The sequence below is a fragment of the Epinephelus lanceolatus genome, chromosome 18 (genome assembly GCF_041903045.1).
Source record: "Epinephelus lanceolatus isolate andai-2023 chromosome 18, ASM4190304v1, whole genome shotgun sequence".
In the NCBI taxonomy this organism is placed as follows: Eukaryota; Metazoa; Chordata; class Actinopteri; order Perciformes; family Serranidae; genus Epinephelus; species Epinephelus lanceolatus.
The window spans coordinates 38,571,556-38,715,734 of record NC_135751.1 but is presented as its reverse complement, the minus strand read 5'-3'; the positions used below and the strand labels follow the sequence as shown (position 1 = coordinate 38,715,734).

General features: G+C 41.6%; 4 protein-coding genes and 1 non-coding gene across 5 annotated transcripts; 1 reads left to right on the top strand and 4 right to left on the bottom strand.

The window, feature by feature from the left end:
* The first annotated feature begins 70,753 nt into the window (after positions 1-70,753).
* s1pr5a (sphingosine-1-phosphate receptor 5a) lies at positions 70,754-76,753 on the top strand. Its single transcript, XM_033645799.2, has 2 exons — positions 70,754-70,900; positions 72,307-76,753. Exon 2 carries the CDS (start codon positions 72,552-72,554, stop codon positions 73,755-73,757), a length of 1,206 nt encoding a protein of 401 aa, XP_033501690.1. The 5' UTR covers positions 70,754-70,900; positions 72,307-72,551; the 3' UTR covers positions 73,758-76,753.
* Positions 76,754-82,318: 5,565 nt separating this feature from the next.
* spc24 (SPC24 component of NDC80 kinetochore complex) lies at positions 82,319-89,867 on the bottom strand. Its single transcript, XM_033643984.2, has 6 exons — positions 89,771-89,867; positions 86,894-87,076; positions 86,477-86,621; positions 86,264-86,368; positions 83,875-83,951; positions 82,319-83,788 (listed from the first exon to the last, which is right to left on the bottom strand). Exons 2-6 carry the CDS (start codon positions 87,057-87,059, stop codon positions 83,682-83,684), a joined length of 600 nt encoding a protein of 199 aa, XP_033499875.1. The 5' UTR covers positions 87,060-87,076; positions 89,771-89,867; the 3' UTR covers positions 82,319-83,681.
* A 982-nt stretch (positions 89,868-90,849) lies between these two features.
* On the bottom strand, positions 90,850-111,209 carry kri1 (KRI1 homolog). The gene is made up of 18 exons (XM_033643939.2): positions 111,026-111,209; positions 110,818-110,888; positions 110,621-110,723; positions 110,440-110,539; positions 107,129-107,183; positions 106,983-107,032; positions 106,798-106,903; positions 106,415-106,492; positions 106,227-106,336; positions 105,903-106,131; positions 105,594-105,764; positions 100,057-100,132; positions 99,762-99,880; positions 99,476-99,638; positions 98,136-98,266; positions 93,012-93,076; positions 92,823-92,918; positions 90,850-92,732 (listed from the first exon to the last, which is right to left on the bottom strand). The coding sequence occupies exons 1-18, from the start codon at positions 111,099-111,101 to the stop codon at positions 92,222-92,224; spliced, it is 2,310 nt and encodes a 769-aa protein (XP_033499830.2). The 5' UTR covers positions 111,102-111,209; the 3' UTR covers positions 90,850-92,221.
* Positions 97,557-97,656, bottom strand: LOC117269102 (Z30 small nucleolar RNA). Its single transcript, XR_004502695.1, has one exon. It is a non-coding gene; the product is annotated as a Z30 small nucleolar RNA (small nucleolar RNA).
* Positions 111,210-117,510: 6,301 nt separating the features above from the next.
* ldlra (low density lipoprotein receptor a) lies at positions 117,511-137,521 on the bottom strand. Its single transcript, XM_033645520.2, has 18 exons — positions 137,260-137,521; positions 131,858-131,983; positions 131,610-131,732; positions 131,069-131,449; positions 130,859-130,981; positions 129,862-129,984; positions 129,602-129,721; positions 129,281-129,406; positions 125,933-126,104; positions 125,627-125,854; positions 124,571-124,689; positions 124,321-124,460; positions 124,015-124,156; positions 123,456-123,593; positions 123,027-123,323; positions 121,634-121,711; positions 121,355-121,518; positions 117,511-121,236 (listed from the first exon to the last, which is right to left on the bottom strand). The coding sequence occupies exons 1-18, from the start codon at positions 137,342-137,344 to the stop codon at positions 121,180-121,182; spliced, it is 2,742 nt and encodes a 913-aa protein (XP_033501411.1). The 5' UTR covers positions 137,345-137,521; the 3' UTR covers positions 117,511-121,179.
* Positions 137,522-144,179: the final 6,658 nt, after the last annotated feature.

Below are 144,179 nucleotides of genomic sequence, written 5' to 3'. Positions count from 1 at the left end.
GTGCTACCCAAGCTAGCAGCTGGCCTTAGGCTTAGCTTCGCCTTGTTGTCCAAAAACGATCACTTCTGGCTCTAATAATCCAAAATGATGACGGCCAAACTGTCAAACGTGAGTCCTTGAGTGTGGACAGGAGTCCACAAACCAACAGCTGACATCATGATGGCTACGTCCATCAGTTATACAGTTTTTAGCACTCTAGTTCTTTGATTAGGACGACCGTTATTAATGTTCACAAATAATTTTGGACTGTCTCAGATCATAGGAATACCATGTATGATTTTTTTTTTTAAAGGGGGGTCTGGTACCTCTTTAACATGATGCACAGATGGCATGTTGAAATGTGTTTTACTGATCAAAACAAATGTATTTATCATGTTGTCAGTGATGTAAGTCAGTAAGTAAATTGTACATGATCCAATGTAAAGGTCAACCATACACCTTTTTATGGGCCCCTTGGCCTTGGGCTGGGGTCATCTGTACCACCCCCCCCCCCCCCCCCCCCCCGACAGCGGGTCTGCAACGTGGCAGTTACTAATGATCAGATTATTGCATTAAGGTGAATTACACAGTTTTATGAGGAACCTCTGGTCTGTGCTTTCTATGTCCTGTAACTTCTTTATGGTTTGTTAGTGTTGAGCCTCTGTAGCTTCACAGCTTGGTCCTTTGGAGCAGAGTCCCACAGCAAAACAGAAAAAGCCAAACTTAAAACACTCGACCCTTACTTTGACTTGTGAATGTGTTGACAGGTTGAATAAAAATATATCCTGATATAGTGGAGGAAACAGCCACTAAACAACTTCTCTGTAAGGACACGGAGTATCAACAGATCACACAATCCTGTTTTACGATGCAATTATACAATAACAATAATAATTTACAACTGTGATGACAAGTATTGAGTCCTCAGAGCTTAAATAAATCCCCTCCTTCCTCTGGTTAATGTTGGGTTTTACTGAGTTAGGACAATTTACAGAGTTTCTTGACTTGTCCAATAGAGGGTGCTGTTACATCAGTAATAATGATGAAGCTTTTTTTGGCATCCACAGAAACACATCCACTCCTGAGCTGCAGAAACTGGGCTGACTCAAGTGTTAAATACACACTGGGTACATTCAGAGTCCAGTTTGCATGCAAGTGGTCTGCTGTGGAGTTTCCCTGAGACATAATGATGTTGACAAGTGAACCGAGCGTCATGTGAGAGACAGTAACACACTGCACTTTGGTCAAAACGCATCACTGCCTCGCTGACCTCAGTGCACGCCTTGACACTAAAAACTACCACACCACGCCAAGTGCCTGCGGGACACACGGCAGAAGTTTCCAGCATTATTTTGTATTGAGAGTGACAGCGGCGGTCTGTGTGCAGTGTTGAGTTCGGCCCCTGAGCTGCTGTCAGATGAGGCTGAGGATGGAAGGAATGCAGATGTTGTGTTTTGAAGCTCAGCTCGTACCGTGTTGACTGCTCATCAGGGGTTAGGGCGCTGGCTGGGGTGACTGTATGCGACTGACAGCGAGCTATTAAACCACAGGGTGTAATGTGAAGTTATATGGGTTGGAAACTTTACAGGCCTTGGTGGTTAATGCAGAGAGATAAGTGAGACAACTGCAGCGATGCAGACATATGCACAACATATCTGAGCCCTGTTTACTTCCTGTTTTCTCCCTCATGCATCCTCTGATGGGACGCTAATCTTTCACTGTCATCGTCTTGACTGGCATTGTTTTGACAGCGTGTTACAGCTCGTCCAGAGGGGACACAGAGGCATGTCACAGAAAAATGCATGTTGTGGGAGGACAGTTTGTTTGGACGAGGATCTCCTGAGAAATGTAGAAAATAAGATCTGACTTGTTGCAGGATTGTGTGACGTCAGCGGGCAGTTGGCAGTGAGTCCGGGCAACGATACTCCACAACCCAGAGTGTAAACACACCCATCAGGCTGCAGCCACACACTCTCTTTCATGAGGCTTTCTGAAGTTTGGATGTGAGAAGTCTCCGAGGTCAGCGGGAATGGACCACCTGGTTTTAGTAATCCTCCAAAAACACAACTGTGAGATGGTTTGCTTAGACTGAAACTTTGTACCGCCAAACTCCTCCACGTTCTCACAGGGAACGATTTTCCAAACATCTGTGAGAAACAAGACGAAGTCACAACCATCGACTGTAGGGTCAAAACCTAGAGTGGCTCAACTGTGTATGAAACACTGGAGGGCTTTTAATTTGAAACAGGAAGTGACGGCATTCACTCAGTCACGGGCTGTGTCTGAAATCATTCACTCAGTCACTATGACCTACTCACTATCTGTGTGGAGGACTGCACAGTGAGCTCAGCCGGAACATTACAAAACACTTTCGGACACTGGTCAGGTCGTTTTCTCTGCAACTTTAATGACATCATCACTGATGTGTCACATCAGCATCAGCTGGTGAACCAACAATAACAAATAACAACATGGATATTTGTGATAAATAATGATGAAGTACCAGTTACAAACGTTACAAAGAACTTTATGGCTGTTTGTGCTGCATTGTGTTGCATTGTGTTGCATTGCGGTGTGTTGTGGTGCAGTGTGTTGTGATGCGTAGCATTGCGTTGTGTTGAGTTTTGTTAAGTTGCGTTGTGTTACATTGCGTTGCGTTCTGTTGCGTTCCGTTGCGTCGCGTTGCATTGTGTTGCATTGTGTTGCATTGTGCAGCATTGCGTAGGGTTGCGAAGCATTGTATAACGGTGTGTTGTGTTGCGTTGCATTGCTGTGTGTTGCATTGCGTTGTGTTTTATTGCATTCTGTTACAGTGCCAAGGATTGTGTTGTGGTACATTGAGTTGTGTTATGTTGTGGTGCGTTGCGTTGTGTTGCGTTGTGGTGCAGTGCGTTGTGTTGCATAGCCTTGCATTGCATTATGTTGCGTAACATAGCGTTGCGTTGCATAGCGTTGTGTAGGTGTGTTGCATTGCAGTGTTACTTTGTGTTGTATTGAGTTGTGTTGTGTTGCAGTGTTACTCTGCTCACATTAAACCTATTATTAACATCACACTGTCAGACGGACAAAAGAACAGAGAGCAGTGTGATTACGACCCGTCCTACAGCTGTCAGTAATTTTCTGTTAAACATTTGCTTCACTTTGTTTTATCAGTCAGTCATGTACAGTAATAACATTTGAATATAGTGTGTAACATTTTGCATTACGCCATTGCAGAACTAATCACTGCTATTAGCAACCAAGCTCACTCGCATTAGCTAGCGTTAGCCCTCTTCAGTACAGTAATACTAAGCTCTAGAGAAATTTCAATCCATGGAGGTTTTATATCTGAAAAACTTTCCTGAGCTGAGACAAACAATTTAAAATCCCTGACATCATCACAATGTAAAGCCTATGAGTTTACTGGGAACTCGAAGGCAGGGCCAGCAGGAGAGACACTACTGCACGTATGCCACAGAAGTAAACCCGGAAGCTAGAGACTTTTTAGGTGCACGCAACAAGCGAGAAGCTTCAAAGGAATGAGGAGTGAATAGACGCCAGCTTGGCATCCAGTATCTAGTTATTATTATTAACATCCATTGGTCCAGTAAAAAAGAAATCTAGAAATGTTTTAAGATCAGAGCTCAAGCTGCTTCACTGTAATTATGCTGTATTTATTTTTTTATTTTACACACTGAGCGAGTTCTTCACACACGCACGCGCGCGCACACACACACACACACACACACACACACACCTTCCCTGCTGAGACGAAGGTGTGACATTTGTTGGAGCTGCTGGTGACATAAAAGCACTGCAGTAAATTATTTCCTGACACATGAAGCAAGTGGCTCAGTCACATGCTCTGACCCCCCTGCTCTCTCGTGAGTAGAGAGGGCCCACGCAGCAACTGGTCCCAGGACACCCCGGGGGGTCACGACCTCTGGGCGCTCTGGTGTGTATTTAGAGGTCAGACTGTTACATTGAGAGCCTGGTGCTGGTCCCGACATGGGCCCCTTCATAATCCACCCCTCTGACAGGGACACATGTGCACATGGGGACCTGAAGAAGCATGAACATTTGATTTTAATCTTTTTCATTTTGATCTTTCAATATAGTACAATGTTGTGAATTCTAATGGAGTCTTTAGTTCTTTAGCTATAGTTAACGTGAACCAGTGTTACTGATTCAATCATAATTTACCAGCCCTGAAATATCTCACAGACACTCGTGAGCATGCACACCCTGACTGATACAAAAGTGAACTATAGTACTACTATAATATACTTTAAGCACTGCATAGCATCATGTAGCAGCCTTCTCAACCTTTTTAGTGTCAAGGATCCATAAATTAATACACATTTTGTCACTGACCACCAAGATTTCACTTCAGGGAGCTCCATCTGAAAAGATGATTAAAACCGTAATTATAAAGTCGTCAACTGCGGCTGAGGAGATAAACATGGAGGAAGTGAAACCCATGATCATAATAGCCACTCTTATCACTTTTACTCACGCAACAAAACAGACTGTATCACACACTGTCAGGTGTAAATCATGGAAATTAAGGGTCAATGCTTGTTAAGATAAGTGATAGCAGACGGGAGAAAACTAACGCTGTAACGCTTTGTGCTGCATTTAGGGAGGCTAAACCCTGATGGAAGCATCTGAAACTCAACATGGAGGGGATGTTGAGAGTCTGAGACAACTGACCAAGCTTTAGAGGTGACCCTCTCTTCATACAGAAGCTGAAAACATTTCCCTCAGTGGAAACGAAGCTTTGATTTACTTTAATTTCACAGATAAGAAATAATAAATTGTGAAGACAACAAAGCCTCCACAAAAATGGCATTTTAAGTCTTGTGTGTGATTTGTCCTGGCTTCATATGAGCAGAGGAAATCTCTGCTAGCTGCTAGGCTAATTTATACAATGTAGAATGCCATAGGCTTGTGCTAATAACGTTAGCATGTTGTATTTGTTTGGAAAACGTGTTTAGTATAAGACAGTTGTTTTGTCAGTGAACCTTGTGAGTTGTAATGGAGCCGACATTTGTAACATTACCTTTGTTAAATGTTGCTGTTGTCCCTGGCTTCATGAGTAGAGGAAAAGTCCGCTAGCTGCTAGGCTAATTTATACAATGTAAAATGCCATAGGCTTGTGCTAATAACGTTAGCATGTTGTATTTGTGGGGAAAATGTGTCCAGATAAAGACAAGTGTTTGTCTGTGAATGCTGCGAGTTATAGTGAAGCTGATTTGTGTACTTGTGTTTGAAATCGTCTCTATTAAGCCATGTTTAATGTGTGTTTAATGTGTGTTTTGAATCAACTAAACTTTACAGCACTTCACAGAAACCCCACGGCCATTTAATATTTTGGAGGTGCAACTGCAGAGTGACACAGACACATAAATGCTCACAACAGCGTAGGCCATGTGCGTAGGCCACGACATAGGGTCTGCATAGAGCTGACGCACAAGTATAAATCCGGCTTTAGACACTTTAATCGGTAACACTTTACAATAAGGTACATAAAATTAAAGTAGTTACTGAGGAACTAATGAGTAACTAATGAGGAACTAATGAGGAACTAATGAGTAGTTACTGAGGAACTACGGTACACAAAATTAGAGTAGTTAATGATGAACTAATAAGTAACTAATGAGTAACTAATGAGGAACAAATGAGTAACTAATGAGGAACTAATGAGGAACAAATGAGTAGTTACTGAGGAACTACGGTACACAAAATTAGAGTAGTTACTGATGAACTAATGAGGAACTAATGAGTAGTTACTGAGGAACTACGGTACACAAAATTAGAGTAGTTACTGATGAACTATTGAGGAACTAATGAGGAACGAATGAGTAACTAATGAGGAACTAATGAGGAACAAATGAGTAGTTACTGAGGAACTAAGCTACACAAAATTAGAGTAGTTACTGGGGAACTAATGAGGAACTAATGAGTAGTTACTGAGGAACTACGGTACACAAAATTAGAGTAGTTACTGATGAACTAATGAGGAACTAATGAGTAGTTACTGAGGAACTACGGTACACAAAATTAGAGTAGTTACTGATGAACTATTGAGGAACTAATGAGGAACGAATGAGTAACTAATGAGGAACTAATGAGGAACAAATGAGTAGTTACTGAGGAACTAAGCTACACAAAATTAGAGTAGTTACTGGGAAACTAATGAGGAACTAATGAGGAACTAATGAGGAACGAAAGAGTAGTTACTGAGGAACTAAGCTACACAAAATAAGAGTAGTTACTGAGGAACGAATGAGGAACGAATGATGAACTAATGAGTAGTTACTGAGGAACTAAGCTACATAAAATTAGAGGGACTAATGAGGAACTAATGATGAACTAACTATTAGTTAATGGTCAGTTCTTCAGTAACCCCTGATCAAATTTCAGAGGAGTAGCTACTGAGGAACTAATGATGAACTATTGGTTAATGATCAGTTCTTCATTAACTCATGATCAAATTTCACAGAGGGGTTAATCACGACTTAATAATTAGTGAACTAGTTACTTCATCAGTACAGAATCATTACTCAATAACCCGTCCATTAGTTAACCTTTTTATGTCCTAAAGTAAAGTGACACATAATAAGTAGTCTTTCATTACTTCATCATCATCTTTACAATTAGTTCATTAACAAATAAAATCACAGACAGCAGGATTCTTGAGAAGAGTTTAATTAATTATTTTCAGACCACATACACATTAATATGACCATCCATGTTATTCTGTACAAGGTGCTGACACACCAAACCGACATCAAAGAACTAGCGGCAACGAAAGCCAACTGTTGCATCGTCTACGTCACCTCACGTCACCCTGTGTCAGTTGCATTTGAACACACCACAAAGACTACACCCAACGCTTGAAACTGTTACTCATTTATTTTGGCACTGCCCCATTGTCAAAAGACTCTGGAGTGATATTTGTAATTTTATTGTGGACAATATTAAAAAATAATTTAAGCAGTTTTGGAGGGATGTGCTGTTTGGACTTTTTGACTTTAACAGAAATACGGCAAAACCCATTGAAAGATTTATTATTAATCTCATCTTACTTTTGGCAAGATTTCACATTCACAAATGTAAGTTTACACATAGAAAACATTTTATATTTTTAATATTTTCTTGTAAACTCTTATCCCCCCTGGCCCCTGTTATATGACATATATGTGTAATGTTGAAGATCTGCATTCTGTAAACTTCCTGTCTTAAATAAAGTTGTGGGGGAAAAAAAGAAGACTACATCCGACGGCCAAGTAGCACGTACGTTCTGCGCCTGCGTGAAAGGAAATAACGCAAAAAGGGAAACCGGAAGTCCGTTAAATGCATGAGATCAACAAAGTAGCGTGGAGTGACAGAGTGGTACATCCTGTCAGCCGAGGGGTTTCCTATCTGTGCAGCCGAGCACCGCAGCACTTCCACGGACTATTACATCCAGACGGTCCCGGTGTTTCCTCCTCAGGCTCCACTTCACTCAGCTGCCCGATAAACCCGCTGCTTCTTCCCACTTTAACCTGAATAACAAACCAGGGCTCGGTGCTCCGGTTGGATCCAAACGGAGAGCCGGGGCTAACGTTAGCTGGGAAGCTAGCGGAGGCTAACTGGCTGCTTCCCTCCGGTCATGCTGCGGCTAACGCTCCGCTAGCCGCTCCCAGCTAGCTCTGGTTTGTTATTGAGGTTAAAGTGGGAAGAAGCAGCGGATCTGTCGGGCAGCTGAGTGAAGTGGAGCCTGAGGAGGAAGCACCGGTTAGCCCCGGTTTCACTACAGGCAGATTCGCTTGCTACAGGGAAGAGGATATAACACCTGAACAGCCAGTCAGAGGGATCTCTCTCATCGACAAGCTCCGCCGCCGACTGAACATGCTCAATCAGCCGAAAATTTGGAATGAATGATGAACTAACTGTTAGTTAATGGTCAGTTCTTCAGTAAGTCCTGATCAAATTTCAGAGGAGTAGTTACTGAGGAACTACTAGGAAAGTAAAGTGAGACATCAAAATGAGTAGGTAATGAGTACTGAATCACTACCTACTCATTTTGATGTCTCACTTTACTTTAGGGTACACAAAAAGAGTAACTAATGAGTAGGTAATGATTCAGTAATCATTACCATTATCATTACCGTCTCACTTTACTTTAGGGTACACAAAAAGGGTAGGTAATGATTAAGTAATAGTTAGTTCCTCATTAGTTCCTCAGTAACTACTGAAATTTGATCAGGAGTTACTGAAGAACTGACCATTAACTAATAGTTCCTCATTAGTTCCAAATTTGTTTCAAAGTAACTACTTTAAATTTTGTGCACCTCAAACAACTGTACTGTGAACAACGGTGTGATCAGTATACAGTACTTTACACGCAGCCCCCATGATAAATTCTTTAAGCTTAGCCTACCTAAAATGTGACACACTGTCATATTTATTTCTAAGGCATCATCGTACAGAATAACATGGATGGTCATATTAATGTGTATGTGGTCTGAAAAGAATGAATAAAACTCTTCTCAAGAATCCTGCTGTCTGATTTTATTTGTTAAGGAACTAATTGTAAAGATGATGATAATGTAATGAAAGACTACTCATTATGTGTCACTTTACTTTAGGACATAAAAGGGTTAACTAATGGACGGGTTATTGAGTAATGATTCTGCACAGATGAAGTAACTAGTTCACTAATTATTAAGTCGTGATTAACCCCTCTATGAAATTTGATCATGAGTTAATGAAGAACTGACCATTAACTAATTGTTCATCATTAGTTCCTCATTCGTTCCTCATTAGTTCCTCATTCGTTCCTCAGTAACTACTCTAATTTTGTGTACCTTAGTTCCTCAGTAACTACTCAATAGTTCCTCATAAGTTCCTCAGTAACTACTCCTCTGAAATTTGATCATGAGTTATTGAGGAACTGACCATTAACTAATAGTTAGTTCCTCATTCGTTCCTCATTAGTTCCTCAGTAACTACTCATTAGTTCCTCATTAGTTCCTCAGTAACTACTTTAATTTTGTGTACCTTATTGTAAAGTGTTACCCTTTAATCTTGAGGACAGACTGGTCACACCAATTAACAATTCTATAGTAATTCTTAATGCTAATATTATAGTGTTTTTTGTGGGTACCATACATGCTACAGGTTTATGCTGCAAGATGTGTGTATTTCCAAACACCTACATCCACACACACACACACATACACACACACACACAGTGCGTGATCCCGACACCTTCAGCTGTGACGCTAACACATTCCAGGGGTGATTCCCACCAGACAAGTTCAACGCTGACAGAAACATTCCTCTGTTGGCATGCTCTCAGGAAACCCACCTGGTCTCAGTTTCCACATGTTTTGGAGTCCCGCTGTCCCAAACACGGCGGCTGTCCCGTGACCTCTCTGACATCCTCGGATGGCAGCGGCCTGTGAACACACAGGTGGGATGTGGATGGATTTAGACACAGAATATTTGTTTGATATGGTTGACGTTGTGTCCACTCTACTGGTTTTAAACAGCTAATGTCTTGAGCATGTATTTTTGTTGGAGTGAGACTGTTTGCTCTGGAGATGAGCAGGCAGGATGACAGATGACGGTTCTGCTCTCTGGTGGATTCATACAAACCCATGTGTAAGTTAAAGTATAGCATGTTCCATAGCAGGAGGTGCACACATTACATGGACAATGTAAGATGTAAGTCATGCAGACTGGCCCACGCTGCTGCAGATCTGTTGTTGGGCCTAATGACATCTTGATTACAGACTGATGTAAGTACAGCAGCCTCACAGAGGTGAAACAGATTTCCTGACTCTGATTTAAAAGCAAATGATGCCATTAAAGTCACTTTGGTTTGAACATGTAATATGTAATGTTACCACTACAAAGCTGAGCTGACAGAGGAGGAAGAAGTACTAAGATCTAGTATCAGAATCAACTTAAAGTATCTGAAGTGAAAGTACTCATAATGCAGAATGACCCATTTCAGAATAATATATATGATGTTATTGGATTATAATTAATGATGCACGCACATACAGTAATGATGTCCTGAACAGGGAATAAAGTCACGCTATCTCTGTGTGCGTGTTGTGATCTCAGCTTCTCTGTGGTCTGTTATGGTGGATGGTCTGGCTGCAGGTGAGCGTTAGCACATGTGTGCGTCTCACTGGGTAGCTCATTGCTAAGTTGTGTTTTTTAACGATTTGTTAATGCAGTGACATGAAAAGCGATTGATTTTTACTGAGACATTGCCACGTTTTCTGCTGGGTAGTGCTACAAAAAGCATTTTGTCATTTTCCAAGACATTGATTTTTTCCAGACGGGATATTGCCACTAAAAATGGTTGTTTTCTATGGAGACATTGCCACATTTATAGATGGGATAGTGCTACAAAAAGGGTTTCATTATTTCGGAGACATCATTGCATTTCCAGCCAGGATTATCCCCTGAAAAGCGATTGATTTTTACCAAGACATTGCCAGATTTTCTGTCTGTATAGTGCCACAAAAAGTGGTTGTTTTTTACCGAGATGTTGCCACGGTTTCTGCTAGGATAATGCTACAAAGAGTGTTTTGTTATTTTCTCTCTCTCTGTCCAAATAGTACCACAAAAAACATTTTGCTATTTTCCGAGACACTGCTGCATTTCCAGATGGGACAGTGCCACAAAAAGCGGTTGATTTTACTGAGATGTTGCTGCATTTCAAGCCAGGATAATGCCAAGAAAATTCTACCAAGAAATTGCAGTGTTTTCTGCTAGGATGTTGCAACTGAAAGATTGTTTTTTACTGTGATGTTGCCACGTTTTCTGATGGGCTAGTGCCATGGAAAAGGGGTTTGTTAGACATTGCTGCATTTCTAGCCAGGACAGTGCCACAAAAAGCAATTGTGTTTTATTAGGACGTCGCCAGGTTTTCTTTTCTGATAGTGCCACAAAAAAAACGATTTATTTCCCGAGACACTGCTGCTTTTCCCGCTGGAATAGTGCAACAAAAAGTGTCCTTTTCCAAGACCTCGCTTAATCTCCAGCCGGGATAGTGCCACAGAAAGAGGTTGTTTTTTACTGAGATGTTGCTGCATTTCAAGCCAGGATAATGCCAAGAAAATTTTACCAAGAAATTGCGGTGGATATTGCAACTGAAAGAGATAGTTTTTTACTGAGATGTTGCCACGTTTTCTGATGGGATAGTGCTACAAAAAGCTTTTCACTATTTTGGGAGACTCGCTTCATTTCCAGCCAGATTAGTGCCACAAAAAATGGTTGTTTTTTACTGAGACGTTGCCACCTTTTCTGCTGGGATAGTGCCATGGAAAGTGTTTTTTTTTTTTTTAACCAACACATTGCTTCACTTTCTGCTGGGATTGTTCCACAAAAAAGCATTTTGTTATTTTCAAAGATGGCATTTCTAGCCAGGACAGAGCCATGAAAAGCGGTTGTTTTTTACCGAGACATTCCCAGGTTTTCTGTCCAGATAGTGCCACAAAAAACATTTTGCAATTTTCCGAGACATTGCTGCATTTCCCGCTGGGATAGAGCAACAAAAGCTTCTTTTTTACAGAGCCATCACTATGTTTTCTGCCAGTATAGTGCCACCAAAAGAAGGTATTTTAAGCCAAAACATGATTTTTTTTCTAACCATAACCGAATGGTTTTTGTGCCCAAATCTAGCCACATGTTAACAACAGCATTGTTGAAATGTAAAGAAATGTAAAGTATCTGCTACGTAATAATGTACAAAATCTAGCGTAGCTGTGGTTTGCAGAAATCAAAACCAATGTCTATTTTGGCAGTTGGGTCGTATTTCACGTAATGTTGGGTTACTGCTGTAGACGGTAAGTTAGATAGTCGGACATATTAACATTTGCAGCTCATGTTAGAGCAGATAAACACACTGAGAATACATTTACACTTTTGCTCCTGTTGCCCTTCCGCTCCTAGTTTTGAGTGATAAGCTGCGATCAGACAATCACTGTCGGTTGTGCTGACACGACACTGTCATTGTTTTTATCTGTTTGAACATGTGAATCTGGGCACATGATTTCTCATAGAGGGAAACTCTGCTCTGCAAATAGCATGTGAACTTTCACCACATGTGGTGGCTGGAGCGGCGTGTTTGCCAACAAATCATTTGATGTGTGTTTGGGGTGGTTACAGTTTGTCACAGCACAGATGATCAGTGATGGGTATCTGTGCTGACTGACTCACAGCGGCTTCCTTTCTTCTTTCCTGGGGATGAGTGTTGGGAAATCCAGGTCACCTGCACACTCAGCCCCTCACGCAGACCTGAATGTGAGCATATATTCACACACGTAGCCACACATAAACACACATGCATGTACACAAAGCTGTAACTGCTGGATTCATGGGAATTTTAGGACCTACTGTATGAACTCTGCCAACAAAGCTTAAACCCAGTAGGCGTATCCACCCATCATCCTGGCAGTGACACATCTTGAATATGTAACTGTGACAAAGGTTATACAGGTCCTGACAGGCCCTGCACATTTGCATAATGACTTAATATTGTTTACAGGAACATTTCCAACTGTCTTCAGCTGCACACAGAACGATTTATAAGCAGCTTATTGAGTGTAGGCTTCACAGATGGAATTCCTTTCATTACTGTGTGTGGGAAAAACACAGAACTTGGCCATGAAAGTGACCAAAGATATGCCAATTATGAAGAGAGCATTTCCTAAAGGCTCCAGAGTCCAAACTTATTGTTGCCTGTCCAGCTGAGCGATGAGCCAAGAAAAACAACAAAGAAAGAGAAGAGCGCTTATCATTGGTGTCTTTGACTTCCAAGCTGTGAAATCATCTGGCAGCTCAACTGATTTGTATTTTTTAAGGATAAAAACTTTATTGCTTTTGACCTTTTTTGACACTTTCAGAGAGAGCGGAGAGACGGTGTCATGTAATCAAGGACAAGTCAAACAGAGAAAATGTGCATGTGATATTCATAACAATATATAGATAAATAAATGTGTACATATTGATTTATCCATTGGTAATGTATATACATAATGGTGAAGGAAGCGGCTCTGCAAGGAGGCAGGCTGGGGTTGTGGAAGGGTCATAAAAAACGTACTTTCTCCAGGAGAGAAGGGTTTGGAACTGGGTGAACTTGAGTGAACTTTGGGGCCTTTTACGGTACGTTGCCAGCATCTTTCTTTTCCAAAACTAACCACTGTAAATTTACTTGCCTAAACCCGACCTCTGGGACTTTCCGCTAAGTAAGTAACTTTACTCTAAGCATGTAACATCATTTGTGGGGTGCTTATTCATAGGATATCATACAAACCGTAGTTTGAGGATACATAGCATATTTTGGAAGGACGTCAAGCTGATGGTCAGGTCCCAAATATTTGTAGCCTGGTTCCAGACCATAGACCCCGCCCACTCAACTGAGTAGGCTTGCATCTCTGGTCTGGCATACTGCAATGAATTTGCGATTTATCTCGTCCAAACGATGGACGGACCAATGAACGCCGGGGGTGGGGGCGCTACAGATCCTACAGACCACATTAACGATGCTATCGAGGTATTTCGCCACTACTCGTGTTAATGGAGGACCAAATTAAGGAAGCTGCTAAACTGGATTTAACGGCGATGCAGCTGGGCGTGCACGACGACGGAGACATTTTAAACGGGCAATGCTCGCTTGTTTTCGGCACCCCCGAGGCATGGATACTAATGACGTCAGATTCTGGGTGAGTCGTTGATCTCTACTGATTGGTTAGGGAAAAAATCAAATTCCCTCCCCCTTGTAAATCGCCTTCAATGGAAGCCATGTCAGACTGAAGGTTCTGGGAGCTTCAGTCTGACACTCAGGCTAAAAAAAAACTTTCAGTTTGCAACTATCCTTGAACTATAATTAAACATTCAAACAATGGTCATTCGACGTCTCGTGCCTCGTTTCTACTTACGTATGTGACTGGTGTCCATAGATACATAAATATACGGATGATGCCTCTAGTGTCCAATGCAAGGAAGTGCATTTCTTTACAGATGGATAGAAACCTGATAGAAACTACCTGTAGCCGTGGGACAGAGGCTAATTTTCTTCGTCTTTCACCTTTCCCTAGTTCGGAATACGAGCTTGGAACATTACCAGGACAGAAACAGGACCTGCCAGGTATTTTGTGAAATATTCTACATATGAACGGCTGAACGAGTCATAATGACAATCTGACTGTATATAATGTATATAATCAGACAAACTCATGTGACGATCAATACAGGCAACTGAATTGAAGGAAATATCCTGTTAGCTAAGCTAGCACACTGTTATACAGTCTCTCATAAATCTCCTGCAAAAGTTTTTAAAATACTTGCGGCAAATTCCAGACTGAAATTTTACAGAGGGGAGGAGTTTTGCACGCACATTGGATATTCCCATGGGAATGAATGGACTTTATCAGCTGATAAAGACACGTCGCAACATACGTCAGATGACGCTTCTGAAGAAGACTGAAATTAACAGTCGAAACATGTCAAGGTAAAGCAAAAAAGAAAAACCTCTATACTATTTAATTGACAGACAAAATGAACCTAATCGAGTTACGAATGGACTTCAGTTGCCTCATCTCCGAACACATACTTAAGTGGAAATGAGGCCTTAATGTTCACTGGGATTCCCTGTGTACCAGTGGCGTCTGTGGGGTTGAGTCAACCTTGCAAAATGAAGCCAAGTGTTTCCTTGACAAAAAATAACAATTTTTCCAATGTTTTTTCTCGTAAATTTGTGATTTTGTTCTCAGAGAAATTCTCTTTCTTTTTCAAGCAAATTTATGACCTTATTAACACAGACAAATGTGTGTGTTTTTTCTCGTAAATTTACCGTTTTATTCCAGAGAATATAAAGTTTATTCTAGTAAAGTTACCCAACTCCCCTGGCTCCATATTTTTTTGTCTTATGTTACCGGCTCACCCTTTGCCCCTTTAAGGATGGTGGCCTTGTGGGTAACCTGTGAGGATGTGAGGTGTGCTTTGGTGCGTGTGAAGGGAAGTGGCTCGCTCTTGGGTGTGTCATGGTGAAGACGGCAGGCGCTGATGATTGTCAGCAGAATTAAGTGTCCAGATGAGCTCAGGGCTGCATCTTAACCTCATGAGAAGGCCATGTCTATTGTTTTGTAGTGAAGACTGCGATAAAGCCATTGTTGGTGAGTAGCACTTGAACGCCTCACTATACTTGCCTCTGCAAAGTGGTCCGCACTGCTAGAAGCTACTCGTACTTGTACTCGTCGTCCTCCACTTATCCGGGTCCGGGTCGCGGGGGCAGCAGCCTCAGCAAAGAAGCCCAGACAGTCCTCTCCCCAGCCACTTCCGTCAGCTCTTCCAAGGGAACCCCGAGGCATTCCCAGGCCAGCCGGGTGATGTAATCCCTCCAGCGTGTCCTGGGGCGGCCTTGAGGTCTCCTCCCAGTTGGACATGCCCGAAAAACCTCCCAAGGGAGGCGTCCGGAAGGCATCCTTACTAGATGCCCGAACCACCTCAACTGGCTCCTCTCGATGTGGAGGAGCAGCAGCTCTACTCCGAGTCCCTCCCGGATGTCAGAGCTCCTCACCCTATCCCTAAGGCTGAGCCCAGCCACCCTGCAAAGGAAACTCATTTCGGCCGCTTGTACTCGCGATCTCGTTCTTTCGGTCACTACCCAGAGCTCGTGACCATAGGTGAGGGTTCACTTTCTGGCTAAGCTCCCTCTTCACCCCAACGGACCGGTTAAGCGCCTGCATCACTGCTGATGCTGCCCCAATCCGCCTGTCAATCACCCGCTCCATCCTACCCTCACTCGTGAACAAAATCCCGAGATACTTAAACTCCTCCACCTGAGGCAGGACCTCCCCCCTGACCTGGAGTGGGCAATCCACCCTTTTCCGGGTGAGGACCATGGCCTCAGACTTGAAGGTGCTGATTCGCTAGAAGCTAGTTACTAGTTAATAATGAGCCAAGCTAATTTAATGCTAATAAGACAGAGTGTTCCCACCAATGGTTCGGAGCTGGTAAGACGTCACTGAGAGGTGACACTTATGTACATTAACACATTGTACAATTAACTGCCCACAATCATCTCACTATGGATGCTGGAATCGTTACGAATATTCACACCTTTATTGACAGCAGAGAAAAGCTTTTAACTCTGATGTGTGACGGTGTTTTACTGTGTTTGTGTTCTTTACGTGCTCTCCAGGCTTACATGTTCATGTGTCAGTTTTGCCCTTTTAATCCCTTTGGAAAGAGGATTGAGTATCGGCCTGTGTACCTCCTTCGCCCACAGCACACGTGTTCACAACACAATGAAGACATTGAGCGGAGCAGTCATCCCTCTGCACCCCTGGTACCCATAAATCTTCACCCGTGGTTCAGAGGAGAATTCCTGCAGATAGTCTGGACCTCACTCTGGTCTCATCTCATCATGTCGGGCTTTAACACTGACACACACGCTTCAGCACACAAACACTTTTACCACAGACTTCACGATAATGACTTTGGACGTTTGAGCCCTGAGAAAAGAAACAAAAGTAAATGTTCATGTTAACAGTCGGACCAAATGTTGACAATAAAGATGTCAGGCAGGACCAGAGCTGAAATAAATCTTCATAAAGGAGCTGATGATCCAAACAATGTGTGAAGCTGTCCAGCTCGTTCAAGTGGTCACGGCCTATAATGGATTTCACCCAGCAGCTCTCGGCTGTGAGTGGGGAGAGTCACAAATCAATCCAAGCTACGCTGTTCAAACAAAACCAACTCTATTTCATCTGTTCTCAACACACACACACACACACACAACCAAAGAAAATCTGTGCTCTTAGCCCCCTGCCCCTGCTGAGCTTGGCAGCAAAGCCTCAATCACACGATACTAAAATCCCTCACACGCTGCACCGGCTACATGAGATCGACATCTTTTCTACTGAATTCTTTCTTTTGTGCAACTCGAGCTTTGTGAAAAGTCTTTTTTTTTCTCCGTCTTTTTAAGCCTCTGACTTTATGAGAAGAGTCATGTGAAAGGGAAGTTAAACAGACGACAAGTTCAAATAAACCAAGTGTGTTTGAAGTCTGAGTGGCCATATATCAGCTCTGTCAATGCTGAAATATTTTCTCTGACCACAGCTCAGTGACAAGTGAGTGATGTTTCAATCGCAGCGCTCTATTTAAAGGTCCGAGCTCAGCTTTTGAAGGACGTGATACTAAACTGGTACAAAGTATAGCAGTGAGGTTAGCAGGAATGTGTGTGTGTGTGTGTGTGTGTGTAGCAACACACTTTAAGGACTCCTCACAGAAAGTGTCACAGCAAAATCCATCATCACTGCATCTAAATATTTGGTTCTGGAGGCTTGGCAATGTAGCGATGGTTGGCAAACTGCTGTAGCTGGTGAACTAAAGTGGGATTTATACTTGTGCACCAGCTCTATGCAGAACCTTCGCTGTTGTGAGCATTTACACTTGTGCAGTGGTGTGTCTGTGTCACTCTGCAGTTACACCTCCAAGACACTAGTCAGCGGTGGGGTATCTGAAGCGCTGTTGAGTTTAGCTGATTCAAAACACACATTAAACACACCAGAGAGGAGGACCAGTCTGTCCTCAAGATTAAAGTGTCTAAAGCCCGATTTATACTTGTGCGTCAGCTCTATGCAGACCCTATGTTGTGGCCTACGCACATGGCCTACGCTGTTGTGAGCATTTATGTGTCTGTGTCACTCTGCAGTTGCACCTCCAAAATATTAAATGGCCGTGGGGTTTCTGTGAAGTCCTGTAAAGTTTAGTTGATTCAAAACACACATTAAACACACATTAAACACGGCTCAATAGAGACGATTTCAAACACAAGTACACAAATCAGCTTCACTATAACTCGCAGCATTCACAGACAAACACTTGTCTTTATCTGGACACATTTTCCCCACAAATACAACATGCTAACGTTATTAGCACAAGCCTATGGCATTTTACGGACTTTTCCTCTACTCATATGAAGCCAGGGACAACAGCAACATTTAACAAACTGTCTTATACTAAACACGTTTTCCAAACAAATATAACATGCCAACGTTGTTAGCACAAGCCTATGGCGTTTTACATTGTATAAATTAGCCCAGCAGCTAACAGACTTTTCCTGTACTCACATAAATCCAGAGACAACAGCAACATTTAACAAAGGTAACGTTACAAAATTTGGCTCCATTACAACTCACAAGGTTCACTGACAAAACAGCAAAAATAGACAGAAAGTCTGTGTCGTTAAGACTACGGCGTAGAGTACAGTGTTAATTTGATGGAGAAGTATAAATCCTGCATAACTCATAGACGTGGTTGAGTTTAGAAATAAAGAACAGGGTTCGGCTTCATAATCTAATGTGACATGAACGCTGCTCTCCCAGATGAGAGTCGGTGTTTGTTGGACCCATCCACCACTCCTCCTGGATGGGGATGACTTTTTTCGTTGGTGTCTGATGACGGACATTACTGCCCAAGACCCGATTTTGACGACTTCGGAGTGAGTTAGGGTTGTGTCAGCAGTAGGAGGGCAGCTCACAACCAGCTGGGGGTTGACATCGACCGTCAATTATACTATGAATAGAACCACATGCGTATCAGCGTGACTGCAGACATTCAGTGCAGAAAGTATGTCCGAGCCTTAACATGCTAGCCTGCTAGATCAGCATTTGTCAGTGGAGTTAACTTCATTTATTTAGCAACTATTGAAATTATCCAGTATCTCACAAGAAAAAAAAGCAAAGATAGAGAAACTTTGATGAAATGAACTTTGATTTTTCTTCTGTCTTTCACCAAGCATCTCACGACCCCTCAGATTTATCTGGTGACCCTTCGGATCGGGCCGACCCCGCGTTGGTAGGTAGGTTGTTGTTTTTCAGTGCATACTGTAGTTCTCAGATTGAGGAACAGATTTCACACCACAAACTACCGAACTACTGAAGACTAGTACGTATGGTATAGGAAACTGAAGAACCATAAAGAAGTGTCGTATCTGGATAAGATACACTAGATACAATCCTGGAGAAGGAAAACATCTCTGAGGTCACGATGGACTGACCTCAGGAGACCCGGGGCTTCCAGTCCTTCTGCCTCTGAGGCTACAGCTGGGGCAGAGAGTGAAAACAATCGCCCTGTTACCCTGCTGATGGTCAAAGTGATGACCAAGGGCCTGTCCCAATACCCCCCCCCCCCCCTTAGCCCTACCCCTACATTTGTGCATTCCCGCGAGGGGTAGTGGTGTCCCAATTCCTTTTTGCGTGTAGGGGTAGGGGGCCTAACGAGGGGTAGTGGGTATGAAACTAGCCCTTTGGAGCGAGGGATTTCAGATGCTGACTTGCCAGCGAGGGGTAGACATCGCCATGGCTACCACCGAGCAAGAGACGGGGAGAAAAGTTCATACATGGCTATCGTTACCGTCGTCAGGTTGCTTGTTAACTAGCTATCTAGCTAGCTCGCACTATCTGGTGTCTGTCATCTGTCCTGTTCTGCAAAATTGTCAGACTTTTTACATTACGATAACACGCCAGCTAATATAACTATGCTGCCTCGTAATGTTAGCTGGTTAGCTGGCTAGCTGTCATTCATCAAACGAAGCATGATGAATGCAGCAAACGCAATCGGTCGGATGAATGAGACTCCATTGTAGATGCTGGTTGGAAATGTAGATGGCTCCCAGCTTCCTGTTTAAAATAGTTACGTATGCGTGAATGTAACTGACGCAGTGACGTAGTGAGTGGCGTCCCAATTCCTAGGGAAAGAGTTCAACCCCTACCCCTTGTTGCTTCATTTCGAGGGCCAAGGGGTTGTGGGCGATGGCTAGATGAAGGACCAAGAGGGGGTATTGGGATTGGGCCCAAGTGTCAGGCTCTCCAGAACCAGAGTGGTAAACCAGACAACGTGGGGACAAACAGTCACTGAAGGCTTCTGTCCGGAAGATTAAAAACACAAAGCAAGTCTGCAGAGCTGTGGTGAAACACCTGCAGAAGAAGTTCTGCAGCTGGCGCCTGGTGGACGCTCTGATATCACCACAGGATCCAGCTGTGGACGCAGCCATTGTCCAGTCTTTGCAAACCCACATCACAGACCTATCTGTTTGCACTGCAGAGAAAGCTGCGTCCTGCTGTGTGGACAGATGTGCTCCAGGCCTTGCTTCTCACTGTAGGTTTACTGGCTGCCATCGTTTTGATGGCGCTCATCACATAAAGCAACACAGCAGCAGCTGCAGGTGGAGGAGGCGCGCAGCGACGCAGCAGCATCTGCTGTCAGAAGTCTGTACAGCCGCTCAGTGGTTAACACTGTGGCCTCACAGCGACCAGGTCAGGGTCAGGACTGACCTCGACTTGCGTCACTGTGTGGAGTTTCCCCCACTGTCAGCGTGGGTCCACTCTGGGTACTCCAACTTCCTCCTTCACTCTCAGTGTGGACGCTAAAAATGTTTAACTGTAATTATTTTCTTAAATTACATTCACACTGAAGCAGATTGTGAATGTTTTACAGAGGTTATGTACCTCCTTATCAGACCCTAAAATAACATGGTATAAATATATGAATAAATGTGAAAATAAATAAATAGGGAAATTAAAAAATATATATATATCAATGTGGGAAAAAATATACAGAAATAAATGTGTAAAGAAAATTATAAATATAAAATATATATGCTAAAATTCTTTATTTAAAATGCAGACTTATTAATGTATTTTCTGTATTTTTTAAAATAGCCTCCTTAGCTTCTTTGTAATTTGTAGTGTGTTGTTCACTCCACTCTGACATGTTGTTCTCTCATCATTGTACCATTCCTGTTTTGTGGAGCAGTTTATTCTCCCACTGAAGATGTTAAATTAAAGTGAAAGGTGCAAAATGGCTAATAAGCTGCAATATGTTCCTTCATTTTTGACTCTCCGGCTCTCCGTTTCCTCGAAGGTCAGTAGTGTCAGCTTGCTGTTGTTCAACACCGCAAATTCAAAGTTCACTGAAGTTGAGCTCAAAATATCAAAACTGATCTATACAATGAATCCACTACTTGCAGCGACTCTATTGGAATGAATGGATTTTGCTGCTTAATAATCCTCTCCAGGCATGTGTGTGTGAGTGTGTGTATTCACACCTTATCTCACAAACTACTGGCACAATCAGCCCAATATTTCATGTAAATATTTATGACTGTATGCTCGAGAGCCTCTTGTGGTTGCGGTGATTCACAATCATTGTGAAACCTGTTTTATTGACTGTTTTATACCGTCATCGACTGCTGACTCCTCACTCCTCAAGTTTCCTGGAAATAGGCTCAGATGAAAAAAAAAAAAGTGTTACCATCTGTTGCGGGACACATTTTGGCCTTTGTCACGGCTCAAAAACTGACATCCATAGAAAAGTTTGGTCTCATTTCAAACTGGAGAATCTGCAGACCAGTAGGTTTAGTAGGTCGAGCAGGCTTCCCATATATGAAGGCAGTGTCCTTGCCACAGTGGCCACATGCTCGATTCCAGCCTGCGGCCCTTTGCTGCTTACACTGTCCTATCTAAAAATTAGATGAGGTGTGTATTTAGATTCCCATCTGGGATGCTTCTGAAACGTGCGGCGCCTCGTCTGCTGGAATTACAAGAAATATCTAGATTGGCTGTGAACAGCTTGGGCAGCTGCCTGGCGCAGATCTGCACTGAGCGAACTTTTATAGGTTTTTAAGTTCTGGTGTGACGAGGTTTCTACAGTACTACACAGTGTCATCTTTACGACACATGTTTGCAGGGTGTACGTGACATGTTTCATTGTATGAGCATGTACAGTATATACTTTTTGTCCATATGTGAGTGAGGTGACTGATTAGAGGGTGGCACTGCACTGTTTCCCCCCTGGGCCACCTCACCCTGTTATTTTCCCCTCGACAGCCCGTGGTCTCTGTAGGGAGGGTGGGTCTGGGACCTCCCTCCCACGCACAACCACGAGAGAGGGAGGCACCCATTTCACACAACCCCCTCTCAAGTGTGTCCGCAGAGGAGTGGCTGAGTTCGCAGGCCCCCCTCAGGCCTCCGCAGCCCCCAGCAGAACTCTCAGAACTTTCTTAGAAAACAGAGCGCATGGACGACTCCTCCATTCTCTCCTCCTCACTGTGACACAGACGGTTAACACGCTGTCGTCACTGCATCACATCTGGACTCATCAGAAGCGATGAACCAGTCACACTGAGTCGGGGTCGAGGCGGACTTTTAGGGATCTGGGCTCATTTCCCTTTAACTTTCCAAACTGCGACAGATAAATAAAAGAGTTTAAGAGAGGCCAAGTGGTGACACAAGCAATATGTCTTCTGGAGCTTTCTTTGGCCTCCTCTCTTCCTCTTGCTCCCACTTTTTCATACCCTCTTTTCTCCTCTTTTTCCTGCCGTCTCTCCCTCCCTGTTTCCCACCCACCGCATTCAGAGACCCTGAAAGGAGGCACCACCGTAAAACAAACAGCCCGGGGCCTTGTTCAGTCGGGGCGCCCTGCGCAGTCAGGGGAACGTCTGATGGAAGAAGAAGAAGGGAAAAAACAATATAAAATGGCAGCAGGGATGCACACAGTGGACCGTATTGTGCTGAGAGTCTGAGGTTTGGGTTCATTAAGCTTTAAAGTGAGTTAAAACAATACTGGACAGCAGAGAGACTGCAGCACAAAGACTGGAAACAGCTCTGTGGTCCTGCTGTCTGCACACAGCGGTCTGATGCTCCCAGCAGAACAAAAGGTTCAGAGTACCAGAGTCCAACTGATTTTAAGACAGTAATCAGAGTGTACTGGTGGACGGGGAACAGAAACTGTAGAGTCAGGACGGGCAGCGAACCAGAGGGGAACAAAACAATGCATGTGGCAGAGCTGACAAAGCTGATCAGGACATTTCTGTCTCTGTTTTACATCATAATTTAGGACAGAATTTAAAATAATAAACACATGTCTACAGCAGATGACCGTGTGCTGGTAAATGTTAGTGATTTAAATATTATATATCATATTTATTAGACAGTTTTCATGACAATTAAAATGATGTCACATTACAAGAGCAAAAACATGCACCATCAAGAATTTAAAACGTGCTCAGCGAGGCTTTGTTTCTTCCACGGGAACCGACCTGCACTTTAACCATCAGCCCGGGGTCACAGGGTTTCTATTTAGCTCAGAGGGACTGACTCAGCCCTGCAGTCAGAGGACATTAACATAGTGAACGTGCAGGTTTTTTCACCTTCAGGCATGAAGGCGTCACCACAGGACACTAGGGCCACATCCACACTGCTACGCTCTCGTGTTAAAACGCAGATATCTGCATACACAAGTGTCGTTGCATCATTTTAGAAATAATCTCAGTTCATAGACGCCTGGGCATGTATCACGACCACTCGTGTACGATGGGCATGTGCGTACCGATGTAAACAGGAAGCAGATAGTCTACTCTGTGGTTTGTTGCTTAGTTGCAGAAAATTATATGCAGGAAGACGAGCAATGGCAAAAAGCAAGGCGAGAGATTTGGGCCGATGATGAGATGGGACTGTTACTGACAATAACAGATGAGTATAGGCACAGATTTCGGGCGGGGGGGGCGGCAATTGATGAAGAACAAGGAAAAAAAAAAAAGGCGTATAAAAATTCACCAGAATGCAGGATATTAAATGTTTGATGCTTAACATTTGCCCACACCAACAGTTTGTCATCTTTTTCACAAGTCTCCATTTTTGTATGTATAAAGCTGCACTAAGAAATATATTAACAATAGATTACATATGTAATGTGAAAGGGATCAGTCATAGTGATTTACCCATAGAAAATTATCACCAGATTCTGCCTTTCCTCTCAGCTCTACAGTGTTCCGCATCTTTTAGTTATACTTCTATTTATTATGTCTTTTTTTGTTGTTTTCTTGCTTTGGTTATTCATATTTTTTTAACTGCTGTTTTTGGTGTATTTTACATGATCAAAATTGAGACATCAATCAATAAATCAGTTCATTGCTCTTGGTTTCTGGTCCATAACTGTTTTGACTCATCCTCAACCAGTGGCGTAAGATAGTTATGACGGGCCCTGGTGCGAAGCCCAGCGAGGCCCTGAAGCTCTCACACACACTCACACACAGCGTTTTAACATTTTGCTGGACACATTGTCCCCACAAATACAACATGCTAATGTTATTAGCACAAGTCTATGGCATTTTACATTGTATAAATTAGCCTAGCAGCTAGCAGACATTTCCTCTACTCATATGAAGCCAGGGACAACAGCAACATTTAACAAAGGTAACGGCACATAATTCGGCTCCATTACAACTCACGAGGTTCACTGACAAAACAACTGTCTTATACTAAACACGTTTTCCAAACAATACAACATGCTAACATTATTAGCACAAGCCTATGGCATTTTACATTGTATAAATTAGCCTAGCGACTAGCGGGGATTTCCTCTGCTCATATGCAGCCAGGATAAATCACACACAAGGCTTAAAATCCTATATTTGTGGAGGCTTTATTATCTTCACAATTTATTGTTTCTTATCTGTGAAATTAAAGTAAATCAAAGCTTTGTTTCCACTGAGGGAAATGGTTTCAGCTTACAGAGACAGACAGGAGGTCTGCGTCACTGTGACATGTGGTTACATTTCTGGGGAGGTGCACGTCAGGCTACAGCATAGGCTCTCAGATGTATAAAGTCTGCATTAGAAGAAGAAGTATAGAGGGCTTTTGGGTGATGCTGAATTGGTTTTATGCTGCACAGTAAACCTAACTGAATTATTTATCCTTAACTAACTAAGTTTATCATTTTCTTTATCATCAGTACCGTCCAAAAATAGTGTCATAGTAAGCGTTTTCTGACTGGACGAACTTTTTCATAGTTCTAAGAACTCCCTGTTTTCAACATTGTACTTTGAATTATTCATAAACATAATATAGCCTAATGGTTTAATTCTGCAAACTAATTCTTTACGTTTGATTTTCCAGGAATGATCATCGTTCTTAGAACGTCATTTTCAGAGACTTTTTTAGCTCCTTCCTCAGAGTAGGTACTCTCCCAGTACAAGAGGAAGTGTACAGCTACAGTTCAAACACAAGAGCCAGCGCAACACCGGCAACCACCATTTTTAAAAACCCGTTCGCCATGTAAACAACAAACAACACAAAACGCAACCAACAGTACTGGACAGACTGAAGAAGACATGGACAAATAGACTGACAGTAAACTGAGTATATACTGTATGTGTGGTGGAAATACAAAGTGATTTTGACTCATAAAAACGAAAGTGACACTGATACACCAACCGCTGGCCAGCTGACAGTACAGTACGTCACTTCAGTGTTTCTATTGCCGGTACGAATACAAACAAAAGAAAAGGCCCTTGAGGATGTAAAGTCTCTGAGAGAGCTCCCAGTGTCTGATAGTGACAAAGAACCTCTTAAGAACTTTGTAATGTTGTAAAGCTTTATAACACATGCAGCACACAGCACCCTGCTGTAAGTAAAAACTCATCCGAAAAGACACAGACACCAGCTCCTAAATCACTGTCAGCATAAAAGAAACCTCTGCCATCATATTGACTCTGTCACGACTCCATGAGGTTTGTTTCAAGATTTCAGCTGCATACTTTAGCAGAGAAAAAAATTTGCGATGTTTTTCCACCTAATTCTAAACATTAAAATATGGATTTATGGAAAGATTTGCTACTTTCCCCACTTGAAAACCGAGTCGGCTCTGGTTACATCAAACATTTATTCAAACACACAGCCCACGGTCAGTCCAAACATTCCTAACACAGCAGATCCCAGACTCCCACTGCGCTACACAACTGTGAAACATCATAGGAAGCACTAAAATACTCTCCAGAAACACCACGACAAACACTTTAAAATACACTCCTCCCACTTGGCTGCCTGGGAAAGACACTTAACAAGCTGATGGGGGGAAATGAGGATGACGAATAAATCTTTACATAATTCCTTTGTAAGATGATTTCATCCTTTCAAAGAGATATGAATGCTGGGGGTTTAGCTGGTGGATCTCACGCAGACACAGACTGTGCTTATTAACTGGGCCCGTTGTTAAGTCTCTCTCACACACACACACACACACACACACACACACACACACACAGCGTTCAGATGGCAGCAGGTGCCCCTGCACACAAAGTGAAAGACACAGCAGAAACAAAATAAGAGATGTATCAAAGGAAAAACAAGATCGGGTGTCAGTCTCGCCACCCCCAGACATAAACCACAGCGCTAAAGTGGCACGGCGTCTGTGTTCAGACGATGAGAAGTGTGGCTGAGAGTTGATATGTGACTGAACCTGAAACAGTATCTGGGTCAAACCTCACCTCGTGCTGCTGTGCCCACCACTCTCTGCAAATCAGCTCAATATACAGAGATTGTCAAGCCTTCATAAATGTTATGTGTGTAATAGTTTCAGCTACAATCAGCTCTACTGTCAGTTTTTTGAGGCAGATCTAAGTGATGATAGTTTTCCCTGATGGCTGCAGTCCTTCCTGTCACCGCTCAGGTGTCTGTTAATCAGCTTTGGTTATCTGATGTCAAGCTGCTGAGTTTTTATGTGAGCACAGATTCCCACAGTTTGCTGCAGCAACATCCCCCAGACACCAGCTCATAACGCAGTTTGTTGGGCTGATTCGGAGGCATTTAGTTTTTAAGGAGGACACATGGGGCCTGTTAACATCACAGCAGAGGTGATGGGAATCCAAACAGAAAGAGGCGACGTGTTACATCACCGCAGAGAGCCAGTGAGATCACAGACCAATGATCTGTTTCGTGTTCTCCTTATCTCATCGTGTCCCCACAGACAGAGGCCCCAGTGATCTCTGAAGCTTCAACTGAGCATTACAGTTTATTTAAGAATGTAATCCTCGTATTTATCAAACTGAGAGTGAGAGCAGTTCCTCCTGTCATGGTATACGACCTGTGATTAACCGTGACATAACACAGAGGAGATAGGACGGAGGCAGAGGCCCCGTTCCTGAGGAGAAACATGACTTGTTTGCAGTTGGCGAGCTTATCTTATCAGGCATCACAGGCGCTGTTTAACATCTTCAGACAGAAATACAGAAAATGAGGTTACAGTATGTTGGAGGAACCCTAAAGCGCTGCAGGCTCATACCTGTGAGCCGTACTGTGACCTTACAGGGAAAATCAAACACCTTTTATGTAAATGTCCATCAGTGTTTGTGATAGATGGAGTCAACTGAAGCAATAAATTCCACAGTTCATGCCACAGTCACTGAGAAAGTTGAGTTCTCCTGCTCACAGAGCTGTCCCGGCAGTCAAACTCTTTTGGCTTCATGCACCAATAAGCAGCTTTCATAGGAATGAACAAGGCCACACCTCCAATGCTGTATCCAGTTCTGTTTATACATCCACAATCTTGCTGGCCATATCCCCTCGTTATTTTTATAATCCTGCCCGACTGGGCTGCAACAGACTAGAGCGCTAAATATAAACTAGTCCAACAGCTCCACATCTAGAGGTATGATGTAGACACTGGAGGAAAGGCAACAGAGGGCCCTTAACAGTGGGCATGGATCCTGCCGAACTCACGTCCTTCCTCTGGTTCTCTGGTGGAGCAGCGGAGCAGAGCCTGGGTCAGTCGGGCTTGACTGAGGGTGCTTTCACACCTAACCTGCTTGGTTTGGTTAAAACGAACTCAGGTCCATTTGCACGGTTAGTAAAGTTAATTTGGGCTGGTGTGAGAGCGGCCAAAAAAAACCCTTGTGCGGACCAAACAACCAAACTGAGACCACTCCACCACCAAGGTGGCTCTCGGCCCACTTCCAAATGGACTGAATGGTGTGTACTCATTTGAGGTGTGAAAGAAAACGAAGCAACCACAGGATTTTATGACAGCAGATATGTGATTTTAGCATGATTTCAACAGCTGAACCACCAATAAATCCACCTGCCGATCGAGAAATTTAAAAAAAAAAAAAAAGCCATAACCTTTTTATGCTAATGCATATATGTAACCATGGTAACACATTTGCTCATCAGTGAGGGTATTTCAGTATTCAAACTACAAAAGATGTGTGGTCAGATGTGACACGTCACCTCGGCAAGTGGTTTGAGTGATCGCATTACGATAAATCTTTGTGGTTACATGCTTGTATTTTGCGGTGTCTACAGGTGATCTCATTTCCCAAGACGTGAGTCAAAACCAACTATAAGCGCGAGAACTTGTTAGCAGGCGAGCAGAGAAGTCTAAATAGTTCGCTAAAAGTTATAAATATATAAGTGAAATACTTCATGTAGTTAAAACAGTAAAAGCACTGGACCAACGGTGGAAATAAGGAGCAAGTAACAGATAAATGGTTGTAACGTCTGGCTTCTGCAGTCAGTAGCACAGATGTAAACTTGACCAGGCTAACCTAAAGACTGACAGGTCCATTTTACTTAAAACACTGTCACAATATCTACTTTTATACGATCAATAAAGTGCTGCAGGGATGATGTTTTTTCTGTAGGTCAACCTGGAAGTGAGTGTCACCGAAATGACAGCATTTTCTGTCAGTGCCTAATGTCTAACGCCGGTTATTGATGCCTCCGAAATTAGATACAATCCAATGCTTGTAATCTTTGACAATGAGATCATATAAAAAAATCAGCTAACTGTATTTTGGCATGTCCGATTATATCAGTGGTTTGAAGCCCATCTGTGGCTAACACATCAGCTGTTTAGGAGAAATGACCTGATTATGGCTCAGACAGTTTCCAGCTAAAGTTGCCCGGGTGACACCGCTGTCAGCTGTTCTCAAACCCACAGCTCACCACAGGCCTCGGCAGTGTTTGCAGGGCTTCGTGTCAATGACGTCTTCATGAGTACTGCAAAAACTCAGCACGTCCCCTCCACACACGCACACAGAAATATACTTCCTTTAATACTCATGAACTGAGAATGTAAAAGACTGCAGGCACTTCAGCCGCAACAATTAAAAGGTGTAACACATGCTGCACCGGGGAGGAACTATTCTCAGCCCTTTAACGTGTACATGGGGTTAATAAAAGTATCTATAGTTTTAAAATAATCTCTTCATATAAGGTTTAAGTCTAGAAAAAAAACTTTTGGCCATGAATATACATGGTGATCATAGAGTGTGTAAAATAATGGACATAGCCACTGTGATGTCACCCACTGGTTTGTAGACTCCAGTTTTGAAGCCTTGATTTTGGTATTTTGGTTGCCACCATTTTGGATTTTTGGAGCCAGAGGTGATCATATTTAGGTCCTCCAGTATCTCACAGGCTTATTTGGGCAACAAATTCTCACTCTGACCTCGTCACATATCAACGTTTGGTCATGGACTTTCCACGTCCAGATACGATGTCCAAGGTACCCTGGGTGTGTTGGTTGTCGACGTTCTGGGAAGCCGTGTCAAGTTCAACCTGTTACATTCATTGTCTTCTTTCAAAATACACTTCTGTTTTCACAGGAAATGTACAGTTTGCATACAGTCTCTTTCAAAATAAACGCACTACGTCGGTACAACACCGCAAATTGACATTGTCTGATGCTACATTCTGCCAACACACACACATGGTTGGGTTTAGGCTAGTCTGAGTGGGTGGATGTTTGCTGCATAGATCAGCCTCTCATTGGGTGGAATGAGCCACCCACTGAAGTCCCGCCCTACCAGCTCTGGTTGCAGTTTTCAACACGTCCTTTACTAACTTTTGCAGTGTTTGATCTTGTGGGTGTGTAGCCATTTTTCTGCCATGGTTCGCATCCTGTAGGTGATATTTTTGTGGGCGTGTTACACCAAAACCTGTTTCCCTCCGGCAATATTTTTGCAAGCACACCGTTGCTGTGGCACCGCCCAGAACGACTGTGATTGGTTGAAAGATATACAAGCAGCCGGGGCGTTTTTTTCTCCAATCTTAAAGTGAGAGTCGGCCCAGCCAGACCTTTCTTTTCTTGAGAAAGGTCTGGTGAGCGAGACGAGGTTTAGGCAAAAAAGAACAGGATTTGGCTTTGCAGTCTTACAGGAAGTGAACATCGCCCTCCTAGGTGAAAGTCAGTGGTTGCTGGACTCATCCACCACCCTGCCCACTTACACTATTCGGACTTTCCCCGCCTTAATTTTCGTTCTTGTCACGCCACGTGTCCCCCGAAGGGCTTTTTTTGTCGGTGTCTGACGCCAGAAGTCACTGACCATGTGTTGGATTTCGACAACTTCAAAATGAGACTGGGTTGTTTTGGGATTGTTGTGGCCTAAAATGCCTGATTTCATGGCAACTTTTCCAAAAAAATATTGCAATGTACGATATTATATTATTATATATATGTACGATACAATATTGCAACATTTTTAGCAATCTTTTTTTTATGCCTGTTTTTTTTTTGTGATAAAATTAAGGGGATTGATACAATTTTTATTAATTGTTGTGAACATGACATCACAACACCCTGTAGGGTCTGTATATTTGGACAAGAGGGTTGAGATAACCCTAACGCTAGCTGCTAGTGTGGTTAGCAAGATGCATTTACATCTGTGGTTAACTGTGATAATGCTAATGCTAATTTCTATCCATCCATCCATTTTCATCCACTTATCCTCGGGACAGCATAAGAGCAGAAACGCAATTCTGAGGTCCCCAAAGCGGACCCCTTCCTCTCCACAGTGTCTTGTATTTTCTGGTTTATTTCCGTTGTAAATTCGTCTATTTTTTTTAAAAATATCCTCCCAAAAACAAGTGCGAAAATCCGAGAGATCTCGCCTCAAAACTCACTTTTTCAGACAGGCATACTCCTGTAATCTGGACTGTTGCACTTAACTGCTGTTTTATGTATTGCATTTTTGACTGTTATGTTTTATTGATTGTTTAATTATTGTCTTTTGTACGGTGACCTTGAGTGTCCTGAAAGGCGCCTATAAATAAAATGTATTATTATTATTTATTATTAGATGTCTCTTCACTTCAGCTTGGAACGCTGCCATCCCTGTAGTCAAGACATCACTCACCTTGTGAACTGAGTGTTAAGTTTCCTTTTCTCTGCGGCCGCCATCTTGTCCTATTGAAATTTTGCAGGTCACGTCTTCTGTCTCGGTTTCTCATTCGGCAGTGTTTCATAACCCATATCCACACTTCTTAGTTTTGTCTCCACTCATTAGGTGTTTATCAATTTGAGTAGATACAGATCCTTGAATTGGGGGAAATTTAAGGCTGATATCGGAGCACTATTACGAGGCTGCCAATCCATGTAGCATGCCACCACAGGTCCCGTCTCGGCTGCACCTTGAGATGCTAATTTTCTTTTGCAAAAACAGGCTTAAAACATTTACCTAAAAAAAACTGAACATCTGACTCTTTGAGGGTCTCTTGGCACAACTAAGACTCATTTAGGTGACCAAAATGTTAACTTTCTGTGCCTATGCTCTTTGGATCTGGGCTTGCCATGCCTATAATCATGCAAATTTAAGCCTTAATAAAAAGTAAACGGGTGAGTCATTTTTCAGCCCTGGAGGTTGATGCTTGGTGGTGACTGATGATGATACCTTTATGGCAGGTGAATGCATGAGTGGTTAATAATGAGCGTCAATAACAGCAGTGATGAGGGATTCCTCAGGGCGCAGACTCAAACGGATAGAGGTGAATGAGGACACTTTAAAAAATGTTCAAGTTAAAAAAAAAAAGGCAGAGACACTGACAGGGCAAAGGAAATATAAAAAAGCAAAGTAAACAGTTATTGAAAGCCAGAAACTCGTCTCTTGTTCCACAGTCTTCCCCAGACCTGGCCCTGTTCCTATCCAAACACCCCCGTCTGTGCCTTCCACTGACCCCACAGCCCTTCTCTTAACCCCAGACGTCACACGAGGCCACAGCTGCATCCCAAATCTGAGGAAAAGAGTGTGCAGAGGGTAGAGGAGGGGACGAAGATGGGCAGAGGAGGGAACTTGTTCCTGTTTTAGATACTTAGGAGGATCTTCAAGTCCACTTGTTACAGGCTGAGAAATGAGCTCTGTCCCGGAGTTTATACCCTGTCACCCCATGACTCTTTTTCTTGGAGGGTGGCGGGAATGTGAGGGTTGGATCGGGTTTATATCTACAGCTGGGAGGTCAGCTTTCCTCTGGGACAATGTGAGGATATGAGTGTTTGATGACAAGTCGTGATAAGGGATTAAGTGTGTGTGTGTGTGTGTGTGTGTGTGTGTGTGTTGGGTTATGGGTACAAGGACAGAAAGTCTCTTTTCTTTCTATTTTCTGAAGACAGTTGCCACAGACTTCATAACCTTTCTGTTTCAGGGTGGAGCAGATTCTGCCTCTGCTAATCAAACAGCCATATCTATTCAAAGTGGTGATATGAATTTTTAAAAGTAAATTAAAGACCTACATTTTTAATGTGGAGTAACATTACAGTCTTGATTTTTAAAGTTTTAAACATTGCTTTTCACCATATTATACCCCTTCTGTTTCTTTCTATTCTATTCTATTTATTTACTCTCTGTTATTTTATGGTCTTTTAATCATCTTTTTTAGTTATTTTGTTCTGTTTTGTTTGGTTTACTTTTTTAATATTTTATTATCTTACTGTTGTCATTTTTTGAGGCTTTAAATTGTGTCTGTGTCATTCCAATTTCGCCATGTGAACTGTTTGCTATATAAATAAAGTTGGGTTGAGTTGAATGTGTGCATGTATCATCTGGCCATGACAGACAAAACAGCAACAGTCACGTGACAGTTTTTACTCTATCTATTGTAAAAATGTTTGTGTACAATCCTTACTGTCAACAGAAGTCCGGAGGGAGCTCGGAGTAGAGCCGCTGCTCCTTCAAAGGGGTCAGTTGAGGTGGTTTTGGCATCTGATCAGGATCCTCCTGGGTGCCTCCCGTCGGAGGTGTTCTGGGCACGTCCCACTGGTAGGAGGCCCCGGGGCAGACCCAGAACACACTGGAGGGATTACATATCTCATCTGGCCTGGGAACGCCTCGGGGTCCTCCAGGAGGAGCTGGAAAACATCACTGGGGAGAGGGACGTCTGGGGTGTTTTGCTTGGCCTGCTGCCCCTGTGACCCGGCCCTGGATAAGCGGATGAAAATGGATGGATGGATGGAAATTGACCTTTCCGTCAACAGCATGTTTGTTCACATCAAACATGAAAGTTTGGATGTGGGGGAATAATCAGAATTGAGTATTAAGCCCTGTCATGTGAATGCAGCCTAAAACACACACAGAGACAAGACAAGCTCTGTTACACTCCAGTGATCATGTTAGCATGCTAATATTTGCTAATTAGCACTAAATAAAAAGCTGAAGCTGACGTATTTGGTCATTGAACAGAGTACAGTGGGACAAAGTCAAATTTTGACCTGATGGTGCTAGATGAAATGTCAATGGATCACCAAAGTCGTTGGGATTCATCATCTGGGGATCATGAATGTCTGTACTTAATTTCATGGCAATTCATCCAATAGTTTAGACATTCAAGTCTGGACCAAACTGCTGGTCCAGACATGTTAGACGCACTGGATATAGACTGTGGCTATTTAGGCTGGCATTCCTTGCTTCCGCTATCTGCGTGTAACCATTTTCAAAATCCCCTTCACTATACAGGAAACATCACCCTGCATGATGAAAATGGCAGGTTTCGAAGATTGACTTGACTTGACTCCATCTCGCAGGACTCTTATTTTCTGACACAGCCAGTCGGAGTTGATTCGTTTTGACTGTGGTAGCAGCACATGACACTCAGTACTTTTACTAGAGAAAATCGATATATTGCGTTAGTCCGACTAAAACCAGACTTTGAAAAGTCTGACTGAAATCATACTAAAGTGAATTTCTCACAGTGGGACTAACACACCCAGATCATGTGACTCCTGCATGTATACAGTCAATGAGACCCAAACTGGCCGAGGCGCTCTGAGCATGCTCCACAGTTTCCGCCCCGGGCTTTGACCTGTAAGTCAAATAGCATTAAATGCGCAACAGAAGAAGCCTGTGACAGCATGGTGAAATCTACATCCAGAGCTGTGTATTTTTGGACCAAATGTACAGAGCTGTAAAGTTGTCCACCATGGTAGCAGTTAGCTGCTAGCTAACCGTAGCTAACTTGTTTGTCCATTGTTTGGTCTGTGACGTAATAGGTCAACAGGAAAAAGGTCCAATACTAACAAGCTGAAAGGGGGCATATCTCCACCTATCGTAGAGGAGTCGCACATACTTGGCTCAATAAATGGATTCCTCTCCTGTGCTTGTGTACTGGGACAAGGACAGCAGTCCAGTTAAATGTCCTAGTCAAACTATAACGGTAGCTCAATTTAACTGTGCATGTAAACGCACTGAGTGTTAACTTTGGCTGTAGGCTGCAACACAACAATGAAAACGATAAAAATATTTAAAAAAAACTACATAGCCTGATTATTTACTCATGGCAGAGGCACAAATATCAAGGAAAAATGCCCAAATCAACAAAATCTGACAGGCAAATACTCAGACTCTGAAACACTCCTGGTGTGTTATGACATCATGCAGAAGGCAGAACAAAGCCGGGAGCTTTGCCCAGTAGGATTGTCCCTCCTAGCTCCCTTACAGTCAAGATGGTGGCAAAGATAACAAAAACAGGGACTAATTAATCTCATATTGTGCCTGACTTTAGTGTACCATAACATATCAGGTATCTGCAGATGATCCAGTACTAAATGAGACCAAACTTGTCAATGGATGTTGGTTTTTGAGCCATGATAAAGGCCAAAATGTGGCCTGCAACAGATGGTATGGCTTTTTTTATTCGCCATTTTAATGACAGTGCTCATCTCTATACATGCAAATGTTCTTACAACTTAGTGTAAGAGTTAGCCCAAGATGACTGTGATTGGTTTACAGGAATACAAACAAGCCAGGGCATTTTTTCCTTTAAAGCAGAATGAAAATGTTTGCTTCAGACCTTTCTCTGGCACTGACACAGCGCTGTGGAGATAGGTCTGTCTACGCTCGACCATGTCCCGACTGACTGGTACTGCCATCTGTAGCCAATTCAATAACTGGAGTGTGGTAGTTTGGTTATTTGGCACCAGCTCAGACTTTTTAGTCATCGGCCACATTGACCTTCAGGAGCCGAGACGACAAGCAGTGTTTCCTCTTCCTCACTCATATTTAAAATAACGTCCTTTCTGTTAATGATGATGAGGATAAAGCCTGTCCAACTGTGTCAAAGTTGTCTTGTTGAGATTGCGTCACATGAATGACGAGTCAGAGCCAGTTTCCCCAGTTGCACTGTCATCTGTTGTTTCCACATAAACTGGTACACTGACACTTTATGGGCTCTCCTCACTCCTGGTTGACCTCAGGCCACAGTTTACACTCACTGGCGGTGTGGCTTCTCCATCTACACCCAAACTCAGTGACTCAAATTACAGAATTATTCTCACGAATTAGAAGCTGTGTTCTGCCGCAGCTGTAACTCAACCTGACAATTCCTGACAGATCTGCGGGGACGGCGGGCACAGTTTACGGTATGTACCTGCCCTGTCTCCTGTGCGATCAGAGGAAATAAAGAGGGCTCTTCAGTGTTCAGCGACCCCATGTGTTTCCTGAGCTGCTTTCAATAATGAGCAAACACACATCCTTCTGCTGGCATTTTATCTGCTCCCAGAGCACACATCAAGGCCGCGCACTGTCCTCCAAACAATGGGCTCGGGAATCCCACTCTCTGCTCGACAAGACGTCAGGCAGTCATTTAGATAGCGCTATCTCTGAGTCTAGACACACGAGGCATGTCAGTGGTATCACTTGTGGAAACAATGCAGTGTTAATTACTATTCGAGTGTGACTCTGGGCAAAACAACAAACACTCCGCAGAGACGGGAATTTGAACATTGTCTCAGGGGATTAAACCTCTGATTGCTGGTGTTTGCTCTCGACTGAGATCTTTGTAAAGACGATAAAACATTTACAAAAAACACAACCAGGGAGAGAAACAGAAAGTAACTTTTCTGGCGTCTGCCATGAGGGGATTTTTTGGGATCAAATGTATCAGCAGCAAAAATCTTGCAGGTCAAGAGACACCCACGCCATTCCACCCCCTCGCAGACAGAGCGAAAGTAGTAAATAATGACTTCCTGTTAAAATGCTGTGCTACCACTTCCTCTCATTTTCTTTCTCATCTTTCTTCCAAGAATCCCAGTGGACGATGTTCAAAATTCAAAACCGAGCAGCGTGAAGGAGAGGTTGAAGGAGAGGAGAGGAGGAAGTGTGGGTGGGGGAGGTTAATTCTGGGCCCTCTGTGAGGAATGGCTATTTTTGAGTCGTGTTGTGCAGGGTGGGTAATTCAAGGGTCCACTGCGATACTGTAATCTTTAGCAGAGTGAGAACCCTCGTGTGGTTAACCACCCATTACCGTCTGCTGCTGCTGCTTGACACAAACCAGTTTGTCCAACAGGAAAGAGAAAGTCTGGACTTTGGGTAAAAGTTTACACTGCTCACTTTTGTTTGACCTTTTCAGGGGTGGATATTTGATTTTAAAGGTGGGGTGGGAGAGGACACAGAGGTACGGACACAAATCCTCAAAAGAGCTTTAGTTTTTCAGATAGCCTATGATCAGTGACGTGCCGTCAGGGTGGGCAAGGTGCCTAAACGTCCTCAGTCTTAATAAAAATAAGATGGAGAGTGTTATGTTTGGATGACCCGACCTGTTGGATGACTCTGTTGATATTCTTGGCCCTTGAGCGTCTCTCAGTCGACCTTTTGTTAATAATTTTGGTGTGATTTTTGACAGTGCCTTCAAATTTGATAAACAAATCAGTTGAGTTATTAAAACAGTTTTTTCCAGTTAGGACTTTAAGCCAAGGCAAATATGTTCCAAGTAAAGCAAACCAGCATGCTGGATCTTTATGTGCACGAACAGACTGCTACAAACCACCTGAGCCGGTATACAAACGCAACAATTCCCCCGTATAACATCACCAAACTCATTCGTTCATACGTTTGTGGCTGTGAAGATGCAGACATGTGCAACATGAACGTCTCGCATTTACCGTCAAAAATTACTGCTAAAGACCGTGCAAGGCAATTCCCTGATGTTCTGCACATAAGCGTGAGTTAACTGCTTTACACCCTGTGCGATGTTGTGGGGGAACACAAATCAACATTGACTGACAAACACTTTTATACCGCAAAACACACCCAGAGTATGGCTAAAACACGTGGACAACAGACAAGACACATCACAATGACGGAGGCTGTCGCATCCAGACCATCCAGTGCAGTTTTATTCTCACTGAACCAAGTTGCCTTTGATTTTTGATAAATTATTTTAAAAAATATATACATGTTTTTGCAATTTTCACTTGCTGTCACTGCAAATAAACGCCTAAAAACATCACAACATGGCAACAACAGGCATTTTAGGCCACAACAATCCTCCTAGAAAAGCCTGTGTAATCATGGAGGGACTGACTTACTACTAACAGTAGCCCCTTTTACACTGCATTTTCAAGGTAGGAATTTCAGGGCTGTATGCCGCCTCGCCATTCTGCATAAAATGTACGATCCTAGAATTGGGGGACAGAGTTGTCTCACCTTCAAGACGTGACGTTTTGATGACATGTTATGTGTGCAACCCACCAAGGGAGATTCAAAAAGTAGCTTGCAGCAGTTAGCAGCTAACTCAATGTCCGCAAATTGGGAAAACAATGAGATTCAGGAGCTCCCTAACATCTAAAGCCCAATTCAGACCATTGATTCATGACGAGAAGACACAGTTTAAGAACGTTGCAGAGAAAAGTTGCAGAGGTGTGAACTGGCCATCTGAGCTTGTCTCAAGCTGGCTGATGGTGTCACCTGCAACTCAGCTGGTCAAATCGGTTGGTTTTAAAGCACGTCACCTGTTTCAACAGTCAATCAGCTTGTAGTGAAGTTCACTGGTGGAGTCAAAATGACCGCAGACGGTGTGTTCGCTCCGTCCCCACTGAGCCCTCTGTGTCCGTCCTCACGTGTTCCGGTGTCAGAAGGCGTGTCGCTTGACTGATAAATTGGCGGTGTTTATTCATATTATTGTGGCGTATTTATTATGAACACAGTCCATCTGAGGCTCGTTTGTTTCACCATTTCATCACTACTACAAATGCAGCTGTAGCCAGTATCTCACTATCACTATCCTCATTCAGATTTTAAGAAGCTACAAATTATATTCAGCCACAAAATAAGTCTGAAAAGCTGCAAAGCTGCATTGGTGTGAACTGGCAGGTTTTTACAACGCTGCAGAACGGCATATTACAGGTAGCTGCCTGTTTCAACTCATCTCGTAGCGAATCCTTGGTCTGAACTGGGTTTAGAGTCGAGATTGGCCTCCATATAACAGAGATGGTATGACTGTTATTGCTGTGTTAATGCCATTGTTATTGTTTTGAAAGCACTGCCAACACATATGTTATATGTTGCACGTGAGGCTGATGCTGTTTTGGTACATGTAATGCCCGTCACTCCTCTTTTGCTTCCTCGATGCCAGCATGCTGTCTGAAATCACACACTGGAGCGGCATTATGCTGCCGTTGTTTTGTTCTAAGGATAGACCGATACATCGACCGGCCGATATATCGGTCCAATATTTGAGTTTTTTGCTTCAGCTTAAATATTTGTTTATTTTATAAAGACATTACAGGAAGATTTAAGAGCACTGAACTCTTTTTTTTATTTGAATGTATAATAATAATAATAATAATAATAATATTCTACCTGTTCTACCTCAACTTTCCATTTTGTTTTAGTATTTTTTACTGTTCAATAAATGTTTCTTATTTTAAACTTGAGACCTGTAATATTTGTTATCATTGTGTCATTTTTTTTTATGTAAATTGAGGGAGCAAAAGCAATATCGGCCCCAAATATCGGCTCAAGAAAATCGGCAGTCCATAATCGGTCATCGACTAAGGGTGATGGAAAAAAATTGGTATCGGCATCGGCCCTAAAAAATCCATATCGGTCTATCCCTATTTTGTTCTGTGTAAAAATGCAAAAGCAGGATGAAGAAGGGACGTCATAGCAGCTTTATAGTGCAATCTCTGTGTAACAAGGGCTACTAACAGCCCTTTAAAGGCCTCTACAGGACTTAGCAGCCTCCCCATTTGATTTCATGCCTGCATAGTAAATCAATTACGAGTAAACAATACAATCAGATATCCATTAATCATCCACAGGTTATATATAGTCCTGGACTATGGCCAGATTTCCTGCAGTGATGCAACTTGTTGTCCAGATATGGGCAACCCTTCAAAACAGCACAACAATGAGTGAAAACAGTGAAGTCATGGGAAGAAAACACAGACGCACCCACCTCAGTGTGGAGCGGAGCGATGGCAGCGTGATGCTATTAACATGTCTGTTCCTTCAGCAGACAGGCACGCAGGGCCAGGAAAACCTCACTGGTCGCGTCAACACGAGAATTCTCCCACACAAAGAAAATAGACACGAAGGCTCCTGCTGTGAAAATAACAGAGAATGTAACAAGAGGCAGAGGTTTTTACTGACTTTTTAAATTTATACCGTATTTACGCTTTTCTAGGAAATGTAGGAAAAATTGGGCAAGAGCAGAAGGATGTCACGTAACAAAAGGTTCATGCACTGTGCTGTTCAGGCTGTCCTGTAAGTTTGTTAAATGTCACGGTGCGTAATGGGAAAAATTAAAAGGCTGACATATCTCCCATTTTCTGTCACACTGTGGGACTGGTTGGACGGCAGGGTTATGACCTACGCCCATCCTCTGAGGGGAAAAAGAAAAGAAAAGTGTGTTGTGTTTGAGATGGCCAGAATCTCACAGTGTGTGGGAGACTTTTATAACAACCTGAAAAAACATGAAGGAGGGAACAGTCGAGATGTTTTTTAGCCTGTCAAATGAAAATAACTTTTTTCAGATTACAGATGAAGTACAGATTTAAAAACAATGTACAGTTAACAGGCCACAAGAGAAGACTCCAGGAAGTTACTGTTTCTACCCAATAAACAGTACAGTATATACACTATATAAACCCTTTAGATGTATTTAAAGGGACAATCCACCCAAATCAAAAACATATTTTTCCTCTTATCTGTAGAGCTGTTTATCAGTATAGATTGTTTTGGTATGAGTGTTGAGGATATTGGCTGTAAAGATGTCTGCCTTTTCTCCAGTATAATGGAACTAGATGGCACTCAGCTTGTGGTGCTCAAAATGCCAAAAAAATACTTCAGTCAGGAACACTTTAGTCAAAGAAAACTTTATTTCGATTTGCAGTATTATTTTTTGCGGTACGGCTCTGTTCTGGAACCTCTCTGCCTTTCCTCAGGCCTACGCAGAAAGCCTCAGGCAGAGAGAGCACACCTCTCCGACCTTCCACACGCCTACATGGAAAGCTTTAAGACAGAGAGCACAATTATCTGCCCTTCCACGTGCAAACAAGAAAAGCCTTAGGCAGAGACAGCAAACCTCCCTGCCCTTCCATGCGCCTACATGGAAAGCCTAAGGCAGAGAGAGCACACCTCTCTGCCCTTCCACATGCCTACATGGAAAGTCTAAAGGCAGAGAGCACAATTATCTGCCCTTCCACGTGCAAACAAGGAAAGCCTTAGGCAGAGACAGCTAACCTCCCTGCCCTTCCATGCACCTACATGGAAAGCCTAAGGCAGAGAGAGCAGCACCAAAGACCCCCCGGGAACAGAACAGAGCAGCATCAATGACAAACAGAAATGACATTAATAAGTCAGGCACAGCATGAAAAGGAGGAGCTGGGGTGGAGGCAGGTTGCAAAACAGCTTGCAGAGGAAGCAGCAACAGCAGGCAGGCCAGAGCAGTTTAAACAGGGCGCCCTGAATGAGATTCACCAATTGGTTGCATAGAAAGGAATCCTGTGATCTATCAGCTGACTCCCTTCTATCAGTCAGCTGCTCCATCAGTTTATTGGGCTGTTTGAGATCAGTGTTTTTTTGGACCACTGTGCGCCATGAATGCTAAAGTCACAATGCCTCATGAAGCCACTACTACGCACAAATCACCTCGCAGCCCAGCCCTGATCCTGAGGGCCTGATAACCCACTGAAAAATATTAAGAAAATGAAAATGTATTTCTTTCAGATTCTGAAAAATACAGACACAGAGACAGATACAAATATTGACGTCAAAGCCCAGTTCAACTCCGACAGGCCTGCTTTAACCCCACACATCATATTAGCTCTGTTAGCAACCTATTAGCACTGTTAGCAACCTGTTAGCACTGCAAGCAGCCTGTTAGCAGCCTTAAAAGTGGTAGCAGCCTGTTAGCACTGTTAGCATCCTTTTAGCAGCCTGTTAGCACAGTAAGCATCCTGTTAACTCGCAGTCTGTTAGCTCTGTTGGAGACAAAACAGCTCAGTGAAGAACACGCGGTGTGTTTACTGACTTCGAAGCCCAATTCACTTACAAATGGCCTGTTTTAACCTCTAAACATGCCATGTTAGCTCTGTCAGCCTAGTCTATTAGCTCTGTTAGCAGCCTGTAAGCACTGCAAGCGGGGTCATCCCTATGTTTCCAGGGTTCTATGTTTCCAGGGGTTCTATGTTCCCCGCTTACACAAAAAAGGTTCCATGTTTCCTGCTTGGTTGAGCGGGCAACATAGAACCCGGGAAACACAGAACCTTTTTTGTGTAAGCGGGGAACATAGAAGCGTTTTTGCAGGGTTAAGTGGGGAACATAGAACCCAGGAAACATAGAATTCTGGAAACATAGATGCGCTCCCCTGCAAGCAGCCTATTAGGAGCCTGTTAGCTGTGTTAGCAGCCAGTTAGCGCAGTATGCAGCCTTTTAGCAGTGATGGCAGGCTGTTGGCAGCTTATTAGCTTTGATAGCAGTCTGTTAGCTGTGTTAGCAGCCTGTTAGCAGCTAACACTCCCCTTGTGTTTGTCTTCACAGGATTTAAATGTAAACTGCATGTGAAACAATATCAACCGTGAAGTCAGTGTTTTGGAGGCAAAACACCTCAGTGAAGAACACGGTCATTTACTGTCGTCTGCAGGAAATGGGTTTTCATGGGAAAAATCTCCAACATGATCGGCACAGAGGAAATGCATCATATGGGAGAAATAACAGGAAACTTTGTTGTGATAAAACCGAGTGTTTAGTGACCCTTACATATGTATCCTCACATTCTGGTGGTATAACCTGCTGATAAGACAGAGCAGCTCTGAGGGAGGGCTGGTTGTTTTTCACTTTTACAAAAGTTCTCAGTTCATTTACCAGCACCTCAGAAAGCTGCATTGTCTGGAAACGCGTCATGTACAATTTTTTTCTCTTATTTCTTACATGGCTGCGGGCTAAAGGCATTCAGTTTTTCACAAGAAGTAGCAGAGCACAAGTGCAGGCTGAAGTGTGAAGTGAGTGTGCAAACACCTGCTCCACCCAGAAAAACTCAGAAGGCTTCTGTCATGTTGAACTATTATTATTATTATTGAGCCCAGTGGCCTCTATAACTTGCAAAAAGCACCTCAGTTTTTACATGCAAAATTTCCACACATGCATTATTTTAAAGGATGTGGGGGTAAATAGAGAATGCAATCTTCCCTGACTTTTTAATGTTTGTTTCAAGCTGTGCTATTAACTTTAAAGCTTTGGAGCTACTGTGTGCAATAAAGCATGACTCATTCAGTGAGAACTCTGCAGACCTGTGTCTTTGCATTTGTAATATTGTTGACTCGCTCCAGCATGTGGTGGCCGGAAAGTGAAAGTTTAGTGCAACACATGCACCTTGACCTACTCCAATGACCAAAGATCTGTGGTTAAGGGGAAACCAGAGCATCACTAAGGTTGTCTGTTGGCCATGTCTGGTCTGCACAGTACAGCATGTCCAGCCACAGCTGCTGCAGCACAGTGTAAATATTTCACCCTTCATCCACATACTCTCCCTTTTATGTTCCTGGCACAAAGAAGAGTTGGAATTCTGAAAAAACAAATCCTCTCTTTGTTTTGAGTCACTGGTTCACACTGCTCCCGGCCTTTTCATTTCACAGGTGTGCCCGCCATTAGACATTTCAGCCCAGTATATGTGTCACTGTGGTATTGTCTGTGCTCAGCGCTCTGGCAGTGACACCAGTTTGTGACTCAGTGGCAATTAATGGAGTCTGTCAGGGACAACAAAGTATGTGCTGCATGCTGGGGGTGGATGGGGGCCATTAAAGAGGGTCTATTATGCTCATTTTTAGGTTCATACTTGCACTTTGGGTTTCTACATGAACATGTTTACATGATTTAATGCTCACTAAAGACTTTAGTTTCCACATACTGTCTCTTAAAGCCTCTTGTCTGTCTCTTTATGTGATGCTATTGCGCCCAAAAAGACTTTTCCTAAAGACTTACATTGTAAAAGAGACATCTGTAAATTGGTGGTGTTTTTTATAGCGTTACAACCCCCGTAAAATGACTTGTTTCACCATCGGGATTTTATCCAACCAGTCCATTAACATCTCGAGAGCCTAGAAAAGGCGCACGATTAAATAATTTTATTCCCAATCAAGTTAGCGAAGTGCTAAACCGGAAGTCAGCCACTCGGCTAGTGAAGTCTGTAGTGTGCCTACTCTATGGGCCCAAAGATGTAGAAGATTGGGGTAATTTTGTACCCATGAAGCCAAGCTGTGAAATGTTGTGGATGGTACCAATAGAACCGTTCTGTACTGTCGCCATGTTTGGTCCCCCCCTCTGTTGGGGCATGAGGTGATGACATAAATCCATCAACACACACCTTAAATTTCATTGTGACAACTTTGACCATCACTTAGACACTTTTAGTAATGAGTGGATCTTCAAGCATAATATGTATTAATTTCAACCGGATTATGTGAACTGTATCCTCACTCGGAGAAAAAAAAGCGTTGCGTTCTGAAAATGTCGGTGGTAATGAGGGAATACAGTGAGCGCTGAGTGTCAACAACCCTGCCCACATTTAAGATGACTGTTTGCGGTGGAAACACTAGGGTCTAGGCACCATGACTGAAGGGTTACTAGGCCCGTTTCCACTGAAGAAGTTCCTGGTACTATTCGGGGGCAGGAACTACTACAGGAACGTCCTCTCGCTCAGCCCTCTCAACCGCCGTGTCTCCACTGAGACAGCGGAGTAGGAGGAAGGTTCCTGTAAAGTTACCAGGCTCTGGATGTGACGTAATTGTTGCGCGACCATTTTGACCAGGGCGATGTAGGGACGTAGTTAGCTGTTAGCCGTTAGCAGTGTCTGTATTAACTCAATAAACGGTCCGTGAAAAAAATATTTTTTCCAGCGGATGTCTTAGTTACAAAATGATTGAGCCAGCTGGAGTAGTTTCATGTTGTATCCAACAACGGGAGGCTTTTAACAGATGACATCCTGATGTTAGCTTTGCTGCTGCTGTTAGCTGTCCCTGTCAGCTGCAGCCACTGATGCTTTCTAGACATCGTGATTTCCCAAAACTGAATAAATACCACACATAGCAACACAAAACTGCTTTGCTAGCTCAATCATGTTGTAACTAAGATATCCGCTGGAAAAAATATTTTTTTCACGGACCGTATATTGAGTTAATGAGTTAATACAGACACCGCTAACGGCTAACAGCTAAAGGTTAGCCCAGCTAATCTACAATAACTATAGTAATTACAAAACGTCACATCCTGCCTTGAGTATATCCAATCAGCACCAAGTAATCCCCAAGTCCCAGCCAGGAGTCTCTCAGGGCCGTTCTGAGTACCTACTCCGAGGCAGGGACTTGTTTAGCCCCTGTAAAAGATCCGGAACTTTGTCCTTCAGGGGTGGTTGCTGCGGTGGAGACACGCACCAACGGCCCCGGCCCCATAAAATTACCCCGAAGTTCCTGCGGTGGAAACGGGCCTACTGTTGGTTCCAAAGGTACCATACAGAAAGGGTTTTAGTGTGTATGACTCTGTCACAGGTGCTGAGCCCGCAGCAGTAGTCTCATGCAGAAGGACCAAGAGCAGGGCAAGAAAGGGCTGAGGGATCAAATTTGCTGCATGCAGCTTAAAAATGAAATGAGATTTTACCCATTTTAAATAATCACATTTGCAGAAAAGTTGCGATGACTGGACAAAATTGCATTATTTGTTGTGATCAAAACAATCTGGAGGGACTGATTACTTGAAACTGTGGCCAGGTTTAATATGAACATCCAACGTTGTACCATTAAACATAAAATAAGATAATAAAGTTCCTGCTTTTGGTTTTCTTCCCTTAATTTGTTCACAGTTAGCAGTTCAGTAAGGTGTGAAGGGTAGACTCAACATATTGAGTAATAGAATGTGTTTGAGGGACAGGTGGAAAGAGGTTAAGTTTCAAAGAAATTTCACAAGTGGATTTAAAACATGTGAAAACGAAAATATGCAACAGGAGAAAGAGTCACTTTTTCCTGTAAAACCTTTGGCCAACCTGTGGTGTGTGTGTGTGTGTGTGTGTTTCCTTCCATTTACAGAAATACACAGAGAAGCGAAGTGCTAAACCACAAATAAAAGAAGCGGGCAACCCTCAGACTCTTTCTGCCACAGTTTCCTGAGGAAATGCCCGAGTCACAATGTGTGAACCTCCCAACAGGTCTGAGACCAGGAGGTTCACTGCTTCCTCACAGCATCCCTCACCAGAGGAGTTCATGGAGGAGTTCATGTGTTGCTGAGGAGAAGGAGGTTTTCCCCAGACGAAAGATTTAAATGTTTGTACTGGTGCATCAAATCTGCATAATTTATATATCCATGTCACATATTCATGTTTGGTCCACAGGCATACTTGCCAACCCTCCTGGTTTCCTCCCACAGTTCTTCACTCCTTTTTATACCGCCACGCTGGCGATAGCCATAGCTTGGGACATTATGTTTTTGGGTTGTTTGTTTGTCTGTCCTTCCCATTCTGTGGAACGTGATATGTCAAGAACATCTCGAGGGAGTTTCTTCAGATTTGGCAAAAACGTTCACCTGGAATCAGTGATGAACCAATCTGGAAATCCATTGGTTAAACAAAAAAAAAAGATTTTGATAGTCAAAGGTCATTGTGGTCTTGCATCCATCTCATTATTGTTAATGTGTTATCCCAAGAACACCTTAAGGGACTTTCTTTAAATTTGGCATAAGGACCACTTTAGGTCATGGATGACCTGATTAGAATTTGGTGGTTAAAGGTCAGAGGTAAATGTCAGAATGACTTCATCGGTCGCATTCTAGTAAACGCAACAGTGCAAGAACATCTTAAAGGAATTTCTACATCTTTGGCACAAATGTTTACTTTGAGTCACAAATGACCTGATTAGCATTAGGTGGTCAAAGGTCAAGGTCACTGTGACCTCACATCTGTCTCATTCTCGTTAACATGTTAGCTCAAGAATACCTTGAGGTCATTTCTTCAACATTGGCACAAATGTTCCCTTGACTCTTGAATAAACTGATTAGAATTTGGTGGTCAAAGGTCAAGGTTAGTGTGACCTCGCATCTGTTGCTTTTTCGTGAATGCCATAGCTCAAGAACACCTTGAAGAAATTTCTTCAACTTTGGCACAAACATTCACATTGAGTCACAGATGACCTGATTAGGATTTGATGGGCAAAGGCCAAGGTCACTGTGGCCTTGCATCTGTCCGTTTCTCATGGATGCATTATCTTAAGAAGGCCTTAAGGGAGTTTCCTCAAATTTGGCACAAACATCCACTTGTACTTAGAAATGAACTGGATAGAAATTTGTGGTTGAAGGTCAAAGGTCAGTGTGACCTTGTCAGTTGCATACTTGTGAATGTTACAGCTCAAGAAAACCGTGAAGGAATCTTTTTTAACTTTGGCACAAACATCCCCTTGGATTCAACAATGAACTGATTACATTTTGATGGTCAAAGGTCACTGTGACCTTGCATGCGTCTCATCCTTGTTAGCATGTTATCTCAAGAATACCTTGAGGACATTTCTTCATCATTAGAACAAACATTCACTTTGAGTCACAGATGAACTGATTAGAATTTGACGGTCAAGGTCAAGGTCACTGTGACCATGCATCCATCTTTTTCTTAGGGACACAATATCTCAAGAAAGTCTTGAGGAAGTTTCCCCTAATTTGGCACAAACCTCCACTTGTACTTAGAATTCAGTGGTGGAAGTTCAAAGGTCGAGGCTACTGTGACCTTATAAAACATGTTTTGACCCAAGAATTCATATGCTAATTACGACAAAATTTCACACAAATGTCCAATAGGATAGAATTAGACAAAACAACTGTCTTGCACTAAACAAATATAACATGCTAATGCTTTTAGCACAAGCCTGTGGCATTTTACATTTTATAAATTATCCTAGTGACAAGCAGAGATTTCCTCTGCTCATATGAAGCCAGGATAAATCATGACGTCGCCATGACGTGTAGTTACATTTCTGTGGAGGTGCATGTCAGGCTACGGCGTAGGTACGGTGTTGATTCAACACAGTATAAATTCCGCCTTAGTCCATAGGAGAAGCAGTGAAGCCTCCCCTAATCCACTCTCTTACCTACAGCATCTTCAGTCACTCTGTCACACTGATTTATTGATTTAATGTCTCCTTTGACGAACCACAGTGTGCAACATTAATCACCAAGCTGCTCATTTCCTACCACAGACACCGAGTAATATGACAGGGATATATAGGAGCACATAAAATAAGTGGTTCAAGTATTTATAGAGCTGGACGTAGAAGAAGAGCTCACTGGGGAGCTACATGTGTGTGGGACACAGCCTTGGGAGAATCATGACCGATGACCTGCGCACTGCGAAGACAAGATTTCATGTCTCAGCAGTGCGGGATGGTTTCCTCCAGGAGAAGCTACATGTGCCGTCCAGACGCTCTCTGTTGTCGACCACAATACTTAAATCCTAACAACACACACATGGCAGCGGGGGCTGTGATTGACTGAGCTGGCTGGAGGCAGAATCATCTCATTAAAACCGCTGGTATCCAAACAGAATCCATCCCGCTCTGCCCAATCATCTCCCTCATAAGCTTTCCAACCAAACCTCGTATTTAAACAAAAACCCCACTCCATCTCATCTTCAACTCGAACGCAGCAGTGATCTGTTTATAGTGATTAAGTGCGGCATCCGCCTAAAACTGGCAAGAGAGTCATGCGTAAACATGTGACTCACGGCGAGGACAGTGGGAAAGGGATTGGGGGGATAATTGGCTTGAATTGATACAAGACGAGGACACTGGAGCCGCTTGCAGCAAAGATCAGACCGAAGAATCTTACAGGATAATCATGATAATAGTAACAGCATCCATGTGTTCAAATAAATTACCTTCTCCAGCAGTGACACCACTCTCTGTTCACGTCAGACAGCTCATCATAATAAACAATAGACCAGGATGACACTTTTCAGAAACACATCAATTTCTGAGGAATATCAACAGAATAATGTAACGCAATCCCACTGCTTGGAGCTGTGACTCAAGTGTCCAGATGAGGTGGGTTTTGGAGAGTTTCGGTGCGTAGCTAGAAGCGCTCTCATGCACTTCTACAATTACTCAGCCCCAAGGGCCTGAGGTACGGCTGGAAAGAATATACTCCTTGTCTCCTGGTGAGGTTTTACAGTGGAATACCTCACATAACTCCACAGCCAACAGGAACACAGCAAGTACTCAGGACAGCGGGGTGCTGGGGTCCATCGGGTGCCATGTGCTGGGTCCTGTCACCGTTACACTGCCCAGAGTCACCAAACATTCGGTCATTCACAACAACTGGGGTCCCACAACTGTTTCATACTTCATACATCATCAGAGAGTGACAGGCCAACAGTCCTGACAGCTAGCCTGATGGCATGGTGTCCTTTTTTACTATTTTTGTTACATTCTTCAAATAAAAACAAACACACACACACACACACACACACACAAACCTCGTAAAACTACTGATTACGAATTTAAGCAACTATTTGTTACGTTCTGGTCACTTTGAGGACAAAGGCTTTTGTCACTTTAGCATTTAAAACAGTGGTGCCCCCAAAAATGTTGGCCAGATGGAACCACTTAAAATCTTGGGGTGGGACACTAAAACCAAAAGCCATAACTGAATTTAAGAAAATCTATTATGCTGGAATCACATACAGATGTAAAGCAGTTTCTTGTTTTACAGTTAATGCGATTTTATCAGGGTGGCCGTGGCTCCCCTTGGCAGCACCACAGACTGAATATAGTAAAATTTCAAGGTGCCTAATCAGTGGATTTGCTCTCAGGGATGGAGTAAATCTGTCAAAGTTTAACTTTGGTGAACTCTAACAGACAGATTTGCTGTGTAACACCTGGGCCACACAGCCTGTGTAAGCTGCATGTCATGGCTATTTCACTGAACTGCAGACAGTGTTGCTGCTGCAGCCTCCCAGCCCTATCTTTTTAAGACAGATTTATACTTGTGGGTCAGCTCTATGCAGAGCCTACGCCATTGTGAGCATTTATACTTGTGCGGTGGTGTGTCTGTGTCACTCTGCTGTAAAGTTTAGTTAATTTAAAACACACATTAAACACACATTAAACATGGCTTAATAGAGACAATTTCAAGTCAAGTACACAAATCAGCTTCTCTATAACTCGCAGCATTCACAGACAAACACTTGTCTTTATCTGGACACATTTTCCCCACAAATACAACATGCTAACGTTATTAGCACAAGCCTATGGCATTTTACATTGTATAATTTAGCCTAGCAGCTAGCAGAGACTTCCTCTACTCATATGAAGCCAGGGACAACAGCAACATTTAACAAAGGTAACACTAGAAAATTCAGCTCCATTACAACTCACAAGGTTCACTGACAAAACTGGAAAATGTCTTTAGTATATGAGTTTAGTTTAAACAAATACAACATGCTAACGTTATTAGCACAAGCCTATGGCATTTTACATTGTATAAATTAGCCTAGAGATGAGCGGAGATTTCCTCTGCTCATATGAAGCCAGGATAAATCACACACAAGACTTGAAGTGTTATTTTTGTGGAGGCTTTATTGTCTTCACAATTTATTGTTTCTTATTTGTGAAATTAAATTAAATAAAAGCTTTGTTTCCACTGAGGGAAATGGTTTCAGCTTACAGAAATAGAAAGGTCTACATTTCTGGGGAGGTGCATGTCAGGCTACAGCGTAGACTCACATAAGTTAATTTTTTTTCATGTCTGTGAGATAATGTACCAACAGGCCTACAGACACTGAAACTGTACTGAAAGTTGTAATGTTGCTGGTATGATGTCAATATGGTTAACACCTTTAAAAAAGGCAAGATTTCCAGATGTTTCATAGCTGAGCAGAAGCTGAGATGGACCTGAGCCGTGTTGCCCACATGTGCAGTGTGGCTGCTCATGCAGGCAGTGTGGCACAGGCGTTAAACACAAACTGTTTTCACAGTGCTGACCATTAAAGGAACCGAGAGCAAGAATCCAAAATGGAGAACTATCATGCTACCTGACAGTTAGCAAGCTCGTTAGCGTAAAGAGTTTTTACACTCTTTAATATTTATTAAATGAAATGATGTTGAATCACAAAGAAAAAATGTCAGAGAGAAGCTTAGAGAGCATGTTTCCAACAACTGCAGTGATTTTCAAAGTGGGGTCTGTGCATCTCTAGAAAAGTTTTTAGATCCATTAATTCAAATGATCATGATATAAACTCTTTTATTTATTTTACTAAAGCCTTTTTAGTCTGACAAATTATATGTACATGTTTAAATCTGTGAATGTTTATAGATAATGAAAAAAAATGGGGAGTGCTGCACTGGGTAAAAAAAAAATCAGGTGCTCGTCAAGGATAGGGCAAATATCATCTGACCTTTGTCACGTGACCTCTTGATAAATTTTAAATTGACACACATGTTCCAATACATTTAATACCCTGATAAGGACTGTCGAAACATGTTGGTCTATCAGTGTGAATAAAGGATTTTTAACCATAATAACAGAGCCTCAGATGCATTTTTAGAGTGCCAGCCCCACGATCGACCTCTTCACTGAGTTAAGTGGGACAGACACTGCTTCTTATTCCTGTGTTCATAGATTATGCTCTAACCTAGTGTATATCATTTAAAATATTCAGCATGTTTTATGTAGTCAATATATGTACTGAGAGTGAAACACTTTCTCCTGATATGTGTGTGTATTTGCCTTTGATATTTATGGTTCAGTGTTATTTACAGCTATTCAAATAGCTGTCAGTCACATTGTTTTATGGGCATTCTGTGATGAAATATGTTAACAAATGCCGTATATCTTTCTGACACATTTCTGCTGTGTTGTTCTTTCACATAACTAAGACTATAGAAGTGTTAACAATTATTCCGAGGGACCGACATGTTGGGGTCCTGCTCGAAGCTTTAGATCAAACAGACGAGACACTTTCTGGTGTTTTACTTTTAACAGTTATTGTACCTTATCTCTCGCTAACCGTGTTTGTCACTCTCAGCGCTGAGCCCATTTTTAAAAAGAGCTCAGTAATTTCCCCTAACATCAGCGCGCTGTAGGTTGTAGCCTTCTGCACATGCATAACTGTTGTTACACCTAAATCACACCAGCGTATGAAGCAAACGTGCAGCATGCAAACAAGTTCAGTAACTCAGCTTTCACAGAGTGACACATGGCGTGTTATGGTATGTGTGTACAGTATGTGTCAGCATGTGAGCATTCACACTTTACGATTATGTGTGAGTATGTGTGTGTGTTTGTGTGTGTGTGTGTCTGGCTGAGCTGGTTTTAATAGGTTCCAGAGGTTGGCCATGTGTCAGCCAATAAAAACACAAGAATCTACAAAATGTAGCAATTCACTTCCTGTAGCAATGAGTTTATCAGAGCTACAAGTGCCAGAGACAGATGACCTGTTCTGCTGGTTGTGTGCGCCAGGTTATTGTATTGCGATAATGCTTTCACTCACATTTCTCTCTCCAGCCACAGGAAATGACATAAGAAGGAGGGAGTCAGTGCAACAAAACACACACAGCTAAAAATGATCCCAAACCCTGCGACCAGAGAGAAAGAGGCCCAACGACGACCCGGTAATTAAATAAACATCCTTATCTTTTCCTTATAACAGTGATTTGACTGATTACACAAACGTCACACGCTTCAAAGTGAAGCGTCAAAGCACATCGACATTTAAACCTGTCCAAGTTGCCTCCCAGCGCTCCCTCTCTTTCTCATCTTTTTATGACAGACACATGAAACCAGAGAGGGCCTAACAATACTTTTGGTTTCAGTTAAGTACAGGATCAGTGAAACGTACCCAGCCAGGCCTCTGTGATGGTCTGGGTGAGCCAAACAGCCTGCTGGTTTCCCCCCGCGTGGGCCCACACCACACTTGCAGAGCATGCTCGTAATGACGGGTTTCTGCTCGGCTTTTTTTGGAGCCACTATGGAACAATGTACAGATTATATTTACTTCAGAAAATGTGCCTCGGATATAAGCTGAGAGACATGGACGAGGGGAGGATGTTGGACTTTATGATGTCTGTATGAAATCATACCAGCGCAGTTTGTTATTCCTGTTACATTACAGCACGTCCTCTTGGGAGGTCTGTTTGATGTTCGGCAAGTCAAAACAACAGTTTTCCAAGTTTGCTTCATTACAGCAAAGGATTATCATGAAGCAATAAAAATGTTGTCTGTCTGCACTGTGAAACAACAGATGTGTGAAGAGGCTCATAATATTCCAATCATATGTAATAAATCACTGTCACCACAGCGTTGGGCAAACGGCACCAAGTGAACAATAATAATGTAACACAATTACAAAGATTATTGAAGTGGTCAATCTCAGTGTGAACTATTTGTGTTTATTTATGGTGGAGCAGTCTGAGTTATCCCAAAATACTTTATAAATGTCCACAAGAATTGATTTGACAATCAGGAAAATGGAGGCCAAAACAATCATCTAAGATTCACCCTCATAAAGACGAGCCCTGAGCCGCCTGTCGAACTTTGTGTTTCCACATTGAACATCATGAAGTTAACAACAGTGACAGATTTACAGATCAAAACTATTTTTCTACAATTCTAACTGGTGACACTGGCTATGTTTCCATCCAAAAGTGATTCGAATCATTCGGAAATGCGCCTTAAAAGAAATATGAATCCTGTGTGTTTCCATTAAATGTACGGACTTTGGTGAAAACTACGAACTTGCGCGAGTTTTCCACAGAACCGGAAACAAAACACGTTTTCTGGCGGTTGGCAACCAGCTTGTAAATGCATTACCGCCTTCCCGACCCGGAGTGTGGATATCACCATGGAGAGAGGTGCGCTACGTCAGACTTAATTCAAACATAACAGTTTCCATCCCCCGTTTTGCGAATCAACATTTTTTCGAATCAACCAAAACCCGGCTAAAGCGAGCGTATTTTAGTTTGTGCGAATCAGGGGATTTTAATTCGAATTTTGGCGTTTCCATCATAATTTTCCGATGCGATACTTCTAGATGCGCATCTAAACAGGCTGATGGAAACATGGCTACTGTCACTATCAGATCTGATCAGCCGTAGCTAGTTTATTAAGCTAACGTTAACTCCAAAAGTTGGTTGAAACTTAAGTATAATGAAGAAAAATGTACGCTTAAGCAGGAATTTATACTTCTGTGTGGAATCCAAGCAGAGCCTACGCTGTAGCCTGACGTGCACCTCCCCAGAAATGTAACTACACGACGCAGTGACGCAGACCTCCTGTCTGTTTCTGTAAGCTGAAACCATTTCCCTCAGTGGAAACGAAGCTTTTATTTACTTTAATTTCACAGATAAGAAACAATAAATTGTGAAGACAATAAAGCCTCCACAAAAATAGCATTTTAAGTCTTGTGTGTGATTTATCCTGGCTTCATATGAGCAGAGGAAATCTCTGCTAGCTGCTAGGCTAATTTAAGCAATGTAAAATGCCATAGGCTTGTGCTAATAACGTTAGCATGTTATATTTGTTTGGAAAACGTGTTTAGTATAAGACAGTTGTTTTGTCAGTGAACCTTGTGAGTTGTAATGGAGCTGAATTTTGTAATGTTACCTTTGTTAAATGTTGCTGTTGTCCCTGGCTTCATATGAGGAAAAGTCTACTAGCTGCTAGGCTAATTTATACAATGTAAAATGCCATAGGCTTGTGCTAATAACGTTAGCATGTTGTAGCCTATTTGTGGGGAAAATGTGTCCAGATAAAGACAAGTGTTTGTCTGTGAATGTTGCGAGTTATAGTGAAGCTGATTTGTGTACTTGTGTTTGAAATTGTCTCTATATGTTGCGTTTTCCAAACAAATACAACATGCTATCGTTATGAGCATAAGCCTATGGCATTTTACATTGTATAAATTAGCCTAGCGACGAGCAGAGATTTCCTCTGCTCATATGAAGCCAGGATAAATCACACACAGCTTAAAATGCTATTTTTGTGGAGGCTTTATTGTCTTCACAATTTATTGTTTCTTCTCTGTGAAATACAAGTAAATACAAGCTTAGTTTCCGCTGAGGGAAATGGTTTCAGCTTACAGAAACAGACAGGGTTGCGTCGTTGTAACATGTAGTTTCATATCGTGGGAGGTGCACGTCAGGCTACAGTGTGGATTACAGTGTTACATTTCCTTCTTTGGGTTTGCTATCCATATCTAACCTTGTTAGGGAGACTCAAGACCAGCCACTGCTGTTATAGTTAAGCAAAATTAAGAGGAAAGGGCGCCAGGCTGTGGATGATGTATGACGCACATTTTTTAAAAATGTATAGGCTTCACATTTTACAGGTGGAGAACATGAGATTCATTTTAGGCCTACAAAAATGATAAATGAAAATGAAATGTTCATCTAATTCCTTGTCAAAGCCAAAGGGAGCCACTTGAGATTTGCCGACCCATTTTAAGAGGTCACAAGCCAAAAAAAGTTGAGACCTTCTGTGTTAGAGAAGAAAAAACCTGATTAAATGTAATCTACCTAATATGGCCGTGCCTCTCTCCTTATCAGCCGTCTTGCATTTTGCTGCATTTGTCATAGAAAAGCCTTCCTGATAGGAAGTCAGCCCCTCGAGTCTGGCCTGTGAAATTTACAGCCTTATTTTCATTGGAGGTGAAACGCTTATACAATCATTCAGTGAATAGAAATGTGAGTGTGGCGATTGGCCAGTGAATGCTGAAAGGTAGAGCTATTGAACTGAGACAATGGAGTGTTGTAAGAGGGTATTTTTAACCACCATGCTAAGTACCCTAAAATCACTTCTACCTCATTTGCAGTGGCAGTGATAGACTCCATTTATAATCCTTGTGTCTGGCTGATACCTGTGACATTTCCTGAATACATATTAAATTGGCTATTGTATTACTAATCTGAACCTACCTGTTTGCCGCCTGGCTTCCTTTATACACAGCTATGCAGTCTTTGATTCACTGACTAACACCCTGGTGGAAGTAATTCATTACTTTGTCCTGAGAAAAGCAACAAATGAAAGCAAGTGAATGTGGTTTTGGTTTGTTGTGCACAAGAAGTTCATTTGATAACTCCCATGTTTTATCTTTTCTAACTTGCATCACAAAGCACTTGAAACCCAGACAAAAACCAAAGATAAGTCCCGGAAAGGGATGTGGATTTTCCCCAACATCATCCTCATCACACAAAAGGAGCTGTTTATGACTTTATTCCCCCGCGCTGAATGCCCACGCTCCCTCTGTGTAGAAGTGAACGGCGCTCTTCCCAGAATCTGACCCCCATCTGAGAGTGCTGGTGGGTTGTTGGCGTGTCGGCTATTGAAGAAGTTTGAATAAATCTCACAGAGGCCGGTTACTAATTCTCATGACTCACCCCACAATGCAGCCCGTCACACATGCCTCCCTCCCCCGCCCTCCTCTGCCCCCTTTCCCTTCCCCGATGTGGGAACGCTCCTTTGCTCTTTCTTCCACTCTGTCCTCCAAGATGAACTCATCCCAAACCGCTGCTGTATGAACAAAACAAGCTTTCATAAAACTGCCCGTTCACATCTCACCCCCCGAACAGCTAATGTGGAAAAAATACATATGTATTGAAGTATGAGGTAACCCTGTCAGTGACCACGGCGTGGCAGCCAGTGAAATGTAAATGACAGTCTCTGTAAAGGATGTCGTCACTGTGGAAACCACTCAATGTCAGCCTCTTTCGATTAAAGAAAAGTTTTCAGATTGACCATCAAACATTTTCAACTTCACTCAACTTTGGTTTTGAAACTGATCATGTGATCTCTTGACATGAAAATCCCCACAACCTCACAGACTATTAGGAAAGAATGCCTCTTTATCACAGCTGACCTGCCGCCTTTTTGGGGTTTATCAGAGAATGTAGGACGGGGAGAGGGTGAAGGGTGGAGGTAAAATGTTAAAATGGGGAATGTGGAGACAGAGAGAACAAAACCTCTGAAAAATGGAGCCCAACATGACGGGAAACAAAGCCTCCATGATTTGTGGAAGCAAAGAGGAACGTAGCTGCCATCACTAACACGCTGTGATCAGCTGAATATTGCTGTGTTTTTTAGTTTATTTATTGGAGGATATGCAAGTCAGTGAGATAAAACAGCGCTTTAAATAATTCATTTGTTATCATACAACACAAAGTGTAGATGAAAAGGAACAAAAAACAATGACGATCTACGTCTAGATGAAACAGACAATCATGAAAAAAGGGGACTTTTAATAAAGGAAAGATCGTATAAAATAATAGACGTAGCTACTGTGACATCACCTACTGGTTTGTGGACTCCCTTGTCGAAGCCTCGAGTTTGGCATTTTGACCGTTGCCATCTTGGATTGTTAAGCCAGAAGCAACTATATTTGGACAAGAGGGTGGAGCTATCACTAACGCTAGCTGCTAGCTTGGTTAGCATGGTACAGCTGTTGTTAACCATGCTAATGCTAATGATATTGTTAGTTTTAGCTCTCAAAACAGTCTTAGAACCATTAAAACAAAATGTACGTACTGGGAAAATGGAATATCCGACTCCCTAGACGCTCTTTTAGCACAACCAAACATGAACAAGACTTTTTTAGGCAGCCAAAATGTTACAATTAACTTACGTGAAATTTTCACAGACTGAAATAATGACAGCTACAGCTAGGCTTATACTCTGGAGCTAGAGTTACGCCATGGTTACGCTACCTAACCAATGTCCTTGCCACAGTAGCAACTTCTCAATAGACAGCCCCGCTTTTCTTAGCGACTTTTATAGTCCCAAACATGGCTGGTTTTTAGCAACGTGTCACTGTTTTTCCAGCAGCATCTTTAGCCCCCATACGTGTCTGTATTTTAGAGACCTGTCACTGTTATTCCAGTGGATTTTTAGCCCCAAAACCTGGCTGGTTTTTCGCCACCTGTCACTGTTTTTCCAGCAGCATCTTTAGCCCCCATACATGTCTGTATTTTAGGGTCCTGTCAATGTTTTTCCAGGGGATTTTTAGCCCCAAAACCTGGCTGGTTTTTAGCAACCTGTCACTGTTTTCCAGCAGCATCTTTAGCCCCCATACATGTCTGTATTTTAGCAACCTGTCACTGTTTTTCCAGCAGCATCTTTAGCCCCCTTAAGTGTCTGTATTTTAGGGTCCTGTCAATGTTTTTCCAGGGGATTTTTAGCCCCAAAACCTGGCTGGTTTTTCGCCACCTGTCACTGTTTTTCCAGCGGCATCTTTAGCCCCCATACATGTCTGTATTTTAGGGTCCTGTCAATGTTTTTCCAGGGGATTTTTAGCCCCAAAACCTGGCTGGTTTTTAGCGACCTGTCACTGTTTTTCCAGTGGCATCTTTAGCCCCCATAAGTGTCTGTATTTTAGGGTCCTGTCAATGTTTTTCCAGGGGATTTTTAGCCCCAAAACCTGGCTGGTTTTTAGCAACCTGTCACTGTTTTTCCAGCGGCATCTTTAGCCCCCATACATGTTTGTATTTTAGGGTCCTGTCACTGTTTTTCCAGGGGATTTTTAGCCCCAAAACCTGGCTGGTTTTTGGTGACCTGTCACTGTTTTTCTGGCAACTTTTTAGCCCCCAAACCTGGCTGGTTTTTAGAGACCTGTCACTGTTTTTCCAGTGGCATCTTTAGCCCCCCATACATGTCTGTATTTTAGGGACCTGTCACTGTTTTTCCAGCGGAATCTTTAGCCCCTACACATGAGGGGGTATTTAGGGACCTGTTGCTGTTTTTCCAGCTGCTTTCTGGCCCCCAGACATGACTGTTTATTGATCTGTGGCTGTTCAACCCCCCAAATGCAAGTATGTTTCAGTGGTCTGTCTGTGTTTTTCCAGTGAGGATAGTGCCATGAAAAGTGGTTGTTTTTTACCTGGACATTACTATGTATCCAGTGTGGACAGTGCCCCTAAAACTGGGCTGAAACATGATATTTTCCCATAATCAAGTGGTTTCTGTGCCCAAACCAGTAATAGGCAACCTGCAGCTTTGAAGCTACATGTGGCTCTTTTGCCCCTCTCCAGTGGCTCCCAGTGGCTTTGGCAAAAAAAAAAAACGGCAATTTTTTAACATTTTAATTTTAATTTTCATTCTCAATTGAGTGTAGCCTATACACTGAATCAAAAAATGTTCTGTTGTACCTCAACAGCAATGGCTTGTCTTGGATCTCCCTAGCTAAACTAGCTATGGATTTGAGATCGAAAAAAAGTCTAGAATGATTGGACATATTTGTTTCCTTTTACCACCAACCCTTTAAAGTTTAAGTACAAAACAATCATAACTACCCCACTGTAGAGTAGCCAACTTGTGGTAAAACATATTAATAAATGCTCATTTAGACCTATTGGAAAAGGTAAGGGGTAAATTTAGACTTACTGTTTCCGTCATTATGAGACTCAAATGTGTTTTGCAGCTCCAGGCAGATTATTTGAGAGCTTTTTTGGGCTCTTTTGATAGTAAAGGTTGCTGACCCCTAGCCTTAACCTAACCACACGTTAACCACATAATTGCTGAAACATAAAGCAATGTAAAGTTTAAATGTATTCATTACATAATAAACATAGAAATGTAACGTTTCCGTGGTTTGCACAAACGTAAAATACCAACATTTACTCTGGAGACTGGGTTGGGAGGATGGTTTGGATCTTCTCGTATGTTCAAACTAGTTGCACTAGCCCATTAAAGAAAGGAAAAGCTCCTGAGGGCCGTACAGAGAGTCACCACAAACAAAAACAAAACACAAAAACAAGTCCAAAGTTTCATGCCAGTGAATGTGACTAAAGCAATTCAGTGAAAACTCAAATCGTAGAACCAGCGGCTTTTTGAATAATGAGGCCACGGACTCTGTGCCAACAGCGCTGACTGAACCATCTTCCTTTAATAACAAATACAAAGTCTATTCCCTCTCTTTGAAGGCCAAGAGAGCTCAGCGGTCAACCTAAACACAGCTCTGCGATACTTGTGGGATTCAATTTCAGTGATGCCATCGTGGGCTCTAATAAACACATCTGTAAGTGAGCTGAGACAAAGTCATGAATAAGCAGAAAACGACTAAACAATCATTTATCTGCAGTATGGAAAGAGCACGGCTGCAGCCCGAGCTCAAAGGCAGCGACAGTGAGAACTGCTGAGAGGTTCACATCGGAAATGAGGATGTTTGTGTTTGCATATAGACACAACTGACATCCACATATGCTCGGTTTAAGTCTAATCAAAACGGTTCCGAATGGGCAGCCTCTTCCTGTGTTTATTTGGACCAGAAAATCTCCACTGACTTTAGCCACTTCAACCAACAAAGCTTTTTCCGCCTCCTGACTCTTATGAAAAATACTCGGGATCAGATTTTATAAAGCAAAAAAACATCTTTGTTTAAATCAGGGGAATAAATGAGAGCGTTTTTCTGTCTCTATAAAGACTGTCTGGCTTTGTCACAAAGAAAAAACTTCAAGTGTGTTTTCCTTGTAAAAACATGAGGCCTGCATCAGAGAGAAACACTAATAGACGGGCAGCTCTGAAGAAAGAATTTACACATTCCACAGAGCCACTACATAAAGCATACTGTATGTTAATGTCACTTTTTACAGCCATTTTTTAAAGATTAGCATCTGTTTGCATGATAGAGGAAACACAATTAAATGAAAAGCAGAAGAAACGGTGCCATGCTCGGGTCTTTCAGGCCGCAATCTGATCTGAATTCGAATGCTTTCACTACGAGGCCCTGAGTGCTGCTGGATGATAAAAGAAGGGACAACAAACATGCAGACGGAGCAGCTGGAGACTGGAGACTGCATCAGGCAGAGTCAGGTACAGCTAGCTGGCCTGGAAGCAATGGAAAAGAAACATATCCAACATTAACGTATGTTCTTCCCATTTCCCCTTATTAGGAGCTCAGAGCGAGGTCGCTGCCCGGCACAGCTGCACATGAAGCAGTGTGGCAGAAAAGCAACAAAAGGCCGGCTATTTCGAGGATTCCCATAAATCTCTGGCAGCCACAACAGCACTGGACACTACATTAGAGTTCCTGTGTTTTCCCCTATTTTTAAAACAGGCTCTGGTGCAGTGTTTTTTTTTTTCTCCTCCAATCACCGTGGATAACATACAAACACAAACTGTGACCTCGAGTCGACCTTCACTGTCAAGACATCAAACTCAACACTTTCAAAACGAGAAGTGACTACACCCTTATGTGACTGTGAGTTCATGGTTAACACCTCATCCGAAAATGTTCTTTCTTCTGGTAAGAAAAAGGGGGTTGAATGAACTACGAAGCCAGCGTATGAAAGTCAGAGGTCAGGGACTCGAGTCACATGACTTAACGTGACTTAAAGCCCAGGTCAGACCAAAGACTGGTGACGAGAAGAGTTGAAACAGACAACTACTTGCAACGCGCTGTTCTACAACGTTCTAAAAACCTTCCGATTCACACCAATGCAACTAGATGAGACGGTGTATCATCTCTAGTCAACAACTCTCTGTACTTCTGTTCTGATTTGCAGCTTGTCAGGGTTATTTTGTGGCTGAATATAATGTATAGCTTCGTAAAATATGAATGAGGATAGTGATAGTGAGACACTAGCTACAGCTGCATTTGTAGTAGTGATGATACGGAGAAAAAAAAACAGAAATAGACACAACAAGGATCGAGAAAAGAGCTGAGAGACAGAGGACAGAGAGGAGATTGAGAGTAACATACTGACGTCATGTGTAATTTGCGGGACATGTTCATGTTCTAATGTCCCCAAAAAAAGAAAAGTTTTCATTTAGCTCTGTTATTTTTATTGTTTATATCACTGTCTTTTATTTATTATGGTTTAATTGACAGAAAAATATACTTTGTGGTTCTGTTTGTGAATCACTGACAGAGCCGACTGCAAGACGCCGACACAAAGAAATGCATTAAGGAGGAAGAGGAGAGACCGACTGATGATGTCATGTTCAATGTCATAAAGTCTCCAAAAAAAGAAGAGTTTTAGTTTAAGTCTGTTATTTTAGAGTAAACAGTTCAACTGACTGATTTTTGCTGCCTATTTGTTTGTCTGATCACTGAGGAAACACTGATCTGACATAAAGTCAAAAAATAAAAGTAGTTTTTCAAGTAGCAAATTATTTTTGCCATTTTCTTGTAGCTTAGCTGCTACATTTCTGTGGTTATAGCATCAATGTACTGAAGCTTTATTTTGATGTGCAGTAGCTGGTTGCTAAGCTCACTACAATTTCCAAGTAGCTTGCCCAACACTAGCCCCTTTTACACTGCCAGATTTTCAGCGAATGTTGGGCCGTTTTGCGAGTTGATCCGAGGTGCCCAATTTTCCACCTTGTAGGGTAGACATATTTAGTTTAAACAGACCGAGGCGGCCTTCCATAACGGGAGGAGCTGTTGATGACTTGTGGGAGGAGCTGTTGATGACGCCACACGTGCGACCCACTGGCGGTGGATAAACAGGAAACAGCTGATAGCAGGAATTAGCGAGCAGCTAGTAGCAAGAAGGAAACACAAACCTGACAGACACTGTAAAGATGAGCAACTGGGGAGACAAGGAATTGCGCGCCCTCCTTGTCCTCGCAAACGAAGAGGCCATTAACCGTCAGATGACGGGGACGGTGAAGAACGGGCCGACTTACGAGAGAATTGCCGAAGGACTGACCAGCCGCGGCTTCCCTCCCACGCCACTGTTTACGTCACACGCTGAGCTACACGTTTTGTTACTTGCTCACGCCCCCCATTGCCCCGAAAAAGGCACATGCTGTATAAACAAAAGTAGGTAGGCGGCATTTTGCTGCACTCCCCGATTTTTTTTTTATACTGCCAATGCTGAAAAAACACTGATTGGGCTTTCCTGCAAATTTGCACAATTCCTATTTAAAAAGGGCTAATGACTCCACCCTCTCATCCAAATATGGTCATGTCTTGCTCCAAAAATCCAAGATGGCGACGTAAAAATGCCAAACTCAAGGCTTCAAAAGAGGCTCACAGGAACTGCCCTTTGAGGACAAGAAGCCCCTTTTCCACCAACATTTCCAGGAACTTTTATTACCAGGAATTTATTTACCTGGGTAAAATAATTCCTGGTAGCTAATCTGTGTAGTTTACGTTTCCACCGCACCTCAAAGTTCTGGAAAATTTATTCAAATCAGGCTGATGACGTAGATGATTTGGCGAGTGCCCTGTATTTGGCTCCGCCAGCTTGGCTGGTTACATGCTAGTGTAGAGAGAGCTGGGGCTGTTTGTCTCAGCCAGCAGCTCAGTTTAAAAGTATTTTGTGTCAAACTAAGTTAGTCTACATACAGGCAGCTGTCATTTGAGCTTATTAGTAACAATTTACTATCAGCAGAACTAGCGTGCTGTCCTTGTGTAAGACATAACGTTAGTGTCGGTGGATGAGAGACTGGACGGAGCATATTGAATATCACTGTCTACATGTTTACGTGTTCATGCTGCTGAGCACATGTATTGATAAAGTATTGGCTTCTTACTCACTAAGGGTTAATGTCACTCACAGTTACGAGTGTAGCTGCCATCAACTCGAGTCATTTTCAAGTTATCTTCACTTTGTTTCCACCGTGGCCGCTCAGCTGTTCACCGGTTACTGTGTCGTGTAGGCGTGTATATGTGTGTGTGTGCGTGTGGAGGAGTTCAGCGCCAGCACAAAAGAACCGATACCGTTAGCGCCTCTCAATACTTTGATAATTTAGCCCGGGGCTAATTTAGTACCGGGTTTCAGTACCCATCCTTAATCAAAACACTAATGAAATAAAGTTTGCAGCGGCTGCCCGTAACAGGAAGTGTGGAAAGCTGCAAGTGTGTGTTCCACCAATCAGCGTTCTTCAGCGCAGCTGAGGAATTCTGGGTAATCTGAAAAGTCCTACCCCGCTACTAGGAACTTTTTTCAGGGAAAGTTTGGTGGTTTTGAGGATTTGATCCATTTGATCCAATAACAATTTTAAAGTCTAGAAGAGAAATCATTTTGTCCCCATTCAAGTTAGCAGAGGGCTAACATAGAAGTTAGCTGCATGACTGCCACAGGTCTGTAGTGTGTCTGTTCTGTGGAAGCAACGTCAGTCATCTGTGTAATTTTATACATCGCAGATGAACTTGTTCACTCCAACTCTCACAGGAGTGAACAAGTTCCCGCCTCCAACGCTGTCTCCAGTTCTGTTTAGACATCCAGGTTCAAAACATGAAACAACAAACCAATGGGTGACTCGCTGGCTCCCGTCATGGTTTTATACAGTCTATGTTCTCACCACAATAACTTGAGTCTTGCTTGCAAATGTGTGACTTGCTCCCACCTCTGATGACAGTATCTGACTCAAAGCACACCCTGACTCTCTATATTCAGGAGTAAAAAAAGCATTAACAACTGATGTTGTTTGAATTACAAAGGTGTGACTTCTTTCTATTGTCCCTGTGAAATAACATTAAACACAGAGGCCACGTGTTTCAAGCTGTTAGCAAGAGGTGAGAATCGCAGATGAGGTGTGAATCTGCATTATATGGGCCACCACTAACACCTCGGAGCAGAGACATGCAACAGGTTTGAAAGCCTGTGAAACCCAAACAAGCTCTAATAAAGTTTATTAAACTTTTTATTTTAGAAAATGTAAGAAGAAAGGGTGCAGGACCACTGCCCCAACAAGAGAATCAACTTTATTATTATTTACTCAAGCAGCTCATCAGTCACTGACAAACAGCAGCCAGACGAGAGAAGGAGACAACACAAGCAGCAGTAAATCTAAAGCGGGCTATCATGACAAAAGCAGGACTGACTTTACTTCCTCTCTGTGAGTGCATTAACGTCACAGGAAAAATCACCCAGAGCCAGGAGTGTCGGACAGAACATGCTGAATACAGAGAGCCCTCCACCCCCCAGGCAGCGAGACGACTGGGTGGGTCCCGCCTGGCCACTCGTCTAAAAGTGTAGCTGTGGCCTGAGGGAAGGAGACAGAGCAGATCCCCACTGTGGGAAGAAAGAAAAGACAGAGCAGAGAGTCCTGCTGTCATGTCTTTGTGTGTTAACTAATCAGGGGCAGCACGCTGAGAGCTCGTCACGGTGTCACTGCGGGGGGTTAACTGCTGCTCGGCTGACAGGCCTGGCAAAGACAAGAGCAGGTCAGCCTCACTTGGGTGGGCCCCAGGGAGCGGAGGGACGGTAGAACAAGATGAGTCAGGGAGTGCCGATCAACCGTGACCAGGAAGACTCTTAAATCCCAGACAGGCAGGTGTGGTGAGGAGCTGTTGGAGCTAAAATAAGAACTGGAGAAAATAACTACTTTAAAACAAAAGGTAAACCTCACACCCGTTTTCCACCAACATGGAACTGGTTCAGTTTCAGTTTGTGCACCTAATTTGAACTGTCTTGAGCATTTTGACCAAAGTTAAACTGTTTCAGAACCCAAAAAGTTGGTTCCTCAGTTCACTCCCTGGTCAAATAACTGTGCAGTAGTCACAAATACCTGTGACAACACCCTTGTCAACACCAAGGGTGAAGCTCTAGCCCTTTTTAGATAGGAATTGTGCAAATTTGCAGGAAAGCCCAATCAGTGTTTTTTCAGCATTGGCAGTATAAAAGCAAAATCGGGGAGTGCAGCAAAATGCCGCCTACCTACTTTTGTTTATACAGAATGTGCCTTTTTCAGGGCAATGGGGGGCGTGAGCAAGTAACAAAACGTGTAGCTCAGCGTGTGACGTAAACAGTGACGTGGGAGGGAAGCCGCGGCTGGTCAGTCCTTCTGCGATTCTCTCATAAGTCGGCCCGTTCTTCACCGTCCCCGTCATCTGACGGTTAATGGCCTCTTCGTTTGCGAGGACAAGGAGGGCGCGCAATTCCTTGACTCCCCAGTTGCTCATCTTTACAGTGTCTGTCAGGTTTGTGTTTCCCTCTTGCTACTAGCTCGCTAATTCCTGCTGTCCTATCCTATGCAACAGCCCCTCCCGTGGCAGAGGGCAGCCTCGGTCTTTTTAAACCAAAAAGGTTCCACCAGTATGTCTACCCTACGAGGCGGAAACTTGGGCGCCTCAGATCAACTCGCCAATCTGGCTCTGTGCGTATAAACGCTCGCAGCTTGCCGGCAAAACGGCCGAACATTCGCCGAAAATCTGGCAGTGTAAAAGGGGCTACTGATTTTAGTGCCTTTGTTGGCGAGATGCAACAGCAGGTCGCCAGAATATGCCACGTGTCTCCGCCCAAGCAGCACTCAAACATTTTTCCGAATTAGTCAGCGCCGAGTTTGAGAGAGAGAGACTGAATAAGTACGAGATATAGAAAGGAAGTAACCACTGTAACATTTCCACTGGCCTCCATGCTGCTTTCTACTGTTCACTAACCCTGTTTTCCGACCTGTCTGTGACATTACACACCAATTAAAACAAACAAAAAAGCAAAAACAAAAAGAAAGGAGTACTCGTGTACACAGCTGTGGTCCACTGGCAATGGGAAAAGAGTCTATCGCCTAGTTTCATTGGGTTTTGACGTGATTTAAAAACCAACGTACATGTGCTAATTTTGGTGTAAAAAGGTTACAAGAGACCCACAGGACCACTTGCTATCTCAGCTAACACTACTCCATTTAAGAGGCTGTTGCACACTCCTTTTTTTAGCTAGCTAGCATGAAGGTAGTGGTATCGTGGATCTGGATAACCAAAGGTGTCTATTGGTACTGACCATGTCATGCTAGCCTGTTGAGAAGGGGGTTAAGGCTAAATTTTGGCCTAAATTTTGACTACCATTTTCACAGGGGTCCCTCGAACTCGCACCTCAAGATATCTGAATGAAAATGTGTTCTGCTGATTCCCACAAGTCTCCTCTTTACAAACACGCCCACTTTATGATAGTCCAATGCAGTTTTTGGCAAACATCATATAATATGAATGTGTTGTTTTCACCAATCTTTCAAATGGTGTATTTGAATATTTCTTCACATAGAGTCACTAAACAGTTTTGGAATTGCATAAATTGGGTTTAACTGGAAAGCGGAGACTCTTCTTGATTCAATGAGCCCAGATGTATTCATGCGTGATGACGTTAGCCCCCATAGTAGCCTTGTCATTGTCGTCAGACAGTTTTGGAAACTTAACCTTACAGTACAAAATGACCTATAGTAACCTCCAGGATAATCACAGCCTCGTGAAACTCCACAGCCACAAACTGGAGGCCTCAGGCATTCAGAGGGTTGCTGGTTTTTAGAGGTATATCCACTATAAAGGGGATTTCTCAGCAGTTTCCAGAACAGAAGTGCTCACCATGCCATTGCTGAAAATGCAGTTCTTGCAGAAATCTTCAAATGTCAACAGTTTTGATACCAAATCAAAAGATAATTTTTCCGAGCTGTTCCTAAAGGTCTTTGTGTCAATTCTCGAGTGGTAAGCAAGGTCAAGTTTAGCACAAATGTTGTAAACAAATGGTATCAACCCAACAACTTGTTGGACATAGCAGTCATGGGAATAGACAGCGTATACTTCCATCATTATGTTCTGAGCCCCTACACACTCTGTACTTATAAAGTTTGAATACGTACCTAACCAAAACACAATGTTTACTACATATTTACAACTAGAAATACTTCTTCAGCTGCCACAAGAAAATGCTGGCATTGTACATTTTTGCAAACCCTGAATAAGTTAAATATCTATGTTTCACACATTTCATATCAACATTTCTAAAGTGATGAAAAGGGAAGATCACTGTTTGAGACAAGCAAACAACAAAACTGGTTGTTTTTATTGGTCCCACTGCTGCGTGTTTTTTACCGCAACACTGCTGTGTTTCTTACCGGGATTGTGCCGCCAAGAGCAGTTGTTTTTTTACCCAGACATCAGTGCCTTTCCACCGGGGATAGTGCCATAAAAAGTGGCTGTTTTTACAGAGACGTTGCGTTTCCTGCTGGCACTGTGCTACCAAAAGCGGTTAATTTTTACTGAGACATTGCTGCGTTTCTTGCTGGCACTGTGCCACATTGCTACATTTTCTGTTGGGTTGGTGCCATGAAAAGAGGATGTTTTTGACCAAGACATCGCTGCGTTTCTTGCAGGGATTCTGCCACGAAAAGCGATTGTTTTTCCTGAGACATCCCTGCATTTTCAACCGGGATTGCGCCATTAAAAGTGGTTGGTTTTTACAGAGACATCGCCACGTTTCCTGTTGGGTTACTGCCACCAAGAGCAGTTATTTTCCACTGAGACACTGCTGCGTTTCCTGCCTGGATAGTGCCCCAAAATCCGGGTATTTTAAGCCCAAACCTGACCTTTTCCTAACCAAAACCAAGTTGTTTTTTGTGCCAAACCTAACCATACGTGCCCACAGCGTTGCTGACACAAAGAAACCTGAAGTCGAAGCTTATCTGCTACATGATAACATCCAAACGTAACGTACCCAAGGTTTGCAGGAACATACAATGCCAACATTTACTCTGGGCTGACGTGACACTATCTGCATCTCAAATTAGTCATCTTGATGTGTGCCACTTGTGTGTGGACAAAAATAGTTGTGTGGTGTCTCAGAGGGTTACGACCACCAGGAAAGAGCAAAAAATGACGCGGCCTCATCATCTGCTGAACACAATCAGTACAACCTTTTTGTGGAAATGAGTAAGTCGCTAATTATTTGCTCTGAGTGTTTGTTGCGCGTCACTCTGCAGTCACAGCTCTCCTCTGTGTGTCAATTCCTACCAGTGACTTCATCTGTGTTTTTTCTCAAGGATATCCCTCTCCTTTCGAGGCACAATGAGGCAGCTTCCTGTTTAGAGAAAAGGACCAGTCCGGCTGTCGCTCACCCTCCCTCACCTTATGTAATTTCCCCGTCGCCCTGCCAGTATCCCAGCTGTGTCACGGGAGTGGAAATGTACATTTTCTCTTCCCAGTTTCATGGAAATTAATTTGGAAATTTCTGTTTCATTTTGGTGGAAATATGACAGCAAATCCTCACATTTGAAACATCTGGAGTCAGAGCGTGTTAAATAACAAATGATTAATGATAATAGTCACTGTGATCGTCTAATCAATGAATCATTTCAAGAGCTGCCCATGAAAGTGGTTATCTGAGGCCTGCAGGTGAAGAAATAATGGACTCAGTGATAAGACTGTTGCAGCGATCAGGCTCTTCATCTCCAGCTGTGTTTGCTAATGTGAGTGAATTTAGGTGTAATGAGATATTAAGAGTGATTAAGAGTCATTACATTAGTAATCTTAATTTGTTTGGCACTTTTACAACACAAGAAGGAAGTCAGATAAATCCAGAGTAGTGAGAGCACGTCAAAGGCCCTGTCCAATCTAATCTTTTTTCCATACCACGTGTTTTAAACAATACAATCTCCATTAATCAAACATTTGATAGTATTGGAAGTACATAAGCTATGAAAACACCCAGTCACCAGAAGCAACCAAGCAGTTCGGTACGCTTTTTTTCTGTTTCCACTGTGAAAGGTTGTGGATGGCACCAATGGAAGCGTTCCTTAGCGTCCCCATGTTTGGTCCCCCCTCTGTTGGGGTACCTAGCACACAGATCTGGTACTAAAAGGTGGAGCTGTGAACACTGCAGTCTGATTGGTCAGTAGAGGACGGTCACTCTGCTCAGGGCTGAGTTGTGTCTGGTTTTGAGGTTCATGTAACCACTGTTCATACTGTGGAGAGTTTTATTAGTAAACTGTAACTATAAAATGAAAGGATGTTTTGCTGCCTCTCACAGCAGCTGGAGTCTGAGAAAAAATAACTTCATTCACTGGGCCGACTGCCGGCAACTTTTAAGGTGGAACGTTAACTTGTGATGTTACTCAATGCATGAGTTGATGACGTGAATCCATCAGCACACCTTAAATTTCACTGTGACAACTTTGACCATCACTTCAGTTTTTATATGACACACACTTTTAGTAATGAGTGGATCTTCAAGAGTTTATATATATATTAATTTCGACTGATGTGAACTGCATATATTCTAATCCTCACTCGGAGAAAAAAAAAGTGTCGTGGAGCGTCGTTCCTGTGGGCTGCAGCAACACTAAACCCCTGAGCTTGCCTGAGAAGGACTAAATGCACAAAGCTGCTATTTTTAAATATCCCATGGAGAGAGACTCTCACTGCAGCCTGTTCTCTTTTGTTCTGAAAATGTGGGCGTGCAGCCTCGTTCTGTGGACGATAAACCAGGTGCAGACTGATAAAGGAGGAAATACAGTGAGTGCTGGACGGAGCAGTGAGTGACAACAACCCCGCCCACATTTAAGAGGACTGTCTGTGGTGGAAACACTAGGCTCTAGGTACCATGTCTGAAGGGTTACTGTTGGTTCCAAAGGTACTGTACTGAAAGTGTTTGGTGGAAATGGGGCTTATGTTTCTGCAAACCACGCACACGTCACATTTGCTTCAATCCTTACCTGTTATTTTAATTTTTTCTGGCTGGTGTTTTTTTCCTCTCATTTTGAGGTGGTCTGGTGTTGAAAAATAGAAAATCAATGAACTTAAGTCATAAAAAACAGAACTGTTTTGAAGTTTAAAATTCAGGTATTGTGACACAGTTTCTGTTTGACTATTTTAATCTGCTGCTCAAGTTTGAGACATTAATTTCCAGGCACAGCGCTGTGACATCACAACTATAGAAACCAGTTGTGGTTCAATATGTATCTCACACAAGACTGATGTGAAAACTTGAAGCCTGCAGTACATCCACCCACACACACCCACTCTTACACACTTACACACACAGAAAACTCCTTTTTCAGTGAAGACGGAGACATCTTGTGTCCAGCTGTTTTATGTGTTTTTTCATAAAGACTAGATTTTTCGGTGATGGAGAGGGAGCAGATGTAATTTTAAGTATTTCTGATGAGATAATTGAACTTTTTATCCACAAATTATTATTAAAAACCGAGTATTTGTATGTCTTGAAGCTTCTCTGGAGGGGAAACATTTCTATAAATGGCATGTGGGCCAAAAAAGTGATTTTTTTTTTTTTCAAGTGTGAGCTAAAAGATAATTACAGATGACGCCTATCTGCAAGTTATTTTCTGAGATCTGCGGTTTCTGGCCTGCAGAACAGACCGAGCCGCACCTGCCTCACAAATTACAGTTTTTCCACGGACAAATTAACTTGTGGTTTTTGTAGTTTTGAGTTTACTTCAGAGTGTTTCTCTTTTACTCACTGTGGGAGACACACACACACACAAAGACAGATTTCTGCATAATCTGACAAACCTGAAGAGCAACATAGAGCATCAGTGGCATCAGTGACAGTAACCTGGGTGCACCTGAGGGCAAACTGCACTATGAGGTGAAAATCTCACTTTCTTCTTCTTCTTCTTCTTCTGTTGTCGCAGTGACAAACAGAAACATAATTTGTCACCGGGCTGTGATGCCTCCTGAGGGCAAATCAGAAAAAAAGGGGGTCAGGCGGAGGAGGGAGGAAAATCGTTGAAGGGCAAAAACATTAGAGACCAACCCACTACGTGTTGAGTCCTGCCCTGCGCGCTGTTCCCACATCACTCTCACATGTCGCTGTGATCGGCTGAGCCCGTCCTGTCCTCCTCTCCTCTCTCTGTGGGATCATTTCTGCTGCTGCTGAAGTCTCTCTGGATATTTACACGTCTCTACAGGTGCGTGGAAAAGTTTTTAAAAGTTGCTTTGTTACCATGTGGGCTGGATAAGATGCGCACAGGAGCGTGAAATGCGTCTGTGGAGCTCGGTGATACATTTGTAGTAACGTTACTGTGTGACAGTGGTCAGTTTAACTCCTGCAGTGTCTGTAATGTGGATAGCTTTGACCTTAGACATGTTCTTTTACTGTGTGCACGCCAGTTAAAACGTGGATATATATGTAAAGCATTTATTGACCTGCAGGCTCAGTCGAATTGTCTGTACGAGTTAAAGTTCCCGGTTTGGACATTTGAAAACATGCGTATCTATTCTGGTTATTATGATGCACAAATGCACGTAAGACATGATTTAGTTAGCAGTTGTTGTTCCCCAATATTAACCGGTACGCTCAGCTATGAAACAATAAGCTCTAATTGTCTGTACGAGATTAATGTGCCAGTTTGGATACTTGAAAATGCGTATTTACGCATATACGTGCGTATTTGTTCTGATCATGATGACATATAATACATATAAGATACAAGTAAGTTTCTGTTTTTGTGTCTCTAATATTAACCACTAAACTGAGTCATTAACCAATACGCTCTAATTGTCTGCAGGGGTTAAATTTGCTGGGTTAAATACTTGAAACATGCGTATTTACGCATATACGTGCGTGTCTATTCTGGTTATTAATACATATAAAACAAGAGTTAGTTTGCATTAGTTGTGTCCCTAATATTAAGCAGTGAGCTCAGCTGTTAACCAATAAGCTGTAATTGTCCGTTAAGAGTTAAGCTTGCTGGTTTGGATGCTTGGAAACGTGCGTTTTTACGCATGTACGTGCGTATTTATTCTGATTAGGATGACACACCATGTATAAATACACATAAGATACGAGTAAGTTTATATTGGTTGTGTCCCTAACATTAGCCAATAAGCTCTAATTGTCTGTACGAGTAAAATGTGCCGGTGACAAAACTTAAATCCATGCGTATTTGCGCATATGTGCGTATTTATTATGGTATTAAGGCACAAATATTTGCAAGATGGTTATATTCGTTGTGTCCTTAATGCTGTGTGAAAACGTGGGTTTAATTTTTTACTGGCAGGAAAAAACTGCCACTAAGAGTCAAAGAAAACATTCAATAAAAACTTTGCTTCAGATTTTAAAGTTTTTCCGTTTTTCCTCCCATTGTGAACTCTTTATGTCCTTGGAGTTATTATTACTGTAAGCGGCCCGTACCGGAGGCTTTCCCCCTCATTAATAACGCAGATATGATCTCTATTATGTGTAATCATCTGTATGTATTCTGGGGATTAATTGGAGCGGGTTTCTAAATTAATTCCATACTCTTTTCCTGTCGTTGATTCTGTTTATTTTTCGTCATCAGTACTAACCTTCCTCTCCTCTTGTTTGATGCAGGCTGGCTCTCATCGCCTCCTAGTGTGCAGCCCGGGCATTGAAACAATGTGATTTTTGGGGGGGTGGAAAAGACTCCAACCACAGGAAATCCTATTTGATAGCATCAAAAGAAACAGCAGCTGACTGCCTCTGTCTTCTCAAGTTTTCAATACAGAGAAAGAATGCACAGTCTGAGGACTTTATGACACTTTGTCTGTGGATCTAATCTTTAAATCAAACAATAGAAAGAAAAGAAAACCCCAAATATGGCCACAGAGTCTTTTCATGCTGCCTATGCTGCTGTAGCTCCGTCCACCATCCCCATGACCCCCTCCACAAGGAACCTGCTGAGGATGTTTCGTGAGTACCAGAGTAACGCTGTGATCTTGCAGCACTACAACTTCACAGGCAAACTGCAGGAGAACAAGTACAAAGAAGGACTCAAACCAGAGGCCATCGCCTTTCTGCTGGTGTGCGTGCTCATAGTCGTAGAAAACGCCGTGGTCCTTCTGGCGATCTGGAAGAACAAGAAGTTCCACCTGCCCATGTACTACCTCCTGGGCAACCTGACTCTCTCCGACCTGCTCGCAGGCTTCACCTACATGGTGAACATCATAACATCCGGCGCCAACACTTTAAGCATGACCCCGGTGCTGTGGTTCCTGAGGGAGGGGGGCGTGTTCATCATGCTGGCCGCCTCCGTCATCAGCCTGCTGGCCATCGCCATAGAGCGTCACGTTACCATGGTGAGGATGAAGCCGTACCAGGGGGACAAACAGGGGCGGATGTTCGCTCTGATCGGCGCCAGCTGGGTGCTGTCGGTGTTCCTGGGTGTCCTGCCGGTCCTGGGCTGGAACTGTATGGGCCAGCTGGACCAGTGCTCCACGGTCCTGCCGCTGTACGCCAAGAGCTACATCCTCTTCTGCATCACCATCTTCAGCGCCATCCTCATGTCCATCGTGGTGCTGTATGTCCGCATCTTCCGCATCGTCAAGTCCAACACCCAGCGCCTTGCTTCAGTTCCGCAGCGCAAAGGCCTCTACAGGAAGTCCCAGAAGTACATGGCCCTGCTGAAGACGGTCACCATCGTCCTGGGAGTCTTCATCATGTGCTGGCTGCCGCTCTTCATCCTCCTCCTGCTGGACTTCTGCTGTCCGGCCAAACAGTGTGGCGTGCTCTTTAAGGCGGACTATTTCCTGGGCATCGCCATGTTCAACTCCCTCCTCAACCCCATCATCTACACGCTGACCAGCAAGGACATGAGGAAGGCCATCCTCCGGCTGCTCTGCCGACACTGCCTCCTGACTAAGGATGGGCAGGTGAAGAAGATCGGCATGCCCTTCCTGGAGTGCAGCACCAGCAAGGCGGACGCAGCCTCTCACAGACTGGAGGGACTGGAGACGACCGTGTCCTCCGGTAACTTTACACCCTCTCCCATCAAAGCCATTTACCCCAGGATGTCTAAAACATGACCACTTAACTGAGAGCAAGGACTCGGACAAAAGACTTGGCTGCTTGTCTCTAATCTGAGCTGCACCTGAGCTCCAGGCGAGTTAACAGTGCATGACAGGAGCTGAAGGTTTGTGTTGCACTCTGCCAGGCGTGAACGGAATAAACCGGATGTGTGTTAGAGACGTTTAAATTGGGAGAAAAACATTAACCTTGAGAGTTTTCTAATCACAAAAAGCAGAAATGTCAGAGCCTCAAAAGTAGGCGTCAGTTTCCTGTGGAAAAAAAAAACAGCGTTACATTTATTTCTAAGACACTGAGAACATGGCCAGTATGAAAAAATATCATTTCATTCTATCAGTTTTCCACATGAAATGAAATCAAAGACTGTGCAGACATGAATGCAGCTAATTACGCTGTACATCTGATAAACTGGGCCCGAAGCCCGAGCATGAGGGTTTGTCCTTATCTCCTCTCCTTGTGTAGCACATAATGACATGTTGTTACAAACACGGAGCATCCACACCCAAAACCTGCTGCCAAACCCTTGTAATTTCTGCCATGTGAGTTTTGGTCAGCAGCAGTGCAGGGTAGAGGTCCCCTCGGCCGAGATCAGAGGCTCAGTGGCCTGGAGACGCACTGAGGACGTCATACGGAGGGCTGCGCAGAGCTGTTTGCAGCTCTGGAGGTCCCCTCACAACACATGTAGCGACACATGATGAATGACTTAAAGCAATAAAGCAGACAGTGGAGGTTTGTTGACGCCTGACGGAGAATATCACAGTGATGTGCTGTAGGTCCTGCACAAACATTTTAAGTGGAAACAGACAACTTTTAAACTTTTCCCCCCTCATATTTCAAAGTGGTATTAATTTCAGTTTCAATGTGCTTTATTGGCGCCAATGTCAGGTGAACAATACTGCCACAGTGTCCAGGATAACATTATCGTTGGCGCAGCTGTTGCAAAAACAACAGGATTGCTTTTCGTTTCTCCTCAGAGCCTACCATCTACCAAAGAGCTTCCATGGTTATTTCTGTGGTTCCCATGGATGTATAAAGAGAACTGGAGAACTGTCGCTCCAGTGTCTGATTTCGTGACATTTAACACAACAGCATCGGCCTCTAGTGAGACATACAACATACACATTAACAGTGCTTTCTAAATAATAATAATAATAATAATAATAATAATAATAATAACAACAATAACAATAACAATAATAATAATAATAGTATTAACATGTAGGTATGGAGCTCCCAGATGTCATTGTTTTCCCAAATTGGGGACATTTTTGGCAGCTGTTATTCTTTCAGTTAGCTGCTAACTGCTAACAGCTCCTTTAAAACTCCTGCAATGGGTAGCACACATAACATGTCGTCAAAAGTCACATCTGTGCCGCCCATGATCCCATCAGACATCAATTCGGCTCTGTAACCACCTTCGATACTAGCGAGACAACTCTGTCCCCCTATTCCGCGATTGTACCTTTCATACAGAACGACAACGCGGCACAGCGGTGTGAAATTCTCGCCTTGAAGAGGCAGTGTAAAAAAGGCTTCTGAAAGTTACTCAGTGGTGCCGGAAGCCAAAAAAGTTTGACTATTCGGATCTTCCATATCACTGGGCCCATAGAGTAAACGCACCTGAGACTTCCACGGACTGAGCTAGCTACTTCCCCTTTAGTGCTTTCAGGGTTCCTATGGCTTGAGGCAAAACTTTGAGACTTTTTTAATGAATTAAATTTAAGACCAATTTTTTACAATGACCTAAAGTGAAGAAAAAAAAACGAAGTGAAATTAGTTATGAAGGGTGAGAAACATTTTTATATAAAACGTTTAGTGTGACATAAAACATTACCTTTGGGGAAACACCTTCCATTTCTTGGCGATTCTGTGTTTCTCACTCTACATGTGGGACTCTTGAGTAATTTACGCACGTGGAGCCAAGAAAGTTCAACTTCCATGTTGCATTTTTAAGACTATTGAAAGATTGATTTAAGATGTTTTAATACCAATCAAAGCCTTTTTGTTAGATTAGTGAATCTGCAGGAACCCTGCTTCCGCTGACTTGAATGTGGCTAAATGATTTAATCGTGTGGCTCATCTAGACTTAAGAAATGTTATCAGACTGAATGGATCAAACCCTGATCATGAAACGAGTCATTTCACCGGGGTTGTGACTCTCAGAAATACGTACCCACTGATTTACAGGCATCTCTTTCACAATGTAGGTCAATGGGAAAGTCTTTTGGGCCCATGGCATCATGGGACAGACCCACAGGTTGTAACTCCACAGTTTGGCCACTATGTCAAATTGGCTTCAAAGCCCGGTGCTGTTTCTGGGGTTTGGTTGCGCCACTGTCCACCATTTCCTCTCCAGGGGATAGTGACTGCAGAGAGCTTATATTAATACTCTTGGTAACTTGGGAAAGCTGCTGGGAAAAACAAATGTTTTGTCCTCCTCCTGTTTTGGTTGCACGATGGTTGACGCACTTCCTTTGTGCCGTCACTCGAGCCCTCAGATCGAATCCGGTGGCACACAGAAAGTGAATGCGAAGCTTATAGGGGATCAGCCTAAACACAGATGGTGTCATTATTCTACAGCCGTTATGTGTGCAATCAACATTTAATTCATAAGTTAAAGCAAAAAAAATCTCTTTCTAGTTGGAGAAAGTTTCCCATGAAATGATATGAATCTGTTTTTCTAGTGAAAGAGCTCAGATATCATCGTGTCCCACACAACAGCAACCTGTCAAAGCCCCAGACATCAGACTGTGTGGGCTTCAAAGACCTGGGGAATTTCACTGTGGTTATAGTGACATAAAATGTAAAAAATGCCAACTGTAATATTGTACATAAATGTAAAAAGAAAAATAATCTATTACTGATTTGTTTTGTATACGGTGTAAATATCTATAGTCTTCTCTGAGCTGCATTTTGTATTTGTAAAAACCTCACTTAAGTTATGATGTCACTTTTTATATGTGCACTGAATAAAAACATGTGAATGAAGTTTAAATGGAGGTTTGTATGAATTATTAACTCCTGAGAGACGCCTCAGCTGGCTTTGTTTCAATGGTTAATGTCTGAAAGTTTCAGATCTCTCACTCATCGACATCCCTCACGTTTCTTAGCGCTAAACGAAACTTAAATAAATGACGAAACACTCTCCGTTAGGATCAAACATACGAAGCACAGTTTGATAAACTACAGGAAAAAAAAAAATCTAAATATTATAAATGACATTGAAACAGATTAACTATGAAAATTATAAATCTATTTCACATTAAAATAAAGAAGTATTTTCTGTGATTTTATTCCATATCAATATTATCTAATGAAGTCTATTATTTTCTATCTATCTTATATTTTCTATAATTTTTTTATTATTTGGTTTACTAATACATATTTACTATGTGAATAAACACTCAGTGAGCAGAACAATATGGAGGATGAAGAATGACCTAAGCATCAATGAATAAATAAATAAATAAATAAATAAATAAATAAGGACTAATAATAAATAAACAAACAAATAAATAAATATCAGAATAATTAAATAAATATAGAAATAAATTAATAAATTAAATAAAAGCATGAATAAATACATATGAATAAATACAGGACTAAAAAAATACATTTGTAGATTAAAAAAAATAATGAATACAGGACTAAAAAAAATCCTGTATAAACCTGAATAAACTACAGCCATTTTTTGTTTATTTGTTCATTTAAATGTATTATTAATCAATAATATAGTAATATATTATAGTATATAGTAACATTTTTATCATTTATTGTTGTAATATCTAGAAATATTGATAAACAATATGTAAATACATTTTTAAAAAATAAATGTATGCATAAATAAATAAAAATAATAATAAAATAAATATATAACAATAATAAATATGTCAATAAATAAATAAACAAATAAATACATGAATAAATAAATCTGAAAATAAATGCATAAAAATAACTTTATGTAAAGAAATAAACAAATAAATATGGCAATATATAAAAAAGGCATAAAGAAATAATTATGTAAATAAATAATTATGTAAATAAACAAAATGCTTAATAAATATGGTAATAGGTGAATGCATAAATACATATGTAAATAAATAAATGGACAAATAAATAAATATGAAATATATAAAAATGTATATATAAACAAATAAGTGTATAAATAAAGAAATAAATACAAAATTATATGAAATAATAAATTAATGAATAAATGTTGAAATAAATAGATAAATGCATAAACAATTCATTATTTATTGCTGTAATTCTTTATTCGTATGTTAATGAGGTAGCAGGTCCTTAACTCTGCATTTCTTTATTATTGCATTTATTTATTTACGTGTTCTTTTTCAGCATTTTTTTTTTTACTTATTTCTGTAGATATTTATTTATTTATTTTTTGATATTTGTGCCATTTTTCTGTCCTCTATAATTAATTCAATACCATGGTAACTTCTGAGGATGTAGTTAAGAGTGATGCTCATAATCAAACACCACAGTTTACCAAGGCCTGTCTTAAGTTGCACCATAATACATCACGAGTTAGTTGATGTTCAGTTACACTAGTCGGAAGTATTATGTGCTGCGTTACTGTGCCGAATATTAATATGCAACCGTACAAACTTTTTTCAAACACTAGTGACTTGAAGAAGACAGAGTTGTGAGGGGAAAGTCACACAGATAGGGTCTCAGCCATGACTAACAACACCCCTCCTCCATACAAACCACCTGTTAACCACTTGTTAAGAGATGTGATGTGTGTGGCTGAGGAACAGATGAAGCTGCAGAAACAAGCTGCTGTGAGCGAGCTGAAGCTCTGTTTACCGTAAGGAAACCACATATCAATGTGTGGGTCTCTAAACTTATTGTACGTGTCAGATTGAGCCTCCCTGACAGCGTATGTCATCCTGCCCACTCTTAACCACTCGCCACGCTGCATTGGTACACAGCCGTGGCACTGCGTCCTTTTCAAAGAAGGAGGAAGTTTCACTTCTCAGCAAAGCAGGTCTCTGGGTAAATAATAATACACACACACACACACACACACATGCTGTGCACTGCAGAAACACTACGTGGGCACTACTCTGCTGCCTGGAGAGAAGGTTTCAGCAGCTTCTTCTCATCACTGATGTTTTATTATGACACTGGTGCCTGAATTTAACAAATCAGAGATGAATTTGTTTCATACCGTACAGTTACATTTAAAGACGCCTGTCGTTTTTTCTCAGGGCGTAGCACCTACCAACGAGGTAGAGTTTCCGTGGTTATTTCAGTTGCTCCCATGGATGTATAAAGAGAACAGGATATGGCGTCAGAGGCAGAGTTCATTACTATAGACCTAATAAGACAGAGATTACGCTCTAGGGCCGCTACAAAGTCCCTTCATTACACCACCTTTGCATTTTTGCCTTTAGTGTGACATATAACATATATGTCAGCAGCATTTTCTAAACAATAACATGGTAGTAACAATCATTTATTGTCCATGTTATATGCTGCCTGATCTCGTCCTCAGTTCAGAGGGCAAGAAACTCCTGGACCTCATTGTTTCCCCAATTTGCGTTTTTATCCGCTGTTCTTCTTCTTTGAGGTAGCTGCTAACTGCTAACAGCTACTTTTAAATCTACTGTGGCGGGTCACATACTTAACATCTTGTCAAAACATCACACCTGTGCCGCCCATGATCCCATCCCGTGGCTGTCACATTTATACAGATATCATTTTGGCGCTGGTACTACTTCCGATGCCACCTTAAAAGGCGAGACAACTCTGTCCCTCCATTCCAGGACTGCACCTTTTCTAAAGAGCAACGAGGCAGCATAACGGCATGAAATTCCCGCCTTTAAGAGGCAGTGTAAAAAAGGCGTTTGAAAGTTGAAGCCAAAAAAGTTCAACTTCTGTGGGTCTATACAGCAAACGTAACACGGACTGAGCTAGCTACTTACGGATAGCATTCTCAGGGTTCCTACGACTTAAGGCAAGTTAGATGCAAAAATTTTAAAGACCTTTTTATGCCTCTCGTAATGAAATTTAAGACCAATTTTACAATAATCAAAACTGAAGGAAAATAAAACAAAACATGAAAGGCCGTTATGTAGGGCAAGCAAAACTTTTATATAAAATGGTTATTGTAACATAAAACATTACTTTTTTTGGGAAATGCCTACTGTTTGTTGGCGATTTTGTGTCTCACTCTGCATGTGCATTTTCAGACACTGTTCTTCTTCTGTGAGTTAGTCGCTAACTGCTAACAACTAACATCGAACAGCTACTTTTTAAATCTCACACTGTGGGTCGCACACATTACACATCATCAAATCGTCACACCTGTGCTGCCCACGGTCCTGTCCTGTTCTTGCTGGACAAGGAAGTACTACAAAGCGCAGCGACTTTCCATGGAGTGTTGCCCACTTGCTTTTGGCGCTCATGTTAACTGATTTGACTATTCACACTGGACATGGCGCGGAACAGAGCGTCCAAGCCGGCTCATGATCTGCAGCAATAGTTCCAGCATTTGGCCTATTTTTTCCGTGAGAGAATCTGGCAAGAAAACACACTGAAAACGTACTGTAGACGATATTAAGTTTTATTTAATGTGAAATAAATGATCTGACAATGATAAATGACAGAGTATGCATCCCATGCTTCCACATATTTGTCAGTTACGCCTAAACAAAGAGCGAGAGAAGAGCAGAGCCACACACACAAGCAGACAATTAACAATTCGGGGTGCTTCCACATCCTGTGTGAACCCGCTGTTATACAGACATAGTTTTGGTGCTGTTACTACCTCCTGTAGTGCCATAAAGACAAGACTCTGCCCCCCCACCCCACCCCCCCACCTCTACGATCGTACCTTACATACGGCACAGTGAGGCGACATAATGGCGAGATATTCCCTGCTTGAACAGGCAGTGTGTGCAAGGAGCTCAATCCACAGTGATGAGGCCTACGTAACAGTCATATTACACTATAGTTTCCACTATTTTCACTTTCTATTGTGATGTGTGTATCAGCGTGTTTTTACTGTTCTTGTGCAATAAAGTCAGTCAGTCAGTCTATCTATCTATCTATCTATCTATCTATCTATCTATCTATCTATCTATCTATCTATCTATCTATCTATCTATCTATCTATCTATCTATCTATCTATCTATCTATCTATAATGAAACAGAGACAGTGCAGCATTTGATCAGACCCACACAGTCGAGCAGCAGCCTCTGCTGTGTTTCACTAACGCCTCTGACACAAACCACACACAGAACTGCAGCACAGCGAAATACTAGAACCCATAGTTATGATAGTAACAGCAATTTGTTGAGTTTATTTATTGTTATATGATATATTACATTTGCTCATGATTATCTTGGACAGTGTTGCGTGGCTGCCTTTCGTAGTGAGCTGAAAGATTCTTTTTCTTTAATATTTTTTTATTCATCAGTATGTTGAGAGGGCTGGGGGATGTTTGGAGCATATTTTGAATAATGCCAAACAAAATCTAAGTGTTAACCTTTTATCAACAATGCTGCTTTCTACTGCTGCTCTGCATGACCTGTGAATTTTATCCTTTTATTGGTTCAAAACATCTTGCCAAATGACTGCAGTTGAAAATCAGCCAGCTGGCTGACACTGGCACATTTACAGACATGTTGATTAATGGGTGTTGTCCTTATAAATAAAATAAATGAATATTATTTTTCAAAACAATAAAATGTCCTATACTACTATATAACTATATATTCACATGTTTGTGCTAGGAGGGAAAATAAACTACAGCCATTTTTTGTGTTTATTTGTTCATTTAAATGTTATTTATTTTAAATATTTTATCATTTATCGTTGTAATATCACTCGTTATTTTTTCTGTGCTGTTTTACTGCTGCTCTGTGAAGCACTTTGGGCTGCACAAGTGTATGAAAGGTGCTATATAAATAAAGTTTGATTTGAAACACAAATCAGTGTGGCGCAGGATCTAAAGTGTAATAATTTACATTAATCAGTGAGCTGCTCGTCAATCTGAGCCAGCTGACACTACATGTGGAAACTGACAGTACAAACTAGTTAGCAAGCAGGTGGAGAGGTTGAAACAGTACTGTAAAAGTAATGAACAAATGATTGAAACACAGTTAAAGTTTCTTAAATGAGGGTATGAGTACCCCTAGAGGTACTCTGGAGTACTGCAGAGGGTATGTGAAGTCTTATTTTTTATTTCAAAAATATCAGTCATGTATAATTCCTAAAATAAGTTTAATTAAAAAATGTAAATCTAAGCTCAGTAAAGCACATTTTATATTCAATATTCCTATTTTCAGTGCAATCGTTAACTGCTGCAAAAAACAGTCACATTGTTCACTGTGTGTTTCTATCAAAAGTATCAAAGAAAACAGTCTGAGAACCACTGGTGTAAAAATGAAGCATACCAGTATCCGTAAAGTGAAACCGATACGTATAGAGCAGTGGTTCCCAACTGTTTGGTTATGGGCTCATTCTGAATGCACCGCAAGTGACTCGCAAACATGTCAAGATTGTAAAAAACACACTGTATTTCTCAAGTGAAGCAAATTTCCAGTACAGAGCTTTTATTTTGAAGTGCCATTTCCTGCTGTAGAGTGAGTGACAAATGGACAGCTACTTGTCAGAGACAGCTAACCGGTTCTGAACTGAATATATTAAATTGTGTGGACCTTGAACTAATGACTGAGGAGAACCACTGGTAGAGAGTAGCTCGTTCAAAACCCATCTTATTATTGGAAGCATTCAGCTGTGTACAAAGCCACCACCAGTCCTCCCTGTCCATATTATCTTTACACAAATAGATTTTTAAATGTTAAAATTATTAAGACCATATTATGTAGAATAGAATAAACAGAATAACGTGTTGAATTTCACCACAGACAGACGTGACCAAACACAGTGGGCAGATATTTCTTGTATAGTTTATATAGTGAAGTAACCTGTTAACAGCCAACTGTTTCATCGTGGCTGAGACTAAGCTCTGCGGTATGAGCCTCCCACTCAAGTTAACGTTAGCTACCCATGAGTAGAAACTGTCACCAGCATCATTTACATATTCACCACACTGACAGTAAATATTCACGTGTCTTAAGTGTCTCAAATCTCAGAGTAGAAAGTTAGGTTAACATTCTATGTGACATTTTTCTCTTTCCCCCAAAAGGCGGCGTGACCTTGGCAATGACGCAACACTGGTCCAGACTGTGAACATCATGTGATACTGGAGACGTTTCAACAGTCACGGTGCAGCACTAGATTATAAATCAGTGACACTAGGAACATATTCTGTGTAACATTCAACATGTGTTGGGATTTTCATGAACATTTTTTAAACAACAGCCAAAGCAAATGTATACTTAAGACTTTTCTAAAACATTCTGTCAATTCCAAACCATTTCTAGCTTTTCTATTATCATAACATTTCCAGGACTTTCATGATCTTGGGTGGAGGTTCATCAGACAAAACAAAGTTGGGAACCACAGGCCTAAACTATAGTGAAACTAGTCTGACTAATCCACACGCATACAGGCCTCTAATAAAGCTTTCGACAGTGTCTCACAGTTTTCATCAGCTAATGGATTCTGCTCATTTTGTAACCAAAATATGAAACTATAACAAAAACTCTGCTTTTAAAAACAGCTCATCTCTTTGCAATGTCTCATCTGAGTTTGTGTGATTAAAAGGAAACCATGTGGGCATATTAAAAACAGCTCTGCAGCGCCGTCTAGTGGCCGCTCTGCAGATGAGTCTGTGTTGCTGAGATATAAATACAGAACTACGAAAGGAATAAGGTCTGACATATTTAATCATAAAACAGTGTAAATGTTGTAAAGAACAGAAGAAGACAAACAAATATAAAGACAAACAAAAACAATGTGCACATTTCTGACACCACCACCGCCCTCCATCTACCACTCAGTGCTGACAAAGCCCCACAGCTGGTCGCTTACATCATTCCGAGAACGCAGCGAGGTGTCGATGTTGATGGGCGTCGCCAGGTCGGCACCGTAGTGCACTGCGAGAGGAGAAAAGAGACGGACAACCTGAAGCAAAATTAACAGACACACACAAGACATAAAACAACAGAAGACAAAAACGTACCTCCTCTTAAGATGTTGGGCTGTGTGTCGTATTCCCACTTGATCTTGGAAATTACGTAGTACAGCTGAGCCACGTATCTGATGAGGGGAGAATAAAATCAGAAAATACATCAAACTAAGTGCAACTCCCAAATTTAACTACTGTTAATGTCAAGATTTTTATTTCCAAAAAGAAGGGTGCTCAATGTTTAACTTTGAGGACAAAACAAAGCTATATGTGTATCACATCTTCTACAGAAGCATTCAGCTGTTTTAGCAGCATGCAGAGAAACTGTCTCGCACGTTTTGCATCATCTGATCGGCTCTTATGATCAAACTCTTACAACCTATACACTGGCCTAAGTCCCACATTAACAAGGTGACAAAAACATAATTTTACAGCTCAGAAACATTGCTACAGTACGATTATTTATAAATGAAAAAAGATGCAGAGAAATTGATTCATGCCTTTATTTCAAGCCGACTTGACTACTGCAATGCCTCCCAAAAAACACCACACAGAGACTTCAGCTGATTGAAAACTCTGCAGCTCAGCTATGAACCAGAACCAAGAGGAGAGAGCACATCAGGCCAGTCTGAGCTGCTCTGCACTGACTTCCTGTTACATTTAGAATTGAGTTTAAGGTCCTCCTCCTTGTTTACAAAGCCCTACATGGGCTGGGACCGAGCTACATCGCTAACTCCCTTGTTAACTAGTTGCCTCCAAGAACACTGTGATCATCTGTTGCTGGTTTACTGGAGGATTCCAGCAACAGCCTGAAGAAGATCAGAGATGCAGCTTTTGTCAGTGACGCCTCAAAGCTATGGAACACACTACCTACAGATATCAGGGAAGCTAGCTCGCTAAATAGTTTTAAAAGAAAGCTAAAGACGTATCTGTTCACTTTGGCCTTTAACTCTCTCTGACTTTCCTCATGCAGGTCTGAAACTCCTCCCCTTTATGTTTCACGCTGCCACAGTTCTTTAAATATCTCACTTGATTTTATGATTTAGTTTTATAACCCTATGATTTTCTGTTTTATGTCCATTATGTCTATTTTCATATCTTCATAATCCTCGCTCCTTGGCCCCAACTCTGGCTGCTTGAAGTAGAGATAGTGAGGTAACTCTGTGTAGCAGCGGCGCACATCATTAAAGAGAAATTTCGGTTTATTTCAACCTGTCTCCTATCGTCCTAAATTTGTTTCAAGTGACTAGTGACATAAAAATAATAGTTAGCATGTTAGCCGTTAGCCTAGATACAGCCGGGGCGCATAGTAGCATCAGACCTGTTAAAACGTAAGTGAACGGGCAACCTTCAAGTGCAAAGTTAGTCCACTAAACAAGCTTTTTTTCCACAAAGACCACCTCATATTGTTAGGATAAATGTCAGAGAACATATAGAAAACGACATGTAAACGTGTTGTCTTACCTTACCGGTGTGCTGCCATGTTTGTTTACCATCTAGCTCTGCTTTCCAAAGCGCGGCCGAAATATATCTCGCGAGCTCTAGATAAAGCCCAGCTGGATACTACTCCAGGTGGAGGTGTCTCGTCCTCGGTCACATCCAGACCTTGAAAATAAGGCTGCAACCGGTCCCATTCCTTGCAACAGAGGCATTCCTCTTCTGTGGGCACTGGGGCACAGCATTCACAGCTACACCACCAATCTCCAGAGCTACGCAGCCTTGTAGCAGCCATTCCTCCTCTCTCGTCCTCTACTTGTTGCGCCTCTCTCTCTCTCCTCCTCCGTTCTTCAATTTCACGAAGCTCTTCGTCAGTGTATTCTGGCTCAAATAAATAAGGGCGGCCATCAAACTCTGCAAAATCAAATTCCTCCTCCACAAAGTCGAAGTCTGGCAAAAAGTCAGCCAATATTCTATAAATCTTTCATAAAATAAATGAATGAACTTTTCAGGCTACGGTCCGGTTCTGCCTTCCAGCTGTTGCTGCTTGTTCTCGCGAGATTTCAGGCACGGTATGAGATCGCTGCTTGTTCTCGCGATATTCGGCTAAATGGTAAACAAACATGACAGCACACCAGTAAGGTAAGACAACACGTTTACATGTCGTTTTCTATATGTTCTCTGACATTTATCCTAACGATATGAGGCGGTCTTTGTGGAAAAAAAGCTTGTTTAGTGGACTAACTTTGCACTTGAAGGTTGCCCGTTCACTTACGTTTTAACAGGTCTGACGCTACTATGCACCCCGGCTGTATCTAGGCTAACGGCTAATATGCTAACTACTATTTTTATGTCACTAGTCACTTGAAACAAATTTAGGACGATAGGAGACAGGTTGAAATAAACCGAAATTTCCCTTTAAGCAGCTGTGGTGACTGAAGGTAAGAACAGTAGTTGGATCAGTCTTTTGACAAGACACTTTCATGACTCTGTATCCGAGACTCACACTGCTGAGGGGATGACCTCAGTCGTGTCTTCTTCCACCTCGCTCTGAAGAGTCTCCAGCTCGTGTTCGGTGTTTCTCAGATTCTCCAACTCTCTCTGCAGAAATCTGGAGGAGGATTAAGGACGCTGACGAAGAAAAGGGCGAATAAAGCCGGACAGGATTCATAATGACACTAAAAAGAATCTCCTTCAACACAGACGTATAAAAAGATACTGTAGTTCTGAGTCAGTCATCTGGCTCTTGGCTGTGCACTGCCTCAGCTGCTCCTCCAGGCTCTCAAGCTCCTGCTCCCTTTGCTTCTTCTCCTCCTCCATGTCCAGCAGCCTTTGACCTGCACTCTCCTCAATCTGAGCCACATCTGGGGATGGAGGACAACGACAGAGAGATAAGACAGGAGTAAGAGATGAAGATCAGAGGGACCGGTCTGTCTGAATCACTGTCATTTGGAAAACTCTGTAGATGCATAAAGGATGTAATCTGGCTACATGTACTGACATTAGAGACACTATTCAGGACCACACACACAGAGAAACACTCAAATTCTTCTTTATTTAGCAGTGATAATGAACCTAGAGTTTGAAAACAGTGACAGCTGAAACACAATAGATCTTTAAATGTCTGATTACTCACCTTTTAAAATCTGTGTCACAATCTTTTTTGTTTCTACGTGTTGATCAAAAAGAGCCTGGTGTTCATCTCTCACTCGTCTCAGTATCTTCGGCTGGCTGCTGTTGATGAAGTCCACCAACACTTTCCCCGTCTCTTCCAGGTCCTGAAACTTATGACCTTGAGCCATTGTGGTGCAACTGGATGCTAAATAGGACATAAAAAAAGAGATTCAACCCAAAACACAGTATGTGCAGAGAGCACCTCGAGGCTTGTTAAGCTTCAAGTCATCAATAACAATAAACAACCAAATAATATATGGTAAAGTCTACAGTGGTAGAAGAAACATTCAGATATATTCAAAGTTATTTCAATAAAAGTAGTGGCAATACTAGAGTATAATAAAACTAAATTAATAGAATCTTTAGTTCAGGATAAATTAAGTTGAGCAAAAACTGACATATTTCCGTGTTGAAGTGAAGAGTTATGGAAGAAAACTGGGTCATCTCTGTGTCTCTTACATAAACTAACATTGAAAGAGATGCCACGCAGCTCAAATTGCATCAGTACAAAGGGATATGTCTTTAATGTTTTTGTTTTTAAATGCAATTTGGTAAAAATCCAAGTGGCCATGTCTAAATCCAAGAAAACTCTCTCGCCCATAAATTTAAAGGTGTAGGTTTCAAGGAGGCTGTAAACTGTAGGCGAGTGATTTCAACATAGTAACCCAGGGAAACATACGTTAATGAGAATGAAAAATGACACAAGTGTTAATGAATAAATAAATGTATAAATATATACATAAACAAATCAAGAGAAATGAATAAATACAGAAATAAAAAAACAAAAGAATAAATAAATCCTGAAACTAATAAATGAATGCATAAAGAAAAATACATGCGCAGGTTAAGATCACCTACCTCATTTACATACATGTAAAAAAGTACAGAAATAAATATAGTTGTACAAAAATATAGGAGAAAAATTTAAAGTTTATTTATAACCTGCTTATCAGTCAACTTTTTTTGCATTTACCTACTTATTTCCATCTCTTTTCAACATATATTCTTTTATTTATTCATTATTTATAGGGGTGTAAATCACCAGCTTCATCACGATATGACATTATATCGATTTGTTTGGATGACGATACGATGTTTGCCGATATCACAAAGTCTGTCACGATATAATTTTAATTCGATTCGATTCAGGAGCCTGTGATCAATATGACGCGATATCATATGCCCATCTAACACAATCATTTACATCAACTCACAAAAACATCTAGAATATGATTTGACCATTTTATTTCTGAGCTCTGTTTGTTGTTTGAGTGGAGCCGCACTTGCCCAGAAATGGTGACACAGACGTACTATGTGAATTTCAAAATAAATGTGTATCTTTAAGATGACGATATGGATCGATGTTTTCATTTTGCATCGATGTAATAGGATCGTTAATCAATGAATCGATGTATCAATGTGGATCGATGTATCGTTACACCTTATGCAATTATCTATTTATTTTTATTTCAGCATTTTTTATTCTTTTATATATTTACTTCCGTAGTTATTCCTGCACTTATTTATATACATATTTAGATTTGATTCCTGAATGTATTTATTGTTTTCATATTTATTTATTTATTTATTCCTGCATTTGTTTATTTATTTCTATATTTATTCTTGTATTCATTTTTTATTTCCATATTTATTTATTTATTTATTCATTCATTCCTGTATTCATCTTTTGATTTCCAAATTTATTTATTCCTGAAATTTTTATTTACTTTTATATTAAATTACTAAATGTCTAAATTAATACAGGAATAAATAAATAAATAATTTCCATATTTATTTATTCCTATATTAATTTTTTGATTACCAAATTTATTTATTCCTGTATTTTTTCTTTACTTTTATATTAAATTACTAAATGTCTAAATTAATACAGGAATTAATAAATTAATTAATAATTTCCACATTTATTTATTTATTTCTGTATTAATTTAGACATTTATTTATTTATTTACATATTTATTTCTTTATTCCTGTATTCATTTAGACATTTATTTATTTACTTTCATATTTATTTACTTATTCCACTATCTATTTATTTACTTTAATATTTATTTATTCCTGTATTTATTTAGACATTTAGTAATTTATTTCCAAATGTATTTCTTTATTCTTGTATTAATTTAGACATGTATTTATTTATTTACATATTTATTTCTTTATTCCTGTATTCATTTAGACATTTATTTATTTACTTTCATATTTATTTACTTATTCCAGTATCTATTTATTTACTTTAATATTTATTTATTCCTGTATTTATTTAGACATTTAGTAATTTTTTTCCATATTTATTTATTTATTTATTTATTCCTGTATTTATTTAGACATTTATTTATTCATTTAATCCCTGCAGTTAATAATATATACTTAAGTCATTTTCCATCCTCCATATGTATTCATCATCTGACCTACAGGGAAAAACATCGCTGAGAACATAAAACCATTTTAAGGGTCATATTGATGAGTCATATTAAGTGAATATTGAACAGGGAAACATACGTTACGTTCCCAGAACACCTGATTTACGTACCAGTAAACCACGAAACGGGACATAAGAAACATTACATTACTTTCCAACTCTAACCCCGCTGCTATTTTTAATCCACCAGTCATAAACAGACAGGTCGCCAACTCGCTGTGGTTTGTTTACCGTGTTTACAGCTGTAGCCGTTAGCTTCGCAGCTAGCTAAACTACGATAGAACGATACTGGCACACGGTAAAAGTCACAAACAAAACTGCTGACTCGATGACTAGCTGATAAAAACAACGTTCACGGCACAAATAAACACGTTTTCGTTAAAGTAAAGCAGAACAACTCACCGTGCAGCTTCTCTGTGTGATTCAAATTCAGACACTGAGCGCGCCTCTTCTTCTTCTTCTTCTTCTGTGGTCATTGGCGGATATGGAGCAGCCTCTGACGTGCTTACCGCCACCTACTGTACAGGAGTCACACTACGGTTCGTGTAGTAATACCACAAAGTACAGGAAAACTCCAACAAGACTTCTGTTCTCTTCACTTGTCTCCTGTTTCTATTGTTTTTCATCCACATTCAAATACTCTGTTATACTCTGTTTCATCTCGACAGCCCCCCACTCTCCCCACATTTCATTTGGGGCTCTATAATAGCTGTAAAAAGCTAAAGTTTGACCACTCTGGAGCCTGAACCTATCAAACTAAACTGTGATGACTGTGTGAACTGATGCTGCTCAGTGATCTCAAACAAAAGGAAAATCTGAAACACTGTATTTACTTAAAAAATAAAAGGTGTTTTAATGTGCTTTCAGTATGAGCAGTATGATAATGTGTAAATTAATCCAATGTCTGTGGAGTATTACCGTAAAACTTCTGTTAACAGCCCAGGATATTATTTGCTTGAACTCAACAGGCCTATATTTGGGACAGGCAGCAAATACAATCAAACTGTTTATTTAAACCAGTGTGAATATTACTTGCATAAAAATTAGGCTTCAAATAACACACAAATTATGTGCTACATTACGACACTCGCTTTACGGCACTCAGGGATCACACAAACCGACACACCACCACTTTATCCTGTTTAAACAAAACTCACAACTTGGATTAATTTTTATGAAAAACACCTTTGATTCTTTTCATCAGTGGACCCTTACAGATGAAAGGAATATGGATAACTTCAGGTAATCGAGGTGCAAACACATATTCTGACTCTATGACAGCTTCAGAAGAAGGGCGTCATGTTTCTTCGTCATGCTGGTAAATCTGAGCGAACTGTGGTCTTCTCTGGCGCTCATGGTTTCAGTAAAATGAATGACGTTTAATTTAAGTTCTACTGTAAATAAAACATTTGCAAGACAGTTTTTGGATGAACTTCCAGGTAGCAAATTGTAAAATGTTTAGTGATGCGTCAACACACAGGTCCAAGTGTTTAAAGTGTTTATTCAGTCATTAATATATCTCTGAAACTGAGATGATGTGCTGGGATTCACATCTACATGAGTGCCTCCATCTAGGCCACACATTATAAGCATACTAGTTAACCACCCTCACCGACCTGGTACAAACCACGTGGGAATAGTTTATTTATGGTTCACAAATATGCTTGAATCTGCTGTGGAAGAACACGGCGGACCAGTGTGCTCTCTGATGTCAGTTAAAATTGGAAATACTCGATAGAAAATGGACGCCTTAAGAGTAAGGAGTCTTTGTACTCTACATCAGGTTTAACCTGCATGTTTGTTAACGTGCGGACACACCAAACCGACATCAAAGAACTAGCGGCGACGAAAGCCAACTGTTGCGTCGTCTATGTCGCCTCACGTCGCCCTGTGTCAGTTGCATTTGAACACACGACACGGACTACATCCGACGGCCTATTAGCACATATGTTCTGCGCCTGCGTGAGAGAGAGCGGAGTGAGAGAGTGGTACATCCTGTCAGCCGAGGGGTTTCCTATCTGTGCAGCCGAGCACCGCAGCACCTCCACGGACTATTACATCCAGACGGTCCTGGTGTTTCCTCCGCAGGCTCCACTTCACTCAGCTGCCCAATAAACCCGCTGCTTCTTCTCACTTTAACCTGAATAACAAACCAGAGCTAGCTGGGAGCGGCTAGCAGAGCGTTAGCCGCAGCATGACCGGAGGGAAGCACAGTCAGTTAGCCTCCGCTAGTCTCTGAGCTAGCCCCGGCTCTCCATTTGGATCCAACCGGAGCACCGAGCCCTGGTTTGTTATTCAGGCTTTGTGAAGTGGAGCCTGAGGAGGAAGCACCGGTTAGCCCTGGTTTCACTACAGGCAGATTCACTTGCTACAGGGGCGAGGAAATAAAACCTGAACAGCCAATCAGAGTGATCTCTCTCACTGACAAGCTCTGCCACCGATTCAGCATGCTCAATCGGCTGAAAAGCCGCCGACGCCGAGGTGCCGACGGTGCGGGACACACCGCAAAAACTAGGCCGACAGACGCTCACCGACAGCCCGACTTCGGTCGACAGCCGACTGTCGGCTTGGTGTGTCAGGGCCTTTACAGTTTCTATGAAATATAAACACAGTACAAATGTAGAAAGAGAAATGTTAATTTCACCAAATCCATTATCTAATTAATTGTATACTAAATTGTAGGTATAAACAAATTAACTCAAAATCTGTAGCCACCATTTTAAACACTATTTTTTTTCCCCAAATCAAACTGTAAATTTGAGGTCATAAAACAATGACTGTTTTTAAAATGTGTTTAATTTGTGGACCGTAGGAATCACAGGATCGTACATCGACAGTTAATCTGAGGTGTCGTCACTCTTTGTTCTTCAGCTTCTCTTTCTTCTCCCGTTCTTTTCGTCTCTGTCGGCCGAGCTGTCTGAAGAACAGTCTCTTGGGATTCAGGCCATACGCCTTCAGTCTCTGTCGACTGAACTCACGCCCGCCTATTTTCACCCCGCTGCTTCCTGATATGAGGCGTCCACCGGAGGACTTGTGCTTCTTCTTCGACCATTTGGGCCTCTCAGTCCTTTGGTCATCTTTACCTGCTGCTTCCACAGCGGTCACCTCTGTCTGCGGCTCCTCTTCCTGTGGCTCTTCTTCCTGTTTCATCTTCTTGTTCTTGGGTACCAGAATCTCCTCCTCCTCCTCCTCCTCCTCCTCGTCCACTGCCTCTCTGAGAGCCTGGGCGAGCATGTCGTCTGCAGAGTCCATGATGGCGGGGGCGTCACCGTCCTCTGCTGCCTCTCGCTTCTCAGCGTCCTTCAGACGATCTCTTCTCTTCTTCCCCACCTTGGTCTTCGCCTCTGTCAGCTCTCTGTCCTCCCTGCAGATAAATTCAGTTAAAAACGTTATATATTGTTTCTCTAACAGTGGATTTATTATCAGGGGTGCGGGTGATTAGTGTCATACTCACTGAGAGTAAACAGAGCTCAAGACTTCTTTCTTCTTCTTCTCATTCTTGGCCTTGATTTTATAGTTCTTCAAATCACTCATCTCTTCCTTCTCAGACCTGAGAGAACAACAGGAAATGATCTGAGTGAAGGAAGCGACCTCAGACAACAGAACAGGTGAGACACTTCAACATGAAGGACTGAGTCTGTACCTGAACATGCACGTCTTCTTCAGAGAGCACCAGTGGTTCAGCTCCTTGTCATCAGCCGTTAAAATCTGAGGGAAGAAGAAACAGAGTCTTTACTCGGTTCGATTTTAAACTTCTGTAACACCGGGGTCGACTTCTTACAGCCTTTACACACCAGAGGCTTTTTATTCATGCGAATTAATTCGCACCTAAGTTTGGTACCAAAACCCAGTGCCTTCCTGTACAGCTGGTACAGATTTCAGGGCCTCATTTCTAGGGCTGCCCCCTAACAGTCAACCAAACATTAGTCGACCAGAGAGGTCATTGGTCAGCAAGATTTCACTGGTCCATTAGTCTCAGAAAAACAAACAAACGTGAAACTCCTTGTCAAAATAAATCACATCCCTTCTTCTGTAAATATTCAGTCTGATGAATACGGAGAAGTTGATCATGTTAGTGGAGGGCTACCCAGATCTTTACTTGTGTCCCACAGACAATAGGTCTACACACTTATAAACAGCACCTGGAAGAAGATCAGCTCTGCACTCAGGATTTCAGGTTAACAGGATGTATGTAGGCTGTATCTCAGTGCTTTTGTAGCTTCTCACTGAATCTCTGTGGTTTGGGGTTTAGTTTCTCTCCTGTGTCCTGTTTTTACTTTAGATATCTGCTTTATTTTACCGTTCATGTTCGCTATCAGCCGTACAAGAAGTCGCTGCTCGAAAACTCAACATTTCTCATTTTGGTGCTTCACAATAAAAGCTTTACATAACAAAATAACTGGGGCTTTTATTGTGAAGACTATAGGAAACTAAACATGTTATCGCTGAATTAGCGGCTTCTCTTCAATAAAGACCAGTCTAATAATGCAGCAGGGAGGAAGAGTAGAAGCAGAAACAGCCACAGTGAGATGTTGATGAAGAGCTGCAGACAACAGGCTCTTACTGCACCTCTGCAAACAGCTCACCTCCAACAGGTAAACTTCTTGTACCTGCCCTGCTGTTGAAAAACACGTGCAGCAAAAAAATAACAGGAGACTTTAGTCGTGATCAGCTAACAGCTGAACATGTAGCCCACTCTGTATAAAATACCGGGATATATCGCCTATGAATTCTTGCCCATATTGCCCAGCCCTAAATGACACCTAGCTCTATTCACAGACACATTTTTGTTAATGGTTGTTTTTAATCATGACTATCTGCACACATATTATGCGGCACAAAGGTGCCATAATTTTTTTCCCCCCAACAACAAAGTTGATATTTCTGAGCTTTTGCAATGCACATGAAGGCATTACATACATTATGATATATGTGGAGTAGAAAACAAAGTTTTGTCTCCAGTTAATTATAATCTCTATATTGAGACTATAATCGCTGACGGACGCTCAGCAGAGGAGAGTGTGTTAGGCGTATATGAACCAGTTTCTGGTGTGGTGAAAGATAATTCATCATCATAAAGAAAACTCACATTTGTCAAGCATGGATTTCTCTTACTGTCCTCATTTCTACTCGTGGAAACAACCCCGTAAAAAATTTAATTTAATGTGGAGGTAACATTAGACAACTTTTAAAACTTTTTAAAACGTAATATATTACATGAATGCATTACTTTTGTAACGTGTTACTCCAACACTGCTAACTACTGTTAGCTCTGTTAGCACAATTAGCAGTGCAGCACAGCTACCTGGGCTTTTGTGGCTCTTACACAGCAGGTCGACCTGGGGGGAGACTGGGGGTGGCCGTGATGTTTCCGCAGCTATGTCATATCAGTGACTGATCGTCTGAGCGCTATGTTAGGTTGGGTTTTCTCCGGGATGCTCCGGTTTCCCCGACACTCAAAATCAATTTGGAAAGTAATTGGACAAAATGAATTAAATAAAAACTACATCTTTCAGTTGTGACATTTGCATTTCCTGTACACCTCCTGTATGACTAGAAGTGATGATGATGTCACAAACTGATGAATAATGGGCATGAATTAAGTTCTTTCTATTCTGTTGTTTTAATTCTGCTTAAGAAGTATTCTGGTAAAGTTACCCCCACATGGCTCAGTGTACCTACTGACTTGGATCAATTAACCACTAACTTGCAAGTTCAGGGCCCCAGACTGACTTTTTTTAGTTGAAGCACTGCAGCCCCTAACTGAAACATTTTAGGAGCACAAGCAGAAAATTTAGGGGCACACCTTTAATCGTCCTGCAACACAATTATTCACATTTTTGGCCATTTAAACTGTATCATAAACTGTATGTAGTCTACTGTATAATAACATTGGACTGTTTTAATTATTGAAGTATTTAGCATCACAGAGACTTGTGGTCAGTGAGATGTGAGGATTCTTAAAATAACATGTGGGTCAATGAAGTGACGCTACTTTTTTTGTGTCCATATGGTTTAGTCAAATTTAAAAGGGTTAAAATTTGAAAATAAATGTACGATTAACTTACAAACTTTAATTTTGTGTGGATCCAGTATAAAATTTCTACTTTTAATACATTTTGAGAGAATATATTAGAGGATAATGGCAAAAATGTCTAAGTGGTGTAACCATAAAAACTTGCACCAAATAATTAAACTTGCTTAAAAACACTAAAATTCTCAATAAAACACCATATCAACTAGTTTGGCATGATCTTTAAATTATTACTTTTTTATATTCAATAAAGGTAATGGAATACAATTGTCCTAAATATGAAATTTAATTTGGGGAATCATGAAAGTCAAGTAAACTACATGAAGTGTCAAGTGGTGTAACCACTATTCAAGAGGCCGTTTTGTTAATATAGTAAAGAAGGCCATGTGACAGGAAATGGTGTTAGAGAGAAGGACCCCTGATGATCACAACTGCTGCATGACAAGGTTAGAATCTCTTAAAATTACTAATAAATTGACGTTTTTAGACTCTGGCCAGGTTTGGTAAGTGTACATGTCAAATGGCATGACCCTAGAAAAACAATTCATAAAAATTATTAAAATGAACATTTACTTTAAAAATTATGTTTGAAATATTGAGACTAAGGCCATGTGCTTACACAGGTGTCCATGGTAATGCCTGTCAAATTTGATTTTAAAATGAAATGTCTAATGGTGTAACTGGTTACACCATTAGACTCCTATTAAGAGCCTTTCTGTTATAGGCAATTATGTCAAATATCAGCAGTTTATGACAGTAATTTGTTAGATATCAGTAGTTTGATGCTAATTAAAGATGTATTACAAAAAAAATACTTTTGAACTTGTACAGTAGCTTTAAAATACCTAAAAATCCAATAATTCATTTAAAGTAGAAATGTTACTCAAACATTAAAATTTCTGTCTGTAAAATACAATTATTTACATTTCTGCTATTTCATTACAATATATGATACATTTATAGAAAACTAAAGTAATCAAACTAAATAAATAAAATCAATTTTCCCCATTAGGTGCCAGATCCTAACAAGGAAAAAGTGGCTCGTCATAGAGTGCTAATGCAAATGAATGCTAATGCTGCAGCAAGGGCCAACTGCGTCCTTACAAGCTGTTGTTGTCGTCAGGTCACTTTTTCCCTTATCAGAATTTAAAACACAAAACATGAGTTAAATTTTAAAATTAAATGATTGCTGTTAGCAAAGAATTTACAGTAGAAGAAATTAGCTCACTGCTGTCAGATGTTCTTTTTTCTGAACTGAAATAACATGAAAAAACCAAGTTCACTTAACCTTGTTGACTGTCATTTGATTTTCTCTGTCAGTTCCTTCACCAAACAATGGTGTTTGACTGTAGAAGGAACATGGTCAGGCAGTGTATCATATTTTTATGAAAAATACCAGTTACACCAATTGACACAACCCAGTGTCATTTGGTGTAACTGGTATTTTTTCCTAAAAAATATTATACAGGAAAATAAATGTGGAGTAAAATGTGGAATAAATGTAATCTACTTCTGCAGTGCAACACTTTTTTTTTTAACAAATTTTACATAATTTGTCACGCGTTATTTAGAAAAAAAGGGGTGTTTAAGAAATGTCCTGCTCAGTATTGCCAAAATGCATTAACATTTAAATATATAGAAATACTCCAAAAATCTTATTTCAATGCTTTTGAAATAAAGATTTTTTTCTAAATACACTTAAATCTACTGTAGGTGGATAAAATATTTAATATTTATCATTCTTTCGTGGTTACACCATTTGACATTTTCAGGAGCATTCAGTCTTACTTTTCATAAAAAAATGGTGCAAATGTCATTTCAAATGACATAAAACCAACAAAAACACAGAATGTACATTTTAACAAATCTGATGCATGCTTTGAAAACTATTTTTGAAGATATTTCTGGATTGCTCATCCTGCCAACCCTTATTTGTCACTGACCCATGTACAGATGTGAAGCCCTGACTATATCTGACTGATCTTTAATGAAAGCTGTTGTCTTGTATAAAATATGAATATAATGGTAGGGAAACACTGATAGTTTTATGTGAAATATTTGCAGGCCAGTATTTTGGATTTCTGTGACATTTATTCAACACGCCGCCCGGTGTGTAAAGGTCTTTAGGAGTTAAATATTTGCTGCTGTGTGGTTCTGCTCAGAGAGAAGATTAAGTTGAGATCATTCCCTGGTCAGAGCTCTGCCCGGAGGAAGAGCAATACCAGATCAGTCACCTCACGTCTCATCACTGCAGCATCACCGACCAACATCCAGTCAGCATTCTTTATATCTGCTGTTCACATCTTGTTTTAACGATATTAGACGGACCATTCTCTCGAGCGCGCCCCTGAAAAGCTACTGTCCAATCATGGCTCAGCAGCTGTAAGCAGCTCTGGATTTCTCCTTGTTGAAGTGATGTGTATGAGGCTGTAATCAGAGATATTCTGAATTTAAAGAGTCCGAAAGGTATTGTTTGGGATGAGCTACAGTTTGCTTCATTATCTAAATACAGCTGATTAAATGGAGGTCGTCACATCAGCTGGCAATAAGAAGCTGCTTCTGTCTAAATGAAATCGGCTTTTTATTCATTACCAACAGTTTTTGATGGCAAATCACTGTAAACTGTATTCTGTGCTGTGTGACAACAGGAGCTTGAGAGGAACAGTAACTACAGGAGGCGGAGCTTAGTGAATGGTCAGTAACCCAGAGGTGGTGAAGCGCTGCTGTTCTCACCTCATCAGTGGTCAGGCCGAAGTCATTGGCGAGGACCTGCCTGTAGCGGAACCTGCAGGGGAGGTCGTCGATGATGTCCTCGTAGTCCAGCTTGTAGTATTCATCCAGGTACTGCTCGAAGGATTTCTCCTCTGGAACACAAACAGTCCACAGTTAGATAACTGTTCAGAGGAGGACCTGTGATAGTTATGTTTCAGTGGCAGGTGGTTCACTGACACCAGGGTTCAGTGTTAATTTCACTGACGGAAACTATGATGAAAATTTTTCGTCAATGGCCTTTTTCCATGACGAAAACGAGAGGATGACGAGCTAAAATCAGATCTTTATTAAAGAAACTAAGATGAGTCGTGATGAAATGTCAATGATGGACTATAAGACATTGAAAGTCGAGAGCGGCCGTGCTTGTATTTATCTTCAAATCCCACAGGAGCCACAGGCTGGTAAACTCCAGTAAATAGTCAGTAGCCAGCAGAAACAGTCACACTGGAGCAGCATCAGCTGTTAGTGCGAGTTGTGAGCTGTAATTCAGCAGTAAACAATCAGCCGCGTGTGTCTGACTGTGGATGGCAGAGCTGCTGAATGGATTTGTGGAGTTTGTTAGTTGCAGCGGCAGCTGTTAGCAGCTAGCTCCGCTCGCAGCCAGCGGCCGTCGGACTCCACTCAGTCCGGACTGTAGAAGGTTTCTGGGTTGATGGCTCAGTTATCTGTGAGTGTAGCTCAGTTATCTGTGAGTGTAGCTGTGCTGTAAGTAAACAGTCTGAACTCAGATCAGTTTTCTCTGACAGAGATGAAAGTTAAAAGCTAACATGTTGCACATGAAGAAAGACGTTATGTTTCTGCTTCGTAACAGTCACATGGATAAGTCAGAGTTTACAATGAACCTGGGGACAAATCCTAGTTGGCTCACATTACTTATTTGTTGAGAGCATAAATAGAGAGATGTTGAGCTTTTCAAATGATGATCAGTAAGTGTGTACTCGTAAATCAGCCCTTAAACCTGTCACACACTGCTGGAGAAATGACAGTTTGGAAGTGTGCACAAATTATTTGTAGTTTTAGAAAATTGTCTAAATGAAATTTTCATACAACCTGTCACCTTGATTCTAATTCCTGACATGAATTAGCCTCACTGGATTAGTTTAAAGATAAAAAAACATAAAAAACATAATGACTAAAATGTTTTGAGCTTTCATCAACTAAAATTAATCTAAAACTAATAAGCATTTTCATCTCAGGACAAAGACTAAACCTAACTAAAATTAACACTGCTCAGGTGTCTGTCACACTGGTTTGATGTTAGATACTGATGTGATATTAAACCAACTCTGACCAACACTTACGTGGATCAAACACAGGCTTGTGTTTGGTGATGACTTCAGCAAAGTGAGACTTTTTTCTCCTTTTGCCCATTTGCGGCAGATCCTCTTTCTTCATCTTCTTCCTCTCTTTTATCTTCTTCTTCTTGGAGGCGGCGTGCTGGGTCGGGTCGTAGTCTGCATCCATCTGTTCCAAAACAACATTTGATGAGCGAGTTTCTTTTTATCAGAACAAAAAAACGTTGTACAGCTGATCTCAGAGGTAACCAACACGCTGTCACCATCACTCAGTAAAAATAAAACGACTCACAATGAAGTTTTCATCATCACAGTGGGGCCCAGAGGCGTCATTCTCCTCTTCATCATACTCCTCTTCACCATAGTCCTCATCTCGATCCTCTCCTGTCCACGTGTCCCAGTTCCAGTGCTCTGTTGCACACACAAGAAGCCATGGGTTACATCTTCACACTGTCTGATACCTCAATGCAATTAACTGTGTTCAAACACACTAAGCAATGAAAAAGTATTTAAATCCTATGAAACTTCTCTACATGACTTTAAGACTAAACTTCACATCAGCTAACAAGAGGCAAACAGAGTCTTACCCTCAAATTCATCATCATCCTTAAACTGAGGTTTCTCCTCTTCTTCTTCTCCGTAATATTCATCTCCAAAGAATTTCTGCAAACAGGAAGGACAAATTAAAGCAAATGTCCCTGATGAGTTCAAATGTATCTAGAAAAAGAAGCCATCAGTGTGTTTTCTTGGTAAAGAGCAGTGGTAGTTGTGTCTTCATCAGCCAACAGAAATGTTGTCTGGTTTAAACCCTAAACTGAGACGCCTATTTTCATAAACGGACATTTCACCGTCTCCGTTTTCAAAAAGATCTTTGTTTACACTTACCCGTGTGTATATATACACAAGAGCATGCCAAACCTGTAGGTGGCAGTGTAACGAGAAGCTCAAGCCTTCCATGTATCCATTGTCACCATAGCAACATAGGTCGCACTTTTTACACAGGCGCAAGTTCTGGCGCATACTGTGACGTCGGCTGCCTATAACTCCATTTATCTCTGTTTATCTCAGTTTACATGCAAACGCGCAACCGGAGTTTTCCAAAATCTCCACTCTGGCCGGAGTTTTTAGAAAGACTCGTTTTCAAAGGAGAAATCTCCGTTTGCTTGTAAACAAAGGGCACAAATGAAGGAAGATGTCTCCGTTTATCAAAATCACTGTGTACGTGTAAACGGCCTCTGACTTCTCTGAGGATAGGTCTAATTAGCCAAACACAGTCCACCTGTGTCAGCTGGGTCTGTTCCTGAGCAGCGTAACGAGTTAAACTCAACACACCTGAGTGAGCTGGGACAAGGTAGCTCTAATTCAGACTTCACAGCACATTCAGGTGGTGTTGGAATAATCAGAAAACTGAGCTCTTGACTTGAAAATAGACGTCAACGCCCCCTCAAACCCTTACAGCTTGACTAGACACTTTCCTTGGTTGCATCAGTGCTTCTAACATTTAGCAGGTCTGTCTGTGGGTCCGTACCGTGTAACATGCAACAGTGAGGGTCGATAAGCTGTTTAAACTGAGTGTGATCTGTCAGCCAGCAGCAGCAACCACATTACAGTCAGCTGACAGAACTAACAACAATGTCGGGGTGCAGGGCAGACGCCACGGTAGCTTCTCTAGTTATAGGTAATAAATATACATAAATAACTGCCTGCATAAACAGTAATGATCGCAACATTTCATGAAAGCCTAAAAGGCATTCATCAGGGGCCTGTATCACGAAGCAGGGTTAATGTCTCAGCGAGGTAACTTCAGGGTTAACCCTGGGTTTTCGGTCTCACAAAGCCGGTTCAGTTCTTATCGGGGTAGATCACCATGGTAACTTACTCTGAACGTCTGTCCTGCTCCGGAGCAGGGTAAGTTCAGGGTTGAATCTGATCCTATAAAAAGCACCACCCACTGGCCAATCAGCTGTTCGGAAAAAAATGACTCTGCTGACAGAAATGCAGCCCAGTCATGACGGGAAGTTTAATTCATTTGATTGATTTTGATTTGAAAGTTTATTTTGAACATTAAAAAAGAAAAGAAAGCAACAATAACAAACAATGAAAAGAGTGTTCAAAAAGGAATGGAAAGAAGTCGAACTTTCATCCCACCCCTTCATAAGAAAGAAACTGATCATTTGCAGACACTTAATAGCACCATTAATTAGTGCCAACGTTTTGTTTTGTTGGAGGAAATGATCCCTGTTAAAGATAATGGGCCTAACTGACAGCTTTGCTGCTGGAAATGTGGAAAGTAGCCTATCATGTCTACACTTCATGGTGTTTGAGGGATTTTCCTTTTTGTTTTTTAAAGAGGGAGACTAAGTATATTTTTGCGCAGCTGTTAATTTCTAACACAGCTCAATATCAGGATGATTTTATTCAGACTATCAGTTTGGTGTTGATATGATTTAATTGTGGCGTCAGCTTTAAGCTTTATTGTAGCATATATAACGTAATGACAAAAAGACCAATTTATCAGACGCAATGATGTTAGACGATAATTGTAATACACGCAATTCATCTGCGCAGCATTGATTTCATGGGATTCAAGGGTGTGATCAGTGTCAGATGTACAGGTACAGGTACTGTAGCTACTTGAACCAGTGATGAGTCATTTAACCTACACATCATTTTGTTTGCTACCTTGTTTTGTCTTGATTTTTCCCTCTCTCCTCCTCTATTTCTTCTTTCCTGACACGTTTTTTTTTCTTCTCTATTATGTGATTTCATTGATGTTTTCACAGGGGAATTTCTTTGATAAGCTTTTAGTGGCTTCTGACCTCTCCGGCACTTTTCTTTTTTTAATCTTGTAAATTTTATACTGTCTGTTTTTAACATCATGTGCAAATAAACTAATCTAAACTAAAGCTAAACATTATTCATCCCGTTATGCGTTGCCACGCATGTTTCCTCCTCCTGCAGCTGCCACGGTGTTGGCCTTTTCTCTAATGTTGCTTTCCTCCTCCTCATATTTTAGTAGAATTAATCTCTGATCCTCACAAGAAATACTTTTTTTTCCCTCACATACGGCGCTCAGTGACGCTGCGCTTCTCTCATGATTGTGATTGGTTCGCTGCGTGCGCGTTCATGGCTCTTGATAAAGCAACCCTGGGTTGAGTTACCGAGTTGATATCCAGCGTCGTGATACCGATTATCCTGATTGCTATTGTTAGGGTTAGTCAACCCAGGATAGGTCTGGGTAACCCAGGAAAGGTTGATCTCGCTTCGTGATACAGGCCCCAGTTCCCTGTTTCATCAATCTCTCGCTTTGTTTGCGTTTGTATGATCCAAGTGGTCGTGGTGACGTATACACCGCTGATATCAGAATCAGAGGGTCTGCACCTTGAGCATGCCAATGCACCAAGGATGTGGAGTCTGCACACAATTTCACAGATATCAGAGCCAGCTGATCGCCGCTAAATTTCACTGATGAGGCGGTGAGAGCGGAGTTTACATGGCCACATCCACACGGCCCATACAAACACAAACAAATCAAGGGAGGTAAGAGAGAGAACTGAGGGATATTCCAGAAAGCGGGTTTAGTGAAAACTCTGAGTATGTTAACCCTGAAATGAGGGAAACTCTGGGTTTTCAGTTCCAGAAAGAGAGGTAAGTCAAACTCTGAGTCAATCACCATGCCAACTGACTCTGTGAACCTAACCTGCTCACAGGCAGGTTTTCTGTCTCCTCGCTACTGCCGAGCGTGAAGCAAGCTGGCAGACACACATGGGTTGTCCGTATGTGGGAAATCCGATCCATATCGAGGCAGAATTCACAATGCCTTACGCTGGGAGAGGATCTTCAGGCCCCCGTTAGGTGTGCTGTCTTTCCCCAATGAATATCTGTTTGAACGGTTGTGTTTTTTCATTACTCAATCATTTACCAGCCACACATATCAAATCTGACACACCACAGACGTGCGCTCTCATCAGAGCAAATGTGCATCGCGCTTAGGGTTGGGATCCGGATCTGGTTCTTTTTTGGAACCGGGTCCAAAGTTCCAGTTCCGGAACCGGTTCCATCACATTTGGCGTAACGGTTCCTGCAAACGGTTCCTAGATTGTAAAAAAAAAATAAATAAATCAAGCGCATTTCCATTAGAGTGCGGCACGGGCCGCATATTTCTGTCTGAACCCGACCGAGCCCGACATTATCTAATCACTAAAGCACTGAGTTTGTGTCACACAGTTGTCATGGTTACAGGCTATTTAACAGGCCGGGCGTGCGCCGTGGGTGCTCAGCGAGAGGGAGACCTCCGTGTTTGAGACGGGAGCGGGTGGCGGGAGGTCCGAGGCTTCCAGCAAGGGGAGCGATAGAAACAAACAGCCAATGTGTGTGTGTGTTCTGTTCAGGTGTTGTCATGTAAATAACAGTGCCCAAGCATGAATGCATATAAGTATTTTTTATTACATTGCTGTGGTTAATTTGAGGTAATAGTGTTACTGTAGAAATCAGAGAATTAGTTTTTGTTGTTATATATTCTCAGGGAGATGATACAAGCTCTAAATCTGAAATACACACCGCACACAAATGTGTATTTTCATCTAATTGTACTGTGCAACAGTTAGAATAAAGTTTTAGTATTTGTATGATTGCATTTGTGTTTATTATATACTTGTTTAAGTATAGCAAGTATAATGAATATAATGTAGGAATCTGTAAGAGGAATCGGTAAGGAATCAGACCATTAAGAAGGAATCGGTAAAGAATCTGAATCGTTAAAATCCCAACCCTAATCACGCTACGTTTTTTTGTGAACGGTAGCTTTTGATATGACAATGGTGGCCTACAGTACATAATGACATAGCCACTGAATGACAGGCTATTTAAGATACTTTGTTTAATAAATCAAATATGAATAAAACTAAAGAAAGGTACAGTCATGGCCAAGTCACATATGCCTTACCTGTTTGAATGATGTTTTTATTTTTCATATTAAGCTGCTTTCAAGTGCGTTTTCCCCCTGTGAGATTGCACCCACATGAAAATCAGATTTTATTCAAAACCACTCCACCACTTTTTCACCTGTATGCTACGATTTTAATTAAGTGTGGTTAAATGTAAATTAATGGCACGGCTCTCAAGTTTTGATGTCAGTTCAGAGTGAGATTCAAATTTCAAATAAGTCATCAACCATCTATAGGTGCTTAAAATAGCTGCAGAAATTAGCAAGGATTTTGCCTTAAACTGACAGGACAGTTAAGCGTGAAAGGGGGAGAGAGACAAAGGGAGTGACATGCAGCAAGGTGCCACAGGCTGGAGTCGAACCTGTTGAGTTGAAACCTGCAGTAAAAGCCATATATATGGGACGCCTGCTCTACGCACTAAGCCACCAATATCGCGTCAAAGAAGATTCTGCTTGCTAAATTTCACACGCCACTTCTCTCTCCTTGGCAACTTTAACGGTGTTATTTTTTTTTTTTTTAACGAAATATACGCTCATATTCTCTGTAGGCATTCATGAGCACCTCCAATTCCACAGGTGTAAAATAAGTTGAAGCTTTTTCTCTCCGGTTGCCATGGTGACTCGAGGTATCGGGGCTCCGCTGATGATGGCTTTTTATTGTGGTTGTGCACGTGCTTAACTCAAGGTGTACCTACTCAGAGTTGACTGAACTAATTCAAATCAGCTGTTCTGGAACCGGATACTCAGAGTTTCCCAGCTCAGGTAAGTCAACTCAGAGTTCAGGATTAGACTCAGAGTTTGTTGAACCTCCTACCTGGAACACCCCTCATATTGTCATTTAGATGCGTTCTCGCAGACTGGTCTCTTTGGTCTCTTGCTGTTCCTTGAATTTCAGCGTTCACCCCTTCCAACAGAAGTTCCTGAATCTGTCCAGTTAGATATTTACGTTGCCCTCTTCATGTAAACGACCTCTTTTTTACCCTTTATTGTTTGTTTTCTTCCAGTTTTGCACCAATCTAATGATAGAAACATAATCAACACATTTGTGTTCTCACATACAGCTCCTACAGTCTAGAGAAGTTCAGGGTTGCAGTGCATGTGTGGAAGAGGCTGTAGTCTGGAGCTCTAAAAAACTTTTTATGTATCCATGTTATTGTGGCGGTTTGTGTTTCCGCTCACCTGCATGAGCTGGTCGTGTTTTTGTGGATCAAATTCTCCGTCCAGGTCAGTCTGGCTGAAGGCGAGCTGCTCGTTGCCGGTCAGCTCCTGAAGCGTCTTCAGCTTCTCCATGATCTCACCTCTCTTCAAGTTCTTGAGCTGCTTCAGCTGCTCTCGCTTCTGCTCTTTCTCCTGGAAGAGTCGTTGGGAAAGGAAGCAAAGGAAATGCAGGTTTATTTTAGCTAATGAATGAGGACATATTGTGATTTAATACACGGCAGCAGAGAGAAAAAAAGGTTTACACTAAATTTTCTTTAATGTGAAACACACCTTTTGCTTCCTTTCTTTCACTTCCTCCCTTTTGCGTTTCCTGCGGTCGTCTTTGGAGCGTACAGACGTGGCGATGTTGCGGGGATACGTCTTGATCTGCTGAGCGTCAGGCTCTTCAAAGCGGAAGTTGTAGCTTCTCTCAAAGTCCTCCTGCCTCTCCAAGAAAGTCTCCCCTTCCTCTTCAGAATCCTCCACGTCATCCTGGACCACCTCATCGTAGGTTGGGATCCTGAACACATCACGTGAGTTTGAATGTTTTATGTCACCGCCACCTCACAGCTCACTAGGAAAACAAAACTGAGATCCACACAGGCAGCAACGTACCGGTCGTCATTGTCGTCCTCATCGAGGTAGCCCTTGTTGAGGACGTAGTCTCTCAGGAAACACTCCTTCTCATCCAGCTGCGGGTCGTTCCAGTAGTCCCTTAAATATTTCTGTTCAACACAAACCAGTGTCATCACTGAGCAAACCTCAAAATGTTTGTACCATCATCATACTTCACACACACTCACCATGTCCTTCACCTCCTCCGGACCCTCGAGGTCAGCCTGGCCTTTCAGCCACTCCACATAGTCCGCCTCCTCTTTATCCTGCAGACACACAGGAGTGCAGGAGTTCATCCTGACCTTTTTTGATGCTTTTGTAAATCAGACAAATGTTAAAATGTGCAGCTCTCATTGCTTTGTTTCTTTTTGCCTTCATTTCTTATTAAGAAAATATGACTGAATAAACATTTAAATATTATTTCAAAAAGTAAATTAATTGTTATATTGACTGAGGAATAAAAAAATGAACAATTGGTAAATTAATTTTTAGATTAAAAAAAGGAAAGTCAGATGAATCAATAAAAATGAATCCTTAGGTGCAGCCCTAGTAACTGATAACAGCCTCTGACCTTCTCCTCCTGTGTCTTCACCCTCCTGGTCAGCAGCTCAGACACTACTTCTCCCTCACCGTCGTCATCGTCGTCTTCATCGCTGTCCTGGACGAACTTACGGAAGCTGAGGAGAAGTTTTAGTTTCCCTTTATAGTCTGTTAAGAATTATTCTGCCAGACATCTGCAGACTGTTTGAGTCTCACCTTTCCTTCAGCTCCCGCTGCTCTTGAATGTAGCTCGGAGAGGCAGCTCTCTTTGGAAGAAAACATCAACAGTTAATAAAACATCTGTCACCATTAAGAACATCTGTATTCCTGAGGGAGCAACATTATTTCATATCAGGGTCTACCTCTATTCTCCTGACGGCTTCCTCGTCATCACTGTCATCGTCATCCTCGTATTTACTGTAAAGTAAAAACAAAATCAGAGATTAGGTAAATAATAGAGAAATAATGAATCTGCAACAGGTTCAACACTTGTTTAATAAAAGGTTTTGATATGAACAGACTGGCCGACAGTGACGAGATTAACAGCCTGAGCCCGTTGTTGTTGTTCAGCCTCTCACACATTTTCATGGACAAAATTTCAACTTTTCAAGGACCTGTAATATTGTTTTTCTTCAGCGCTTCTCAAACATATCGGACTCAAACTCTATTCAAACATTAGGCTCATTCGAGATGAGCCAGGCCTGCGCAGATTTGATCATCAGCAATCGCTGCACAATGCATGTCAGTTAGTTTTGTGTAGGGGTGACCCCGAATAGTCGATGATTCAGTGATTCGATTTGGAGAAGTCTGATTCGACTGCCAGTGTCGCCGTCGAATCGTCGCAAAATGTGGTTATGAAACAAGACCGTACCATTCTGACTATATGGGGGTGCTCACTGCTGCTGAACATCTTGATTTGACATAGAATGTATTTGTTTTCTAGTAATTCATGATATATAGCCTATTTTGATACAAACAGCAGCCTAATTTCTGTTAATAAAAAATTGAAAATGACGCGTGTGTTTAATCAGTAGGCATAATCATTACTACGCTTGAATAAATCACCCAGTTGCTCGATCCAAATAAGCGGAGGTGAGTGGGTGCGCTGCAGGACCATCAGAGCAGCATCGAGGCCTACGGTGATTTACAGTGGCGGAGCGCATAAACAAACACTTCAGAGGAGGTATGTGCTCTCAAATCAAACCTTTTTGAAGGATTATTCGTTTACCTGAAGTGTCTTGAAACGAATTTCACCGCTGATTGTTTTCTTGATGAACTCTGATTATTTATTTGGCTACTTTTTGTCCGACGTGGCCAAACGATTGAGAGCGGTGACCCGCGGTCCGTGTGGATGAACTTGTATGAACCTGAGTTGATTAATGAAGTAACTTGAAGTCAGAAAGAAGGAAAACTGTTTCTAAACCTTTTGATGATGTTTTTGGATGTTTATCCTACTATTAAATGGAGAAACCTCTGTCCCTCCGTCCGTCTGTCATCATCCGTTTTCCTCCTCATTGCTTTGACCTATTTCTTATTCCTCTATACATAACACATCCCTGGGTATGGACTAGTTATAATTTATCATCTTATAATACCAACTGAAAAATTAAATTTGTTTATTTGGGTATTTTAGCTCTTTTCTCTGGAGCAGAAACTGACGCAAATGAGCTCATTCATCAATGAGGGGGAAAAAAACATGATTCGACGATTAAGCCTGATTTATGGTCCTGTGGCGTACCTACGATCTACCTAAGTCGTTGCCGTGACGCCGTCGTGAACCCTTCGAACTTCTCCGTCACTCCATTTCGTCGCAGTGCAATTCACCGCCAGAGCGGTAGGAGGCTGCGTTCCTTTCCTGAATGGTTATCGTTGTCTCTAGTTGATTCTTTGTTTAGCTTTCGGCTTTTCCGGCCACAGAGAAATGAACGCGGAGCACGGACAGATGGCTCCGTCCATATCCGTATTAAACATTGAGCATAAATGGGCCTTAATACTGCAACAGAAGATGTTTAAAGATGGCAGGGATGGTGCAATCTGGAAATACGGAACCCGAAATGCGTTGCTACCAAGCAAACCAATCACAGCCCTCTCGGTCTGCGCTGGGTCTGCGTCGCCTCAACATGTAGTTACATTTTTGGGGAAGTGCACGTCATGCTACACCGGGGGCTATGGCGAGCCTCCTGCGTAGCCACGTACCCTACGATGTAGCGACGTCGTTGATTTAACGCAGGACCATAAATCAGGCATTAGTCGGCTAAAGGAAAAATCTGTCAAATCAGATTCGACTATGAAAATTCTTAGTCGGGGACACCCCTAGTTTTGTGTCCAACTCCAAAAGTGGAAAGTGAAAATCTCATGAAAGCGAGGTGCCCGCAGTTTTTAGAGCCAGACGCTGCAGCTGCTCTCCACCAACTGCAAGACCCAGAGCATGATGGGAAATGCCTGGCTCTGATCTGATCTAACAGCTGATTGGTTTAGATTTCGACTCAACAAGATGACGTTTGAGAGGCCGTTTACACGTACACAGTGATTTTGATAAACGGAGACATCTTCCTTCGTTTGTGCCCTTCGTTTACACGCAAACGGAGATTTCTCCTTTGAAAACGAGTCTTTCTAAAAACTCCGGCCAGAGTGGAGATTTTTGGAAAACTCCAGTTGTGCGTTTGCATGTAAACTGAGATAAACGGAGATAAACTGAGTTATAGGCAGCCGACATCACAGTATGCGCCAGAACTTGCGCCTGTGTCAAAAGTGCGACCTATGTTGCTATGGTGACAATGAATACTTTGAAGGCTTGAGCTTCTCGTTACACTGCCACCTACAGGTTTGGCATGCTCTTATGTATATAAACACGTGTAAGTGTAAACGAAGATCTTTTTGAAAACGGAGAGGGTGAAATGTCCGTTTATGAAAATAGCCGGCCACGTGTAAACGGCCTCTTAGACTTTTAAATTTTGTTGAATTTCAACATGTTGTGTGACTGATGGTGAAGTTTAGTCGTCACAGACTGAATACATTCATCATAAACTATACAGAGTCTACTGTATATTAACACTGGACTGTTTTAATGGGATGAGAGAGTTTTGGTGACTTCCTGTGCGGACTGAGGGCTGCTTGAACAAGCCTGTTAGTCCTGCTAGTAAGCATACATTAAGGGAGAGACAGAATGCAAGCTGAAAATAAATATGCGTATGCAATGGTTAATATAACTCTGTCACACATCCACGGATATTAGAGCAACGTCATGCCGTCACCCTCAGAAAATAAATTTGCAGTTTTCGTACCTTACTAGGAGGGTTATCTACTGAGAATTAGTGTGACACATTCATTATACACAACAAAATTCCATGACTTTTCCAGGCTTGGATACTGTTACTTCAAAACTCCATGACTTTTCCAGGTTTTCCATGACCGTAGGAACACTGTATAATACATGCAGAGTTTTTTCAAACAATATTTAAACATTTACATTTAATTTTGCTTAATTCTGAATGTTTTCTCAATTAAAAACTAGTGAACTAGTCTAAGTTTTAACTTCGAATTAAGCGTCACTTCAGGTAAATTAGTCAAGAAGAATGGGGCCAGAAATGTGACTGTAGAGCAGGTTGATGGTATATGTGTGTGTCAGAAAAAGACTTGAAAACAAATGATGGCACATCAGCAGGTCACTCACCCCTCCCTCTCCAGTATCACTTTACGTTCATAGTCCTTCAGGTACATGGGCTTCACTGCTGTCTTCGAGGTTGACGGCTTCTCATCACTGATGGATGCACCTGAAATAAAATGATGTGTATCTTAAAGATGTCCTTGAAACCTTGAACGCAACACCAATGATTGTAGTCCACAACACTCACCTTCTGAGAAGAACTTAGCATCTGTCTGATAGATCTTTGGGTCTTTCTTCTTCAGCAGTGACAATGTCCTGTAAAAATCCCTCTCAGTTTCAGGGTCCAGCTCCTGAGAGGGGAAATAAAACTCAGTCAGGAAACATGATGCACTTTAAACGTTGCTTGGACACTTGTTGAGATATGAAAGAAGCAGCGATGCTAACCACTTCACTGTCATCAGAGCTGGACTCGGACGACTCAGTCTCATCTCCTCGATCTCCGTATTTGTCCTTCACTGCACAACAACACACAACACACACATATTAAACCCACAAATATCACAACATCGCAGAACACAACTCAGAGCTAGCTACACGTCCCCACGTTGTGTTGTTAGCCTGTTAGCCGTGGTTAGCTAGCTGTGACACTCACGTCTCTGTAGTTCTTCCTTCTGTCGGTATTTCTCGTATTTCTGAGCGAACTGGGAGTTTATTTTTAACTCCGACATGGTTTTAATAAAGAAAACAGCTTTATGATACAGTTAAAACTACACGCTGTTAAAGGGAAGTCATCCCCGCTAAGGCATGCGCGTGTGGAAAGCTGAACTACGTAGTTTCCGGTCCTCACGTCATAGATGACGTACACTGTCCACCAGGGGGCGCGCTAATACTAATTTCCTCTAATCAAATTTTGATTGACATTGTTCACCACTTTATATTTTGATTATTTATGATATTTTAATTATCTTATTTATCATTTTAAGTATTTATAATATTTTATTTATTTTTAATATTTTAATTATATTAGTTCTCACTTAAATTATTTATAATATTCCATTTTTAGAATCTTTCATTATTTTATTTATCATTTTAAGTATTTATATTTTATTTATTTTACTTATTTTATTCATTTTTAATATTTTAATTATATTAATTATCACTTAAATTATTTATAATATTTCATTTTTAAAATCTTTGATTATTTTATTTATCATTTTAAGTATTCATATTTTATTTATTTTACTTATTTTTAATATTTTAGTTATATTAATTATTACTTTAATTATTTACAATATTTCATTTATAATATGTTTCATTATTTTATTTATTATTTTAAGTATGTATAATATTTCATTTATTTTACTTATTATTTTAAGTATGTATAATATTTCATTTATTTTACTTATTTTATTTATTTTTAATATTTTAATTATATTAATTATAACTAATTATTTATAATATTTTATTTATAATATGTTTCATTATTTTATTTATTATTTTAAGTATGTATAATATTTCATTTATTTTAATTGTTATTTTGCTTATTTTTAATTTTTAATTACAGTTACTATAACTGATTATTTCTAATATTTTATTTATTTTAATCATTTATAATATTTGAATTATTTTGATCATTATTTTATTTATTTTCTTTATTTATTTTCTTTTTACCTTGACAGACTGAAGCAAATCTCTAAAATATGTTGTTAATTTTCTTAATTTATAGAGAAAATGATTTATTTCACTAACATTCAGAACATTTTGTTTTCTAACTTTCTTTTACACTTTTTATAATTAAGTAAAACTCACTACTTAATTTCCTCGCCATATCCTCCTGAGACCTGAGCTTTTGTTTGGTATGCATTTTTAATTTCTCCTAGCTATTTGCCATCAGTACCCTAGGACCCAATAAGTATAAAAACACTAAACATTGTCAACAATAATTAAGTCCCAATATCCTCAAATAAGATGTCAGTGAAGGTCCAATGTCCTCAAACGAGATGACAATACAGTTCCAATGTCCTCAAATGAGACGATAATAAGGTCACAGTGTCTTCAAGCAAGTAGGCCTACTTCCTAATTAACAGCGTCTTTTCTTGTTACTGTCGCTAAAATTTGTCAAATTTGTTGTCATATCAAACTGCAAACATTATTAATCAGAAATAATCAAGTTTCAACCATAAATGTTTTGTCCTCTTTTGTGTCAGGGTCAACTGCAGACTGACTTGGCGGAGATGGCTGCCATCTTGTTTTTACATGGATTAGTGTATTGTGCTCTTACTGCCACTAGATGGCACCAAAAACCGGTCCACGAATGAGGACAACCGGTCTAAGTTAAGTAGACTATATACCCTCTCCAATGGCTCCCTCTGGTTTTGACACAAATTATATGGAAACAAGTAACTGTTAATTTTAAACATTTGTCATTGTTGTAGGTCTAAAGTGATAATTGCATTCTACAACTGTAAAGATGTGCAGCCTGTATATTGAATTAAAACATTTTTTAACATTTCATCAACTGTGATGTGCGTCGTATGTCTACAGACTGGTGCCTTTTTTTTTTGCCTTTGTTGAACTTAAGTAGCAGTGACTAGCACTGAGTCTCGGAGGAAAATAGATGATTTAATAGTGTGTGGACAGATTCATTTGCTTTCACCACCAACCCTGCAAAGTTTACGTGCTAAATTAAAATAAATATCCCACTGAAGAGTAGCCACCTTTTCGTTGCTTTCTGACGTCGCAAGTCACTGCCCAAGCGTCGGATTTTGACGGCTTCGGAGTGAGAGCAGGCTCTCAACACCAATACACAGCACTAAATACAAAAGGAGTCATATAGTTACTGGAGTTAAATATCATTACGTGATCATAGATGCAAATCTTAATTTTATATATTAAAATCAAATTTTCCAAAGTAACGACAGAGCCATTCAATACAACATAGTTTCATAGAGTTTTGGACAAATTAGGAAAATTCAAATCTGAATAAAAAGCCAATTTAATCAGTCATTAAATACATTTTGTTATTCGTTTTTTTCTGTGCATGTCATTTCCTGTCTCTCTTTTCATTTCATATATAATAAATGCATAAATTACCCCCAAATTATGAACAAACAAACTGTTAAAACTAGAGGATTTTCTGAGGAGACAAACTTTAAGAGGATATGTTCCTTTAAGAGTGGGTGGATACTGGGAATTTACCTATAAAACATTATAACTCCTCTATCAACAACTTTAATCAAATATCATTAGTAGCACCATTGGTCAAGCTGTTGTCTGGTGAGGAGTGTGTGCCTCCCAAATAGGAGTGGTATACATCCAAACACAGTCTGAGCAAAGGTCAGTGACGGTCCGACTGGCTGGTTTTGTTTATGTAGTATCAGGTGAGCATTGATGTCGTATCATCACACTTTGGCAGATCGAACATCAGGTGGAACTTACTGGAACCTGCTCAGAAATATTACCATTATGAATTTGTGTGATTGTACAAATGGCATGTTTAATCTACACCAACATGTGAACAAAGAAGAAATACTATATTAGCTTTATGGATGAAGTGGAGTCAGAAGTATAAAAGTAAATCACCGCAGAAAAAACTGTCTTCAGTGAAGTGGATTTTATGTCTTTCTTTCAATCTGAAAAACACATGCAGTGAGTGGAAAACATGACTCCCGTAGTATTTATTCCATTCATCTGTGGGACCTACTGGAATCATCCAGTCCGCCGCGCATGACCTCTGTGGTTATATTAATGATTAATGATGTCAGATTCAGACAAAACTTTTCTTAGAAAAACAGACGTTTTCTGTGGTCTGTGAAAACAAATTGTTCCCCAGGAATCTTTATAACTGTTTGGACAATGAGAAGTTGAAAATCAGCCATGAATCGGGAAGGATTCACACTAGGCATGGATGTCGTAATAGTCATATACAGTGTATTTTGTCAGAGGGAGATTTGAGAGTTGGCATAAACTGTGTGTTTTCATATCTGCGTGTTTACCCACATGTCTACGAACATGTCACTGCATCTTTCACCTGTTTGGGTTATCACTTAAACACTTCCTCTCTTCCTCAGCCTTGAATTTTACACGTGACATATATAATGATGGGTTTGACCACAGATTGGCAGCAGGCTCACGAAGCCGTTTTTCCCCCCTCTCCTCTCAGACAGCTGCAAAACATTGCTCATGGAAGGTATGGCCACGAGACTGTAACACACAAGTGATTTAATCTTCATGTATGATAACTTGAAACTCATTAAATCTTTCAAAGTGCAAATTAAAGTCCTTGTTTTTAAGGAAAACATCAATAAACACATAACAAACTGCTCATGAACATGTCTACCAAGCTGTGCCTGGAGTCATGGAAAACTGCTTGCCCGTGTACAAACACAAATCAGTTCAACATACTACACATCCCCTGACAATTTAGTATGTTACCCAAGTTGACAGTGCTCGGTCTCATCATGTAAAAAATAAATAAATATTACCAAACTATGAAGGTTGTTCATAAATGACCATATTTAGAGTGTACAATATGTGTATAATATGCTCCAGCTCCCATCCATGTGTTATCTATTTTATGTGCATAAATACAATACAGACTTTCCCCACACTCACACTGTTGTTACTTTTCCTTTCTGTGGTCTCACACTGCTGGAGGATTTCTAAGAAACAGGGGTTTTGAATTTCACTGAGACAGCCAGACTTTCTAGGAAGAAGGTCTGGGGTTCCAAAGAACTACAAAACACAGCCAGCCCTCCTGGAAGAAGACAGAGAGACGTAAAAAAAAAAGTGAACCCCACTTCACGTTTTCTGCCATGTCCGCATACCACAGCTGCTGGATGGAAAACAGTGGACACATGCTGCTGTACATCATTCAAAACTCATCCGCCACACATGTTAAGCAGCATTTCAAACACATGATAACAACACAGACAGGGAAAGGTAGACGTGGCTTTACACCCTGTAATAAAGGGAAAAACAATGCCACTAATACACAAATAGTTTTGCAAAGACATTTCGAAACAATTGAAAAATAAATCACAACCATGACTTATAGTGTGTTTTCACTTTACATGAGTTCTGCTAAATTGAAATTCTTATAAGACAAAGAGTCCAAATAAACATTCAGTTACACATGCAAACTATTTTAAGGCAGTGATTCCCAGCCATAAGGTACTGCTGCAGGAGCCACAGTATTTGGACAGATTGTAGCTCAGCTAATGAACTCAATTAAACTCAACCAACAAAACAAACAAACAAACAAAAAAAAATAGCAATTGTAACTTGATTAAAAATATATATCTACATATTTAGGTTGAGGAGGAATATACTCAGCTAAATAGGATTTCAAATTGATGTGATGCTGACCTTTAGTGAATGCCCATAGCTGCATGTATGAAAATTAGTTTAAAATGTTTTTTTTTTTTAAGTAATAGATAAAAAGCATAGGAAATAGTTAGCTAAAAGTAGCTAATGGATAAACAGTTGAAATCATTAGCTATCGTGGCTAAAGGATGAACAGTTGAAATAGATATCAAAAAGTGGCTAATATAACAGTTGAAAAGGTTAGCTGAAAGTAGCTAGCAGATAATCAGTTGAAACAGTTTGCTAAAAGTGGCTAATGGATAAACAGTTGAAGTAGTTAGCTAATAGTAGCTAAAGGATGAACAGTTGAAATAGTTAGCTAAAAGCAGCTAATGAATAAACAGTTGAAACAGTTAGCTAAAGGATACTAATGGATGGACAGCTGAAATAGTCAGCTAAAAGTTGCTAATGGATAAACAGCTGAAATATTCAGCTAAAAGCAGCTAAGGAATAAACAGTCGAAACAATTAGCTAAAGGATACTAATGGATGAACAGTTGAAATAGTCAGCTAAAAGTTGCTAATGGATAAACAGCTGAAATATTCAGCTAAAAGCAGCTAGTGGATAATCAGTTGAAACAGTTAGCTAAAGGATACTAATGGACACAGTTGAAATATTCAACTATTTTTTAATTAGCTAAAAGTAGATAATGGATGAACAGTTGAAAAAGTTAGCTGAAAGTAGCTAGCGGATAATCAGTTGAAACAGTCTGCTAAAAGTGGCTAATGGATAAACAGTTGAAGTAGTTTGCTAATATGGATGAACAGTTGAAGTAGTTAGCTAAAAGTAGCTAAAGGATGAACAGTTGAAATAGTTAGCTAAAAGCAGCTAATAAACAGTTGAAACAGTTAGCTAAAGGATACTAATGGATGGACAGCTGAAAGAGTCAGCTAAAAGTTGCTAATGGATAAACAGCTGAAATATTCAGCTAAAAGCAGCAAGTGGATAATCAGTCGAAACAGTTAGCTAAAGGATACTACTGGACACAGCTGAAATAGTCAGCTATTTATTTAGTTAGCTAAAAGTAGATAATGGATACAGTTGAAAGTAGCTAATGGCTAAACAATTAAGTAGTTAACTAAAAGTAATGAACAAACTGCTAAAATAGTTAACCAAATTAAAAGATAAACAGTTAAATTGTTAGCTTAAAGTAAGTTTAACACATTAAACAATAAGCTACAAGTAATGGATGAACTGCTGAATAGTTAGCAAAAAGTAGCTGACGAAGAAACAGTTGAAAATGTTAGCTAAAAGTAGCTGATAGATGAACATTTTAAACAATAAACAGTAATAGTTTAACAGTAAGTAATGGATTTACAGCTGAAATAATTAACTAAAAGTAGCTAATGGATAAGGGGTTGAAATAGTTGGCTAAAAGTACTGGATAAACAGTTGAAACAGTTAGCCAGAAGTAGCTAATGGAAGAGTTGAAATAGTTGACTAAATTAATGGATAAACGGTTGAAATACTCAGCTAAAAGTAACGGATAAACTGCTGAAATAGTTAGCTAAAAGTAGTTGATAAACAGATGAAATAGGTAGCTAAAGTATTAACGGTTGACATGTTTAGCTGAAAGTAACTGATAAAAGTTTTTAACACACAGCTTCTGCCACTCTAGGTAGGCTACTAATTCAACTTGACAAAAAGGCCTAAATATTAACAATCAAATGGTATGTAGAAAAAACCCTGTAACATTATCCACATTTACAAGATCAATGTGCCAAAGTAGCCAAAAGTCATAAGTCTATAAGAATGGAACCCAGACGGTAGTGATTCTATAATAAATAGAAGCATTTATTTATGTACAGCAAATGTTTAAAGTTTACAACAAAGTCTAAAACAGTGACATTATTACCAAAAAACAGTAAAGAACCAATATTTACATTTATGAACATTATATTTACATGCTTAATCTGCACTGTTAGTTGGTGAATGTGAAATGACATTATGTACAGCTTGACTAGACACTTGTGTTTTCTTTCTAAAAGCCTCACAACAGTCATTAACCTAACTCAATACAACGTCTTTGTTAGGTGTTACCTCACCTGAAAGTAACACTGCAACATCCCTCAGACAATTAACTGTAAACAGGAAGACACACTGATTTTATACATATCCACTGAGTTCAATAACACCAACATGAACGTGAGCAAAACATGTAATTAAAAAGGCACACATTTGTCAGCGATACAAATAAAGGAGCTCAAAGCAACTTGTGTTTTTAAAACCATGATGGGGCACATGGTTCTTTTTCAGGAATGTGGGAGGCAAGTTTTGGTCCTGGGGGAGGATGTAAATATACAGGCCACGTGCCATGGTACAGAGAATTAGACATGGCCCCACTGGTCACATGTGGTTGCATCAAAGCCTCTCAGTCTTTGAGGAATGCACCAGTCCCCCCAAGAGGGGTGTAGGGGAGGAAAATTTAGGGGTGGCTCCCCAGTACTCAGACAGCCAATCACAAATCAAGAGAATGGAGCTGGATAAGGGTTCAGAGAAACTAAGGAACAAAAGACAGCTGCTGAAGAACCTTATGTTGTTACCATATGGTGATATGTGAAATCTGAAGGCTATTACAGAGCACAGTATAAATCAAGGCACAGTGAGTATTATTAGAGGTCAGCTACAGCAGTGTGTTTAGGACCTTTTGGGTCAGCCTGGTTTCACAAAAATAAGTGAAATGACAACAACCTCTTAAAGGTTTAGAGTGTAGGATTTAGGGGAATGTACTGGAAGAAATTGAATATAATAAGTGTATTTTCTTTAGTGCATACACACCTGAAAATAAGAGTCTTTGTGTTTTTGTTACCCTAGAGTGAGCTGTTTATATCTACATAGGGAGCGAGTCTTTGTGAGAGATTATATTAATAATAAGATATCGGATTTTGAGGAGGAGAACTCTACGGATAATTCGACTCCAGAAAAACCTCCTGAGCGATGTACACTGACGGTATTCTAATTGTAATCTGCAATCTTCAAAAACTGAAACGAAATTCCTGGTTAAACATCATCATGCAACCCTATATGTAGTGTAAAAAGCGAGAAAGTCAAACAAACATATGACTTTCAGCCAGGAGACTGCAGTTTGTGTCCTGTTTGAAACCCGAAGTTAACATTTACTTATCTTAACAATACGTACTTGTGTCACATGACATTACATGACATACTTACGCCTCATACTTAACAAATGTACAAATTTTAACCAAAAACACAATCTTTTTCTAAGTGTGACAAAGAGTTTTTCCCACTAAACCTAACCAAGTAGTTTTGTTCCTTCAACCTAATGAAACATTAATCACATGTATGTGTTTTTTTGTGCTTCACGACTGAGGCAATGACTGGTATTGAACTCATAACGACACACACATCATTAAGACTTATTGAGGTCACACTGGTTAAACTGGCACATGCAGAATTCCTGTCAGTATTACATTCAGCCACTGTACACTCAACTTTAAATCTGCTCTGGTGTTAGTGTTTGTCTTGGGATAAAAGTCAACAACAAAGAGAAATGTCGGTAGTAAGTACAGCGCTGGAGACATAAGGAGATTAGCTTACTTTAGCTTAGCTTAGCTTAGCATATATACTGGAAACAGGGCAAACAGCTAGCCTGGTTCTGTCCAAATGTAATTAAATCCACCAACAAGCATTTCTAAAGCTCACTTATTAGGTGAACATTATTTTTTGTTGTTGCTACATACAGAAAGTGAAGCTTAAAAGCAATGAGCATTAGCGCTAAGGTGAGCGCCTCCTGGCTCCAGCTTCATCACGATCAAAGAAATAGTATAACATAATGGGAAATATGCATCTTTGCTTTCCTGTCGAGAGTTAAATGAGATGATTAATACCACTGTCATATCTGATAAATATGTGGATGGAGCCAGCGGCTGGTTAGCTTAGCTTAGCTTAGCACAAAGAGTGGAAACAAGGGTTAGCTTGCCTAGGTCTGTCCAAATGTGATAAAATATGTCCACCGACATCTCTAAATCTCACAAATAATCAAACAAAACAAAAATAAAACACCTATCACAAAAGTGTGAGAACTACCAAATTCTCACAATGCTAGTTGTTTCCCCTGTTTCCAGTCTTTGAGCTAAGCATAGCGTAGCGTAGCATAGCGTCTGGAGATGGTGGTGGCCTTTTATTTACCGTACAGATTTGAAAGTGGCCAAAAAACAAAGCAAATAAGGTTTGATAATGTTCCACGAACAGACAAAAATTATATTTACAACACGTGTGTGAATTAAAACACGTTACAGCAGAGATACTCAACTTGCTTTGCTCTGGTGCCACGTTTGCAAAATGGCAGGAGGATTGCATTTTTAATGAACAAACAATAATTAATATATAAATAATTTTTCATTCATTAAATCATTACCTGTAACTGTCTGTATCCTGTCAAGGGTCGCAGGGGGGGCTGTCCCAACCTGCATGTCCTTGGACTGTGGAAGGAAGACAGAAGGGCCCCAGCCAGTGGGTTCAAGTCTGGAAACCTCCTGCTGTGAGGCGACAGTGCTAACCACTGTACCACCTTGCCACCTTAAATAATAATCATTATTATAATAATTATTAAAATGAGGGATCCTCCAGTTGCAATTGTTTTAAATGCACAAGCTCTATTTTGATGTTTTTTTGTGCACTCTGGCACCTTATTTTACATTAAAAGTACAAAAAAATCCCAGTGTGAATCAATTTGTTTTCTTCTCCAATTAAAAAACAGTCAGCGGGCCACCCAGCACCCTGTTGAGGGTCGCAAGTTGAGTTTCTCTGCGTTAGAGGGAATTCCTATTTATAAGTTGTATTAAATGAGCTCAGTTAAACTGATGCATGAAAAACGAGACATTATGAAGCCTCAACAACTTCTACATTTACATGCACAAAATATTCCTTTTTTTCACCCATTCCGAAAAATACAATATTCCTACTAAGCTGTGGCTAATAAAAATGAATATTCAATTCATTTTCCCATTAACATGCAGCCGTGCATACTCTGATTAATGTTCCCTAACATGTCCTGTACCACTTCAAACGCTGTTTACATGACCAGAATCAAATCCGGAAACTGTAATATACAAAATAAAAGTAGAATATTAGTGTGCATGTAAACATAGCAGCTATATCATCAGCATCACAGTTAGGATAGCGAGTTAACAAAAAAAAAAAAAAAAAAAAAAAAAGTTGGATTAAAGAATCCATCATCTGCTGATTTGGTAAGATCTGGTGAGAAATGGATTGTCAACTTGATGGAAAAAAAATGTGCAACCTGAAAATACGTCTGATCCTGGTTTTCCCACTGCAGAGCGCTTGTTCGTCTGTGAGGATATAGTGGTTCTGATATTGGCTTTGACTTCCATATCTTTGTGCTGTGTGAGGTAAATATACAAATGGATGTCCAAGGTAGCTTATCATCGAGGCTTTTCTTTCCACTCTGCGCAACGTGTCTCAGTTTTCTGTGAAGGCCGGGTTGTCTGCCTCTTCATCCAAGCTCACGATTTGTCTCTGATGGGACAGCAAATAAAAGGATGTCAGAGATAATATATACTGTGGCCTGTGTGTGCTGATCACAATAAAGTGTACTAAATTCAGGCCGAACTATAAGCTGTCAAACTAGACTCACTTTTGGGTAGGAGAAACCGTCAGGGCTGTGGCTCCTCCAAATGTGCACTTGGTCCTCTGTGGTTTTCTGATAAACAGGGTTGTCAAAGTGAATCGTGTTGGTGTTCTTCAGCCTGTAGTTCCTCCATAGCAGCACGCCACCAACAGCCACCAGACAGACAATCGCTACATGAGGCAGACATGGGGAGAGAGATGATGAGACATGATGCTTTTATTATTTCAGATAATTTCTATATTCTGTGAAGAAGCCGCCTTTGCAGCAGCTGCCACAGCGACTCACCCAGAGGTAGAGCAATATACAGGGCGATCGGGGTGGGCGAAGCAGCGTCGGGTATAGCAGCAAATTCATGTCGGATATCTGCAGAGAGGCAAACACATGAAGAGAAGTTAATGATACATGAAGCCGGCCTGCACTGTATATACATGTGTGTCAGAGCTGAGAGCAATGCACTCAAACAAAACAAACTTTGTCTGCCAGTTTGACCTTTAAGGGTTAGTTCCGATGTTTGACATAGGTTTGTGCGGGTACAGTGTATTGAATACAGCAGATGGAAGTCTGCACGCCCCCAGTTTGGAGAAGCAGTAGGAGTGGCAACGCAAAAGCTTAGCAGTCCACTGCGAATCCAAACTAACCCTTCTAAACGCCAGAGTCACACAATAAAACAAACAAAATAAGTGATTGAGGCAGCAGCAGACCAGCAGCTCCTGTGTTCAGCGACGTTAAATGGACTGCACTTGTATAGCACCTTTCTAGCCTTCTAACCCCTTAAAGCACTTTTACACTACGTCACATTCACCCATTCACACACTGGTGGTCGAGGCTACCACACAAGGTGCCACCTGCTACTCAGTAAGCATCCACATGCACTTCCACACCGATGGCGCAGCCATTGGAAGCAATTTGGGGTTCAGTATCTTGCCCAAGGATACTTTGACAAATGGACTGGAGGAACCAGAGATCAAAACGCCAATCTTCTGATTAGTGATGACCCGCTCTACCTCTGAGACATAGCTGCCCCAAGTTCAAGGACAACTTCGGCAATTTTTGACTTGGACCCCATTTCCTGATGTTAAGCGATAGCTGCAGCCAGCTGCCGCACAGCTGTATGTCCATTTAAAGTGGTCATGTTTGCCACAGACAAGCTCAGATTATTATTTTAAGTGTCTGAAGTGTCTCTTTACCTTCTGCTTGATTTTTGAAATCAGCTAAATAATCATCCGTTACTAGAATTGAGCCGAGTACCCGGATAAAAAAAGTAGCCAGTACAGATTATGTACTTTTTACGAGTCTCCATACTCGTGATAAACTCGTGTTCAATCTTTTAATCTTGTGATCAAAAAAAATCTGAAGCTCAATCCAGAGCTTGTTTTGTGAATAGCTTTCTAATAAATGATAAATAAAGCAATGTCTGATCAACCCTATCAATTCCATATCCATATCAAAGGCTCAAACAGCTTCTGGTTAGGTCCAACAAGTCACATCTCGTGAGACAGCAGTACATTGCTCAGCTTCTATGTTAGTACTCCAGCCTGCTTCTCCAAACTGGGGGCGTGTTGACCCCCATCTACTGAAGGTAACACACTGACTATGGATAAGCACCTCATTCAACCCCACTTCAAAAAATCTGAACTTTAATAATCGTAATAATGCCAAACACATTGATGGTACTTGCCTGATGAAGTGACTGGAGTCTCTGTGGTGGTCTGGAGAATTTTGGGGTTCACTGGACGGGGTGACGGGGTCTTTGGTTCAGGCGTGGTGGTCCTTACAGGAGGCTTGGTGGTGCGTGGCGCTGGCCTGGCCGCAGTGGTGGTGATTACAACGGGCACTGTGGTGGTGCGGACCTGGGGTGTAGGTGTGGTGTGGACCTGGGGTGTAGGTGTGGTGCTGGCTGGTACTGTTGGCCGAGGAGGGGGTGGGTTGGTAGCAGGGACTTGAGGCAGCACGGGAGCTGCAGGTGTTGGCACAGCTGGTGAAGAACAAAAACAGAGGGGGAAGGGTGAGAGCCAGAAATAGGACCGCTTGAACATTGCGAATAGTCATAGATCATTTTAAGATATTACACTACTACTGTATAATCTGTCTTTGATCCTTTACACACCAGGCACACATGTCCTCATATCCCTGGCTAACATCATGTTGTCTGGACAGACACAGGTGTATTTGGGGGGGTGTCTGCCCACTTGAGGAGCTGCCAGGCACAAGAATTCACAGCCGGATACCTGGCACCAGTCCCTTCCTGCAACGTAAAAAACAATGAAATTTGACTTTAGTTTAAGTGTTTAACATGTTTTCAAGCCATTATCAACATTATCATACAAATGCAACAGTTTGACTTAAGGACCTAAGCATGCAATACTATGGACATTTCTGGCTGCTGCTTTTAAATTATGCGATACTTTACCAAAGACATTACTGAGCATTGGAATAATAATACCAGTAAATGAATAGGATCAAAACTTAAAATTTATTGCAGGTGTTACGTAGCTGCTATGTAGCTGTGGTCAGGGAGGAACCTCTGTCAAACTGGCAGTGAATGAAAACATTTGGCCAGCGTTCAGTATTTAATAAAAAGGACAAACATAATCTGATGCAAACAAAGAACCTGGGTCAACAGGCGTCTGATTTCTGAATCAGTCTGGGGCAGCGGCGTCTCTTACCAGTGGGTTGTTTGAGGTTATGGTACAGAATAATGTCTTCTGGCGATGACAAGTGCTCTGCCAGTGGTGTGATGTCACCACCCGTCAGCCTGTTTGCACTGAGGATTGCACTGTTACTGACATCCGTCCAGAACACTTTTTCCTAGAAGCACAAAAAACAACCAGGCTTAGTATTTCAGAGACTGAGCACTGAGTCACAGCGGTGAGAAATACTACTGTTTACACGTGTGGTGAGGAGGCATGTTGTATCTGACAGTCGGCTCTGGGTTGATGTGTAACAGAGCTTATCAGGAGGGAAACGTGTACCTCAAACACAGTGAGGCCAAGCGGGTGAGCCAGCCTGTGCTCGTCAATGATGAGGGTGCGTCGACCACCGCCCTGCACGTCGATACTGGAAAGGGTGTGCAGCTTGGAGTCCACCCAATAGAGCCGCTGGTTCAGCAGGTCTGGGAAGGAAGCAGATGAGAGAGGGGGGTCAACAGGTCTGACCACTAGCATTCACTGGATAGATAAAAAATGACACCATGAAACCAGAGACATGAATGTTAGAGTTTACCGAGTGTGATTCCATTGGGCCACTCAATGTTGTCGGTGACCAGAGCGCTGCGGTCGACTCCGTTAAAACCTCCCTTCTCAATTTTAGCGGGAGTCCCCCAGTCAGTCCAGTACATGAAGCTGGGAGGACAGAGATGTGTCAATAAAACATTGAAATCAATACCTTCCTTTAGACAAGTCAAGTTGTTTAAATCACACTCTATAGGACTTTGCAAAGTCTGGGGATCTTGCAGAGCCACGATTTTCAAGACTACAACTAGATTCCTTTTGAGATTATTTCCCATCCTGCTTCTGGTGGAAAATATTACACCAAACTCCCTTTAAGAAATATGGAATTTTAAAAATTCCTTGCATATCCGCAAAAACACGTAACTCAAGACACACAAGATAAAAGGCATCAAATGTTGACAGTATTTTTGTCAATTCGGCATCAATATAATCCATGAAGATTAACTGTATTTCCATACAAGCTTTATATTTTAGATTTTATCCCTACTGCCCTGCGTAGGTTAGCTGTGCTGTTTAAGTAGGACAACAGAGTGGAAATGAGAGATGAACTGTTTAAAAAATTAAGATTTCTCACTAAAATAAGTGCTGGATAGAGCTTGAACGCTTCACAATGTAAATCAATGCATCCACCTGCTTAGAGGCAACGATAACTAGCTGCTAACTGCTAATAGCTGACTTAACGAGCTCTCCTCCTGCCAATTTCATTTCTCTGCACATCCACTCCTCTCAGTAGTGTAGTGGTAGTTCAGTGGGCACCAGAGAGCTTTTGTCATTTTCACATGGTAAAGATACAGCGTAATTCAGGGTTCACGTGCTGTCGGGTAACTCGCCTTAGTCTCAAACTAACAAAAGCACAGTGATTCTTATTTTCAGGTGATTATACACAAAGAAAACATACTTATCTTAATATATCTGTTTATTTATCCTGAGTAAATTTCACAATATTTAACAACGTTGGCGCATATTTCCCTCCTATCGTGCAGCTTTAATGGAGAGTGTATGAAGATTTTCTGCATCACTGTACTTGTACTAGTATTGTTAGACTTACTTGCTGTGGGGGTCCACCACAATAGCGCGGGGTTTAGACAAGTCTTGGTGGAAGAGAGTTTTGCGCCGGCTACCGTCAGCGGTTACCACGGAGATGGTGCTGCGAATGCTGTCAGTCCAGTACAGGTTACCATGGATCCAGTCAAAAGCGATGCCTTCAGGAGCATCGATGCCACTGCCAATCACTACGCTGTGATGAGTGGGGTCATCGGCCGAGTCCATCTGAGCTCTGGGATGAAAGCGAAGAGTCAAGCAGGAGTAAAAGAAACAAAAACACTGCTTTGATTCTGATTTCATTCTCGCTCACCTGTAAATCTTCTTCTGGGAAATGTCGGACCAGTAGATCTCTTTGGCGGCCATGTTCATGTCAAGAGCCACAACGTTCTTCAGGCGGGGGATCACTCTGGTGTACTCACTTTTGTCCAACGTCATCTTTCTGACCTCATGACGGTTGGTGAAGAAAAGGTAGGCTATCGTACCTGAAAAACCAGAGTTTGTAGGTTATTTATTTTTTATAAGTAAATTTTTTATGAATGTTTGTTTATTGTCAAACTGAAATTTGAATTATTTATTTTTCTAAGCAGTTATACAGTACAGGCCAAAAGTTTGGACACACCTTCTCATTCAATGCGTTTTCTTTATTTTCATGACTATTTACATTGTAGATTCTCACTGAAGGCATCAAAACTATGAATGAACACATGTGGAGTTATGTACTTAACAAAAAAAGGTGAAATAACTGAAAACATGTTTTATATTCTAGTTTCTTCAAAATAGCCACCCTTTGCTCTGATTACTGCTTTGCACACTCTTGGCATTCTCTCCATGAGCTTCAAGAGGTAGTCGCCTGAAATGGTTTCCACTTCACAGGTGTGCCTTATCAGGGTTAATTAGTGGAATTTCTTGCTTTATCAATGGGGTTGGGACCATCAGTTGTGTTGTGCAGAAGTCAGGTTAATACACAGCCGACAGCCCTATTGGACAACTGTTAAAATTCATATTATGGCAAGAACCAATCAGCTAACTAAAGAAAAACGAGTGGCCATCATTACTTTAAGAAATGAAGGTCAGTCAGTCCGGAAAATTGCAAAAACTTTAAATGTGTCCCCAAGTGGAGTCGCAAAAACCATCAAGCTCTACAACGAAACTGGCACACATGAGGACCGACCCAGGAAAGGAAGACCAAGAGTCACCTCTGCTTCTGAGGATAAGTTCATCTGAGTCACCAGCCTCAGAAATGGCAAGTTAACAGCAGCTCAGATCAGAGACCAGATGAGTGCCACACAGAGTTCTAGCAGCAGACCCATCTCTAGAACAACTGTTAAGAGGAGACTGCGCCAATCAGGCCTTCATGGTCAAATAGCTGCTAGGAAACCACTGCTAAGGAGAGGCAACAAGCAGAAGAGATTTGTTTGGGCCAAGAAACACAAGGAATGGACATTAGACCAGTGGAAATCTGTGCTTTGGTCTGATGAGTCCAAATTTGAGATCTTTGGTTCCAACCGCCGTGTCTTTGTGAGACGCAGAAAAGGTGAACGGATGGATTCCACATGCCTGGTTCCCACTGTGAAGCATGGAGGAGGAGGTGTGATGGTGTGGGGGTGTTTTGCTGGTGACACTGTTAGGGATTTATTCAAAATTGAAGGCACACTGAACCAGCATGGCTACCACAGCATCCTGCAGCGACATGCCATCCCATCCGGTTTGCGTTTAGTTGGACGATCATTTATTTTTCAACAGGACAATGACCCCAAACACACCTCCAGGCTGTGTAAGGGCTATTTGACCAAGAAGGAGAGTGATGGAGTGCTGCGGCAGATGACCTGGCCTCCACAGTCACCGGACCTGAACCCAATTGAGATGGTTTGGGGTGAGCTGGACTGCAGAGTGAAGGCAAAGGGGCCAACAAGTGCTAAACACCTCTGGGAACTCCTTCAAGACCGTTGGAAAACCATTTCAGGTGACTACCTCTTGAAGCTCATGGAGAGAATGCCAAGAGTGTGCAAAGCAGTAATCAGAGCAAAGGGTGGCTATTTTGAAGAAACTAGAATATAAAACATGTTTTCAGTTATTTCACCTTTTTTTGTTAAGTACATAACTCCACATGTGTTCATTCATAGTTTTGATGCCTTCAGTGAGAATCTACAATGTAAATAGTCATGAAAATAAAGAAAACACATTGAATGAGAAGGTGTGTCCAAACTTTTGGCCTGTACTGTATATCCTCATATAATTTTCACTTGTGTACTTGTTCGGACAAAAATTGTGATAACCAAGAGAAGTAATTTAAGTTTAATTTATCTTCCTGCTGTGAAAGTGAAAAATGTGAACTAAACTACATGCTGGTTTCTCCCACAAGTCCAATGTTGTAATTGGACAGATGTCTTAATTTCTCTAACCCTATCAAAGGAAACTGTCTTCTATCAACATTTGCAGGCTTTACAGGTCTGTGGCATGTAGTCCAGTCCAGTCGCCAGAAGAGAATGTTGGCATTGTACACTTCTGCAAACCATGAGTTTGTTAGAGTGGTACGTTTCATACGTATCATATCAACATTTCTAAACTGACGTAGTATATGAGCTGACTTTGTCACTGTGAGGTGGAGGGGATGGTGGATGGCATGTCACCTAGGCAAAATGCCAGTCAAGCTGCAGACCACTGTTTGAGGCCAACAAACAACAAAACAGGTTGTTTTTTCTCTGAGACATCGCTGCATTTCTAAAAAGGAATGTGCCAACCAAACTTGGTATTTGTAAGGCCAAAAAACAAGATGACATTGCCTGACCATAACCAATATTTCTTCTAACGAATTAGCACCCAATTAATTAGTGCCCCTACCTGTAAGGTTAGGTTTGGGGAAAAAATTACGGTTGGATGTTGTCACGTTACATACCTAACGTAACATGATGATGTACACAGTTCACACACACAGTTCTGAACACTGGTCTCCTGGGGGAAAGTCCTGTGTTTGTTTGACCATCTACCAGCACAACTTACCTCCCAACACGGATGTTCGCTTTTACCTTACTACTTCCTTCTTTATTCCCATTAGCATACTGGTCACATGAGTGCAGCCTGCGGGATTACGTGGGTTATATACGAATTCTGGTACCAGTGCATGAGAACATCCTGCCATAACCATGTGGTTTGTGTGCCTAAAACTAACCCCGGCGTAAACAAACATTAAGTCTCAACATATCCGCTACATAATAACATACAAATACAAAACATATTTATGGTTTGCACAAACATACAATGCCAACAATTATTCTGGCAATTGGGATATCCAACTAGCAGTGCACCATGGAAGCTGACGGCTTGGCTTCTAACAATGCCAACTCTCAAATGTCTGTTAACTGTTATGAAACACCCAATCTGTGGCCTGAAACCATGTGTACTGTTTCCACAAGTATGTCCATAAACAGATCTATCTTCTTTTGAAAAATGATTCAAAACAGTTGCAACAAAATGTGAAGAATTTAAATTTCAGTAACAGCCTCAACCAGACTGATCCACACTAGTAGGGTTTAATGAGGGAGTTACATTCATTATCTATATAAACATAAAATGATTCATGTTCATGTATCTGTATCTGTGTCTGTTGCATAATAAATCAGGAGACACTGTGGAAAGAACACAGAGAGCTGGTGTTTACCGATGGCCTTGCAGGCTTTGGTTGCCGGGTCGACTTGGTAACCCTCCTCACACTGGCATTTGTAACTGCCCATCTGGTTGATGCAGATCTGGCTGCAGGTGTCGGGGTTGGCACACTCGTCGATATCTGATACAAAGAAGAGGGCAAAAAAAGAAATTAAACATGACTGTGATGAAACAGGATGCTGAGTCATCGTGTTCATAGGAATTACGGGAACCTTTTGAATCTGGCAACATAAGCGGTGACATGGCAGAGGTTGCATCAGAGTAAACAGATTGCACCATCATTTGTTAATCTGACTGAAGCGTGAGAAGCTGTTACCTTCACAGCGCTTCGTGTCAACCAAGCGATACCCAGTAGGACACAGGCACTCGTAGCCGATCCTCAGGTCTTTGCAGATATGAGAGCAGCCGCCGTTGTTGTACAGACACTCGTTGGAGCCTGCAGGGGGAAGAAGGAGAGGTTCACCATCTTTCTTTTTCTGAGGACGTGCAGCATTCTCTGGCTGCAGACACCCTCATTAGATACACAACAGTGGTAATTAAAGCAGACAGTTATGGATGAGAGGCTTCTGTACTCACCACACTGCCTCAGAGGCTCATCCGACCAATCCCTGCAATCACGCTTCCTGTCACACACCTTCTCCATGCTGATGCACTCCCCACTTCGGCATTTGAATCTAGTTGGGGGCTCGCAGTGGGTCGCTGTGGAAAAGAGATTCAGTTAAGCCTGGATTTGGGCGTTCCGGCCCTGACTTTGTTTTGTTTCGTCCTTCGCTGTGCGTCGTACCACACTGGAAGCATTTCAGAAGCAAAGCACCCGATCTTGTAGGCTTGCTGATTTGTTGTTTGGTCGTTTTGCCTTGATAATTGTGCTTCTACCATGAGTCTACAGGCTATGTACTTCGTTTTTTGTCTGTTTTAAATGCTTTTATCATTGTTATTTCCTACTTTGTTGTCCTGTGGCCTACAGACAGATGTAATGCCTTTTAAAGTCCACTTATTTCCCTTTAATCTTGCTGCTGTGATTTGTAGCAGTATAACAGTTTCCCATGAAGACTGGTTTTTGTTTGGTAATTTTGCACGTGGGGGTGTTTATCAAACTTCAGGTTGTTTATCAGGGACTTCCTCTCAACTGAAGCTGCCAAGATATGCTTCTTCTCAATGGTCGTCTCCCAAATCACATACTGTCTGATAAGTTGGTCACTCCAAAGCAATGAAACCACTGAATCATCACATAAACAAGCACTAAAAACATTAGACAAGAGTCCAGTTATGAGTGATATGGATCAAAGATTTAAAATAAATTCATCTTAATAACATATTCATATCTATATTTGCATTTATATGTATATTTACAGGGTTTTATTTTGAAATTTGACCGGACTCTACCGTTCAACTTCCTACCTGGCTTGATTTGCTCTGTGTAACTGCATCACAACTCAGTCAAAACTACACTACACGTGCATTTTTGCGGCTTCGATGCCACACCGAAGTCGCACCTGAATCCAGGGGTTATAGACACAGGTATTTATCTGTAAGCAACCACGACAAGAAGGGTAGTGCAGGAGAAACATACCGTTGACGCAGCCAATTTCATCACTCATGTCCCTGCAGTTGTACTGATGGTTGCACTGGAGGCTGCCGTGGATGCAGGTGCCATCACCGCACTCAAACTCATCAGGACGGCAGGTGGTGCGAGCTGGAAGGATGCAACAGGTAAATTTGAGTACAAGAGATGACGACATGTGATCAAGAGAAAAAGAAGAACTCTGTAATCAGTACTCACCACAGTTGGCTTCGTCCGACCGATCATGGCAGTCAGCTCCTCCGTCACACTTCCAGCTGCCGTGGATGCACTCTCCACTGCCGCAGTGGAACTCCAGTGACGAGCACTGATGAGTGGGAGCAGTGTTGGGCGCCTTCGTACCACAGTTCTGGGGCCACTCGTCCGAGCCGTCTGCGCAGTCAGTGTCGCCGTCGCAGGCCCACAGGCGGGGGACACAAACGGTGTTGTTGCACTGGAAGGACGTGGGGCTGCAGGTGACACGTGGGCAGGAGGCCTCGTCGCTGCCGTCATCACAGTCCGCCTCGTCGTCACACACGAAGGAAGACGACACGCACTGGCCGTTTCTGCAGTGGAACTCGGTGTTTGTGCACTGCCTTGGTGCTAAAAGAGAGGAGGCGGAGAGTGATGAAAACCAGGGACACTTCAGAGCAGGGAAGAAGAACAAGAGAAGGAAGCTGAAAGCAATGTAAGAAGATAAATCACTTATGATTTAGGAAACAGTCAGACAGATGTGTGGGCCTGTCGCAGCCTGTCAGCTCACCACAGCTGTCTTCATCAGCTCCGTTCTCACAGTCAGCTTTTCCATCACAGCGCCAGGTGCTTGGTATACACTGGTTAAGGCGGTCCGCGCAGCTGAACTCTGTCGGTCTGCACGTTTTGGACACTGGAAGTGAAGAACACAGACAACTGTAACTGAGACTACACAATCATCACACTGAGGGATTGTGGGATTGACAAAGCAAAGCAAGAACAAGTCTATTCTCATGTTGACTGCCACGTGATACTCACTGCAGGTACCAGGAAGTTCATCAGTGCCGTCTCCGCAGTCGTCCGTGCCGTCACACACCCATCGTGCCGTGATACATTTCCCATTCCCACACTGGAACTGCCTGGCTCCACATGTTGTCAATGCATCTACGACAGACAGATATAAACACACAGTTCAGCTAAAAGGGCCGATGTTTTAGTTATCATCTATCAGCGGCCGATACAGGAAGACTCTGTAAACACAGACGTGGCTGCAGATGAAAAGAGGCCACATGGAATAATATCTCTGCAGAGCTCTATTAAACAATGTTACAGGCACGCTAGAGGAGGACAAGAACTGTACTGACTATCACAACAGTTAACACAAATTCAACCATCCATCCGTTTTCGTCCACTTATCCAGGGCCGGGGTTACAGAAGCAGCGGGCCAAGCAAAGCACTCCAGATGTTCCTCTCCCCAGCAATGCTGTCCAGCTCCTCCTGGAGGACCCAAAGGTGTTCCAAGGCCAGATGAGATATATAATCCCTCCAGCGTGTCCTGCGTCTGCTCCAGGGCCTCCTACCTACCTCCTACAACTAATCCTGTTGAATCCTGCACTTTTTACTTAAATCGCTGCAAAATTTCTGCAACTTTGACCAGTCACTGTAGTTTCCTGTGAGTTCCACCAATCACAGCAGTCACCCGCAACCTCACCAAACTTACTTCCTTGTCTCTGGTTGTGGAGTTACAGACATGCGCAACATGAAAGTCTCAAATTTACCGACAAAAATTACTGCTAAAGACCGCGCAAGGTAAGTCCCTGATGTTCTGCGTGAAAGCGAAGGCAAACTGTTTTGCACCATGTGCACAAACGGCATCGACTGACCAACACTTGTCTACCACAAACACACCCAGAGAATGTCTGAAACACTTCGACAACAGATACGACAAATCACCACGACAGAGGCTGTTGAATCCAGATCTGTTGCACATGCTGAAAGAATCGAGGTGAGTTAGATTAAATATACGGGGTCAAAAACTCAGAACAAGCTGCCTTCAATTTTTAATTAGTTATATAAAAACAAAATGGCAGCTACGTTTGCAATTTTCACTTGGATCCACAATTTCATTGCAAAAAAACGCCCCAAAACATCGAAACATGAATCGTAATTCTTTAGAAATGCTGCTGTGAAATTATGCATTTTAGGCGTGGAAGGACAGTGAGGTGGGCTCTCTTACGCCTTGAGGCTTTCCTCATATGCACGTGGAAGAGCAGAGGGGCCCCAGAACAGAGCCATGCCGCCAAATACAGTATAATACTGTGAATGGAAATAAAGTTTTCTTTGACTGAAGTGTTTGTGACTGAAATAATAATTCTGTAATACTGTGAAACTGCGGCATTTTCCACCGTTGCAACCCTAGTCCCTACAAACCTTCATGGTAATCCATCCAGTAACTGTTCAGGCATTTCAGTCAGGACAAAGCAGTGGACCAACTAACGGACAGACTGACAATGGTGGGCGCAAAAACATTTTATTTATTTTTATTTTTTTAAGAGCAGATAGAGCAATGCCTCGTGTGACAAGACAAATGTAATCTAAAAAACTTTCATTTGCTGGAGAAGTTGTTACTCGGGTGCATTTCTGGGTTCATTATATGGGCGGGGCCGCGTCTTCACTGATGTCAAAGATGGTAATAAATATGCCGCCAGAGGAGATAGAGGCTTGGAGTTACAGTTTACACTCAGGCATTATACACACACATATGTGCCTGTTGGGACTTGTTTAACTAGGGCGGATAAATGGTTAAACATGAGTCAAACTGGGACACTTACTGTATGTGCGCCTGCCTTTATCAGCCTTTATCAGGGAGCTGCTGCTGATACGGCACATTCATAACACACAATAGAAATCTCATTTCTGCCGGCAGGATCATTTGGAATGAGTTTAAAGACACGGCGGCGGCGCCCTCCCCGCCCCCCACCTTTAATGGACCCAATGAAGCCACTGAACCAGACGGAGCAATTAGACCGTACATCAGAGAGGCAGCACTACATGAAACAGCACTGGAGGCCATTCCTCCCTCTGGCCCGGGGGCTCAAAACCCTGGATGGCCACCTGTTTCTTAAATGGGGCAGAGGGAGGTGTTTAGTGTCAATCAAAGCCTGATACAGTAAGAGCTTTCTACAAGAAAATACAGTCTCATGAAGTATTTACATTTTCATAAGTTTGTGTTCTTTAAGAATGGATGAGGGAAAGACAAACCGTAAATTATGCATTGCTGTGAATGTCTGACAGCTCAGTAAATCATAACAGCTTCCTGGTGAGGTCAAACACCTGGTGCCATCGGTCACAGCTGATGCTTTACTTAAACAAAGAGAGACTTTATGTCTTCTGCAGATTTTGCCACTGTAGTAGTGCTCTGTATCGGTGGTTCCCAACTGGTGGATTGTGGTTCAAAAGTAGGTCACTGGTCCACTCTGAATGGACCGCAAGTGACTCACAATCGTATCAAGCTAGTAAAGCAGACTATTTTTAAGTACTGGGAATTTCTAGCTCAGAGCTTTTATTTTGAAATGCTGTTTCACGATGTAAAGTTAGCGACTACCTGACAGTTACATGACAGTGACAGCAAACTAGCTTGACGGCATGGCCAAACGCAAGTATGATGGTGATGGTGAAACTGTGTGGACCTTGAGCTCATGAAGAGAGAGAAATCTGGACCCCGTGTCTGGACCAGTTGATGTAGCAGATACGTTGAAACTTTACGTATCAACAACGCAGTGGTTAACGTGTGGTTAAGTTCATGCAAAAAGCACTTGGTTATGGTGAGGAACAGATCAGTCAATAATGTGAAATCAGACTTTCAGCCTGTCTATCTTTTATATTTTGCCCCTTGTTGCTTCTTTTATGATATTGGCATGACATTAGCAGGTACTGCTAATTGCTACGAATTGTCTGTGAGTTGCATCTGTTTACGTAAATGCCATCAACAACTGATGACATATCAGGGTCTTGAAGGGTTGTCGGAAAGACTTCAACCACTACTTGGGATGCACGGTAATATCTGTAAGTCATTGATATCGGCCAATATTGGCTTTAAAGGGAACTATCAGAATCCGCCAACATGCTTTTTCTTACTTTGCTCGATGAATCAATCTTGGATACATTGAGAAGTATTGTATTTCATGTCATGCACAATATGATGCTAATTATACTACAGAAGAGACTTGATGATCACTAACATTAGGTGAGGAAAAAAAGTGGATATATTGGTATTGGTCATCGGCCAAATAAGTTATGAGTCGGCATATCGGCAAAAAAAATCCAATATTGTGCATCCCTAGTAAAAACCTCCTGAATGTCTGGATCTGGAAGCTATCAGAGAAAAAAGGTGAGCACACAGCTGAGCTTGGCTAACTCATCTGAGACAAGCCGCACAGCATCCGAGAAATACTTATTTGTTACTGCTTTATTCAGTGTTTTTACCGATTTGAATCATCAATGTTTTCGTTTTAGAGAGGAAGAGACATCTGTGGATAATTCGGCTCCTGGTAGAAACCTCCTGAACATCTGGATCTTAAGTTATCACAGAAAAAAGTGAGCACACATTAGCAGGTACTGCTAATCACTAGGAATCGCAATCGTCCATGTTTTACTATCTCCATCAAACAAATGGCAAATGTCACTGTGAATTGCATCTGTTTACGCAAATGCCATCAACAACTAATGACATATCAGGGTCTCGAAGGGTTGTCCCATTTCATAGCTGAAGATTTCAACCGCTACCTCTTGTATCTCTGTCCTGAGGGGCAAGGTGGTGCTCGAAAACTAAGGGTAGGTGTAAAAATACTGGGATCAGGCCCACATGTTTGCATTCATTCAGGTGTAGCGGCTGTTAAGCAAATCTACTACCGACTGTTAACCCAATCATATCTTTATGACTTCATGTGAAAGGGTGTGCATCGCTGACCTTGCCATAAAGATAATAATCAGTTTCATGTTGACAGACTTGGTCTTATCAGAGGGATATCCTTGTGGAAAACACAGACCAAAAAAACACTCAAATGTTCCGACTTTAAAGATTTCAAACTTTCCTTTTTCCCTGAATGGTGGAAGTTTTCACTTAACTTCATATTCCCTGAACACAACGACACGTCACCCCAAAGTTCACGCTGGTTATTTACTCAATGGGCTCAGTTGAGTTCAGTCCTTGAACTGGACTAAATGGCAGCGTTATTGATTGAGCACAGATCCATGCCGGGGAAACAACAACCGTGCTCATGTTTGTTGCCCAATTCTGACGCCTGGGTGTGTTTAATTGATCGGCCCTTAAGCGAGGACTAAATATCTAAGAACAATATCTCCTATCAGGTGGTCAGAAAGTCGAACCCAAAGAGAGATTAAAAACTTTAAGGGCTCACTTTGAGATCACGAGTCTCTCCTCAGATTAACTCTCTGGTCCAACACGTGTGGGAGGCAACCATTTCACAACATGGGGGGACGGGACACGTTTCAATACTACACATGTCTCTGGGACTGGTGTGGAAATGCAGATGGATGACAACCAGTTCCAACATGTTTCACCACACAGACACACCATTTCCCAGAACTCTGGGAACAGGTCTGACGGTGACTTCACCCCAACCAAAACTCAAGAAAGGAATGCTGGCTGGAGACAATGTGTGTGTTTGTATTGGCGGGTGAGTCAGAGGGGTTCATCGCCACAATGTGGGGCGTTTCAGGTAAAACATGATGGGGGATAAAGGGACTCTTGCAAACAGGCTGGATGTTGCATCATGTAGGGTGAATACATTAATGCTGGTGAAACCCCCCAATGCAGCCCCCTGTATAGATTTTTTCCCCCCACAGTTATTTAAATGCAAGTGGCGCCAACTCTCACATTATGAATGGCAAAAACCGGCTTTTCAGAAACCCTGCTTGACATCTTTGCACAGACTGTATTCACACTGCTCAAAGCTCATTGGCTGCAGGAGCTGAGCGCCACTGAATGAAAAGCACAAAACATGCAGCTAATTCAAAAGCGGCACGGATAAAAAAAAATATATACAAAATGTGCAACTTTAAGCTATTAAAAAATGCATATTGAGTGATGGATGCAGGGTGAAATTATGGGATGTTATGAGGCTGCATCAGGGTGAAACTCTCATTGTGGCAGCGGAGAGATTTGACCTACATTCTGCGAATAATTGCGCCCTCCCCCCATCACCTTGCATCCGGCGCTGTCAGAGGAGTGGGCAATTTAAACCCACACACACTGAACGCTGACTGAAAATCATATTTATAACGTTATGTTAACATATATTTGAATCAAACAACATCAAAGTGAAGCTCGGGAGTGTTTTTACCTTTCTTTAACACAGCTGCCAGCTCACAGATGGAGCTAATTAACGATTTAATTAGGACAAATGGAGTGAACTTACTTGTCTGCAGGATGGAGCAGAGGAGAAACAACAATGACGCAAAGCGCGACCGTCCCATGATTTTCAGCCGCACTGGGAGATGCATGCACACTGGAGCCTGCTGTGATGATGATGATGGTAATGATGGTGATGATGATAATGGGAGCTGGTGTTATGAGGCTGTCAGTAACGTGGCTGCTGTTTGACACCAGTACAATGAAGGCTGTCCTGTTGGAGATGCTCCTGAGGAGGGATGCCCCGCACACTGTACTGTTTGACAACAACATCAGACCCATTTCAATGTGGTCCAGCGGTGGGTGGTGCCCAGAGGGGCCCGAGAGGGGGAAGGCGGGATCTGGAGTGGTGTGATTTCTGAGGCAAACAGCCTCAACAATTGGGGGCGGAGCTCAGTGTGGAGATGGATCCACGATGAGGTTAACCCTTTCAGAGAGGCACTGGAGACGCGCACAGACGCTCAGACTGTGTTTGGGTCCACGTGTTCAGTTTACTTCTCCAGAGGTCAACACTAACCTCACCAAGACATGGTTAACAGGGGCGTAGACAGAGGTCTGGGAGACCAGGATGAGAGTTAGTCAGGGGCACCACAAGGAGAATTAAGGTCAAGGTTGGGGGGGAGGGGTGATTGAGAATCAAAACAAAAATATTCTGAGAAACGAAAGTGAAGGTCATCTAATTTGGCACACATTTATCAGTAATAGCTTTTTTATTATATGTTTTCTTTTGCAAGTAAAACATTAAATGTACAGTGATATTTATTGACTATTTTTTATCTCAAAGTGCATTAAAAAAAATCCTGAAATTGGACCATCTTTTGCCCAAAAACATTACATTTGAATATTACTTTAATTCTGTAAGTATTAGTAAATGTTTTTATTTATATTATTGTCACTAAATTATACCAGAGGACCAAAACTATTACTGTGAGTAGTAATAGTGACAGACCTGCTCACAAGTATGAGTAATAACTGTGTATTCCAGCGCTATATATGGAAATATTTTTTGTCAATTTTTTCTAAAATTAGAAATCATACAGTTTTTATCCCACATATCTCCACAGTCCAAACAGGTCTTTAGCAAGCAAAAATAATAACTGCACAGTACTGTACTATATATGGACTATATATAGTGCATATATTTTTCTAAATTTTTTTCTCTTTTTCTTTTAAAGGAGCTATATGTAAGAAATCTAAAGCAAATAGTCGTAAAATCCTCCTAATATGTCACAGAGACTAAGGAATAATGTTCATATAACATACTGATCTCACCGACAACAATAGCACAGCCAGAATATTCGCATTTTAAAAACATTTTTACGGTCCGCAAATCATGTTTATGTTTTGAATTTGTGTTTTGGCCTGTTGCGCCACCCACCACCGTCTACCAGTCACGCAGTCAGTAGAGTCTCAGCATCAGTTACAGTTACGACTGAGCTACAGCAGCACAGCAAGCAGCATTAGCAGTGTCCCGGTACATAGCATTAGCAGCCGGCTCCTCCTCAGCTGTATCCTGGCAGCAGCGTTAGCAGCAGAGAAGCCGGACTTGCTTGAACGGTCCGCTGGAAAACCGAAGATCAAGGACTCAGCGACGCGGCCCTGCCACGGCAGCCGCCCGTGGGCAAACAAATCAGTCTCCAGCGTGCCGCTGTCCAGCAACCTCGAATCTGTAGGGGAGGGGGGGCGGACACGACTCGCGGCAGTATTTTGAATTTGAGTGCAGTAACCGTTTTGGCCACATTCTTATCTACAGCGCCTTTAAAATTGTAATTTTTTCCTTTCCAAAATATTATGACTTTTTCCTGAAACCTTCTTTCACAGACTTTTTTTTCCTTCAAAATATTATAATTTTATGACATTGTGCTATTGCCTTTTACTTTTCTTCTATTATTGGCACTAAGACTCAGCAAGGCCTGTCTGTTTTACATTTTACAAATCCACGGCAAATGAAAAAATTAAAGTATCTATTTTTGAACATTTACATCCTCAGTGAGTGTACAGCCACAGTTAGACTGAAGAAGTTGGTTTGTATTTAGAGATGGTCCATTGGTGTTTTGGTCTTTTCATGGGATGTGTGACAGAATATTGATAACTGTATTGATAGCTACTAGTCATCAGTGGATCCTATTTGGCTGTGGGTACCTGATCGTCATCTCCTCTCACCTCTCTATTGTCGAGTCTCGAGCCCAAACCTCAGTCTAACCCCTGACGAGGACAGCTCCCTTTAAGTCATGGTAAATGTAACTGTTATCAAACCAAACTGGGGGCATCAAATGTCCCCCCAACAAGTAAATAAGATGTTCCAAATCAACTGGTTTGAAGTCCAAATGTTGTCCCCAGATGTGGCGTGTGACAGTCTATAAGACTGGCAGCTGGCCGAATCCAGCGGACGTTCAATATTTAAATAATACCAAACAACCTGGACAACACGATGCAGCAGTTCAGTTCATACCGGTTCATTCCATACATCAATGTGTCTGTGGTCACCTTCCAAAAACATAAATGTAATGTTAATCTCCTCTGTGTCATCTATTTAATCAACTAAAAAACAGAAGGTAAAAGACACAACAGACTCACTGACCGGTGAGTGAAACTTTCTAACACTAACAACATATCATAAAATCATTAGCGCAGCTTTTATCTTCACGTCACCACTTCCTGAGCTGAGGCCGCTCACCTCTCATAAAAACCCCAACATGTTATTTCAGGTTCAAAGTCTCAAACATCGCCGGGTCCATAAGTTTACAATGAGATTTACATCAGAGCAGGAGATAAAGCACATGTATAGAGATAAACTTCAAAACAACAGCCTTGAACCAGCAGCGAGAGCGTCATATAGCTCAGGAATACACCTCTCAGACAGGAACTGAAAACAGATAAATAATCCAGATGTTTTCTCTGAACGTGCTTCATGGAAGAGGCACCTGAACATCAACATTGGTTTAAAACAACAGAAGGTAAAGCACGGGGGAAATATCAAGCTGGTCCCGGTGAAGAGTAAATACATTGACCCTGTTACTATCACAGGAAGGGTTATTCATTCAGATAACGTGGAGCCGCCTATGGAGAGTCTGTGTTGACCGAATCCATTTGATCATGTGTGACCTTCAGTGTCACTCCAGTGTGTACAGAAACACTTGAAATTTCAAGGAAACTTAAATGTCTAGTCTCAGTCGAAGCGAGCACGTGAGGAATCCTCCCAGAGCTGAAGATCTGCCTCACAGAAGCTACACATGGATTCAAGGATCAAGGCCGTCACGGTGCTGCCAGATGTAAAATATGTACAGTGGTCGTGGAGTAAAGAGGGAGCAGCCAGATGGAAATAATAGAGGCAACGTTTATGTGATACAGATGTACAGATTAACCACCCAGATCTTTTACACACTGAAGTGTTATCGGCAAACTGAAAGCAGCTACAAGGAGTTTTTAACTGGTCATTAAACAGTCTCAGTCTAATACTGACACCTCCAGAGCATTAGTCTATAGAAGCTAAATCTGTCACCAACCAACACATTCTCACTCCGACCTCATCACATATTGACGTTTGGTAATGACGTCCACATACGATGTCCAAGGGTGCCTTGGTTCTTTCAAAATACACTTCTGTTTTCAAAGGAAATTTAACGTTTACATACAGTCTCTTTCAAAATAAAAGCACTAATAACAAAAACACGTGGTCGGGTTTAGGAAAAAAGAACAGGGTTTGGCTTTAGAATCTTCCGGAACGCGAACACCACTCTCTCAGGTGAAAGTCGATGTTTGTTGGACCCATCCTCCACCACTCCCACCTGCCCCAGACAGACTTTTGCTGCCTTAAATTTCGACTTTTTCCCGCCGCATTTCCTCATGATGCCACCGGGCACTGTTAAACTATAATGGCATCCGGCCATGTAGCATGCTGATGTTAAAGGATGCATTTTTTCAATGGTTGCTGGCGCCACAGGTCACTGCCCAAGCACTGGATTTCGACGACTTCAGAGTGAGACCGGGCTCCACTTGCCACTTTACTAGATACACCTGTTCAACTGCTCGTTAACGCAAATAGCTAATTAGCCAATCGTGGAAGCAACTCAGTGCATTTAGGCATGTAGACATGGTCAAGACGACCTGCTGAGGTCAAGAACAGGAAACTCAGGCTACAATTTGCACGGGCTCACCAAAATTGGACAGTGTTGGTAGTCTTTGCTTCCAGTTGTCTGCCCTAAATCTGGCCAGGACACCAATGTATGGCATCATATGCAAAAACATTGGTTAGGTACCGTAATGATGGAGTAACCCCAGATTCACAGAGTAAAGGCGTAGCCGTAGCTGTCACTATTTTAGTGAGAATTACGTTCATGAACGTTAACTGTAACATTTTAGCTATCTAAAAAAGTGTTGTTCAGTGTTTGGTTGTGCGACAACACCCTCTAATGTTGTGTTATTTCCGTGCGCTAATAAAATAATTTGCGCGAGTCAATTACATGTAAAGTCAAACGCAATGGATGCAACACGAATGACGCAAATCAAGCGGCACAAATAAAACGAGTAGCGAGATTTTGTGTGATACGCTTATTCGCGAGCATTGAAAAAACTGAACTTCAGCGACTGATTAGCACCGCAACAGTCAATCATTGAGATCTTCCAGGGGTGTATGAAACCGAGGATGTACCAGCGGAAGTTCACTGATTCAGTGATTTAACACACATATGACGTGGGAATTTGAGCATATGAAGCGAGTCAACACAAAATATTTTAGCATTCAAACTCCCTCGAGTAACGCAAAGTGAAAATTCGCGTTTGGTGTGAACACAACAGAGTCAGATATTCAATTTTACCAGTAAGTGCATTTTGTCTCAAAGGTCTCAAACCTGTTATTCGCTAGCAAAAATTAGCATTAACATTATCACAGTTAGCCATAGCTATTAATGCAAAATCCAAGATGGCGACGGCCATAATGCCAAATTTGAGGCTTCAAAACAGGAGTCCACAAACCAATGGGTCACAGTGGCTACGTCCATTATTTTCATACAGTTTATGTCAGAGGAGTATTTTCATTTCTACTTTATTAAGTAAATATTTCCCTCTGAAATGCAGTAAAGTGTAAATCATGGGGAAATGGTAATACTCAGGTGAAGAACCTTTAAATTTCATATTAGAGTAAATGTTATTTTCCAGCAGTGTTGCTTAGACTGACCTCACACAGAGGACTCATCAACACAGTCTCACTGCTGCTGCTTCAGTCAGCACCAGAGCCACAAACTGTACAGGATACATGTTCTGTCCAGTGCCAGCCCTCCTCATAGAGCGAACCCACCCATCTCTGACCCACCTCTGACCCCACTGTGCTGCACATCGGGCTACGTTTAATAAGAAGTGACAAGGAATTTTCAGGCCTCTGCTAAAACTGGGTCTTTTGAGTGACCGACAGTGGAACATGAAAAGTTTTCCAAACTGTGCCGAAGTTAACCTCTAATGTCCCGATGACATGTTGGCGGATTGCTACTGTGTATGCCGGGCCCCAAAACATACACACATGTACACACACACACACACACACACACACACACACACACACACACACACACACCATCCTGCTCTCTTTTACCCCTGATCAAAAAGATAGAGGTGGAAACTCCTGATGTATGCCTTAACAAAGAAAGCAATTGTACGTATAAACCAGTGGTGGAACGTAACTACGTATATTTGCTCAAGTACAGATTTCAGGTACTTGTAATTTACTTGAGCATTTCAATTTCCTGTTACTGGCAGATGAGTTGTTGTCCTGAGGGATCTCCTCCCAGACCTGGATCAGGGCGTCATGTCGGACACATGATACATAACGTCCTATAGGTGCTCAGTTTTAGGTCAGGGGGAACCAGAGGGCCAGTCAATGGCATCAATGCACCAAGGATCTGCCTCCCCAGACCATCACAGACCCACCACCAAACCAGTCATGCTGGATGATGTCACAGGCAGCATAACGTTCACCACGGCGTCTCCAGACTCTTTCACGCCTGTCACATGCGCTCAGTGTGAACCTACGCTCATCTGTGAAGAGAACAGGGCACCAATGTCGAACCTGCCAATTCTGGTGTTCTCTGGTGAATGATGGAGCTGCACGGTGCTGGGCTGTGAGCACAGGTCCCGCTAGAGGACGGGCCCTCATGCCGCCCTCATGGAGTCTGTTTCTGACAGTGTGGTCAGAAACATGCACACCAGTAGCCTGCTGGAGGTCATTTTGTAGGGCTCTGGCAGTGCTCCTCCTGTTCCTCCTCACACAAAGGAGCAGATACCGGTCCTGCTGCTGGGTTGATGCCCTTCTACGGCCCAGGGGTTGTCTTGCTTTTGCCTCTCCACTGCACCTGTTGTCACTTTGATTTGCACCAAAGCAGCTGAAACTGATTCACAATCACTTGTGCTTCCTGAATGGACACATTGATATCCCTGAAGTTTAATTGACTTGGTGCACATGCAATAAGTGAGCCATAAAAACATAAAACAGGGGCAACTATGCATGATTACAAAGACTAAAGACGACAGCGTACAAAACAATCCTGCAACAGAGACTCATATGACATATAACACTTGATTGTGGTATTAATTTTATTTGAGTCAATGATCTGAGTCCTTCCTCACTGGTAGAATCAACGAGTGCATTTGAGGTGAAGCGCCTCTCGCTGCCTTGTATTCGTAGAAGACACCCCCCCCCCACTACAACTGTCTCCCTCATTAGAATCAGTCTCACCCTCCTCTCCCCGCACTCTCAAAACAGTTTCTGGTTCCTCCAGTATGCCGCTCTTTTCACATACTCACTCCTCCTGAAAAAACAAACAATGAGTTGGCTGCAACTGATTTTCCGTCTCTCTTTCTCTTCTGCTGAAGGTCAAATCAGATTCTTCCAGATGCAGCTGAGCGTGTTTTTGGCTCCTGCTCCAGAAGAGAAGG

Coding starts and splice junctions, on each gene's coding strand:
- s1pr5a (XM_033645799.2), top strand. CDS start 72,552: ATGGCCACAGAGTCTTTTCATGCTGCCTATGCTGCTGTAGCTCCGTCC.
- ldlra (XM_033645520.2), bottom strand. CDS start 137,344: ATGCATCTCCCAGTGCGGCTGAAAATCATGGGACGGTCGCGCTTTGCG. Junction 129,407..129,601: donor TGACACGAAGCGCTGTGAAG/GTAACAGCTTCT, acceptor TCTTTGTATCAG/ATATCGACGAGTGTGCCAAC. Junction 123,324..123,455: donor TATGAGGACATGTGTGCCTG/GTGTGTAAAGGA, acceptor GTTCTTCACCAG/CTGTGCCAACACCTGCAGCT.
- kri1 (XM_033643939.2), bottom strand. CDS start 111,101: ATGTCGGAGTTAAAAATAAACTCCCAGTTCGCTCAGAAATACGAGAAA. Junction 106,493..106,797: donor TGAAGACACAGGAGGAGAAG/GTCAGAGGCTGT, acceptor GTGTGTCTGCAG/GATAAAGAGGAGGCGGACTA. Junction 92,733..92,822: donor TTGAGCTCTGTTTACTCTCA/GTGAGTATGACA, acceptor ATTTATCTGCAG/GGAGGACAGAGAGCTGACAG.
- spc24 (XM_033643984.2), bottom strand. CDS start 87,059: ATGGCTCAAGGTCATAAGTTTCAGGACCTGGAAGAGACGGGGAAAGTG. Junction 86,622..86,893: donor TGTGACACAGATTTTAAAAG/GTGAGTAATCAG, acceptor CTCCATCCCCAG/ATGTGGCTCAGATTGAGGAG. Junction 86,369..86,476: donor ATGACTGACTCAGAACTACA/GTATCTTTTTAT, acceptor ATCCTCCTCCAG/ATTTCTGCAGAGAGAGTTGG.